The 102,500-nt window shown below is 35.2% G+C and overlaps 9 protein-coding genes and 1 pseudogene across 13 annotated transcripts; 4 read left to right on the top strand and 6 right to left on the bottom strand.

The window, feature by feature from the left end:
* The first annotated feature begins 2,009 nt into the window (after positions 1–2,009).
* On the top strand, positions 2,010–3,579 carry LOC132179463 (polygalacturonase-like). The gene is made up of 4 exons (XM_059592193.2): positions 2,010–2,444; positions 2,636–2,925; positions 3,033–3,261; positions 3,361–3,579. The coding sequence occupies exons 1-4, from the start codon at positions 2,010–2,012 to the stop codon at positions 3,577–3,579; spliced, it is 1,173 nt and encodes a 390-aa protein (XP_059448176.2).
* Positions 3,580–18,380: 14,801 nt separating this feature from the next.
* LOC132169072 (uncharacterized) lies at positions 18,381–20,393 on the bottom strand. The gene is made up of 7 exons (XM_088515650.1): positions 20,292–20,393; positions 19,956–20,186; positions 19,770–19,862; positions 19,570–19,671; positions 18,926–19,475; positions 18,715–18,823; positions 18,381–18,435 (listed from the first exon to the last, which is right to left on the bottom strand). Exons 1-7 carry the CDS (start codon positions 20,391–20,393, stop codon positions 18,432–18,434), a joined length of 1,191 nt encoding a protein of 396 aa, XP_088371776.1. The 3' UTR covers positions 18,381–18,431.
* Positions 20,394–20,650: 257 nt separating this feature from the next.
* Positions 20,651–24,915, bottom strand: LOC148586466 (uncharacterized). The gene is made up of 6 exons (XM_088515649.1): positions 24,478–24,915; positions 22,586–24,375; positions 22,229–22,486; positions 22,029–22,137; positions 21,627–21,942; positions 20,651–21,168 (listed from the first exon to the last, which is right to left on the bottom strand). Exons 1-6 carry the CDS (start codon positions 24,913–24,915, stop codon positions 20,651–20,653), a joined length of 3,429 nt encoding a protein of 1,142 aa, XP_088371775.1.
* A 7,672-nt stretch (positions 24,916–32,587) lies between these two features.
* LOC132177417 (ankyrin repeat-containing protein At5g02620) lies at positions 32,588–38,393 on the top strand. The gene is made up of 3 exons (XM_059589723.2): positions 32,588–33,696; positions 35,676–36,085; positions 37,026–38,393. Exons 1-3 carry the CDS (start codon positions 33,183–33,185, stop codon positions 37,884–37,886), a joined length of 1,785 nt encoding a protein of 594 aa, XP_059445706.2. The 5' UTR covers positions 32,588–33,182; the 3' UTR covers positions 37,887–38,393.
* Positions 38,394–41,457: 3,064 nt separating this feature from the next.
* Positions 41,458–48,719, bottom strand: LOC132179821 (type I inositol polyphosphate 5-phosphatase 13). 2 transcript variants are annotated; one of them, XM_059592603.2, is made up of 11 exons: positions 47,612–48,719; positions 46,512–46,764; positions 45,397–46,213; positions 45,117–45,241; positions 44,856–44,940; positions 43,322–43,484; positions 43,179–43,219; positions 42,816–43,083; positions 42,556–42,679; positions 42,119–42,479; positions 41,458–41,972 (listed from the first exon to the last, which is right to left on the bottom strand). In XM_059592603.2, the coding sequence occupies exons 1-11, from the start codon at positions 48,459–48,461 to the stop codon at positions 41,610–41,612; spliced, it is 3,450 nt and encodes a 1,149-aa protein (XP_059448586.1). In that variant the 5' UTR covers positions 48,462–48,719; the 3' UTR covers positions 41,458–41,609. The 2 variants fall into 2 exon arrangements, with proteins under 2 accessions (XP_059448586.1, XP_059448585.1); XM_059592602.2 differs by having other exon boundaries at positions 43,179–43,484.
* Positions 48,720–49,937: 1,218 nt separating this feature from the next.
* Positions 49,938–55,524, bottom strand: LOC132178592 (putative thiol methyltransferase 2). The gene is made up of 8 exons (XM_088515726.1): positions 55,255–55,524; positions 53,367–53,497; positions 52,603–52,689; positions 51,390–51,490; positions 51,212–51,311; positions 51,010–51,056; positions 50,812–50,890; positions 49,938–50,165 (listed from the first exon to the last, which is right to left on the bottom strand). Exons 1-8 carry the CDS (start codon positions 55,451–55,453, stop codon positions 50,112–50,114), a joined length of 798 nt encoding a protein of 265 aa, XP_088371852.1. The 5' UTR covers positions 55,454–55,524; the 3' UTR covers positions 49,938–50,111.
* Positions 55,525–68,485: 12,961 nt separating this feature from the next.
* On the top strand, positions 68,486–73,901 carry LOC132178228 (subtilisin-like protease SBT3; annotated as a pseudogene).
* A 2,298-nt stretch (positions 73,902–76,199) lies between these two features.
* LOC132178573 (thioredoxin-like protein YLS8) lies at positions 76,200–78,826 on the bottom strand. The gene is made up of 2 exons (XM_059591016.2): positions 78,377–78,826; positions 76,200–76,717 (listed from the first exon to the last, which is right to left on the bottom strand). The coding sequence occupies exons 1-2, from the start codon at positions 78,494–78,496 to the stop codon at positions 76,409–76,411; spliced, it is 429 nt and encodes a 142-aa protein (XP_059446999.1). The 5' UTR covers positions 78,497–78,826; the 3' UTR covers positions 76,200–76,408.
* A 1,303-nt stretch (positions 78,827–80,129) lies between these two features.
* On the top strand, positions 80,130–96,033 carry LOC132177517 (uncharacterized). Of its 4 annotated transcripts, none has more exons than XM_059589878.2 (14): positions 80,130–80,372; positions 80,467–80,761; positions 82,664–82,754; positions 82,909–82,975; positions 85,548–85,601; positions 87,148–87,317; positions 87,456–87,554; positions 88,566–88,637; positions 90,303–90,441; positions 91,202–91,397; positions 94,035–94,117; positions 94,236–94,275; positions 94,648–94,818; positions 95,832–96,033. In XM_059589878.2, exons 1-13 carry the CDS (start codon positions 80,238–80,240, stop codon positions 94,815–94,817), a joined length of 1,611 nt encoding a protein of 536 aa, XP_059445861.2. In that variant the 5' UTR covers positions 80,130–80,237; the 3' UTR covers position 94,818; positions 95,832–96,033. The 4 variants fall into 4 exon arrangements, with proteins under 4 accessions (XP_059445861.2, XP_059445863.2, XP_059445862.2 ...); XM_059589880.2 differs by lacking the exon at positions 95,832–96,033 and adding an exon at positions 95,799–95,825 and having other exon boundaries at positions 85,548–85,591; positions 87,147–87,317; XM_059589879.2 differs by lacking the exon at positions 95,832–96,033 and adding an exon at positions 95,799–95,825 and having other exon boundaries at positions 88,569–88,637.
* A 1,348-nt stretch (positions 96,034–97,381) lies between these two features.
* Positions 97,382–102,496, bottom strand: LOC132179518 (uncharacterized). The gene is made up of 6 exons (XM_059592254.2): positions 102,239–102,496; positions 100,697–100,891; positions 99,388–99,504; positions 99,121–99,270; positions 98,819–98,877; positions 97,382–97,787 (listed from the first exon to the last, which is right to left on the bottom strand). Exons 1-6 carry the CDS (start codon positions 102,494–102,496, stop codon positions 97,652–97,654), a joined length of 915 nt encoding a protein of 304 aa, XP_059448237.2. The 3' UTR covers positions 97,382–97,651.
* Positions 102,497–102,500: the final 4 nt, after the last annotated feature.

The raw sequence follows: 102,500 nt of genomic DNA, 5'->3' as shown, positions 1-102,500 counted from the left end.
CCCAACAATCGGCACCAAGCCCAATCTACCAGTAAGTTCTTGGCGGAGAGAGAGGGAGAGAGATCCGGCGGTCTTTTGGGGTGGCGTGCGGCCACCCCCGGCCAGATCTAGATGGCGCCGTCTAGGGTGGACCGCGCGGCCACCTCAGGCCATTGGGTGGCCGGTGATGCTATGGCTGTTTTGGAGATCAACGATGCCGCGGGTCTGGAGGTCCGGCGATGCAGCGGGTCGACGATCGGCGATGTAGCGTGGCCGGGGCTCTGGTTGTCTAGGGATTGGTGGCTTTGCGGGCGTGGAGATTGGCAACATTGCAGTCCGATTTGGAGGTTTAATAGGGTGGCTTGGGTCCTTGGCAACGGTGGATCATGAAGCAGCACCAACAACAGTTGTTGGGTTGCTGGGTGTCTTTCGTGGGTCTCACCATGACCCGCCTGAAACCATAGTGTCTCGCCTCAAAACCGGATTCTAATGCCTCAAAACCGGATTCTAATATCTCAAAATCGGATTCTAATGGCTCAAAACTCGTTTTTAGGTTCAAAACTAAAAACTAGAGGTGGAAAGTGAACCCTTTAAGGATTTATCACCCTAAAGGCTAAAAAAAGGAACTCCGGTGTCGGAGAAACGGCCAGACCTATGGGTCTAGCCGTGACACACCACCCCCATGGGCTGATGCTCCTCCAAGGCTGCCACTTCTAATTTTTATTTTTTTTTAACTATGAGAATATGAATTATTGTGGTATTTTGTTCTCATTTTAAGTTTATGTAATAGGCTAATGTGTCAACTATTGAATGGTGTGCACAAAACAGGAATTTTGTGCATCGACCACATTGAAGATATTCTCTTTGCTATGATCTTTATAAACATGTCTATTTTACTTGGTCTCTCTTCAAGATAGTGTCCGAATCATTACGCCTTTTGTATGGGTCATAACTTACCTGAAAACATATTCTTGTTCATCATCGATCTTTCTCTGTTGGTATTCATAAGCTTCGTGAAAACATTAAATTTCACGCATATATATATATATATATATATATATATATATATATATCCTAATCCAGATCCTAATGCCACTTTTACGTTATACATACTTTAAATATACAAATATTGAAATATAAATATATACCAAAAGTAAATACGTACGTAGGCCAGTACGTGGGTACGGAGATGTCTGATATGCCAGGTTAGTTACTTGGTGTTGAAGGATATAACCGCCATGCCAGCTCCCAGCTCCAACGACTTCTTTGAGCCAATAATATCCCGCCACATTAGATATGCAAATAATTAGGCAAGTGTGGGTCCTGCCACATTTGATCCAAATGCGAGTTGACCACTTGAACTTCGGCGACCTTCCCGCCCGTTACTCCTCCACGTTTCACGTGGCCAAAAGGATGCTATGAGTGCTTCACATGCAAACATTATCTCACCCCCTACGTAAGCCATCATCCATCGTCTAATTCCAACCAAATACTCACCATACAATATTATTAATTCTCACCATCTATGGCTGCAGCTGCATTCACTTAATTGTAATTACATGATATATTCTATAATTGTGACAACTTTTTTTGTTTTTTTTTTTTTTTTAATATGTTCACACAAGAAGAGAAATGAGGAATTCGAACTAGTGACCTCCGCTTCATTAGACGTGATCCTAGCCAATTGAGTTACCTCTTAGAGACATAATTGTGACAACTTAATTATCACCTGTCTTCTTGATTCATACCTTAAATAGCACAATCTGTCGCCGTACATATGTATCATACATTCATGTACTTGATCTATAACGTGCAAATAAATGTTTTTCTTTGACTTTATTAATTTTTAAACAACAATTTGACAAAAAGAAGCATCAAACTAAATCATGCAAAGAAGCAAACTAAACGATGTCGCGCGTGCTTTATAAATACGTGGTCTTTAATTGCCAATGCCATATCATCATCATCATCCCACTTCAATCTCTCTCTCTCTCTCTCTCTCTCTCTCTCTCTCTCTTGAGCTAACAAAAATGGCTAACCTCACTATTTCTTGTTTTCTCTCCCTCCTCTTCATGGCCCTGTTTATTCAGTTGTCAAATGCAGCCTATAATAACGTGGTCAGTTTTGGTGCAAAGCCGGACGGAAAAACTGACGCAACACAAGCGTTCCTCAAGGCATGGGCGTCGGCGTGTAGCACAGCCGGAGCGTCCACCATTTACATCCCCAAAGGGAGGTTCCTACTGAAAGCAACCGTTTTTAGAGGCCCATGCAAGAGCAGAATCACCGTTCAGATTGACGGCACCCTTGTGGCTCCGTTGGATTATCGCGCTCTCGGGAACTCGGGGTACTGGATTTTGTTCCTTCAGGTGAACCAAGTAGCGGTTTACGGCGGCACGCTGGATGCAAAGGGCGCCGGCTTTTGGGCTTGCAGGAAATCTGGAAAGACTTGTCCCGTCGGTGCTAGAGTACGTTATCTATATACAATAAATGTTTTTTTAGTAAACTCTTATATATACGACTATTATATAATTGTTCTTTTATATGTTCTTGTTGTTGACTAAAATACCGATTTTTACTGTTACTTCATTTGAATTGAATAACACTTATTACCCAAATAAATTCTTATAATTTGTGTGTTGTTCTTGTTCCAATGCAGTCGATAACATTTAATGGGGCGAACAACATTGTGATAAGTGGGTTAACGTCGATCAACAGTCAGCTAAGTCACCTTGTAATTAATAGCTGCAACAACGTGGAAATTAGAAATGTGAAGCTCATTGCACCTGATCAAAGCCCAAACACCGATGGAATTCATGTTCAGACATCAACCAGCGTTACAATCCAGGGAAGCACCTTGCAAACCGGAGATGACTGCATATCAATCGGCCCCGGCACCAAGAACATGTTGATAAGGAACATTAAGTGCGGCCCTGGCCATGGAATAAGGTATATATATATATATATATATAAAATAAAAAAATAATAATTTTACCATTTATTTGCGTAATTATATACAAGTGATAATTATAAAATTGTATATATATGTTGGATAGCATTGGCAGCTTGGGGAAGGAAGCGAATGAAGCTGGCGTCCAAAACGTAACGGTAACAAACGCAGTATTCAGTGGGTCGGATAATGGGGTACGGATAAAGTCATGGGCCAGGCCCAGCAACGGGTTTGTTCGGAACATTCTCTTCCAAAACATTGTTATGAACAACGTTGAGAACCCCATAATCATTGATCAGAATTATTGCCCCAACAACCAAGGTTGTCCTACCCAGGTAAATTAATTAACCATCACAATTAATTAAGCAAAACTACCAAATATTCTAATAGTTTAATTAAGCTTAATTAAATTCATTTTCATTTTATAAAAATAGGGCTCGGGTGTGAAGATCAGTGGAGTGACGTACAGAAACATAAAGGGAACATCTGCCACGTCAGAGGGTGTGACATTTGACTGTAGCCCAAGCAGTCCATGCAGAGGGATCAGATTGGAAGACGTCAAGCTTACGTACATGAATAAGGCGGCAACGGCGTCGTGTAAGAACATAGTTGGAAGCAGCAGCGGAATACTCATGCCCGACAGCTGCCTATAAGACTACATTGATTTTCATACGTGGATTTATATTTAGTTTCCACGTCTGAGATTATATATATATGTTGGTGAATTGAACAATGGGAGATTTGTCTTTTATTGTAGTGGTGGGCACGCACACCACATGGACGCACATATTAATGCTTCCATTGTTGAGTGTTGGGTCATCTTAGTATCCCACGAAAAAAAGTGTGGCAATATATATATATATATATATTTTAATTTGAGATAAGGAATAATATGTGCATTTACTGATATATTCGATAACATCATGTCATTGACTTGTAAATGTTATGATAAACATTTCATAGAATTCACTTTCATTTACTATTTTTTTTTTTTATTTTTTTTTTTTTTTACATATTCACAAAAGAGGGGAGGGAGATTCGAACTAGTGACCTCCACTTTATTAAACGTGATCTTAGCTGATTAAACTATCTCTTGGAGACTCACTTTCATTTACTGTCAGATCACAATAGCTCCTCCAATTTAAATTTAATTATTGGAAAAAATGTGAAATTGGTCAATGCGGTTTGAGATTTTGACCACTAAAAAAAAAAAAAAAAGTCTCTATCATTAAAACAGCTGACAAAATTCGTTAATATGTCACATTAGTACGAATCATATTGTGACATGTGTTATAGTATGATTGGTGCTAATATGGTATATTAACAAATTTTGTCAATTTTTTAAAGCATCTTTAGTAGACTCACCAAATTAGAGATTTTTGTTTGGTGAGTGAACAATACTCAATCACCAAGGTTACTAGTTCAGGTAGCTCAATCGGCTGTGAACCACGCCTTATGAAGCGGAGGTCACTAGTTCGAATCCCTCATCACCCTTCCCTTGTGTGAACATATCAAAAAAAAAAAAAAAAAAAAAAGGTTACTCACCAAAAGAATAAAAAATAAAATAAAATTTTTCCTCCCTTTTTTATTTCTTTTTCTCACATTACTCTCAACCATCCCAACACACCCAATTCTTATTTATATCAAGAGCATATGACTTTTTTTAAAAAAAAAATATGACTCTTAGAATAAGAAAAATATTCAATAATATGAACGTTAAGAAAATGTAATTTTTTTTAAATATGACCGTTAGAATAAGATGAATATTCAAAAATATGATCATTAAAAAATTTTTAAAAAAAAACAAAAAACATATATTTTTCTTATTCTCATGCACATGGACTAATTTAATATATATCCTTAATTATTAAATAAATGTGAAGTAAAAATGGTGTGGTTTAGAATTTTCCGGTGGGTGATAGCTAAGGCTAGAGGACAATCCTAGGACGGCTCCAGCTTGTGTCCAAGTTTGATTGGCAGAAGTTTGATTTGACCATCAAACGACACTAAATAAAACATGTTACACATGGTCTCCACCGGTCAATGTGTTGTGGACTTGTTGGCCGTTACATTAATCATGCATGCATCTTCAAAAATCTACACCAATTCGAAATTTATGTATTAAAGTGATTGATCTGATTTACATGCTGTTATTTATATATATGTAGTAGTTTAATCAATGGTTAAGATTAAATTTCTCAAAATCTCTTTTCATTTTCTCTATTTTATTAAAAGCTTCTAAAATTAAGTCAACTTTAAGATTCAATATTGACCGTTGATTAAACTATAGCATAAATCCTATTATTTTAATAACGAGAAGTGTTAGGGAACCAAACAAATAAACCCAAAAACATTTTCAAACTGACGTGGCAAGGGTTTTTAAATTAAAAAAATGCAATTTCCTCTCCCTTATTTGTCACACTCATGGTCTGCCACGTTAGTTTGAAAATTTTTCTGAGTTCATTTGTTTGACTTCATACCACTTCCCTTTAATAATAGTATGTAAGCCGAAATCCGTCACTTTAATACATAAAAGAGATAGCTTAGTAGTGGTAGAGAGAAATGGGGGCGACCTGGGGCAGTCGCCCCTGATAAAAAAATTAAAGTATTTTTCTGGCATGAATTGTTTACCGCCACAAGTAACAAAATTTTGTTACCAAAAAAACAAAAATGAAAATGAAAAAAAAAAAAAAAAAAAAAAAAAAAGGTCAAGAAATTTAATGTTTATTTATCAATATTTAGCATTTTCTTGTCATAATCCAAGTACCCAATCGAGTAAGTTGAGAATAAAGTTTATAATTAAAGTCATTAATGCCTTAATTTGTCTTGGTTATGACAATGCCCTTAATTTGTCTTGGTTATAATTTAAGCTTTTTTTTTTTTTTTTTGAAGGAAAATCATTCTTATCTCATTAATAGAGGAATCAAGAGCATTAAAACTCTTACAATCACAGAACATAACGTTCTGAAAGATCCTAGCCGAAGCTAAAAGATCAAAGTCGTAACTTAAAAGATTACACATCAAAGACGCCAAACATCCACTAACCTATAACTAATCTTCAGTTGGAATAACAGATCTGCGCTAGGCAGACACAAACTAATGCATATATAGCTTTTATTCCTTGACCTTGAGATCAAAAGGACCACATGCCGACACACATCCTCCTGAACCCGAAAGCCAGGATATCGTTCACATCCACAACCCTAGGGGTCCTGACCAAAATAACAAGCGAGTAGATCAAGAGAGAGGACGTGGTCTTATTACAAGTAGCAAGAAAACAAGAAAAATATAGGGAAAATCAAAGCAATACAACTAAAAATTTAAAAATAGGAGCACACTAGGCGGATGACAGCAGCCAGAAGAAACGCCGATCGCGTGCTTGTCGGAAACCGATGCGTAGATGGCGCTGGAAGCACATCGCGGTGGGGACGCGTGAAAAGACCCAACAGAAGACAGTAAACGGCAAAGCTAGCGCGGAGGAGATCGACGGCGCACTCAAAGAATTGGGGGGAAGTTTGAGTGAATCCCCCATGAGCGGCACCCACAAAGTGTGCCCAAACAAACACCTAGCAAGAAAAAATAAACAAGCAAACAAAGAACAACAACAGGGAAACGAAAGTGAAATCCAACAACAAACACAAAAAAGAAAAGAAACACAGATCAGGGAAGAGAGGGGGGAAGGAAAATGGGGAAGGGAGGGGGGAACAGATCAAGGAAAGAGAGGGGGAAAGAGAGGAGGGGGGGAGGGGGAGAAACCCCTCCCCCTTAGCTGTGCGGCACTTCCTTAAGCTCTGCTAGGGTTTTGTGAAGGCTAGAGTTATATTATTATAATTTAAGCTTTTTAATTGAGATATATCTCTCATTTTCATCATTTTGTTTATCTTATTTTAAAACAATATTGTTTTTTTTTTATTTTTTTTTATATACTTTGGGATTTTGTCAAGCATCAATGAGTTTCAAAAAATTATTGCCAATCTTGGATTTGTTCTTTATATTAATTCATTTTACGCTAATAGTTATCAGAATATGCTAATAATTTTATTATAATATCATTAGATTATGAGAAGTAAACAATTATTAAAATAATTCTTCGTAACAAAATGGAAGATGAATTTTTTGAAGATCATTTACTTGTCTACATTGAAAGGGAAATTGCTGAAAGTTTCGATTCAGATTTGATACTTGATGATTTTGTTTCTCTAAGACCGCATAGAATGCAATTTTAAGCACTTTGTATTTTGTATTTTCCTTTACTTTTGTACTAGTACCTACATGGTGTACAAATTCTCATTGATATAAAATCATTTCAATCTAAAAATTAACAATAAAATAAATAAAATACAAGAGATGAAATGTAGATTATGAAAATATCTCACAATGTGCTATAGAATCATACAAGAGCGTTGTCCTTAAAGGTTGATTCGTGCCTCCCAGAGTGTATAACTCGGTGCGATCGGATCCTTTGACACGCAACCTCCCAAGATTATACTATAACGTCTATCTTCATTAAGGACGCACTTCCAATAACGAATAGTAATAGAATAACCCTTTGATCTTCTTGATAAAAAATAGCAAAGAGAAAATAGAATAGAATTCTATGCAATTAGTCTTATAAAATAGGACAAAACTCTTTTATAAAGAAAACTAGCTTAGAACCCGCGCCATGCGCGGGATTATTCATTATAATTTGATTTTAAAACTTTTTGATAAGTAAATGAATATAAAAAGATTAATTTGATTTTAAAACTTAAAACACATCTCCATTGTATTTTTTATTATAGGTCAAATCTATCATGCCTATTTCAATATACAAAAAAAAAAAAAAAAAAAACAAAAACAAAACAAAACAAAAAAAAAAAAAAACAAAACAAAACAAAATGTTATTCAACAGTATATTGTTGAACATAGTGACACAATTACACAAAAGTTTACATGAATATATAAATCACATAAAAATATACTATCATAAGAACCATATATAATTTTAGTTTTAATTCATATAAATTAAAACATATTAAAAAATTCTCATATGTGTAATTTAAAATCAGCTGGAATGAGTTAAAACATAAGACCCTTAAATCATAAGACCTATAAAACATATTAAAATATTTATTCTCATAGGAGTTGTTTTATTTCTTTCATCAAAGAAAGAGATAAAAAATCATAGAAGGAATATTGGAACACAAAAAAAACATAATGAACAACAAAGTCAATTAAATTTACAAAAGAACAATAAGAAATGTGAATGAAAAATAATATATAAATTATAACAGAAAATAAGGAAAAAGTAACCATAAACCCTATAACAATATATTGAGAATGGTAGCAAAATTGAGAGTAACCCTAAACCCAATAAGTTTTTGTGTAATACCTATTATATTTCAAAACAAATAAAACTCATAAAATTATGGACATTTAAAAAATAATACAAAGCAAAATAACAAATATTTAAAAAAAAAAAAAAAAAAAAAATTTATGGATACAAAAATGAAAAAATCTTTCACTCAATATTTAATGCAATCAAATAAATCATTTCAATCTTCTCTTAATCGAAAAAATAAATTAAAACAACCTAAATTCGTCCCCATATGTGTAGTTTAAAATGAAAAGCATAAAGAAAAAAAAAAAAAAAAAAAAAAAAAAGGCAAGAAACCATGAACAAATAAATCATTTCAATCTTCCCTTAATCAAAAAAATAAATTAAAACAACCTAAATTCGTCCCCATATGTGTAGTTTAAAATGAAAAGCATAAAGAAAAAAAAAAGAAAAAGAAAAAAAAGAAGGCAAGAAACCATGAATTTTGATTATCAAAGTATTAAAATAAAATTAGCATAAAATTTTAATATTTTTGGTGTAATACCTATTTTATTTTAATACAAATAAAACTCATAATTTTGAACATTCAAAAAAGCAAATGAAAAAAAAAAAAAAAAAGCTGAACAAAAAATTTCACAAAACAAAACGGAAACATATTCTACCTAATCTCTAATTTAAAACGGTTTTTGGTACAAAAATTTTTTTCAAGAAACAACCTAAAGATCATCAATTCACAATTGTTAAAAATTTATACATAAAAGCACAAAGACACATTCATCTCGAATATCTCATACCTTAAATCATAGTTCGGACTCACATATATTTTCATAAAACTGATCAAATAAACTTTCAATCTCATTGGAAGAAGAGGAAAACAGAGAGCATGCCTTAGAGAGAATGTTGTTTCCGTAGTTAGAGAGAAGGAAGAAACAGCATCAAATTGAACCGTTTCAATTTTTTTAACTGGTTCTGGTTCATACATATTGAACCAAAAAAACAAAATTTTGAACCTGCAAATCTTTTAATAAATTAATGATACAAAATAAAATAAATAAAATTTTGAGCATGCAAATCTTTTAATAAATTTCCGGTTCATACATACTGAACAAAAAATACAAAATTTTGAACCCACAAATCTTTTAATAAATTAATGATACAAAATAAAATAAATAAAATTTTGAACCTGCAAATCTTTTAATAAGTTAATATCGCAAATCTTTTAGTGTCATAAATCTTTTAATAAATTTCCAGTGAACAAAAAAAACAAAATTTTGAACCCACAAATCTTTTAATAAATTAATGATACAAAATAAGAGAAGGAAGAAACGGCGTCAAACTGAACCGTTTCAATTTTTTTAACTGGTTCCGGTTCATACATATTGAACTAAAAAAACAAAATTTTGAACCCGCAAATCTAAATTAATGATACAAAATAAAATAAATAAAATTTTGAGCCTGCAAATCTTTTAATAAATTAATGTCGCAAATCTTTTAATAAATTTCCGGTTCATACATACTGAACAAAAAATACAAAATTTTGAACCTGCAAATCTTTTAATAAGTTAATATCGCAAATCTTTTAATGTCATAAATCTTTTAATCAATTTCCGGTGAACAAAAAAAACAAAATTTTGAAGCCGCAAATCTTTTAATAAATTAATGATACAAAATAAAATAAATAAAATTTTGAACTTGCAAATCTTTTAATAAATTAATGTCGCAAATCTTTTAATGTCGCAAATCTTTTAATGAATTAATGATACAAAGTAAAACAACAATTAAAAAATATGGACACGACTAATCTTTTAATAAATTAATGATAAAAAATAAAATTTAAGATTTTTAATAAATATGGACACGTGTCGCAATTCTGATATGGACACGTGTCACATATATTTTCATAAAACTGATCAAATAAACTTTCAAATCTCATTGGAAGAAGAGGAAAACAGAGAGTATGCCTTAGAGAGAACGTTGTTTCCGTAGTTAGAGAGAAGGAAGAAACGGCGTCAAACTGAACCGTTTCAATTTTTTTAACTGGTTCCGGTTCATACATATTGAACAAAAAAAAACAAAATTTTGAACCCGCAAATCTTTTAATAAATTAATGATACAAAATAAAATAAATAAAATTTTGAGCCTGCAAATCTTTTAATAAATTAATGTCGCAAATCTTTTAATAAATTTCCGGTTCATACATACTGAACAAAAAATACAAAATTTTGAACCCGCAAATCTTTTAATAAATTAATGATACAAAATAAAATAAATAAAATTTTGAACCTGCAAATCTTTTAATAAGTTAATATCGCAAATCTTTTAATGTCATAAATCTTTTAATAAATTTCCGGTGAACAAAAAAAACAAAATTTTGAAACCGCAAATCTTTTAATAAATTAATGATACAAAATAAAATAAATAAAATTTTGAACCTGCAAATCTTTTAATAAATTAATGTCGCAAATCTTTTAATAAATTAATGATACAAAGTAAAACAACAATTAAAAAATATGGACACGACTAATCTTTTAATAAATTAATGATAAAAAAATAAAATTTAAGATTTTTAATAAATATGGACACGTGTCGCAATTCTGATATGGACACGTGTCACATATATTTTCATAAAACTGATCAAATAAACTTTCAAATCTCATTGGAAGAAGAGGAAAACAGAGAGTATGCCTTAGAGAGAACGTTGTTTCCGTAGTTAGAGAGAAGGAAGAAACGGTGTCAAACTGAACCGTTTCAATTTTTTTAACCGGTTCCGGGTCATACATATTGAACAAAAAAAACAAAATTTTGAACCCGCAAATCTTTTAATAAATTAATGATAAAAAATAAAATTTAAGATTTTTAATAAAAATGGACACGTGTCGCAATTCTGATATGGACACCTGTCACATATATTTTCATAAAACTGATCAAATAAACTTTCAAATCTCATTGGAAGAAGAGGAAAACAGAGAGTATGCCTTAGAGAGAACGTTGTTTCCGTAGTTAGAGAGAAGGAAGAAACGGCGTCAAACTGAACCGTTTCAATTTTTTTAACTGGTTCTCTTTCATACATATTGAACAAAAAAAACAAAATTTTGAACCCGCAAATCTTTTAATAAATTAATGATACAAAATAAAATAAATAAAATTTTGAGCCTGCAAATCTTTTAATAAATTCATGTCGCAAATCTTTTAATGTCGCAAATCTTTTAATAAATTTCCGGTTCATACATACTGAACAAAAAATACAAAATTTTGAACCCGCAAATCTTTTAATAAATTAATGATACAAAATAAAATAAATAAAATTTTGAACCTGCAAATCTTTTAATAAGTTAATATCGCAAATCTTTTAATGTCATAAATCTTTTAATAAATTTCCGGTGAACAAAAAAAAAATAATTTTTGATCCCGCAAATCTTTTAATAAATTAATGATACAAAATAAAATAAATAAAATTTTGAACCTGCAAATCTTTTAATAAATTAATGTCGCAAATCTTTTAATAAATTAATGATACAAAATAAAACAACAATTAAAAAATATGGACACGACTAATCTTTTAATAAATTAATGATAAAAAATAAAATTTAAGATTTTTAATAAATATGGACACGTGTCACAATTCTGATATGGACACATATCGCAATTCTAAGCACTTTCTATGTCAAAACTCGGCTTTTATATATATATATATGAATATATGACTAGTGATCTTCGCTTCATTAGGCGTGGTCCCAGCCGATTAAGCTATCTCTTGGGGACTTGTCTTTTTCGGAATTGATTGATATAAATAGAAAGTAAAAGCAGAAAAAATAAAAATAAAAATAGAAAAAAATATAGGGGACAAAAACAAAAAAGGAAGAATATAAGCACCGAAAATAAATATATAAAATGACAATACTAAAATAATGGAAAAGAAATCTTCTAGCAAGGAAAAAAAAAATAAAAAAAAAATAAAAGAACTGTAGTATAATTTTTCATTGAGAAACAACTATTGGAAACTCTCACTCTCCCTCCCTCTCTTCTTTTTCCTGAATTGAGTGTGAAATTTACAAAGGAACATTGAGATATAAATAGAAAGCAAGAGAAGAAAAGAGAAAAATAAATAGAGAGAAAGAGAGAATTTGGGAACCTTTTGTTTTCTCCATTAAGATATCAATTAAATACATTTCAAACAAAATCGAATTTGAAAACCTTTTAGTTTCTTCATTAAGACAATTAAATATATTATAAATAAAACCTATACGTTTTAATTGTCTCACATTGAGATATAAAGAGAAAGCAAGAAAAGATAAAAAGAAAAATAGAGAGAGAGAGAGAATTTGTGAACCTTTTATTTTCTTCATTAAGAAAATTAAATATATTACAAATAAAACCTATACATTTTAATAAAACCCCTAAAATGTATCACATTAATTAGATAAAGAGAGAGAAATAGAGAATTTGAAAACCTTTTGTTTTCTTCATTTAGTCAATTCAATGCATTACAAATAAAACCCCTATGTTTTAATTGTCTCACTAAAAGGCTAACATCTAAAATGCCACATGTCGCAATTTTACGCACTCTCTAAGCCAAAACTCGGCTTTTATATGAATATATATGATGAGTTTGCCTTTCTTTCTTTCTTGTTGCAAACTCACACTTCCATAGGATTGAGGATGCTTTCTTTCTTTATATAAGTAATGACCAAATGGTCATAATACCAAAAAACGGTAAAACATTTGTTAATAATCAAATGGTCAAACTACAATAAAACTTGTTAAAGACTAACCGTCAAAACGGTAAAAAATCAATTAAAACCAATTTTTATTTAATAACTCATAACCAAGTAATAAATACAAACGGTCATAAAATTTATATCTCATAACCGAGTAATAAATACAAACGGTCATAAAAATTATATCTCATAACCAAGTTATAAATACAAACAGTTATAAACCAAAATAGTTAAAGATAATTTTTATTTCTCATAAAAACTCGTGAAGATATTATCAAATGATAAAACATTTTCAAATGACTGAAAAATGAATGTTTGTAACAAATATTACAACAATCCCCCACATGTTACAAACATTAGAATAAAAGGAGATTGAAAGCATGCATCGATGTGGTACCCGAAAGTTTTAACTGCATCTAGGATAAATAAGTAGGAACTTAATGAATCGTGGTAAAGTTAAACTCTTTTAACCAAATCCACAAATTAAACAAACTTATCATCCACATAACTTTCTTAAAAAACAAAAAATTAAATCAAATCAAATAAACAAAAAGTCAAATCAAATCAAATAAAGAAAATTGGGTTGTTTTATAGCGGGTTGGCGCCTTATACAAGCCATGCGCCTCTGGGTTTCATGAGTACTCTAGAGACTTGCCAAAGTCTCATAGGAAGCGGCACCACCTCCACACTCACATACATGGCGTCCATCAAGAATGTGTGCAGAGAACATCACATCCCAACAAGTAGGGACTATAGACCCATTAAGAGTTTTAAACTCATCTTTACTCACTCTGCATCTTTTGTTATTACACCATAAAATGAATTTCATGAGCGCTCTAGAGACCTACCCAAGTCTCATAGGAGATAGCATCTCTACACTCATATAAGTGGTATCCATCAAGAGTGTGTGCAGGGAACACCCCATCCCAACAGGTAGGGACTATGGATCCATTAAGAGCTTTAAGCTCATCCTTAACCACTTTGCATCTTGTACTGTCTTACACCATAGGAATGGACTCATCACTAATCTTCTCAACAAGATAGTTAATAAACATAAATTGACAGTACCATACCTCATTTCACTTGCGACTTCGTTTCCCATTAAACCTCATTCATGGGATCTCCAATCACAGAGGTTGGGTATCAATCACAGTGTCATGATTTGGGTATCAGTCCTATCCCCCTTGATGCTTCTCTCACTAGCCTTCTTGCTAGTGGCATGGTCAAAGAATCTGTAGAATTATTTTATGACCTCACAAAGTCCATGGACATATACCGGTCTCAATAAGCTGCCTCACAATATTGTGCACTTTCTCATAATAAATTCTTTGCTCTTTGCTCAAGCTATGACAGCCTGTCAATCACAATGAAAACACAAGTGGAACTGAATTAGCATATAAAAACAAATTAATTTATCAATAGGCTCATCGGCTATTTATCTTCAGTTCCTGCCTTCTCCAAAGCAACTAACTTTGACTCCATAGTAAACATTGCTATACAAGTCTGCTTTGAGGACATTCAAGAGATAGCTCCTCCAACTAGAGTAAACACATAATAGCCATTTGGTAGGCTTTGCTCATCTGAATCAAAAATGCAGTTAGCATCACAATATCCTTTCAATATAGCAGGATAATCACAATATGACAAACCAAAATTAATTGTTCCCTTTAAAAATTTCAAAAATTTAGATATAGTATCACAATGACTCAATACCATGATTATGAGTATATCTACTCAATTTACTAACAATATATGGCATATACAGTTTGTCAAAACATCAAGCTTCCAATGATTTGTGCATATTTTTCTTGCAAAAACATCATCACCATGATTCTTAACCAAGTGTATTTTTAAATCATATGGTGTAGACATAGGTGGATAATAAGAGTGCTCAAATCTTTTAAGCTCTTTTCAATATAATATGTATGAGATAAAATAATGTAATCATTATCTCTAATAACTTTAATGTCTAAGATGACATTAAGTCTACCTATATCTTACATATCAAAATTAGATGTAAGAAATCTTTTAACTTCATGCACAACATCAATGTTAGTTCAAAAAATAAGCAAGTCGTCAACATATATAAACAAATAGTGACAAATTCATTATTGTAAAACTTGCTATGCATTTACCATTAATCAAATATACATTAGAAAACATCACATTGTCAAGCTTATTATGCCATTGTTTAGGAGCTTGCTTTTAATCCATATAGGGACTTGACTATTTTGCACACGTCATGTTCTTGACCTAGGATTACTAGTCCCTCGGGTAGCTCCATATAAATTTCTTTATCATTTAGAAAAATAATTTTGACATCCATTTGATGTATAACAAATTTATAAATAGAAGCAATAGCAAATAACATTTCAATAGATGCAATTTTAGTAACCATGAAATAAGTATCAAACAATCAACATTGTGCATTTACTTGTAAATCGATTTGGTCTTAGAAGGTAACTCAACGAGTTCCAAAGCATGGTTAGACATAATTTATTCCAATTCATTATTTATAGCTTCTAACCAAAAAATGCATAAAAAAGAGATTGAACTGCTTCACCATAATATATTGGATCATCATCAACAATATAAGCAATAAAATCTATACCGAGATTCATTTTCGTTCTAGCTCGCTTGTTTCTTCTCAATTCTTATACATCATCAACAATTTTATTAGAAGCACCAAAAAATCATGAAATATTTTTTCCTTTCTTTTTTCAAAGGAGCACATGCTCAACGATAATAACATTGTTTAGATTCAATAATATTATTGTAATATAAAACATCACTCTTGATAATAAGGAATCTATAGCATGAACTATTATATGCAAAACCAAAAAAATCACAATCATAGGTTTTAAAACCAGGTTTCCTCGTTTTAGGTTTGGGTAATATAATATTTGTCAAATACCGCCACACTTCGAGGTATTCTAAACAATGCTTATGAATATGACAAACAAAATAAAGGCTTCCCCCCACACTTTGGTAGATAGCCTAAAAATTGATAATCATACCATGCATAATTTATTCCAGTATTCTAATTCCTCTTCATTCTCTTGATGTAGCCAAGATTTACATGTATAAATTTATCATGCTAAATATTAATGGAATAAACCAAAAAATCACAAGAAAATACAATTTTTAATAATAGCGCACAAATGCTTTAAGAAATGACTTCTATGAGCTCATCTTTCTAAGTATGATATGTTATTTTCTCTTCTTTCTTTTCTATCAATTGACAATTTTCTAAAGCTGTTTTAAAAAATAGTAATCACCACTTGTGATTTTTAAACATGATTCTTATAAATTATATATATATGGATTGCATATTTCAAGTTCTATCAAGATTTTAAAAATAAAATATTTTTAACTAAAGCCCCAATAAATATACAAAGTATCAAGCTCAACCAAATGATAATAAACTATTATTGACTCATTTTAATAAATACGCCAATGATATCATTCTTATGATATGATAAAGTTATCATGTATCAAATGAACATCAATAATCACATATATTTTATTCTGAACCATCATATCAGAGAAATATGAAAGCTGAATGATATATATGAGGAATTACCAAATAACTTAAAGTGTTTATGCTAATCTAGCATGTCATAGCTAACATAAATGCTAGATACTATTTCTTCTTTGAAATAGATGAATCAATAGAAGCCACCACTTATCATATACAAAATTCATGTAATTATAAAAATTTTGCACCAGCTTTAATTCAATCAATGAGCACCTTCATAACTTGAATTTTTTTCATTTTAATAAATGAAATGTATATTATGTCTTAAAAAATAAGACCTATGAATCAGAGTTTAAAACTCACAGCGGAGCCAACAGCTTTACTCCAAGATCTTTTAAAATAGATTGTCGTCACTACATACCAACTAGGTGTCATGAGAACCAATCGACTCAATACGCACACCACATCTCTTCCTCTTACTATGTGCTTACCTGCAAAAATCTTTAGCAAAGTTGTATTCTCTGCACACATTTAGCAATGCCTATGTATTTTTTTTCATCACAATATGAATAACTACTCACTTCTGTTATTATTAATCATCATGGATGTTTTCCAACAAGCTTAGCACAATATAAAATGCTAAGTTCTAAAATATCATAAAAGACTCAACTTTTATTGCAAGATTCATGACCCAACAATAAAACATTATTTGACAATCAATAAATTGAATTCAAATAATTGAAAACTCTTACAATCAAAATATTTCATTTTCAATAACTACACATGAAATTAATTTTTTTTTTTCTAACAAATGAATACGAAATCTTTCCACTCAATATTTGATTTCATCTTTTTCATATGCGAATTGCATACCGCAAACTCTTATAGTATTTGACTTCTCATAAGTTTAAATACTATTGTTATGATACTAATCAAAATATTTGTGCAACCATCATACTCAACCTTTAAGATTGTTGGAAATAATTTTGGATGGTGCACAAATTCTCATTGATATAAAATCATTACAATCTAAAAATTAACAATAAAATAAATAAAATACAAGAGATGAAATGTAGAGTATGGAAAGATCTCACAATGTGCTATAGAATCACGCAAGAACGTTGTCCTTAAAGGTTGATTTGTACCTCCACTACAAAAATTTATTTTTTTAGTTACGGACAAGTAGTAACGTGTATATGGGGTTACCACGTTACTAAAGTATTGTAACGTGTTGTTTGTAACGTGTCTGGGGCGTAGTGAAATTGGACGTAACAAAATGAAATTTTGTAACGTGTCAGAAACAACACGTTACTATTTGGTAACGTTTAGTAAAATTACACGTTACTACTGGTTATAACGTGGTTAATGCCACGTTACTACGAGTAGTAACGTGGGAAATCTGCCACGTTACAACCAGTAGTAACGTGGCACATGCAGCCACGTTACCACTAGTAGTAACGTGGCACATGTGCCACGTTACTACTGGTTGTAACGTGGCAGATTTCCCACGTTACAACTGGTGGTAACGTGGCTGCATGTGCCACGTTACTACTGGTAGTAACGTGGCACATGCAGCCACGTTACCACTAGTAGTAACGTGGCATATGTGTCACGTTACAATCTTTTGTGACGTGGCATGTATGCCACGTCACTAAAATTTACAGGGAAGAAATTTTTTTTTTTTTTGTAATTTTTCTCCAGCATACATTTTTACTCTCCTGCATCCAACCAACCAAAAATCCAACCAACCAGCATACATTTCTACTCTCCTGCATCCAACCAACGACCCAACATCCAACATATATAACCCACATCCAACATCAATAATCAACCCATGCATAATCATAACTAACATCGTGTAACTAAGTAATAATAACTGTATACAAACAACTAACGTACAAATTTGTAATAAAAAGTAAAATACAATACAACTAACGTGATCAATACAACATCATAATACACAAATCATCGTGATCAATCATCTGCGCCGCATTAACTGCAAAAAGATAAAACGAATAATCAATTAGCTAATTAGTGAACATTTGTAACTTTAAACTCCTAATAAATAATTATCACATGCATATACAACCTCGACATACATATTAACTATGTATGCACAAACACATATTAATTATACAAAGCACAAACACATATTAACTGTACGAACAATACATGTTTATTCAATGAGACAACTTCAACAAATATGGTAACTATACAAAGCTTCATGCTCCATGCACATATATATCTATATATATATATATATATATATACTTACGGGGTGCCTGAACGACGGGTATAATGTATTGACAAACGAGACTTCTGACCAACCGGCGTCTGAAGTGTGGTGTCATTATGATCGTCCTCAGCTTCTACTCTTACGTCATCTATACATATTACGTTGCAATTGTGTTAAATGCGAACAAAGTTTATTTGACTCATAAGATAACTGTGTTAATCAAATAAAAACAATAAAAATATATTGTTACCTGATCTGCTATCAACTGAGGATCTCACAATCACTCGGGCTGGGGACTCCGCATCTTGCGGATTCCGGGTAGTCGTCACCTCCAAATCGGAGCCCATACGTCTCGACCCCTCAAGGCTGCGAATCCGGGCCTCATACGCTGCCATCTGAGCAGCCATCTGAGTAGCCATCTGAGCAGCCACCTGCTCAGCAACCCGTGCAGACACCGCCGCAGTCACCGAAGCAGTAATTTCCTCACTCTGCTGCGTCAGCCGCTCATCCATTTCGTGACGATGCTTCTCCCTCTCTGATTGCATGGCTCTTTCAAATTCTTCGCGCGATATCATCGGGCCGCCCCGGTTCTGCGACCGTGTTTGGGACGGTGTATAGTATGAGTAGCTAGTGCCAGGTGCGGGCAAGATATTCTTACTGACTCCACGGACACGACCCGCATACTCTGGCTTATTGTTGTGCGCCTGAGCATAAGCATCATCCGGTGTCCACCTAATTGTGCCTTGGGGCCCTTCTACCTGCTCCGCAGGGTCATTTGGCAATAACTCTTCCATCCGAGCCTATACATGAGCATTCACATTTACATACAATAAAATAAGACTCAATAAGTTAATACATAACAATAGATTCACGACAATAAGTTAATACACTTACGATTCTCTCTGCGGCCACCGGATTTGGACGGCTACCATCTGACTTTGTATGGGACTTGATATACGTGACCGCTCGTGTAGGAGTCTTGCCTGAACTAATAAACTGCAATAAATTGAAAGCATCAATTAAATATTTATGATATATACTACGCAATATATCACAAATATGTATAGTCATGGTAAGTAAGAGTAGTATAGTACCTCCTCATGTGCGACTCTTGCTAAGCTCTTCGAGCCTGTGTAATGCGGTATTTCATTCTGTTTGCGTATGTCTTTCATGTGCTGGCAATAAGCCTACGAATCCAATATGTAGACATAATTAATCGCTAAGCCATCAAAGAATAATTACAATTAACAAAAGTCAAATAGTTCGAAGTCATAACCTACTTGATAATCGGGAGTACACCATTTTCCCAACAATATTTCCACATCTCTTGGGTTGTACTTTGAAATGGTGTGAGCCATCCTTGCCGACACTGTCCCAGGAGTGTCGTCGCTCTGAATCATGAGCTTCTGCCTCAACTTGTGCCTCAAAAGCTTTTGCTTCTCCCCCATGTCTCTAAAAGCATCTTTTTTAATTGCCGCCATATCCGACCCAGGCATGATATAGAAGTAATTCTGCATCAATTAACGAGGCTCTAATTAAAGCGTTTGTTGTTTCACAAATTATTTAATTTTAGACTGGTACAAATCATAAAGTACAAACATCTAAACTACACTTACCATCAATGACTCAAATAAATCTTCCTTGCTTTGTTCTGGTACATGCTTCCAGGGGTCGGATAGCTTGATAAAAGTCCCGGTCTTGCACGTCTTCCCTATCATCCGTCTAAATTTTTTGCCGCTTTGTCCTACGGGCTGCCACGCGCCATTATACTCCATGACCACCCTTTTTCCATCAGGAATGTCCCACAACTTGTGTGAGTCTTTTACGATCAACACCTCAAAGTTACCCGCCCTATCTGCAATGATGAAGTATATATTAGCACACAAATGGTTAGACATACATTATTTGAATTTATGTACTAATTAACTATATGTACCATCATGCATAAATATGTACACATTTATGATTCGGAATATCATACATACATACCTATCGTGCGAACCTCGTCAATAGTCAATGCTGGCCAAGCAAGGTCATCATCATGCTCATCGTGCTGCTCACCTATCCCATCATCCATGTCTTCACCAGGCTGTGTCTCACTATTATCCATAGGTGCGCCGCTGTTTGGCTGCTGATCGAAAAAGCCATGCGGCAATGGGGGTGGCGGGGATGGCATACGCATGGAGGCGCCAGGCTCGTAAGGACTAGGCTCATATCGATACCCAAACTGTGTAAGGCCTGTCGGGCCTCTTGCCTCCGCGAGTATTTGGGATATCTCAGCTAGCTGAGATGTGGAGACTAGGGTACAGGCATGATCGTCTCTGGCATGTAACTGCTCGTCTACATTATCCGGAAGTATAGGTCGATACCCTGATTGCTGCTGCATAAGCATAACAACTTCCTGTGCCTCACTATCTGTCAGGACATGGTGTGATCTCGATGTAGAAGCGGCTCCCCGCCGTCCTCTTGACTTCCCCCGAGTACTCATAGGACCTTGTGAAATACAGCACGCACCCAATTAGTTATGTGTATAGTGTGAAAAATATTCATTGCATATATGACGCAAAAATTAATAAATGAACAAATTAATAAGTAACAACAAATCAATAAATGTAAAATATTTATTTCATATGAAATGCCATACGCCTCGATTGGTGCAAAGCCGGGTCGGACATATTGGATGTCATCGTGCGGATCGTACAACTGATTATTGTTTAAAGTGAGTGGCTCACTCTCGATCTCGTGATAGTTGGCATGAGGATCATCAGGCGTTTGACCCTGACCAACGTCGTATATGTTTCTAGGTTTCGTCCTCACCGCGCAAGCCCAATCTGGATTCCTTTCATCTCCGACGTAAAAAACTTGTTCCACTTGGGAAACTAGTACATACGGCTCATCACTAATCAGGTCCCCCTTATGGACAAGGTTTTTGAAGTTGACAAGCGTTATGCCATACTCGTCCACCCTGTATCCCCTGTCCCTTGTGGTGTCCGCCCAGTCACACTTGAACACAACATATTTTGTCCTGTCGTAATACTCCACTTCAAGTATTTGAGTTACTTTCCCGTAGTATGTTTCGCCATCAACAGTCGGCACGCACACGCCACTATTCTGAGACCTTTTTCCCACATCATGTGCGACAGTTCGAAAGAACTTGCCGTTTACCACATATCTATTATATTGGACTGCTGAGACCATCGGACCTCTACAATGCATTACTAGTTTGGCACCCATATCCTTCCGAAGTCGATCGTCCGAACTATCGACCTACGAGTCATATACAATAATGATGAAGTTTTGTTAGTGCATTGATGAAACATTATGAAATTTATAAGGGGTGACATTAGTCTTACGTAGTCACGGTACCAATCGCAGAATTGCTCAAAATGTAGGGTTTCCAAATGATCATCCGTAATCGTTCGCCCCCTATTTGCACTTTGTCTTATCGAATCCTTATGTAGCCTACATTTTGAAATAAAATCAATTAAATTTAATTCACAACTAACGTTGTTGCATGATATGAGCATGCATATATTCATTACACAATACTAACGTCCGCAATTGGAGGAAGTCATCTGAGTTAAATAGGATGTAACGGTGAATCTGTGTCAACGTGAGACGGTTGAGAACGACTCGGGTTCCAGCTCCTTTAGGCCCATCCGGGTTTCGTTGCGGCCTATTGTGGAATGTCGGTGCGTTCTCTAAATACATCGAACAAAATGCCACCAACTCAGTTGCTATGTAGCCCTCCGCAATGCAACCCTCAGGAGCCGCTTTATTTCGCACACTTGATTTGACCACCCCGAAGCTCCTACATATCAAAACTAACTAATTATTACATCTAATCATTGTTTTAAAATAAATAAATGGCAACAAAATTTTAGTTTTAATTTTTTTCAGTAAATGTTACCTCTCTGCCGGATACATCCACCTATACTGTACCGGTCCACCGAGACGGCATTCACGGGCAAGGTGCACCACAACATGAACCATACTTGTGAAAAAACTGGGGGGGAATATCTGTTCCATCTTGCACATAGTCGTATACATCCCATCCTCAAGTCGGGTCAGATCCTCTTGGGTCAACGCAGTTGAACATATGCCCCTGAAGAATGCAAAAATTTCAACTAGCGGTCTAACTACGTTACCGGGCAGTGATCCACGCAATGCAATTGGGAGAAGCTGTTGCATCAATACATGATTGTCATGACTCTTTAAACCCGAGATCGTCCGGTCCTTAAGTTTTACACATCGGGAAATGTTCGAGGCATATCCGTCTGGCACCCTTATATTTCGAAGCACTTTTAGGAAACTAGCTTTATCCTCTTTAGACATTGTGTGGCAAGCATGAGGCATATAGATTCTTCCATCATCATTTGTGAAAGGATGCAGTGCTTGTCTCAAATCCATTTCTTGCAAGTCTTTTCGTGCTTGAAGGTTGTCCTTCGTTTTTCCCTTAATGTCTAGAATTGTGCCAAGTATATTGTCCATCACATTTTTCTCTATGTGCATGACATCAAGGTTATGCCGCAATAAATTATCCTTCCAGTACGGCAAACGAAAGAAAATACTTTTTTTCTTCCACAAGATATTATCAGTTCTCTTTCTCTTTGCATGTGAAGTATCAATATTAACTGACTTACCGGCGCTCTCATCCCCAAATGCTATCCCTTCTAACTGTTTTAGGATTTCATCTCCATCTGGAACATCAGGGGCACATTCAAGTTCTCGGTTACCGTCAAATGTATTTTTTTTTCGCCTCCACGGATGATCCATGGGCAGGTATCGCCGATGCCCCATAAAGCAAAACTTATGTCCGTGTTTTAACCGTCTAGACCTTGTTGCATGCATACAGCAAGGGCATGCCTTTCCACCCCTTGTAGGCCACCCAGACAAGTCCGCGTATGCCGGAAAGTCATTAATTGTCCACATCAACTGCGCTCGGAGCATGAAATTCTTTTTCAATGAGACATCAAATGTTCGTACCCCCACACTCCATAGTTGCTGCAATTCCTCAATTAACGGTTGCATGTACACATCTATATCCATTCCAGGTGAACTTGGACCTGGAATAATCAAGGATAATATGAAAGACGTTTGTTTCATGCACATCCAAGGAGGCAGGTTGTACGGTACAAGCATTACAGGCCAAGTACTGTGAGATGTGGTCATGTTCCCAAAAGGATTAAATCCATCTGAGGTTAGGCCAAGTCTTACATTCCTACTGTCTGATGAGAAGTCCGGATACAAATTGTCGAATGACTTCCATGCTTCGCCATCGGCAGGATGCCTCAAAACGCCGTCCTTAGTGCGGCCTTCTGCATGCCACCTCATATAGGGTGCAGTATGCTCTGACATAAAAAGCCTCTGTAGTCGTGGTATGATGGGAAACCACCGCAAAACCTTGACTAGACGTCTCTTACTCGACGTTATGGGGTGGCCATCCTCGTCGAAATTAATTTCGTCCTTCCACTTAGATTCTCCACATTTAACACATGAATCTAAATCGTTATTGCCCTTCCAGAACAACATACAATTATTGCGACAAGCTGGAATCTTCTCATACCCGAGTCCCATGTCCCTAAGAAACCGTTTCGCCTCATATGTATTAACTGGCAAGGCTCCATCATCTACAGGAACCAACTGATTGATTAGATCGAGGAAACACGAGAATATCGTATTACTAACTCCACCCATGCACTTCAAATTGTACAGATGTACAGTAGCACTCAGCTTGCTATGTTTGGTCTTATCATGAAGCGGTTTGTCTGCCTTTTTAAGCAATTCCTCGTACTTTCGTACGTCACCTCCATCGGCTTCGTCATCCACAATGTCTTCTTCCTCTCCATGCACCTCAACCCGAGGCTCCCTATCGTCAACTCTAACTTCGTGCATGCCGAATGCATCACGCAACATGGCATGCATATTGCCACCCTGTTCAGAACTTGCACCCGCAGCTATTGCCGGATGTGATGAATTCGAGCCATCTACGGGAGCTCGAACAGGCCTCTCGCCATGATAAATCCAGAATGTGTATTGGGGCCACATTCCTTTCCCTCCTGTCAAGTGGTCGTATACCAAACATGGGGGGTGTCTCCTATTACAGCGACACGTCTTACAGGGGCACAAAATAAGTTTGTCGGGAGTGTCACAGTTCCTAACTGCGAATTCTACAAACGCTCTACATCCTTCTCTGTATTCCGTCGTACCCCTTGATTTCTTCATCCAACTCTTGTCCATATCGTTACTACGTACATTAGAAACATAAATATATAAGAATTAAGCTAAACGTAAGCATAAATGCATAACTATGGCCCATTGGAACCCTAACAGTGAATAAGTAAATTGTTGTTAACTACTTTATTGTTATTCTTTTATTTCATTCTGATTTGTTGTTTTTTCTACTAAAAGTTTACATGACTTGAAGTAATGCGGTATTTCAAACCCTAAACCACATTATAATACAAAATTATATACCATTGTCATGGGTACCGTACTGGAAAAGAATTTCTACGTTCGTTGTTTATTTAATAACATGTACTCTAATATAAAGTTGCAAAACCTAAACCAACTTATATTAAACAACTCAATAAAAGATTGTAATTTGTTACGAGGCCCTAAATAAAACAAATTTAAGTTATGTTTTTGTCTCACTTTATTGAAAAAAATAAAGTTACGTAATTTTAATTTCATATGGGGACCCTAAATAAAATTCATGTAACTAGTTGCCGAGGTAGTTTTTTTTTTTTAAAAAAAAAAAAATTATTTGATAGAATTATGTATTTTTTATTATGTATTTTTGTAATCATTTATATAAATGATTTATATAATCTATTTTCTATATTTTATGTCACATATAAGTGATCATTTATATAATATATAGGTTTGTAAAACATACACAATGTAAAAACATTTAATTAGCTAATTTCAAACTATCTAACTAAAGACCTACGTGTCTATAAATATTTTGCATGCATGCCCATATTAAACAATATTACATTTCTACGTACGTACAAACATAGGACACTAAAACTAATCTATTTCAACCAAATTAATAAGTTGACTAGCTAACAAAAAAAAGCATTAACATACACATATACAATATTTCTATACACCCATACATTACAATAATGAATTTTTCCATTCCCTTAATTAATTACTGCAGAGAAAAATATTCTAAACTACACATCAATATATATATACTACTTAAAATATATATATATACCTGATGATGGGCGAAAAACAAGTGAGAGATGAGTTGGCGGCCGGAGCGGAGTTCGCCGGCGGAGAGAGCTAGAAGACGGTGGCGTGAGGTGATGAGTGGCTGCCGGCTACAAATCCGAGGAAGCTAGAAGCAAGGTCGAAAATGTGAGAGAAATATTCAGGAGAAGGTGGCTGGAAAATGTGAGAAGAAGAAAGAGGAGGAAGCTGCGCAGAGAAGGAGAAGGAGAGAAGAAGAAAAAAACCAGAGAAAAGAAGAACAAAACCAGAGAAGGAGAAGAAGAAAGAGGGGCGCGCAGGGAAAAAAGAAAAAAAAATTGAAACAGCTGCAGGCCAGATCGAAGCGCATGGTCCCGATGAAACAATGGTAACGTGTCACATAGACACGTTACCAAATGGTAACGTGCCACATAAGCACGTTACCAAATTGTAACGTGCCTATGTGGCACGTTACTAAAATTATATATATATATATTAATAATAGATATATATATATATATACATATATAATTAATTGATTTAAATATATGATATTAAGTTGATATAATTAAGCTTAATATATATATATTATAACTCTTAATATATATTTTATATATATATATATATATATATATATAATTAATTGATTTAAATATATGATATTAAGTTGATATAATTAAGCTTAATATATATATATTATAACTCTTAATATATATTATATATATATATATATATATATATATATATATATATATATATATAATTAATTGATATAAATATATGATATTAAGTTGATAATTAAGCTTAATATATATATATTATAACTCTTAATATATATTATATATATATATATAATTAATTGATATAAATATATGATATTAAGTTGATAATTAAGCTTAATATATATATATATATTATAACTCTTAATATATATATATATATATATATATATATATATATATATATATATATATATATAATTATTTGATATAAACCTGTAATTTATATTAATATATATACTTGCAAATTACTAATCAAGCTTAATATATAATCATAGTTCTTGATATATTTAAACATCATATTACATAATACTTGCAATTATGAAATTAAACTAAATTTATTTTAAGTTAATTAATTGATAATTATCAACTTGATTACACATAATCAAATTGATATATATATATATTTTCACCATGCTTAATTAAGGGATTGATATACATTTGCCAATTCCTTAATTTGGTTAATTAATTGATAGGGTTAATCTTATCAATTACTGCATATCCTATGAAATAAAGCATAGTGTTAATATTATAGAACTGATAGCGTCTACCATGCTTGACACATAAGAAGTAGTAATGATGCATTTAGTGTTGTAAAACACAACCACTAATGCATATTCTGTTGTAGAGGCATATCTTAGCTATATATTTTTTAAGTTTTGATCTTTCTCTGGGGACTCACAATATTAATATTTAGCATGAGATCTTTCTAGGGCAATTATCACAAAGTTGTAAGCCCCAATATTTTTTTAATCAAAATTATTATTAATATTTTTTTTTGTAATTTTTTGGACAAATTATTATTAATATTTATCTTGGTAAATAAATAATTTTTTTATCAAGATAACGTGGTAAAATTATTTTTTGGACAAATTGTAATTATTTTTTGGACAAATAATTACAATTACAAATATAGAAATTATTTTTGGACAAATTGTAACGTGGCATTTTACCACGTTACCATATTGTAACGTGGCAAAATGCCACGTTACCATATTGTAACGTGGTAAAATACCACGTTACAATATGGTAACGTGGTAAAATGCCACGTTAGCATATGGTAACGTGGCATTTTACCACGTTACAATATGGTAACGTGGCATTTTGCCACGTTACTATTATGGTAACGTGCTATTTTTGCACGTCACTATATTGTAACGTGTAAAAAATACCACGTTACTAGAAATTATGGTAACGTGTTATCTTTTAACACGTTACAATATAGTGACGTGGCACCATTCGTATGAACAGTTGCCACGTCACTACACCCTAATATTTTTGTAGTGCTCCCGGAGTGTATAACTCAGTGCGATCGGATCCTTTGACATGTAACCTCACAGGATTAGACTATAGCGTCTATCTTCATTAAAGACGCACTTCCAGTAACGAAGAGTAATAGAACAACCCTTTGATCTTCTTGTTAAAGAACGGTAAAGAGAAAATAGAAATTGAATAGAATAGAATTCTATGTAATTAGTCTTCTAAAATAGGACTAAACTCTTTTATAAAGAAAATGAGTTTGCCTTTCTTTCTTTCTTGTTGCAAACTCACACTTCCATAGAATTGGAGATGTTTTCTTTCTTTATATAAGTAATGACCAAATGGTCATAATACCACAAAACGGTAAAACATTTGTTAATAATCAAATGGTCAAACTACAATAAAACTTGTTAAAGACTAACGGTCAAAACAGTAAAAAATCAATTAAAACCAATTTTTATTTAATAACTCATAACTAAGTAATAAATACAAACGGTCATAAAATTTATATCTCATAACCGAGTAATAAATACAAATGGTCATAAAAATTATATCTCATAACCAAGTAATAAATACAAACGGTTATAAACCAAAACGGTTAAAGATGATTTTTATTTCTCATAAAAACTCATGAAGATATTATCAAATGATAAAACATTTTCAAATGACTGAAAAATGAATATTTGTAACAAATATTACAACACATGGTAACTAATATATCAATTTGGCATATAAATATACTTTTTGTGATACATATATTATGGTAAAATTTCTTTTTTTGATTGTATTTATCATATTATAATAAAAATATAATATATAATGAAAAAAAATTATTTTATTATTTTATTGACGTCCATGGTAGAATGAACTCCCGCAGCCGCTTGTAGCTTAGTAGCGTTAATTGATGACATTATCCTATATGACGCTATTCCATTTGACTGAAATTCATGAATCAACCGGCCAGTCAACAAAGGTTGCAGTTTCCAAGCTATCAATGGTCCCTAACTGATGGATTTGATTACACTTTTGGAGCAAATTTTAGGCATATATCAACTTACATATTAACAATACAAATTATATCCATAAATTTCCAACGGTCTACTACTATTTATTAATATATCTCTTTATATTTCTTCTTTAATATATTATAAATTTCTAGAGCAAGAATGCGAGAGAATTAGAGAAAGGTTAAAAAGTCGGTCAGCAATAGCTACTCGAATGACGGCTGCAAACGTTGTGGCGATGCATGTAGAATGACGTGTACAAATGTGTGCACGTGGACCAATTAGTAGCGATTTTGGTTATTCTAGAAGTATTTAGAAACGGAATAGACAGTTAGGCATGCCATGTTTAAGACTTTGTTTAAGCATAACCTACCTACTCCATATATTGACATTTTCAACATCTTAATGTGCGGTTAAAAATGAGTGATATTTAAAAATCTATTTCATAAATAATTTAACTACAAGTTCTTTATATCTTAATATAGCAGTTCATAATACTCTCCGCAGAAAAAATTACTCAAATAAGCCTTATTTATATTAGTCGTCTTAAAAATTATTGAGTTCTAGTAGAATTGAATCAGGCATATATATAACAATTCACGTAACACTTATCATATCATAGAAGTTACTTCAATTTTTTATTTTTTATTTTTATTTTTTTTTCACATATATTGTATCATATGGCACTCAATTATGCCCGAATTGTGTTTTTAGACAGCTTCTGAGAAATACAAGAGGAGCTGAAAATTCTCATATTTAAAAAACTTTAAAAGCTACAACCTACCAAACTTAATAACGACTACTCCATAGTTTTCTAAATTTTGGGCATAGTTTTCAAATATTTCCCCCAACCACACAAAGCAAAAAAAAAAAAAATTAAAATACTACAAATTTACAATTCAAACAATTGTGATGTCACTTGCAGCACATCAAACATGGATGGTTGAAGGGCAAATTCAGAATATATATATATATATATATATATATATATATATATATATCACCAATAATTTTATTATTATTTTCAATTCAATGATAATTTTAAAAAACATTAGGGACTAGGGTTGAGATCTCCTGCAATTTTGAAGAATTACATGGCCTACAATTTGTTTGTTTTTAACTGTTTGTTTGTAATAATCGGCTGAAAACGAGCAACATAAGAAAGAGCTAACAAAAATAAAATGTCCCTCAATCATAGTTATTTTGGGAGCGGCCCAACAGCCCCAAAATCACATTTTGTAAGTAATTTACCGCTCCCAATTAAAAAAGTTGAAAATGTTCGGCCACCTTCAACTTTTTTAGAAGGCGATCGAACCACTCTCAAAGTGTTTTGAGATGGTGGAGTTAACTTTTCTAATTTCTTTTTTCTCTCTCTTTCTTTTATCTATTTTGGATTTTTGGCTTCATTATTTTAGAAGATTCGTCATCTATTTAGACTATTTATATCATATTGGACAACATTCATGATCTAATTCAGCAGATTTCCATGTAAGCCACATGGAGACCATTTTCTTGGTTTCTCCCAATTTCGTTATGTATTGGTTTTTACCTGATTCTTTCTATCTTTTTTTTTTTTAAAAAAAAAAAAAAAATTATTCTAATTCTACTCACATGGAAAGATGTTTCAAAAATTATTTCTAGACGGATTCGCCATTTTAATTAGTTGGCCCAAAAGTGATTATAGATCACCAACTTAAGAACTTGATTTGATTGCACCACATGGATTTACATGTTCCAATTTGACTGTAAAAATGGGGAATATTATCCTCACCGGCCAGGCCCTTTGGAATCACTTCGTGACATTTATTCACTCCACTTTAAGTAAAGGGGATTCGTCTTTATTTTACTGTTCAAATTTTATTAAATTTTATTTTATTACATTTAACCATATAAAAAATGTGTGTAGGTTTGCATATTATACAAACTTTAATCTTACAATTCATTAGGGTGTTGCATTTTTGTTGTTTTACTTTTAATTAAGAGTACTAATTAAAGATGAATCTTACATTTTTATCAAATATTTTTCTTACAATATTGATGTGACAATATTCCCAACCAACCCTTATATCAATCATGATTTAAAAAAAAAAAAAAAAAAAATTAGAAAAACGCTATGTATACTTCTAAGTACTTACTCTCTAATATGATAAGAAAAATCCTCATTGAATGTTAACTTAATGATTAAGTTATCAAATTTATCTCTTCTAATAAGATAATTGATGATTTAACATGATATCAGAACCAAAGGTCATGAGTTCGAACATTGACTCCGTCAAATGACCCCCAATTTAAATTAAATATTTCACGTGCTAGGTCTCACCTATTAAAAGAGAGTTTGAGCCTACACGTGAGGGAAAGTGTTAACTTAATGATTAAGTGATTAAATTTATCTCTTCTTAGAAATTTAAGTTTTTTAGATAAGTGGTAATTTAACATTGACCATTGACATATCAAATACATATTAACCCGTTTAAAATTCAGTGATGATTTTCGCTATCATATCAATAAGTAAACACTTGCAAATAAGTACTTACAAGTTCATGCACCATTTCTCAAAATCTAAAGAATGATTAAGGTATCATATCAGCATTATAAAATATGATAAATGCTTCTTTGCATTATAACATCCATTTTCCCGTATTTTTTCATTGATTTAGTATATTTTTTCGCTGATTAGTACGCTCCATTTATTATTGGTGTCTTTTGTTTTTCTTTTTCCTTTTGATTAAGGATAAATAAAACATGTTTACTTAACATAGATGTACATAAAATGAACATCATATTATATATATATATATATATATATATATATCGAATAAAAACATGATATATAACATATTTTTCGACAAATAAAGATGCGTAAGAAGAATGGGTCAATGAGTACAGCACAAACAAACAATCTAGTTAGGCCACAACGGTCGGTGACGATAGATATATTGTGATTCCATCGTGTCTGCTTTTCCTTCGGCTCTGGTTGCCTTTCGCTTTGACTTGGAGCCACTTGGCTCCTTTCAAACGACCATAATTGCTATTTCTGAAGAAAACGACAATGGCGGCCAATAATATCACCACCATACGCATATATGCAGGTGATTGTTGTGGAGAGGATAAAAAAGTAATAATCAAATTTTCAATTTTTCTTTGTATCGGAATCGGGTGGATAATATTTGTTTAGACCCGATAAACAATTATTTAACCTTCTCTGAACTTGCAACCCTTTCCATATATAGACAGTTAGCCTTTATTACAAATACAAATTTCATTTCCAATTTGGTTCTTAAAAGTCGTAAGGGAATTACTAATCTGTTTCTTAATGGTTTTTTTTAAAAATTAATTATATCACAAGCTATAATTAAATTTGAGAAACAACCAATGTAGGAAAAAATAAAATACATTAAGATTTGATTAAGTTATACAAGTTCCAATTAGTCTCGATATTCAAGCTTTCAACTTGTTCTAATAATTAATGAGTACTAGTTTTGCAGCAGTTTGTCCTTCACTTCAACGTTTCTTTTGAAGTTATCATATACGTTGAAATTCGAGTTCTCAATGTGGTACATAAAATATCAAATAATTAAAAAAGGTAAAAATGAATAAATAAATAAACGTTCTTTATCCTCACTTCCCATGAGTAAAAACTTCAGATAAAGTAGCTTTATTAAAAGATATGTTGCTGTCTGTGTGTGCGTGCGGTCCTGCTGTCTTCAGCAATTACTAGAGAAACCAAAGGTGGCCTTGCTCTCGCTCTAATAATGATGTTTTCTCAGTTTCTCTTCCTGGGTTGGTCTCAGAAAAACATCAGGTTTTGAGCTTCTGATCTGCTGAGTCCTTTTTGTAACTTGTAGAAATCAGTTTTTGGGTTTTCAGATTCAGTGGAAGTGTCAACTGGGTTTTTTTCTGCACATCAAAAATCTAGCGGGAGAGCTTAATATCAAGGTATATAACATTGATTGTCAGCTTGTGAGAAAGAAAGGTTTTGATTCCTAAATTGGGTGACTTTCAGTTTGGAAAGGAATAACTTTCTCTGTAGGAAGATTGGAGTTCAAGTGCAAAAAAGTGTTTTGATTTATCTGCCGAAGGTTTTTTTGCTTCAAAGAAATCTGGGGATCAGAATCTCAACCTAGTGGAGGTGATACGTGTGGAGACATACTGAGAATTTGCTGCAACAGTTTTTGTCTGATCATGGACAAATAGAATCCCAAATACAAGGAAGGGGATTTCTTTGAGATTTTCTGCTACTTTCGGTGGGATTTTGCGGGTGATCATGGAGAAACAGAAGAGCTTTAGGGGTGCTACAATGGAGAGACAACAGACTTTTCGCGGGGTCGATGAAAAGCAGGGTCATGCTCGTGGGGCAATGGAAAAACAACAGAGTTTTAAAGGGGTTATGGAGAAGCAAAAAAGTTTTCGAGGGTTGATGGAGAAGCAGAAGAGCTTTCGCATAGTCATGGAAAAACAGCTGAGTTTCATAAGTGGTGATAGGAGGAAGAGCAAGGATTCGCCGGGAAAAAGAGGAGACTTGCCCCTTCATTTGGCGGCTCGGGCAGGGAATTTAAGTAGAGTGAGGGAGGTTCTTCAGAGTTGTGATGGTGATGAGGCCAAGAATTTGTTGGCAAGGCAGAACCAGGAGGGGGAGACTCCCCTTTATGCTGCGGCGGATAATGGGCATGCTTTGGTTGTTGGGGAGATGTTGAAACATTTGGACCTGCAAACCGCATCTATTGCTGCCAGGAACGGGTATGATCCGTTCCATATTGCTGCAAAGCAGGGTCATCTGGGTAAGAATGTAAACCGATTGCTTGTCTTGCAGATAATCCCCATTATTGCTATTCTTGATACCCAATCTTAGTAGTAGTTTGTTGATTACAACTCCATTGATTTAGATGAAAATCTGGCCATTTCATAGTAGCTTAACCATTTTAGGCAACTAGGTGTTGATCATGTTCAACTGGCATGGTTGTCACGTTGTACATGTATGTGATAATGAAAATGGCTTCCTTCAGGTTCTTCACGGAAATTTCTAGGAAATATGTCATCTCTTGTTATTTAATTCACCCCATATTATTGAAATTCATCACAGCCTTATCCAAAGGTGTGGAGATTATCTTTCTGCCAAAATAGACAGTCGTTGCTCATCTTTCCCCCTTCATTCTTTAGCTCTCTTTATTTGCTTGATTGTCATGTAGATGCCCTTAAAAAGTTATTTGTCCCATTTATCTTTGGGAGGAGTTGAATTGCTGTTGCATAATCTAAAGTGGGTGGTTAAAAAAAAAAAAAAAACAATTAGGGTCATGCAAAAAATTATCATGACTTAGGGAAGTACTAGCCACATCTATGCTATTACTCCAAAATGACCAATTGAAGCTACAATTGTAGCTCTATAAAATCAATTATACTAAGGAACCAATATGGACTTAGTACCTATTCTACAACTTCGCAATTCACTTGCCTAATGTAGGACTAACTTTATAGGGCGTCATCTCTCCCACTCAAATCCCCTAACATTCTTGTCAGAGCCCACGCTACGCTGTAGTGCTCTAGTTTCAATGGTGTTACTAGGTTGCTCCTTGGTACCGTTTGTCATAACCCCAAAAAGTGTTATCCATAGCTATGCTATTACTTCAAAAGAACTAGTTGATACAATTGGAACTACTTGAAAGTCCAATCTTGCTTTGTTGCATGGCTGCTAAGTCCCAAATTGGTTTCTTACTAAGTTAAACTAAACTTTGTAAGTGATTTCAAGGACCTCTGGTTGTAACTTCGACTAGTCCTCTTGGCTTAACCTCGCAGATGTAACTAGTGCTTTAGTGTTTTTAGGGGCCTCTAATTGTAACTTCGACTAGTCATTTTAGAGTAACCGAGCATATGTGGCTAGTGCTTTCTTGAGTTGAGAATCGAAATAATGGATGTCATTTCTTGAGGAAAAAAAGTGTCTCTTTAATTATGACCTAGTATGCGTATTTGAAATGTGATAAGAACCCATATACTTTCCTTGGTCATTGTTGTGTACGCTTAAAGGAAATAGGATACTGAAAATATATTCTTCAAAATGGAGTACAGAGTTTGTACCTCTAATTGAGCTAGAGAATCGATGATATTACATGCCTCTTAATTGAGGTTGCAGTATGGACATGTTCTAAACTCTACATTCTTCATTACTGTACTTTCTCATTTTGAAGTGTGTTGATCTGATATAATGTAGGTTAGAGATATAGCTTGGTGAAGGGCTTGGTGAAAGGCTTCTCTGTATGTCTGTGGCAGTAATCCATATTTGTGTTATGTTTTGTTAAGAAGCCTATATGTGCGTTAATTTTCAGTTAATTTGTTTTAAAATTGAACATACTATTTCTGATTCTGAGTTCAACCAATATGGCATCAGCAATCTCTGCGTGTTTGTTTTTTCTCGTCCCCCCATTGAGAGTTTCATAGAATTCCTGAAATTGTACTTACAGGGAGTGGGTAAGCATGTGCAAGTTTGTGTGCATGCATGTGCATTACTCTCTTTCCTTATTGGTTACTTCAGGCTGTCAATATAAGGAACTTATATAAGACCCCATAATATACTACGGTCATCTTGATACTGGTTGTATTGCTTCAATCTACTTATCATTATTGTCATTTAAATTTGTAAATTATTGTGTAAAAATAATAAGTTTGTATAGGGATTTACCAATTAAAATGTTATTCATTGTCTTGAAGATTTTCTTCTCTCTCATTATACTGACCAATGGGAAAAAAAAAAATCTAAATCTTTCAGAGGTGTTGAAGGAACTTTTGCAAGTATTCCCCAACTTGGCCATGACCACAGATCTCTCCAATTCAACGGCTTTACACACAGCTGCTACTCAGGGCCACATTGACATAGTCAACCTTCTTTTGGAAACAGACTCCAACCTTGTTAAGATAGCCAAGAACAATGGCAAGACTGTCCTTCATTCTGCTGCGAGGATGGGGCATTTGGAGGTTGTAAAGGCCCTACTAAATAAAGACGTAAGCACTGGCTTTAGGATTGATAAAAAAGGCCAAACTGCATTGCACATGGCTGTGAAAGGGCAAAATGAGGAGATTGTGCTGGAACTGATAAAACCTGACCCATCGGTTTTGAGTTTGGAGGATAATAAGGGAAACACAGCGTTGCATATTGCCATAAAAAAAGGCCGTGTTCAGGTGCTTCCTGATTTCTTTATTTTTCAACTGTTATTCTTTTTCAATTTATATAAATCAATGCAGTGAATTCACTCTACAAAATATGTCAATCCTCTGTTTTCTCATCCAAAACAACAAGTATATGCACTGGTTGATGTTTCCACTAAAACTAAATTTTGTGATACCTGTTAAGGCAAGAATTAATATGTTCCAATTATAAGCAGAATTAAATGTTAGAATTCAAAAGTCTAGAACTGCAATTTTGGTTCGTTGGCATTGGAATACCAAATCTACGTCCTTATTTAGGAGGGGACTTGCAAGCACATGGATAGGTGTGAGTGAATATACAACTTGCTAAGCATGTAGCTAATATACTCGAAAGTTACTTAACTGATTGCTCAATGTCGCAATCTCAGCATTTCAGGGATTGGGGATCTTCCTTCAAAAACGATACACATACAGGGAGTGTCTTTTTATCTTCTTTTCTCCAGTTATTATAAAGGATGATTTAATCATTTACTTCTGTTATTGTTTCAAGGTCTCAGATGATATCCTGACAGAAATAACATATAATCTGTTCTTTACTTGTTCACTTCTCTCTTTTTAAGCTTGCATGTAACTTATGCCTCGAAATATTGTATTTTCTTATGATGACAGATGCCATACTGCTTATGTTTTGACCAGTCTTTTTCTATGTAATTATACAATCTCCCCCCTCCCCTCTTCGCTACTGCTGATTGATTGAGGAGGGAAGAATCTTGGTACAATGATATAGGATGAAACTACCTTGCGACTGGGATTTTAACCAAAGCGAAGCTATGTCTAACCGGATAATGAATTCTGTTTATGATTGAGATAAAATGTTGAAATATCCTAACTTCTTCATTTCAGTTTTATTTCTATTTCCTGTTTCTACTTGGTTTCTTACAGTCTTTTGAAATTTGGCTTCATGTCATTGCAGAATGTACGTTGTCTGATGTTAGTTGAGGGTATTAATATCAATGCCATGAACAAGGATGGAGAGACCCCTCTTGACATTGCAGAAAAATATGGATCTCCAGAACTAGTCTCCATTTTAAGGGAAGCAGGGGCCACCAATTCTAAAGACGGAAAACCTCCAAGTGCAGCAAAGCAACTTAAGCAGACTGTCAGTGACATAAAACACGATGTCCAATCACAACTGCAACAGACCCGTCAAACTGGTTTCAGGGTCCAGAAAATTGCAAAGAAGCTAAAAAAGCTTCACATTAGTGGTCTCAACAATGCCATAAACTCTGCAACTGTTGTTGCAGTTCTCATTGCTACTGTTGCTTTTGCAGCCATCTTTACTGTACCTGGCCAGTATGTTGAGACTAAAATTGCGAATACTTCGCTTGGACAGGCCAATATAGCAAATAATCCGGCTTTCATAATCTTCATCGTGTTTGATAGCCTGGCATTATTCATTTCCCTGGCTGTTGTTGTAGTCCAAACATCCGTAGTCGTTATAGAACAAGAGGCGAAGAGGCAGCTTGTGTTTGTGATTAACAAGCTTATGTGGCTGGCTTGTCTCTTCATTTCAGCTGCCTTCATTTCTCTGGCGTACGTGGTGGTGGGCTCACACTCCCAATGGCTTGCCATGTGTGCTACAGTAATAGGTGCTACAATCATGCTTACTACCATTGGCTCCATGTGCTATTGTGTCATTTTACATAGAATGGAGGAGAAGAAATTGAGGAACATAAGGAAAGCTGAGAGGAGCCGATCTCGTTCTTTCTCTGTTTCTATGGCATCAGAACCTGAGATTTTGAACAGTGAATATAAGAGGATGTATGCACTCTGATATCATTGGAATTTGGGAGAAGTAAAGCATAAGTTGGAAGGATTGGATAGCCTAATATACCTCAATCTATAGCTTAATATAACTATCTGCCCCGCCTGCCCAAGTAATCAACACATGGTTGTACGAGCTCAAGCTGAGGTTTTCTGTGAGTACAAGAAGAAATGAAAAGAGTACTCGACATCAGCAATCAGGTGAAGAGGGTATGAGGTTGTTCAAATTGTCATCTAGTGCTTGCTTTGCACCTACACAAAAGCTTCATTTAAAAGGGTACCCCAATTTCCTTCTACTGGTGGTCCTCTATGGTATTTACATTACCGTGATTTAGATAAGTAATCAAATTGTATCCTAGAGATCAGTATAGAATTTGTTAAGAGCTCAAGAGCAGGCTGGGGGTGCCAACAATTAATGTCTATTTAACTACAAGTTTTGGAGGTCATAGATACTCCATTTATGTGCAAATGCTGTAGTGGCTTATGATGTTAATAATCAGCTTACAATTTCTTTTTCTCTTCTAAATTTATGTTTAATTTGATTGGAACTCCAGTAAGTGTGCCATGTGACCATGGCATTGGGGCCTTAAAAATGAGTGGCTTTGGGTGTGTATGAAAGCAACTTTGAGGAAGAACAGCATCGATGTGACCATGGCAGTGAGACAGAGAGTGAATTTAAGTTATAAAAGTAAAATGCTTCTTATTGTATCATTTTTAGGGCCTTGGCTGTTATATATTGTTTGCAGCGAAGGCCATTTGAGATGCTTACTGCTAATATACCCATTAACATGACCAAATGTGATAGTCTTGAAAGCTAGTTTAGAGTGTGCTGGCGTTTTTTTTTTTTTTTTTTTGGAGTGTTTGACTATTTGGGCATTATACCCATTAGATCATTTGATAAGTGCTGACCATAAATAATGAAACAAGGAAAGGTTCCAAATGTTATGAATTTAAGACGTTGAATTATCCTTGCAGGCTATGGAATTAGTACGGCTTGGACTAAGGCCCCGTTTATTTCGACGTAAAATGGTTTTCAGAAAATGATTTCTGTATTTTACAGTGTTTACTTCGACGTAAAATAGTGGTCAACGGAAAATATTTTCCTTTTGACCGAAAATTCTTCTTTAATTTTCGAAAAATGGTTTATGGTTTTGAAAACCGTAAATTATTTTTCGACTATAAGCATCTCATTCTTAAATCGATAGACTTTGCCAAGACCCGCCCAAATCCTCGCCGGGACTTGATCGGGACCTCCTCGAGACTCGTCCGGGACCCATCCGGGACCTGTTCAGGACTTGCCCGGAACCTCACCAGGACCCACCCGGGACCTACTCGGGACCCGCCCGGGACTTCGCCGGGACTCGCCCGGGACCTAACCGGGATCCACCAGGGACCCGACCGGGACTTGACCGGCACCCACCCAGGACCCGCCCGAAACCCTCCCAGGACTCTCCCAGAACTTGACTGGGACCCGGCGAGGTCCCGAGCAAGTCCCGGGCAGGTCTTGGTGAGGTCCCAAGCAAATCCTGAGCAGGTCCCAGTCAAGTCCCTGTGGGTCCTGAGCGGGTTCCGATCAAGTCCTGGGCAAGTCCCAGGCGGGTCCCGGTCAAGTCCCAGCGGGGTCTCGGTCAAGTCCCCAGTAGGTCCCGGCGAGGTCCCAAGCAAGTCCTGGGCGGGTCTCGATCAAGTTCGGGTGGGTCCCGAGCGGGTTTCGATCAAGTCCCGGGAGGGTCCCGAGCAAGTCCCGGTCAAGTCCCAGCGGGGTCCCGGCGAGGTCCCGAGCAAGTCCCGGGAGGGTCCCGGTCAAGTCTTGGGCGGGTCCCGGGCAAGTCCGAGGCGGGTGCCGGTCAAGTCCCGGGTAGGTCCCGGTGAAGTTTCGGCAGGGTCTAGGGCAGGTCCCTGCGGGGTCTCGTACAAGTCCCGTGTAGGTCCCGACGGGGACCTTATTGGAAAAAATATATAAAAAAAAAAGATATTAAAAAAAATTATTTTCCGTGTGTAAGGTAAACGCCGTAAAATGCTTTTGACAGAAAATATTTTCAGGGAAAATATTTTACGGCGTTTACCTTGTACACGGAAAATAATTTTTTTTTATATATATTTTTTCCAATAAGGTCCCCGCCGGGACCTGCACGGGACCTACCCGGGACCCGCCCGGGACCCGCAGGGAACCTGCCCAGGACCCCGGCGGGACCCGCGCCGGGACTTGCCCGGGACCCGTCCGGGCGGGTCCTGGTCAGGTCCTGTGCGGGTTCCGGGCAGGTCCCCGGTGGGTCCCGATCAAGTCTCGGTTAGGTCCCGGGCAAGTCTTGGGTGGGTCCCGGGCAGGTCTATTGTGGGTCTCAGGCAGGTCTAGTGCGGGTCCCGAGCAAGTCCTGGTCAAGTCTTGGGAGAGTCTCGGGTGGGTTTCGGTTAGGTCCTGGGCGGGTCCCTGTTAGGTCCCGGACAAGTCCCGGGCAGGTCCCGCATGGGTCCCGGGCGGGTCCTGGGAGGGTCTCGGTCAGGTCCCGGGCAGGTCTTGGGCAGGTCCCAGTCAAGTCTCGGGCGAGTCCCCGTCAAGTCCCGGGAGGGTCCCGGTCAGGTCCCATGCTGGTCTCGGACAGGTCCTGGGCGGGTCCCAGTCAAGACCAGGGCAGGTCCCGGTCAAGTCTCGGTGAGGTTTTGGGCGGGTCTTGGCAAGGTCCATCAATTTAAGAATGAGATGCTCATAATCGGAAAATGATTTACGGTTTTCAAAATCCTAAACCATTTTCCGAAAATTAAAGAAGAATTTTCGGTCAAAAAGAAAATATTTTCTGTTGACCACTATTTTACGTCGAAGTAAACACCGTAAAATACGGAAATCATTTTCTGGAAACCATTTTAGTTCGAAGTAAACGGAGCCTAAGTGGCAGGTTTACTTTTCTTAGATATATTTCCCAATTTCAACTTGAGGTTGTCCTTTTCTTTTTATTTTCACTGATTTGTCTACGGGGTTATGTTGCTTGCTAATGTTACTCTAGTTCTGCTACTTGTTCAAGGTTTTGACTTTTGGCTTCGTAAAATATTTTTCGTCGGAAAATATTTTTAGCAAAAAATATTTTCTAGCATTTGGCATGTACGAAAAATCATATATATATATATATATATAATGTCCCGACAGTGGCCTAATCGAGTCCTGATGAGTCTTGACTGGGTCCTAGCGAGTCTTGATCAGGTCTTGGTGGTGTCTTGGCAAAGTATATCGATGGTCTGGCCAGGTTCCAATAAGTCCTAACTATGTTCTGGTGGAGTTTCGATAGGGTCCTTGCGGTGGTCAATTCATGGATCTCTATGCGCCGGTTGTTAACTTTTTACTCATAGAGATTAGAGAACAACTTATTATTTGGAGAGAGAGATCGAGAGAGTTAGATTCTAAATTTTATTCAACATATCAGTACTAAAGAAGAAACGAAGCACATTTAAAGAAAAAAACAAAAAAAAAACTAAGCAGTTCAACTTCGTTGCTTGTTACGGTTATGAAAGAATCATTTTTCCAAAATTACAATGTGCTTTGACTAAAAAGCTTGAAGTTTTAAATAATTGGAAGTGGTAAGAAGTGATACACTGATAATATAACATATTATTATAAACAAATTGAACCTGTTCTAAGATGATTGTAATGGGAACCAGGCTTCACAAAGTATTTACATCAAGATTTCCAGTCAAAGCACTTCCCCCTGGTAATGCATCATCTACATCTGCCACATTACTATTAGTCTCTGTTTCTACCTTCATGGATTTTCAAATTTTGGAGATCATCCACTGTGCATTGTTGCCGGAATTCAGACCGTTGAACTTGACCTTCTTGGTTCTTCCTAGCACTGTTGGGTTTTGAGTCAATGCGCATTTTCTTGCCGGTGTAGCAGTGATGGACAACGATTCGGTGACTGAATGTTTGGGTTGAGCAACTGCCACCCACATTTACGGCCAATATCACCTCCTTGTCCCGGGTGTCTTCAGACCACCAGTTTTGTGGGATGCCATCAACAAACTCTTCTAGGGTATGAAAGTCTTTGTGATTCACTGAGACCTCCACACATTCTTCAGGGTTAATTATGCCAGTTGCAGGTACAACCTAATTCAAACACAATACAAGAACAAACATTGATTCAGAGCCAAGACAAAATTACACCTTTGTGACAATTAGGATAAGCTATAAGAAGCCCATGTTTCTCAAGGCAGTGGAGTTTCTATCCAATCAAAAGGCAGAGAACATGATACCTCAAGCCATCGGGGAAAGCCATAGCCGCCTCTTGGGCGATGCTCAGGTGTTTCTCCATCCTCCTTGACAGTTAACTGACCTTCACAAATGATTTTATATACAACCGTGTCCTTCGCGCATTTGTTGGTGATTCGCAGGATGGATGAGTCCTGGTGTTGAAGGACTATTTTGTTGGTGCTCACAATGGTTTCTGGAACATGACTTAATTTTTCAAGAATAGACCTAATTTTTTCATTGGATCTGAAAATTTTCCCCAACTCCTGTCTCCTTACAGATTTATCCCCATGAGCAATTCTCACATTGAATTTACACCGGACAGGTTTGTGATCACTATCAGTCACATCCATGCATGCATCATACCTGTCAACAAGGAAGACCAACTTTACAACAAACATATCATGAAGATAACAGCAAACAATCCTACCACAGAACATACTGTAAAATTGATGAGACCATAGGGCACTGTAAACTGCAGTCGGACACCGGAGCTGACCGATTGTCACGGTATATTATGCGGTCACACCAGGCAGGAATGCGCTTCTTTTCACCAGAATCATATCCTGGAAAAATTCAGTGACAGTTTCAAAATTAATGCTCCCATGAAAACCCATGACGGCAGGAACAGCCCATCCAATGACAATGTCAATCTATACACACAGAACCAATCTAATTCATATGATTGTTTCTACTTTGTACCTGCTAAACCTGCTTGGTGCTTTTCAAACTTGTATGTTGGAGGGAATCTTATGATTGCCTCTCGCATTCCTTGGAAAACTTTTCCAGCTTGCATCTCTGCTCTGAGCTGATCCTTTTCTCTAAGCCAATCAAAGCATCTTTGCGAAACAAAGTCCCTTGCCTCATCATAAGATATACCGAAAAGCCGGTAATTAAAGTCACCAAGAAATACAACCATATCTGCTTGAGATAACTCAGGCCTAGGTTCTTCAGAGATGCCACCCCCAGCCTATGAAAGCAGCAAGCCCTTGCAACTGTTAGCCAATGAAGGTGAAAATAAAATTGATAAAAAGGCAAGAAATCATGTCCATCATAAGGACATACATTTGCACCCCGAAGCATATGAGCAGAGGTTGAGACGCCAGCTGCAAAAGAGAGGACCAACGGCAAGCCAGAAGAATAAAGCAGCCAAAATAAATATGTGGAGAAGACAAGAGAGCAAAACAAAAACAGGTATGGCACCATACCAGCAGCATTGAGTAGATTAGATGACCGGCTGAAGACCATATTTCGAAATATATGATCAAAATCAGCATTGCGGCGATTGACAGCTTCCAGATGTGCAGCCAAGTGACAGTTTACAAAGCACATTATCCGATCATATACTCTGATTCTCAAGCCTACACCTCCCTGTTTGGACAGATGTAGCCATGCCAATATTATAAATTGAAAAAAAAAAAAAAAATGCACAAAGAAAATCGTGCTATTAAGTGAGAAAAATGTTTTTTCGACATCTATATCAAGTACCACTAAAACACACAGGTCACAACTATTAGGAAAAGATTATTGCATTCCTTTGGTTAGGGTCTTAGGGAAAAATATTTCACAGCTATGTCCTTGGCTTTGGGTGTCGCAGAAGGAAGATTCTGCAGAAATGATGTGGGAATATCAGTTATGGAAGGAGAGAGAGAGAAAAGAAAAAAAAGAAAAAAAGGCTAGTTGCTGCAGAATATTTGCCCCAGAGGGCAAATATTAGACGATATAAGAGCTTCTGCACCCTTGTGGGCTTGATGAAGAAGTGAAAGCTTCTCTGACGGGGATCTGAAATTGAAAACCAGTGGGCGCTTCTTCAAGAAAAAGAGGGTGAAAAAACCGTCAATTGGCATTTCAATGAAGTTGGGATCATGAGGGATCAGGTTGTTTTGCTTCTCACCAAGATTTCTATCTTCTTCTTTTTTTGATAGGTAAAAACAACTCACAAATTCATGCCAGACTGATCTCATGCTTCTCAACCAAAATTTAGGAGAGACTTCTATTTGAGAAAGATCTTTGGTCCATGGAAAGGCATTATTAAGGACACAAAAGGATGGTTTATCACAAACTTTACTAACGAATGCAACTCTTGCAAATCAGCTAATTAGATGCTTGGTATGGAGATTCCCACCCTATCAAACACAAACCCAAAACTTGGAAACTTTTATCTTCTTCAGATCCTTAAATAAGTTATCTACAAGTGCATCAAAACTGATAACTTGCATAGCAAACTCTACACCTGCCAGAGGTACCTCACTTTTCATGAGGATGCTTTTGCTGGTTTTTTCTTTCCATCCATGTGGCTTCTTTTGATTGGACATCTCATGTCCTTTTACTCTTTCTACCTATAATATTGCTTCTTTGTTACAGCTATATGCGTTTAGTTGTTTTTGAACTACAAAGAAAACCCCCCTTCCTAGATATGCCCCAAAATAGATGTCCATTATGCCCAACTCTTTGATTATTTAAGAAAAAAAAACAAAAAAAGCAATGACAAAGGATTACTTGGCATTTAATAGGAAAAAGAATGTATTAAAAGAACTCAAAGCTATACTTGGCATATACATTGGAAGTCAAAAACCTCTTAAACATAGATAAATGTTATGCCTTTATATAGCTCTTTATGAGAGAACAAAATGAACTAAAAATTTCAAACTGAATACTTTCTTGTCTATTTTGCACGCATTAAGTTACTGATTGCTTACTTCATACATGGCAAATAAGCGCTACAAAGGAAGATATACAAACCTTATTACCAATTGCACGACCGAGGCCACAAGGAACTGCAGCAACGTCAATGTCCCCAACATATGGTCTAAGATTCTTTTTCACCCTAATTGAAGAATATTAAGTCATTACATAAGAAAGGAGCATTATAAATTAAAGGATAGAAACCCTAAGGACATCCAGAGGGCAATTTAGGGTGCCTCGTCGAAGAAAAATGAAGTATAAATCCACGACTGTAATAACAGGCTAAATCTCCAATACATATGAGTTATAGTTACTTACCAAAGGGATATAAGCAAGCCTGCAAGCTGCCTAGAACCCATACGCTCAAAAGTAGACCCTTCATCTAAGGCCTTTCCTATTGTGTCCAACCACCAGTTCCCGACAGAACTCCCTTCAAGTCCTACCTACAATTGAAATAGAATTAAGTAGTAAATAAATAACCTGATATAAAAGAGAGAGAGAGAGAGAGAGAGAGAGAGAGAGAGAAACTGCCAAAGGACTGAAGTCACCACAATCAAGTGGTCAGCAACATTACTGAAGGAAGTCAACAGGATCTTACAGTCTCTTTTGCAGCAGACATTGCAAGAAAACCAGCGCCCATCTCTACTTCTTGCAACCCAACAACAACAATGCCAACATCTGATACAGCAGAACCCAACCATGACATAAGAGATTCATGAGAGGCTCTTCCTTGACCAACATTCCATGTGCCAACTACGATTCTGACATTGTCCCGTTTCGTATATGTCAGTTCTTTTCCTGCCAATTCGGACCGTATTATGTTGTCAAGAGGCCCTGGAGAGGTGATGTTCCATCCACGTATACCACCATGAGTAGCTAAGCTAAAAACATTACCAGCCCCAACTGCCAATTTTATCACAGGACTGTTATGAGCAACCCATCCTGCAATCAAACTTCCCTCGAGATCCAACACTTGGACAACACCACTCACATAGCCTACATAAATTCGTGTCCCAGAAGTGCAAAAGCACTGGACAGAACATGGATGGTGAAAAACTTCATGCAGTCGATTTCCATTCCCATCCCACTGCACAAGTAAGCCACTTGTACATCCACTCCAAATCATTCCATCAACCGTTAGCACCAGTGCTTCTGTTTTCTTGGCATCTTCTACAAATGCCCCTGTCCCCTTAGTTGCAACTCGACGAACAGCATCTGCAGCTCCCATTATGGCATTACGTGACCGTTGCAAAAAGCTAGTACCCTGGGATTTCTCCTTTTTCGTTGTGGAAACAAATTTTACCTTCATCTCATCTTCTACTGCTTGATCTTGCTGTGGCGATGACATCTCAACTCTATTCTCCATCTGACCATCTACATTGAATACTTTCAGAAGCTCCCTTGTACGAGCATCCCTGCGGGAACACCAACTCTGGATGTAATTAAAATGTAATTTGTGAAATTATAAGAATTTATTCGCCATCAATATACCACTTTGAAATGCTATATTTTCCGCTGAAAATTCACATCTTTGACTTGGTAAAGTTGGCAAACCCACCCCCCCTCCCCATGCAAGCACCCCATAGAAAGTTCAATTTCTTACAGGGTTAAAAGAAGCACACAGCAAGCCAGTACATGGATTTCTACACTTGCGCATTATTTAAATATCAAACCTCCAACAAATTAATATGCTACTATGAAAGAAAACCATACCAAACTGAGAAGGACAGGGGCCCAGCAGACCACACTTTAGCTCTAATATTATCAGATAACAAAGACTTTACATCTTGAGAAGATATACTACAGACACCATTAACAGTGACTTGGCTCCTTAGGTCAATATATGACCTCTCCACCAGTAACGCTGCCATGTGCTTTTCCTCTGGTTTTAGAGAAAGAGATTTTTCAATGGATTCCCATGGCCAGATCTTAATAACACCACCTTCAGCACCTGACCATAGATCACCTGGATCAAAGCAACATGAATACTTAAAATTTTGCAAAGTGTAAAGCTGTAACATGTGACATATGTTAAAATGTTAATTAAATAATTAAATTCACATCTTCCTATCAAAAGTTTGAGCTTTAGGATGACCAGTGATTTAACATGGTATCATAACAGAGTTTGTGAGTTCGAACTTTAACTCCCACAATTTATCTCAATTTCAATTAAAATATTCCAAATGTGGTCTCATACGTGAAGGGAGTATTAAAATGTTAACTAAATAATTAAATTTACTTTTTTCCTATCAAGTTTAAGCTTTTGTAATAAATAGTGATTTTACGACATAAAAAAGCAGTTTGACAACAACCAACGCGTATTTTAGCATCTTTAATACAGAAACTTCAAGCAAAGACCAGTTCTTATGTGCACATGTAAAATACGTGGCAAACTACCAGGATACAATATATCAAGTGAATAAGAACTAACTGGAAAGAAGTAATTAGCAAATTAAGAAACATTAGTATTTCGTTTTTTTAAAATGGCTCAGAGTTAGCCAATTCTCTTAGAAAACTAATGAAATGCTTCATTTTGCTACATTTTCTAGATTTGGTAAATGCTGACATGGAAAAATTTAAATCATTTAATTAAAAATGGTTAGGATTTGAAGAACTCCACCGTGGAGTTACACCAGAGGATCCTGCTACAGCCTACACCAAACCAATGCTTCAGATTTCTTCCTCCCATCGCTTAACCCAAAAAACAGAGAGCACTTAGCCCATATCAATATCATAATCTCCATCAATTCATATCACCCTGGAGAAGAATGCATAGAGTATGCAGTAAACATATGCTAAGAAGGCTAGCTCACCCTGAGATGTCAAAACCATAGAAAGAACAGGGCCACGATGCGCCAGCCAGGAAAGACCTTCTTTGAAAGGCGTATCATCCAAAGGCTGATCCATCTTCCAGGATCTAATCTTCCCATCCTTATGCCCACTCCAAATCAACCTATTCGCACTATCGACCATCAAACACATGGTGGGCGACGTGTTCACCGACTCATGAAACGGCGCCGCGTCCTCGTCACCCCTCCTCACCCGCCCACCGAACCCACCGAGCCCGCACCCGGGTTCGTACGCGTTCTCGAAGTCCCACACCCTCACGCCACTCTCTTGGCCGGCCCACAACTGGGTCTCCGTGCACGCAATGTTTCTCAAGAACTTTCCCACCTGTGTCTCCCTCAGCGGGTGAGGCCTCAGCTCGAGGCAAGGCGGGCGGCCTGGATGGACCGGCGCGCGAGTCGGAACCTTGAAGATTCCGGAGGCGCCGCCGCTGCCGATGAACTCCGGCAGTGGATGGGAATGGCGGAAGTCCTCGGGAGCAGTACCCTCGATGGAGAGCCTCTCACCGCCACCGGCAAAAGAAGCAGTGGTGGTTGTAGGGGTTGAGGGGGTGGTGGGCGTGGTGGTGGTGGAGGAGTAAGGGAAGAAGTCCTCGTCGGAAGAGTCGTAGAAATTGTCTTCGGAGTTAAGGCCAACAACTTGGACGTCGTCGAGGCTGTGCTTGCGCACTTGCTTGTGGCGTTTGTGCGACGACGTTCCTCGGAGTTGTTGGCTGTAAGACTGATTCTTTCGTGGCGGAGGGGCGGCGCTCAGGCCAGCCAAGGCCTCCTCCATGTCATCGTCTTCGATAATTCTCTTGCTGTCTTCGTCGTCCATAGTGCACCAGCTTCAAAAGAAGACCGAGTTCAGCAAAACCCAGAAAGAAAGAAAGAAAATGGGAGAGAGAGAGAGAGAAAAGGAGGGAGAGAGAGAAAGGGAGGAATGAGAGAGATAGAGAGAGAGAGTCAAAAAGGGAGATCCGAGAGAGAGGGAAGGAAGCGGAGGACATTGCATAGACGAGCGAGGAGTAAGGCGAGGCATGCTGGGAGGTGTACGGACAGGAAGGTTTCTTCCGTTGCGCTGATTCGAGATCACTCTCTGACTCGCCTCTTTTCCCGCTCTGGTTTGCACGTCTTTCTTATTATATAATAAAGGGAAAATTCTTCTTCAAACAAAAATAAATAAATAAAGGAAAAATTCATTTCAAAAAATAAAATAAAGGGAAAATTGCATAAAAATATACATTTATGAGAGATATGTAAATAACAGATATTTTACTTTTATTTTATGCATGTATATATATATATATATATAATTACACTTATCACATTAGCTATCACATTAGTCACTTGCGAGTTGTGACACATGACCCCAGCTTCAACTACCAATCGTCGGTAAAAAAAGCCCTCTTTTTCATTAGTCAAGCATGTTAAATTAGACCCAAAAAAAAAAAAAAAAAAAATGAACACGTGACACGTTGGTTCTAATTTTTAAGGTAAGATGATGAAAATACCTTAAGTATAAATGCTCTCAAAGTCAAAAATAAATAAAGCTAAAAAATATGAAGAAAAGAAAACAAATCGATGGGTAGCCAGACAACATTGGGGCCTCCAACACGATTTTTTTTTTTTTTTTTAATCAAATGCGGGAAAAAGTTACAAGGGAGGATCATTCCCACATGCTTGGAGGTGACTTATCCACACCATGTGATTTGAGGGCAACCGATCCACTATCAAAGAGCCACCCCAAATACCAAGGTAGTTCAATTGCCTTTTTTTTTTTTTTGGTAATTTTTAAGTTTTTCTCTTGTTAGTTTTTTCTTTTCTTTTTTTTTTTTGGTTAGTTTTTAATTATTTTCACTTGAGGGCATTTTTGTTATTTGGTGATAGTTGGTGGGATTAAGTGTAATTATCCCAAAAATATACATTGTTTACTTATTGTCAAAGTAGACATCTCAACTTAAAACACAAACTAATAATAATAATATAACCCTTCATACTATATAATTTCTCTTTTCTACCCTTCATACTATATAATTTATCTTTTCTTGACAAAATACCTATTGATAAAATCATCAGATCCACCATCTTTAGTTGATTTTGGAGACTCCACTGTTGATGGTTCGGAGGTGGGTGAGAGTTCAGTAATAAGTAGTGGGCTTTGAGTTAAAATTCATGAAAAAGTTTATGTGATTGATTTAAATGAAAGATATGGTGTTTTCATTTCCATTGTATTTGGTATTTTTATCTTATATGTCAAATTTTTATTAAAGGCTATAAAGAAGTTTTACACCATGTTCTGATAGAATGAACTCTCAATCAATAAACTAAAAATATATTCAAGTTTGTTAACTCTGTAGATGTACATTGAATAACATATATAATGATTTGGCAGAGCAACATTTGATCCAATTCATAAAAAAATAAAAACTATACGATTGATTTCATTGTCCCAATTGCTGCCCTTCAAACAATATGCCCATCTTTATCATAGAGAGGATTGGCCTACGGATCTGTTCCACCTTCCAAGCTTCTCTCTTCCCTGTAAAAGTTTAAAATGCCAAATGTTAAGCTCTTTCATTATAAGGTATTATGATAATCTGTGGGGGAGCTTGCCAAGCAGAAAGTTACTAAATAATTTTTATTTACTACAGTGCAATTTAAAAATACCTCCATAAATTTCAAAACTTCTCAATTTCATCCCCTCCCCTCCCCCCCGAACTTTCAATTTGATGCAATCTATCCCTTTCCGTCAATTTTTTGACATTAAAAGTAATGAAATGACTTTTATACCCTTGAAACTTTTATAAAATTTCAAATTTACCTTTAATTTCAAATTTAAAATTAAAAATAAAAAAATAAAACAAAGATCAAAGCGTAATTTGGTCTTTTTAGTGGTTTATGCTAGGGTTTAACTGCAAAAATTGACGGAGGGGGTCAATTGCATTAAATTGAAAGTTTAGGGGGTGAGATTGAAAGTTTTTAAAATTTGGGGAGGTCTTTTCAAAACGTATGGTAGTTCAGGGGCCCTATGTGAAGTTCTTTTTCGAATTCAAAAAGAGAAAAGATGAAGTGAAGTGAATTATAAGGCTGGAAGAGCATGCTATACAGCCAATTAAAGAAAAATTTGTTACATCAATGGCATGATTGCTTTTGCAAGCCCAACATAGCAGAATTTTTTCACATACCTTGCGAGGTCCAATAGCCATTTCATTATCCACAATGGATACTGCCTTAAACCCCATGGGATGCAATACCTCTTCATAACTGCAAAGATTTAAATTATTAATATTGGAAACTATTTTGTAGAGATTGATTAATGTCTCCACAAAAGTTCCATCAGTAATATCAAAATACTATATTTGAATGAGAAGGTAAATAATTACTCTGAAACTGAAACTTTGTAAGGAGGTCCACCAACATGATCACTGATCTGCCACCAAATAAACTTTAGTCTTCAATTGGGGCATTAGAAAAGATTGACACAAATCTGTTTTGAAATTCTCAATATCTGAACTTCAATGTGTAAAAATTTTAAGGCCATGACTATATAACAGTTGAACTTAATGAACAAATTAAGATAATTACTGGAAACATTAGCGTTATGAGCTCTCCACCAGGTTTTAAAACATCATGAATTCGCTGTGCCCATGCTAACCTCATGTCTGGTTCAATGGCACAAAAGAACCTGTAAATTCTCCATAAGAAAGTTCTCGTCGCAAGATTATTCTCATGGACCAATAAACCAATTTTCATGCCAACTTACGTATAATCTAGAACAAGATCAAACAATTCAGTTGGAGTCCAAGCGAAAAAGTCTGCCTTCAAGAAGGTAAAATAACTTGCATTCACTGATGAGGAAGACAACTGCATTAACATTGAAACAAGAAGAAATGAGACATTGAGAAAGAGTTGAAAAACCTGCATACACCACCATATTTATCTGAAAACCAACTAAGATTCCATGATTTCACAACTTAAAGTCACCAAAATCCCAGCTTCTTATGATCCTCCTCCCACACTGGGCCTTCCACTTTACAGTGCTACTCAATGAATTAGGAACCATTTGTATCAGGTCAACTCTCTTTTGGCTAACCCAATGCATGAGGATTGCAAATGATTGCATGCATCCATAGGTATTAGTCTTTATAGTGCTACTCAAGTTTTCCATAACACAAACTCCCTAAACATAAATTTTAATCTGAAAATGAATAATGGTGTGCTTTCAGAAATCAGAACAACCAGGCTAGAGTTCCTAATTCTAATCCAACCGAGATCACCAGTGAGATACATATATTCACTATCCTAACAAAATTGAGAAAAGCTGAGGTAACCATAAAGGCTGCAGCGATGAATAAAAGATATTGCCTTGGCATGTTAGAAGTGGTTCTACATCAATTAAGAATTATACCTACATTTACATCAAGAAAAATTCCTATGTGAAATAAGATACACTTATGAGCTATGAAAGTAATCTCCTGCTATAGCCTTTTTTTTTTCTTTTTTATTTTTTTTATTTTATGGGTTGGACATATTAAGCCTATAAAAGAACCTCCTATCACTAGCATATTTCTACTATTCATATTCATCTCAGGAAACCCATGTTGGCATCCTCATAAATAAAAACAAAGAACATCAAGAGTTTCCTGTCGCTGCTAGTATACTGTTACTACTTCTACTTGCACTCCTGCCGCTGCCACTACTAATACTACTATTACTAGGAATTGTTATTCTTATTGTTACTGCTATGATTACTAATAAAAATATTACTATTTGGGTTATTCTGCATGGGTAAGTTAGAGAGTAATGACCAAATTAACATGGGTAATTTAGTTTTAATGACTCAATTAACATGTGTGAGTGTGTCTCCAAAGGTAACGGAAAACAAAATAATATATGTTAACCTTTCAATGCCTCCTGTCATTCTAAGAGATCTCAAGCCTTATTGAAGTTGGAATTTTCTGACTGAGTGCTCTTACCTCCAGTGCTTTCTTAATGGCAATGTCTGATATGTCCAATCCAACAACATAGCGCTCAGGGCATGCAATTGCTACTATGTCATAACCCTGTCATGTGCAGGAAGTGTGTTTGTTGGCTAGCAATACCAAAAAACGTATGAAAAGCTAAGATAACACATAAATAATAGAACATGCAGACAGGGGAAAGGGAGCAATTGCTGCAATTTACAAAAATTTCGATATATGTTGGAACTTGTGTCCTTTGCGGTAATGCTCAATCAAGTAATAGTTATAACTCCATGAGTCAAAAGAGGGTGGGGGGAAGAATATACCCACTGATTGATCTGATAGAGTGGAATAGTTACATCAGAAATACATTCACTTTTGCTTCAACTTCATACTCAATTGCAAATGAGATGCAAGCAGAAAAGTTTATTTCATCATGCTCAATCATTTTTGTTGATCTTATTTTTTATTTTTCCTTTGGGGCGTGCTAGGTATAATGTTAAACTTCATCTACCATGTTTTAAGATGTGAATAATTGTACTTGTAATTGATGAGCATTGACTAATTCTTAAAACAAGCAATTATATTTGCTTGTAGAAATATTTCTTTCTTCAGCATTCTTGCATTTTATCTAATCACAACCCCACCACACCCCCCCCCCCCCCCCAAAAAAAAAGTGGAAAATATTGATATGCAGAGGTCCACTAGCATTGAAATATATGGAATTGAATTGATACATCGAAGATTAACATCTTGTTAGAAAGAACCATAGAACTAACACTGCCACATCCTGGGATTAAAGCCCTGCCCTTGGGAAGAGCTCCTGTTTGATGAAGATGTAAAATAACAGGTGTTGGTTGTCCTAGATCCCATGGGGTCACACCTTTCTCCCAACTTGCATCCCAACCACCTGATGAGTTAAAAACTCGAGTACAGAATTTCAGATAGCAAATGGATACTAAAAGACCCGAAACCAACTGATCCAATTCATTCAATGCATCCAAAAACACAAACATTACAAAAATGACATTTGATTTTGCATGAACTGAAATAAATCTAGGATACCATTCTTAAATAATCACACATGCAAATGTGCCTGCAAGACTGACACAAGCACACAGACGTGGAGGTCCCAGAAGACTTATTGAACAAAGTTCATATCACACGCAAGTCCAATAAAAAACCCAGGAGAGAATCAAACTTTGAAGTCAAATTTCCTAGAGGAAGTCCACTATCATTGAAACTCGCTTCAATGGCCCACCCAACATGCATTTCAGGTGCTTCTGTGGTAGATCACTGATCCTCTAGTTGAGAAACTGTTTGCCTTGCCCCAAAGAAGGTAAGTTTGGGCTAAGCATATAATTGGAAAAGAGTACAATTTTCAAAACAAAAGTAGGCAAGCATGTCCAACTAGCTTGGCAGGGTAAGCTTGGGCTATCTGTCCATATAACTTTCATATATTCTGGAATCAGTGATATATAACCAATAAAGAAATATAGCTCCGACAAAGACTCTTAATCAAGAAACTGCTACCCCATTAAAATTAATGCTGACAATAAAGGTATCCAGTGGGTTGGATATTTACCCTTTTTCTAAACTAGTATACTGTAGTTACATAAGTTCTTCAAATTGAGTCGATGAGGTATCTCAAGATGACTATAATGCATGAAAAATGGAAACAAAATACATAACTTACATTTCTCCCAAAGTACTCTCTCAAAAGGACAGAAAAATCAAGCAAAAAGCAAGCCGTGAAACAACCATTCAACCTGGCAATGAGCTCAACTCATATGGCACTTCCTCCTCCCTTACGAACAGGATGGAGGGTGAGGTCGTGGGTTTTTTTTTTTTTTTTTTACATGTCCGCACAAGAGGGGGGGAGGGGGATTCGAACTAGTGACCTCCACTTCATTAAGTGTGGTCCCAGCCGATTGAGCTACCTCTTGATAACAGGTCGTGGGTTTAGAACTGATTAAAAAGAAAAATTTAAAAATAGAAAGCCATTAAACCTCAAATCCAAAAGCAAACTATTACAGTTCAAACACCTCCATTATCAATCTATCTGTATACATAATGCATATTCGTATTACACATATAAATATACAAGTGCAGTCAAGGACATGAAACAATAAGTCAATGACAGTAATCTCCATTTATCAGCGAAACTACTTACCAATCAATCACAAATATACCAACTTCTTCTTGGCTGTATATGAAGCCATGCAAAACCTGACCTTCTCTTATAATTCCATATATATATATATATACACACATTTTAATGCAAACAATTAGTCGTTTCAGGATTGCTTCCACCACTATGTATTCCAGGATTATCAACAATATTTCCTCATTCCTAGATCGTTTTGACAATAAATTGCCAATCAAAAATTGATCAATATTTACTACACCAAAAGACCAATAAGTAACCATAACATAAGAATATAAATCATAGTACAATAAACTTACTCAGCCGAGTAATTTTCATTTCTCATGAACCATAAAAATGTAAACACATAACATAAGACACAAATGAATCAAAGAAAGTGAATACAAAAAAGAATTCACATCTTTAGAACAAAAATGACGAACCCATTTGACAAAACAATATTAAAAGACCAAAAATCAAAGAAAAAGAATAAAAGACATTAAATTTTTGAAGGTACGTACCAGTAGAGTCGCTGCGCACAAGTTGTTGAAGCTTATCAATGCGGGGATGGTTCGATCTTATGGTCGTCTCCACACCAGTACTCACGTGGGTTTCATCTCTCCTCTCCATCCTCACCGGGATTCGGGACGAAACGGCCCGGAGAGTCGACTGCAGGTTTCGTCTCGGGAAGAGGGTGTGACCCAATAAGAGGTGTCGCATAACCCCTGCACTTAATCCGTTAAACGTGATCGGGAACGGATACTCTCCGGTCCAAATTAATCGTAAGATGTCTTTAGCTATTTTTGGCAAGGGAAGAGCACCGGACTGTAGCTAGAACGGCATTGTTCCAGCTACAATGCGGGCTGACACGTGGCTGACTTTTCCAGCCACCCAGCGTTCTCTTGCTTTTTTCTTTTTTTTTAATATTTTGCTTTTAAAAAAATAAATAAATAAAATAATTTGAATGAAAAAGTCAGCCACGTGTCAGCCCGCACTGTAGCTGGAACAATGCCGTTCTAGCTACAGTGCGGAGCTCTTCCCTTGCCAAACATAGCTTTTAGAAATTCTGGGGCCGGACTGTCCGATTAATATAAACTAGCTTAGAACTCGCAGATAGCACGAGATTATTCGTTATAATTTGATTTTAAAACTTAAAACACATCTCTATTGTACTTTTTATTATAGGTCAAAAAATTGTGTAAAAAAATCTATCATGTCTATTTCAATAAAATAAATAAATACAAAAAGTTATTCAACAGTATATTGTTGAACATAGTGACACAATTACACATAAGTTTGCATAAAAATATAAATCACGTCAAAATATATTATCATAAGAACTATATATAATTTTAGTTTAATCCATATAAATTAAAACATATTAAAAAATTCTCATTTGTGTAATTTAAAACCAGTTGGAATGAGTTAAAACATAAGACCCTTAAATCATAAGACCCAGAAAACGTATTAAAATATTTATTCTCATAAGAGTAGTTTTATTTATTTCATCAAAGAAATAGATAAAAAAATCGTAGAATGAATATTAGAACACAAAAAAAAAAACATAATGAACAACAAAGTCAATTAAATTTACAAAAGAACAATAAGAAATTTGAATGAAAAATAATATATAAATTAGAATAGAAAATAAGGAAAGAGTAACCCTAACGGTCTGTTTGGGAGTGCGTTTTTAAAAAAATAATCTGCGTTTTTAAACCAAATCGCAATTTTGGAGTGTTTGGGATTGCGATTTTAAAAACGCAAAATTTAAAATCGTGGAAAAATCTGTAATTTCTATAAGCTGACTAGGGGGTGCTTATTTGAAAAAAGTGCGAATTTAAACAAAAATCACAATTTCTCTTAAAACAATATTTGGCGCAATATTTACCTATTTGGCAATGAAATCGCAATTATTTGCTAATGTTATCCAAACACTTAATTAATAAAAAAGTACTTTTTAACATGTTTTACCAAACGCCTATGCGAATTTAAAAAGTAGCGATTTTAAAAACGTAATTTTTAAAAACGCAATTTTTAAAATCGCACTTATTAAAATCGCACTCCCAAACGGGCACTAAACCCTATAATAATATATTGAGAATGGTAGCAAAACTGAGAATAACCCTAAACCCAATAGGTTTTTGTGTAATACATATTATATTTCAATACAAATAAAACTCATAAAATTCTGGACATTTAAAAAATAATACAAAGCAAAATAACAAATCTTTTTTTTTTATGGAAACAAAAAAAAACAAAATCTTTCACTCAATATTCAATGCAATCAAATAAATCATTTCAATCTTCTCTTAATCTAAAAAATAAATTAAAACAACCTAAATTCGTCCCTATATGTGTAGTTTAAAATGAAAAGTATAAAGAAAAGAAAAAAAAAAAAAAAAAAAAGGCAAGAAAACATGAATTTTGATTATCAAAGTATTAATATAAAATTAGCATAAAATTTTAATACTTTTGGTGTGATACCTATTATATTTTAATACAAATAAAACTCATAATTTTGAACTTAAAAAAAAAAAAAAAAAAAAAAAAAGCTGAACAAAAAATTTCACAAAACAAAACGAAAATATATTCATCTCTATCTAATCTCTAATTTAAAATGGTGTTTGGTACAAAAAAAAAAAAAAGGCAAGAAAACATGAATTTTGATTATCAAAGTATTAATATAAAATTAGCATAAAATTTCAATATTTTTGGTGTGATACCTATTATATTTTAATACAAATAAAACTCATAATTTTGAACTTAAAAAAAAAAAAAAAAAAAGCTGAACAAAAAATTTCACAAAACAAAACGGAAATATATTCATCTCTATCTAATCTCTAATTTAAAATGGTGTTTGGTACAAAAAAAATTCTCAAGAAACAAATTAAAGATCATCAATTCACAATTGCTAAAAATTTATACATAAAATCACAAAGATACATTCATCTCGAATATCTCATGCCTTAAATCATAAGGTCAAAAAGAATTAATTAAGAAAAAATCGTACACTTAATTCATTAAAAAAAAATAGAAAAAGGAAAAACCCTTTCAATATTTGCATGGTTCAATTATTAAAAATTATGAGTAAAAAAATTTAAAATTTAAAGAAAATATTGTTGGTGTGAAAAAAAGATGTTATAATTTCAATTATATTATTTGTTTTCTTATTTGATTCGGACATTAATAATACTTAATTCGTTGAATAATTTATGTATGGAAAACTCTTGAAATATAATCTTCATTAAAAAAAAAATAGAAAAAGGAAAAACCCCTTTCAATATTTGCACGGTTCAATTATTAAAAATTATGAGTAAAAAAATTTAAAATTTTCTAAAAAAAGGACACGTGACTTAATAAAAAGAAAGGTCAAAAGGAATTAATTAAGAAAAAATCGTACACTTAATTCATTAAAAAAAATAGAAAAAGGAAAAAGCCTTTCAATATTTGCATGGTTCAATTATTAAAATTATGAGTAAAAAAGTTTAAAATAAAAATAAAAATAAAAATAAAAAAGACACGTAAGTTAATAAAAAGAAAGGTCAAAATGAATTAATTAAGAAAAAATTATACACTTAATTTATTAAAAAAAAATAGAAAAAAGAAAAAGCCTTTCAATATTTGCATGGTTAAATTATAAAATCATGAGTAAAAAAAATTAAAATTTAAAGAAAATATTGTTGGTGTGAAAAAAAAAAAGGTTATAATTTCATTTATATTATTTGTTTCCTTATTTGATTCGGACATTAATAATACTTAATTTATTGAATAATTTATGTATAGAAAACTTTTGTAATATAATCAACACAATTAATTACACTAATTAATGACCAGAGGTAAAAATAAAAAAATGGTTTAGATATTAAAAACATAGACACGTGTCGCAATTCTAAGCACTCTCTACGTCAAAACTCGGCTTATATATATATATATATATATATATATATGATAATAATATTTAAATATTTTAAAAATAATTAAAAAGCAAAATAATAAAAAATTAAAAGGTGACTAGCCACCCTATTTTTACCATGGAAAATGCTAGAATGCAATCACTTTCCCACAATTTGACTAGGGATAAAAAGGCGGTTACGGTTAGTGGTTAGTGGCTAAAACCGCTAACCGCTTAGGCGATTGGTAAATTTTACTAACTGTCTCTGCTAACCAATAGGCGGTTAACCACCGGGTTAGCGGTTAATCGCATCCGAATAACCGTTTTTTTACTTACGCTTTTTTTGGGCTTTTTTTTTTGCCGGTTTGGGCTCACTTTAAACGTTTTTTTGCTCACTTTAAACAATTTCTTTTTTCCTTTTCATGGCCATTTTAGCATTAAAAATTGTTATATACCAAAATCCTTGTTGGTCACCTTCTACGAATCTACACAACATATAATGCAAATAAAATTACAACAATTCTTGCAAATCATCACTTTACTTGTAGTCTTGTACACAACATATATATATATATATATATATATATATATATATATATATATATATAATAAAACTATATATATTTTTAAAAATGCAGTTAGCGGATTTTAATAATCGTTTTCAAAAGCGGTTAGTGCAGTTAGCGGTTAACGGTTATAGTGATTGGCAGTTTTAAATTTTCACCCCTAAATTTTACCATCAAATGCTTAGGTGGCAAGCTCACTTGCAATATTTTATTATTTGAAAAAAAACAAATAAAAATAAAGAAAAATTATTAAAACAATTAAAAAAATAAAATGAGTGGCTGGCCACCCCATAGGAGGTGGCCGGCTACCCCAGTATAGCATAGGGGTGGCTGAAGGCCCTTGGGGGTGGTTCGATCACCCCCCAAGGGCCAAAAGAAAATTAAAGATTTTTTTTTTAAAAAAAAATGGGTTTTGGCCCTTAGGGGTGGCCGATCCACCCGGATCAGTCATCCCCAATGGCCAAATCCTTTTTTTTGAAGAAAAAAAAAAAAAAAATCCCTTTGAATTTTTGTTGGCCCTTGGGGGGTGGTTCCGAAGCCACCCCCAATGGCCAAACCCCCATTAAAAAAAAAAAAAAATCTTTAAACTTTTTTTGGCCCTTGGGGGTGGTTCGACCACCCCCAAGGGCCGTGGGGTGTCCAAAGCCACCCTTATGCTATACTGGGTTGGCCAACCACCCCTTTTATTTTATGAATTGTTTTATTAATTTTTATTTGTTTTTTTTTTAAATAATAAAATATTACAAGTGAGCTTGCCACCTAAGCATTTGATGGTCAAATTGTGGGGAAGTGATTACAATCAAGCATTTCCCTTTTACCATAGGGGGTGGCCGGCTACCTTAGTTAGGCTTGGAGGTGGCTGAAGCTACCACCCCTATGGCCCTTGCGGGTAGCCAAACCACCTGGCTCTTGGGGGTGGCAGAGGGCCAAATCAAAATGAAAAAAAAGAAAAAAAGAAAATTGATTTGGCCCTTGGGGGTGGCCGATCTACCCCTAAGGGCCATGGGGCCACCCCCAAGGGCCGGTTGGGGGTGGCTCCTTGGGAGTGGATCGGCCATGCCCAAGGTCCAATTAAATTAAAAAAATAATAAAATAATAAAAAAAATAAAAACTTGATTTGACTCTTAGGGTAGTCGCCTAGTCGGTGGTTCGACCACCCCAAGGGCAATGGGGTGGGTTCGGCCACCTCCAAGGGCTAGTTTGGGGTGGCCGAAGCCACCTCATGGCCCTTAGGGGTGAATCGGTCACCTCTAAGGGCCAAATCTTTTTTTTTTTTTTTTTTTTTTAATTTGGCCATTGGGAGTGGCCGAAGCCACACCTAGGCCCAACTGAGGTGGCTAGCCACCCCTATGGCAAAAATAGGGTGGCCAACTACCACCCTTTAATTTTTAATTATTTAAAAATATATTAAAATATTATCATATATATATATAAAAGCCGAGTTTTGACGTAGGGAATGCTTAGAATTGCGACACGTGTCGTCCTAACTCTATTTCCCACGTCTCTCTCTCTCTCTCTCCCTCTATCTCAACTTAAATGTCTTAAACTTTTTTCAGAAAAATGTCTTCAACTAATTCAATGGTTTAAGACATTTAATTAATTGTGCTAACTCTCACTCTCCCATAATTTGTGTTTCAACCGTTTTTGTCTCTCTCTCTCTCTCTCCCTCTATCTCCTTTTAAATGTCTTAAACTAATTCTATGGTTTAAGATAATTAATTGTGCTAACTCTCACTCTCCCATAATTTGTGTTTCAATCGTTTTTTATTTTTATTTTTAAATTAATTATGCTAACTCTCTCCCATAATTTGTGTTTCAACCGGTTTTTTTTTTTCTCTCTCTCTATCTCCATTTAATTGTCTTAAATCTCTTTCCCATAATTTGTGTTTCAATCGTTTTTTTTTTTTTTTTTAAATTAATTCTGCTAACTCTCTCCCATAATTTGTGTTTCAACCGTTTTTTTGTCTCTCTCTCTCTCTCCCTCTATCTCCACTTAATTGTCTTAAATCTCTCTCTTTCTCCCTCTATCTCAATTTAAATGTCGTAAACTAATTCTATGGTTTAAGACAATTAATTGTGCTAACTTTCATTCTCCCATAATTTGTGTTTCAATCATTTTTTTTTAAAAAAAAAATTAATTGTGCTAACTCTCTCCCATAATTTGTGTTTCAACCGTTTTTTTTTTTTTTCTCTCTCTCCCTCTATCTCCACTTAATTATCTTAAATCTCTCTCATAATTTGTGTTTCAATAGTTTTTTTTTTAAAATTAATTGTGCTAACTCTCTCCCATAATTTGTGTTTCAATCGTTTTTTGTCTCTCTCTCTCTCTCTCTCTTTCTCTATCCCCACTTAATTGTCTTAAATCTCTCTCCCATAATTTTATATCTGAATTCCTTTTTTTTTTTTTTTTACTTAATTGTGATAATTCTCACTCTCCCATAATCTCTCTCTCTCTCATAATTTATGTTTCAACCGTTTTTTTTTAATATAATTTTATATTTGAACATTTTCTTCTCTCTCTAAACTAATTATATGGTTTAAGTGTCTTAACTATTTCTCTCTCCCATAATTTTGTCTCTCTCTCTCTCTCCCATAATTTTCTCCACTTAAATATCTTAAATCTCTCTCTCTCTCTCTCTCTCTCTCTCCCATAATTTATGTTTGAACCAATTTTTTGATTTTTTATTTGTAATGCATTGAGTTGTCTTAATCAAGAATACAAAAGGTTTTCAAATTCTCTATTTCTCTCTCTTTATTTAATTTTCTTTTTATCTTCTCTTGCTTTATGTTTATATCTTAATGTGAGATATATTATTATATATATATATTCATCATCATCATAATGCATTGAATTGTCTTAATGAAGAAAACAAAAAGTTTTCAAATTATCTATTTCTCTCTCTTTATTTAATTTTCTTTTTATCTTCTCTTCCTTTATGTTTATATCTCAATATGAGACAATTAAAATATATGAGTTTTATTTGTAATATATTTAATTGTCTTAATGAAGAAAACAAAAGGTTCCCAAATTCTTTCTTTCTCTCTCTGTTTATTTTTCTTTTTCTCTTCTCTTGCTTTCTATTTATATCTCAATGTTCCTCTGTCAATTTCACACTCAAATCAGGAAAAAGACAAGACTACAAGAGAGAGGTAGAGAGAGTTTCTAATCGTTGTTTCTCAATGATTTCTTTTCTTTATTTTATTTTTTTGCAAGAATAGTTCTTTTAAATTTTCCAATCGTTGTTTCTCAATGATAAATTATACTATTCTCAATGAAGAGTAGAATAGTTATTTTCAATTATATTAGTATTTTCATTTTATTCGTTTTTTTTATCTTTATTTTCGGTGCTTATGTTCTTCCATTTTTGTTTTTGTCCCTTATATTTTTTTCTAATTTTTTTTTTCTTCTCTTACTTTCTATTTGTATCTCAATGTTCCTTTGTAAATTTTACAATCAATTTAGAAAAAGACAAGAGAGAGAGAGAGAGAGAGAGAAAGAGATTTGCATTGCTGCTTCTCAATAAAAAATTATACTATAGTTATTTTTTTTATATATTTTTTTTTTTCTAGAACAGTTCTTTTCAATTTTTCTATCGTTGTTTCTTAATGAAAAATTATACTACAGTTTTTTTTTTTTTTTAATCTAGAATAGTTATTTTCAATTAGTATTTTTTTTTCCTTTTTTTTTTTTTTTATCTTTATTTCTGGTGCTTATGTTCTTCCTTTTTTTTTTTGTCCCTTATTTTTTTCTTCTAATTTATATATTATTTTTGATTCAAATGATTACTTTTCTTTGGTAAATTTTACATTGAACTCAAGAAATAATAATGAGAGAGAGTTTTTTATCGTTATTTTTTGTTGATAATTTTTTAGTTTGTACATGTTGTTGTTCATTGAGTGATTTAATTTTTTTTATCTGTTTACATGCTTAATTAATGGATGACATTGGTTTTTAAGGTTTCATTGGAATCGAGAAACGTATACAGTAGAAAAAGACAATTCTTTCAATTATATTAAAATTTTATTTTTAGTTTTTTATTTTATCTTTATTTAATGTATTTATGTTCTTCCATTGTTATCCCTTAAATTTTCTACTAATTTATATATTATTTATTCAAATTGAATATTTTTCTTTTGTAAATTTCACATTGAATTAGGAAATGATAGTGAAAGAGTTTCCTATCATTATTTTTGGTACAGTGTAGGATGCTTTTTTAGATTATGTCAATGTTCATTGTGTAGATTTTTTCGTTTTTGTTTTCCTGTATGTCTTAAAATTAGTTTCATTTACTTTATATATGTGAAGGATGGCTGTTAAAAAAAAAAAAAAATTGGTTATGTTCTTCCATTTTTTTCCCTTAAATTTTATACTAATTTATATATTATTTTTTCAAATTGATTAGTTTTCTTTTGTAAATTTCACGTTGAATTAAGGGAAATGATAGTGAAAAAATTTCCTATCATTATTTTTGGTACGATGTATAATTAGATTATGTCAATATTCCTGCCAATGTTTTTTATCTCTTTCATTTTTAAAAAGAAAAATTAAACTATCAACATTCTTTTGTTTACAAAATTAGTAAACATAACTGTAATCAAATATCAATATGCTCATATATTTTAGAACACTTCTTTATTTTTGTTAGTGTAATAGAAAAATTTCTCAAAAAAATTGTTTATGAGGAGAAAGTTCAACTCCTGAAAGACAAAAGTTTACCATAATGGATTGTGTAGTGGAGGAGAAGTGGTGTCATTGTTGGAATATAATGATTAATCAATCATTTTGTATAATTGATTAATCTATGTTTTTATTTTGAATTTTTTTTTCCTTTATATTTCATTTTAAACTACATATATGGGAACAAATATTTAATATGTTTCAGTTTATAAGAACTAAAATTTATGAATTTTTAAATTTATTAGATATGTATTGAGTAAAACTATGGTTTAAAAGGATCTTATGAATATTTGTCATTTTTAGTAGCTAATTAGTTAATTAAGAGAAGAAAATAAAAATTGTTGTTGATAATCTTTTAAAGAATTTTTGAGTAAATTACAAAATAAAAAAAAAAAAAACCCGGCGCGTAGCACGGGCTCTAAGCTAGTTTATATTAATGAGACAGATGTCTTATTTATGGCCTCGGCCATTAATTGATTCCTCTCCAGTCCATAATGGATTGAAGAGCATCTGGTTCCTTTGGATCAATAAAAAGAAAGTTTATGTTCCTTTTAGTTTTTGTTATATTCTATTTTATATTAATTTATTTCTCTCTTTTCTGTATAAATTCTTAAACAAAGTCATGGTTTCAATTGTTACAACTAATTTCCGTTTCCCTCCAATGTTTCCAAAACCAACACCATATTTTTCATAAGAAAATAAATTATGGTGTGTGTGACTACATCAAATTACGCAGTTGTGGTGAATGCATTGAATGGGACTCCAATGGGCCGGATTTACCCAACCCAGCATTAGATAAGGGGATCCCATATCATTGTACTTGTTCCTCATTTGTGCCTAATGTTATAAGTATAGTAATTGAGGTATTTTAGGATTAAAATACTTAGGGGTAATAAGTTATCTTTATAGAATTAGATTTATAATTTAAATATTAGAGATCATATGTTATCATTAAAAATAATATATTATAATTAGAAATAGTTTGTTTCTATTAGTCTTTTATTTTTATTTATTTATTTTTTTTGACATGTCCACACAAGGGAAGGTAATAGAGATTTGAACTAGTGACATTTGCTTTACGAGGCGTGATTCACAGCCGATTGAGCTACCCCTTAGGGACTTAGTCTTTTATATCTATTATGTTTTGTAAGTCTTTATTTAAAGAGGCCAAGTTTATTAATGCAAGGAAGCAAAGATTAATATTATTCCGCATTGAGTTGATTTGGGAGGCATTAAGGTTCCTCGAACTACCCTTATTTATCCCGTTACGGTGCTTGAGCAATTAAGCCTGTAACATTGTAACACTGAAGCCCTTAGCTCTCTCCTTCGTCAAGTTGCACGAAAAAGGGTGTTCACAAGGGTTCCAACCTCCCAAAAAGGCCCTCTGCCTCGGGTCAGAAGTTGAATAGGGGAAAGACCAGGAAATATTGGAGGTGGCAGGGTGTCTTTTTACTTCCTAAAGGGAAGGGTTCCGAAATAAATTTTTTAATGTAAAAATTCTGGTGAGCTCTTCACATCATATGAAAGGGTCAGTGGTGAAGCCACATGAGGGCCTGTAACTGATAAAGCGGCGGTTATGAAGTTTTTACCAAGAGTACATTAATATACATAGTTGAACACAACTCTAGTCCAAAAGCCTAAGCTAATGGGCTAAGGTCAACTTAAGTGTATTTTCTACTATTTTCTTTTATATTTTCTCAATGTGGGACTAACATTCGTAGGTGTACTCACAACAGGTAGTGTGTGTGTTTCTACTTTATGATTGTTTATTTGTTGTTTATCAATGGTTGTTTCTTATGTAATTGTAATTGTAATTGTAATTTAAAAATTTAGGTTCTTAAATCACAATGTCAAAATTAAAAACCATATATCCAAAAGAAAAGAAGTTGACATTTAAAAAAGTAATAAACTGTTGGATTTTAATGACGAAACTTCAAATCTTAAATGGTTGCTAAATAATACCATTCTAAAACTCTAGTTGTAAAAATCTAACCATTGCAGTTAAAAAATATTCTCTTTTTTTTTTTTTTAAATTTTAAATTTTAAATTTTGTTTATTATATTTTTAATTTGGCCCCAATAATAATAAATTTCTAGCTCCACCATTGGAAAGGGTGGCAATCAACTCTATATCTGTTAGGAATATTTTACCTCAAAAATACTATATTGAGGTTCTCTCTTAAAAAAAAAAAAAATTATAAGACTTAGTCTCCCTTGCCAACCCCACACACCAGCATCATTCATGTGACCTTTCCCCTTGTTTTGCAGGTGCCCATTGCTCAATTGGATCATTCACAAATACGTATCAACGCTTGTCAACTACAAATTTATCATAGTATATTTCCTTAAAATGCCATTCCATAACTATCTATGAATGATAAATGTATAAAATGAATTTTCTTTTCAAGTGATAGAAGAACCCTTAATTAACTCATATAGATCCACTCCTATCGTTGCTTGAATCCTTAGCCTTCAACCTTTTCAAGGTCACTGATAACTCATAGGGCTAATTACCCTTTTTCCTCTATGAACTACCACGCTCACCATCCGACTACATCAAACTATCATTTACTTACTAAAAACACCCTTCAGTCAGTCAAACGCATTAAAAAACTTGAAATGACCCAAATACCCTAACCTTAAAAACAAAAATTACATATAATGCCCTTAAAATTAAACAAACTATATATATATATATATATATATATATATATATATGCAAAATCAGTCCATGTGATTGGCCTAAATTAAAAATTCATCCGTGTGATATAAAAAATAATAATAATAATAATTCAAAGATTATCGAGATAGGCCAAAATAACAATTTAGTCCCTATTATCAAATTCCTTCAAAATATTTAACGGATTCTATTAGTATATCATGTCATCACCAATCGAGTGATAATACGTGTCATTCTTAATTAAAAATAAATAAATATATCAAAAATATAAATATATAAACTTTAAAAAAAAATTATAAATTAATTATTATTATTATTATTATTATTATTATTATTATTTTAAGTTGAGGGGTGGCAAACAACCAACTAACCACCCCATTGGGAGAGGGGGTGGCCAGAGAGCCACCCCTGAGGTGGGGGTGGCCTTCGAGCCACCCTTGATCTGGTTGGGGGTTGGTCGCGCCACCCCCAGCCACCCCATAGCTCCAAGTGGCTGGGGGTGGTGTGCGGCCACCCCCATGGCCTAGGCCCCCTATTTTTTAAAAAAAAATTAATTTTTAGGTTTTATATATTTATATTTTTGTTTTAATTTTTTATCCGGAGGTATTTTTGTCTTTTAATGAGATTTAACGTTTACAAGAGAATATTTCATCCAATTTAACGAGGTTGACTGACGAAATGAGGTTTTTGGCAAGTATAGTTTGATGTGGTCGGATAGTGAACATGATAGTTCATGTGGGCATATTGACAGAGCGTGATAGTTCTTGGAGAAAAAAGGTAATTACCCTTAACTCATATTATTTAATTTAGGAACATACCTTTTAGGACTAAATTTTTGTAATATCTTACGGGTTGCAACATATATGATGGTTTTGTTGATAATTTTACTAATTAATTTAAACTCTACTGAGTCAATAACAGCTAAGTATGATTTAGAACGTAAAAATGTGATTGATGATATAACCTCGGAATATATTTGGGATATAAGTGATGCTAACATGGGGGTTTTGTGATATAACCTCGAAATAGTGATCGATCATAAGCCCAATGGTAAATTTAATAACCACATCATTCTCTTAGAAGAACTCAGAAGAGACACAAAAAGGACTTCTAGCATTACTCTTCATCTAATAAGGCAAAAAACTTTGAGTATTTTGTAAATTAAAACTTGTCATATATTGCCTCACTCAAATGTGCTTAATTAGGAGCTTAAAAACATATAAAATTCATGTATTTTTTTATTCTTCTTTTTTGTGGGTATCTTATATATATATATATATGATTACAATATATATTAATTTAACTTTTTGGTCATATAAGAGGTGAATTGCTTAGTTTTCGACTATTATGGCCAAAGGCTCTACTTTGATATCAGAGGTTAATCGGCTTTAATCTGAATTCTCTCTCTCTTCTATCCCTAGGATCAAATAAAATATTAACCTTTTAATTAATTATATCGAAAGTGATAAAAACTTTCAGATAGCGAGTTTGTACCAGGAAAAATGCTCAATTTAACTTTGAACAGATCGAGGTTGCCCTCTCAGATTGATTGACTAGTTGGATGATGTTTAGCCATACCACTCTCGTACTCAGTTTGTTCCGGTGGAAAATATTTTATGTATTTTTTGGTGTTTGGTACAACCAAAAGTAATAGTCAACCCGAGAACAAAAAAAAAAATCTTTAGTTTGTCAAAATTGTTTCCGTTTTTAAATGTCATAAACAATTTTTTGATTTTGAATTTCTCCTTCTCAAACCGTTGTCGTCGACTGTTTTCTACCATTGCTCATTTTTACAAGCCAAACGTCAACAAATATTTTTCTTGAAAAATGATTTCGTCCTTAAACTACATTTTATTAGATTTTGAAAATATCAGCAAGCCCGTACATGTTCACTAATATACATAAATACAACATAATCTCATTCAATGAGAAATAAAAATGGGATTGATTAATGTGGTTCCCCTTCCAATATTCTCATTGTATCTTGTATTGCTTTTGTCAACTTTCCATGTTAAATCAGCAATATTATTACAGAGATCCACATACATTGTTCACATGGACAAGTCATCTATGCCCAAAGTGTTTACAAGCCCTGAAAAGTGGTATTCCTCCATCATTGATTCCCTTAAATCAGGGAATCACACACCATCACTTATATACACTTATGATAATGCTCTCCATGGTTTTAGTGCTTCTCTATCCACCAATGAAGTAGAGGCTTTAAGGAATGATGTAGGACGATATTTATCTTTATTTTCGGTAAAAACGAAAATAAGGAAAATATCAAAAATAATATTGGAGCAGCGCCGCTTGATCAGAATTTTAGCTATTCTCAAACAATGGAAGTACAAAAGGAAAGATTGCCACGATTCCCGCTGATTGTCAATTTTATATTAGGATTTTATTTTATTTTATTAGGACTTTATTTCCTTTCCTTATTAGGATTAGGTTTACTTTCTCTACTAGGATTAGATTTACTTTCTCTACTAGAAGTAGGTTTACTTTCTCTACAAGTATTTCTCTTCTATAAATAGGCTTGCCTATTATGTAAAACTCAATCAATTGAAAGATAATCAAATCAGAGAATTCTCTCTCAAATACTCTGCGGAGTTTTATTTTTTTTTTAGCCTGCGGGCTTGTTTTATCTTTTGGGTAGAAGACGAAGACGCTTCTCCTTGCAGAATCAAAGACGCTGCTCTTTGATTAGTTACCTTAGTCTTCCGCTACGTCAGTTGGTATCAGAGCAGGCTTTATCCTGATCATGGCCAATCAGCGCAACGGTGACAAACTTCTCCAACAACGCCGCTTGTAGGGGAGGGGCTCTTTCGAAAGCCAAATTCATGGGGTATCCGAGCCGGCATTATCCGGATTCGATGGCCAACTTATACTACAACAACAACTTCTATAACGACGCCATTCGTGAGAGGGATGTTGTTTCGAGATCCGACTACCAGCGATACATCAAGCGATCAAAGGCTCCTTGGAGAACCGAATTCCAAGAGCTCAAGCAGACAGCGCAGATGATGCAACAGGAGGTGCGCCAATTGTGGGAGTCGTTTGAACGCAGGCAGATGCGTGCCCATTGGAATCATAGAGACACTCGGGAGTACCGGATGAATAACGATCTCCCTTCATTCGATGGTTATCTTCACATTGAAGATTACCTTGACTGGATAATGGAGGTAGAAAGATTCTTTGAGTACATGTGTATTCCGGAAGAAAAGAAGGTGAAGTTGGTGGCTTATAAGCTCAAAGGTGGAGCATCCGCTTGGTGGGAATGGTTGAAGCTCTCTCGATCCAGGGAAGGAAAAAGACCCGTGACATCTTGGCCTAAGATGAAGCGGTTACTCAATGCCCGGTTCCTACCACCAGATGACTATGGGATCCGAAGGGAACCCGTTCGGTATCCGTATGTTGACCGATTCCGTGAGGATGACATAAGCCACTTTCGTCATGTCCATAATCATCTTCATAACTCTCCAAATAGGCCCTTCGCCTATGAAGAGAATTTTAATTATGGTGAAGAAGTTGTGGAAGATGTTAAGTTGGTTGAAGAAGTGGAGTTGCCATCAGAGAAAACATATGTTCAGCCACCATCATTGATTCCAACGACTACATCAATGGAGGAACAGCTACCGCCTCCTCCACCACAAGTGCAACTTCCTCTACCACAGTTACAACCTCCTCCACCACAAGTGCAACCTTCTCCACCACAGATGCAACCTTCTTCACCACAAGTGCAACTTCCTCTACCACAGATGCAACCTACACCACAGGTGCAACTCATCACGATCATCACAAAAATTGACGATTCTTTTGAAGAAAACAATGAAGTTGAAGATGATACCCAAGAAGAAATCGTTGGAGGAATTTTGGTGAAAGTAGACGAAAAGGAAAAATCATGTCTTGATTCTATCTATATAGATTTCTCCAAGTACTTTTCTTCAGAGGAGCCACATGTGCCACGTCCCAAAGAAAACTCGAGGACGAGTTTTTTTCAAGTGGGGGTGTCTGATGTAGGACGATATTTATCTTTATTTTCGGTAAAAACGAAAATAAGGAAAATATCAAAAATAATATTGGAGCAGCGCCGCTTGATCAGAATTTTAGCTATTCTCAAACAATGGAAGTACAAAAGGAAAGATTGCCACGATTCCCGCTGATTGTCAATTTTATATTAGGATTTTATTTTATTTTATTAGGACTTTATTTCCTTTCCTTATTAGGATTAGGTTTACTTTCTCTACTAGGATTAGATTTACTTTCTCTACTAGAAGTAGGTTTACTTTCTCTACAAGTATTTCTCTTCTATAAATAGGCTTGCCTATTATGTAAAACTCAATCAATTGAAAGATAATCAAATCAGAGAATTCTCTCTCAAATACTCTGCGGAGTTTTATTTTTTTTTTAGCCTGCGGGCTTGTTTTATCTTTTGGGTAGAAGACGAAGACGCTTCTCCTTGCAGAATCAAAGACGCTGCTCTTTGATTAGTTACCTTAGTCTTCCGCTACGTCAAGGAAGTTTCCATGATTTGTGTCAGCTTATAATGTCAAGAAAAGTGTAACCATTGACACCACACACACCCCTGACTATCTCTCCTTAAACCCTTTTGCAGATCTATGGCCTACATCAAGTTATGGAAAAGACATCATCATTGGTGTCTTAGATAGTGGTCTTTGGCCAGAAAGCCTAAGCTTTGAAGATTATGGTATGAGTACTAGTGCTGCTGCGGGTGTACTTGATGGGCCATATTCCAAGTGGAAAGGATCATGTGAAGGAGGGCAAGAGTTTAATGTCTCCATGTGTAATACTAAGCTCATTGGGATTAGGTTCTTCAACAATGGTGTCAAAGCTTCAACCTCTAAGCAAGTCATGGACTCTGCTAGGGACACATTAGGGCATGGGACGTACGTGTCATCTATTGCAGCTGGAAATTACGTATCCGGAGTATCTTATTTTGGGTATGCTGACGGGACAGCAAAATGTGTTGCACCGCATGCAAGATTGGCCATGTACAAGGTCATTTGGGAGGAAGGAATAGATCCATCAGATGTTCTTGCAGGTTTTTTTAAAAAATTTGTATTTATTATTATTATTTTTTTAAAAAAAAGACCAAACTACGAATTTACCAAACGCTCAATAGTGTTTCTAAAAGTCATGTTTTTAAAATCAGTATTTTGAAATCGCAATCTCAAACGGACCGTAAAAACAACTGACTCAACAAAATTCTACTAACATTCTGCAGCAAACAAAATTCTGCAAATACTAACACTATACCACTATCTCTCAATGAACAAACACAATTCTCTCCTTCTAAAGTTTACACAAGTCAGTCAAACCACATGATTAACCAACCAACCACCATAAATCTATATTTTTAGCCTTCAATTTAAATTTCCCTTTGGCCATAATCTTGATATGATTTTCTATCTAATCCTTGAATCTTGCAGGTTTAAACCAAGCCATTAGAGATGGTGTTGATGTAATTTCAATCTCTTTGGGCTTTAATTATGAGTCGTTGGACCATGACCCTATTGCAATAGCTTCATTTGCTGCCCTGGAGAAAGGTATTGTGGTTGCAACTTCAGCAGGTAATGCAGGCCCAGGATTTGGAACATTGCACAATGGGATCCCATGGGTCATAACTGTCTCATCCGGCACAGTTGATCGTTGGTTTGCTGGAACTTTAACCCTGGGAAATGGGCTATCCATTACTGGATGGTCCTTATTTGCAGGCATAACCTTTCCAAAAAACTTGACACTTGTGTACAACAAAACCCTAGCTGCATGCAACTCATCTCAGCTGTTATCTGAAGCCCCTTTTGGCATCATTTTATGTGACATGGGAGATATCCATAATCAAACTAATGCTATCATCGATTCAAAAGTGCCAGGAGCTATATTCATCTACCCAATTCCTAGCTTAGTTCATATGAAAGAAAATTCATGTCCATGTGTTGTGATCAGACCAGCAGACGCATTAATGGTGATCAACTATGTAGAATCTAATACTTCTCCCTTTGTTTGCTTGAAGTTCAAAGAGACCTTCTTTGGTACAAAACCTGCACCAGTTGTGGCTGTTACTGCTTCAAGAGGTCCTTCAAGGAGTTGTCCAAGCATTTTGAAACCAGATATAATGGCACCTGGTTCATTAGTTTTAGGTGCTTGGGTTCCCAAAAAGGAAGTAGCTCGCATGAGGTCAACATATAGGTTATATAGTGACTAGAACATAGAAACTGGGACATCTGCAGCTTGCCCTCATGTTGCTGGTGTTGCTGCACTTCTTAAAGGTGATGTTAAATGCACTTATTCTAAAAGGTTAAGCTTTGAGGTTAAAGATATTTAGTAGACTATTATACAACAGTCATACAATTTGAACAGGGACTTGTAAAAAAGAAAAAAAATATCAAGGGCTACTTATTTTCATTCTCACTTCATTCGAGTTGTATAGCAGTCTACTAAATAGCATTTCTCTTATAAAAAATTGTTAAGTTAATCATTTAATTTATATTCTGACACTTCTCCCTCATATATGAGCTCAAACTCACCATTAATTAGTGATGTCAAATACGTGAAATATTTAATTGCAATGGGAGGTGAATGATGGAGACAATGTTTGAACTCATGACCTTTAGTACTGATGCTATGTTAAATCTTTTTTTTTTTTTTTTCTTCTAAAAACTTTAGGCTTATAGGAAATGTTTAATTCAATGATTTAATTTATATTCTAACATGTGCACACCCAAATTGGAGTGCTGCTGCTATAAGGTCTGCCATTATGACAACTGCAAACACAACAGACAATACTCGAAAGCCAATCCGAGACCTTGGTAAAGGATCACAATTGGCTTCACCTCTAGCCATGGGAGCAGGCCATATTGATCCAAATCAAGCACTTGATCCGGGTTTGATTTATGACATAACTCCACAAGATTATGTGAATCTGTTATGCTTTATGAAGTTCGATCAGAGTCAAATCTTAAGCATTACTGGGTCAAGAATCTATGATTGCTGGAACCCATCTCCTAACCTTAATTACCCATCATTTATTGCCTTTTACAGCGATTCTATCACAGTGACAACCAAAAAATTTCTTAGGATTGCAACTAATGTTGGGAAAGATTATGCAACTTACAAGGCTGTAGTGATTGCACCAGAGCATACTGTAGTTACTGTCTCACCGGAAACATTGGTGTTCAGAAAGCAAAATGAGAATCAATCATATACGATGACTATACAGTATAAAGGGAATGAGAACGGGACAGTTTTGTTTGGTACCCTTGATTGGGTTGAAGAAAATGGAAAGTACAGGGTGAAGAGTCCTATTGTGATTTCACCTTTGCTTAGTTCTTGAGTATGTAGCTTCTTGTATGAGAATAAACATTTGCATTATTTATGTTAACAGTTATTTTATCTCATAACTATTCCATATAACAATCCTAGTTAATTTTTGGACTCCTTTTTTTTTTTTTTTTTTTTTTTTAACAAAGATCAATCTAAGTGTTGGTTGGGACTGCCACATCGACACTGAAAATGGTCACCAATACTTAGTATGTATATACTAAGAGAAATGTTATATACAATAATTTCATCTTACTGGACTGAGGGGTTGCACTACATGTGAAGAAAGTCTCATGGCAACACATTCAGAGCTAGAAAAGAGGGGCCTATTCAGATGGTAATAATAAAAACAACAGGTGATAAAATACTAAAAGTCAGCCACTTGCTGACATAGGAGGAAATAGATGAAGGCACTCATAAATGGTGAAATTGACATTGCCGTCCGCTCAATGAAAGATGTTCCAACTTGCTTCAGTAGCAGAGCTTCAAGCTGGGAGCACTGTTGGTACTGCTTCACTCAGAAGAAAGTCACAAATACTCCATAAATATCCATCTCTTAATGTAAGTTAGTATGTTGTTTACTTATCAAAAAACAAGGAAAAAAAGAAAACTTAAGTTAGTATGTTGTATCACATGCTGTAAACATGTCTTGATTGCACTATAGACTCGACAAACTGAATCCTACCGCTCTAAGACTTCCACATTTCAATCTTTTCTTGAGATGCGGACAGTGGTCCGACAAATCTGGACCATTGATTAGGTCATAATCTTACAGCTCGATCAAAGCAGTCAAGCATACAAATGCACGAGCCAAAAATGACCAACACACTATCAGAGTGAATCTTTCAAAATTGAAATTGTAATGAGCTCATTATTAGTTCTTGTTGCCCTCAATATTGAATATAAAGTCTTTTGCAGCGTGTCTAACACTAGTAAAACAATTTCAGGGCCACGACCAATATGGATTTTTCCATTTTACTCAACATGGAGGATGGAGGAGTGAGAATTGGCGACTAAACATTCTGCTTGGAACATTTATTCGGTTAGGTCGTTTAGGATACTAGTTTTCTGATAACAGAAGAAGAGTTTCCATGACAATTGGGAGCATATTCCTGGATCACTGCTTCCATTACAACACTTAGAGCAAGCAATCACTTATGCCAGAATTTCTACTCTTCCTGACCTAGCACATCAGAGAGACTTCAAAGACTAACACATTGAACATACACCACAAACCTATTCGGGTATTCGGAATCCGACCCACAAAGAAACAGAGCTTTTTTTTCTCATAACCATCTAATTATAAAACTCCATTTGAATTAGCCAAAAGCCGACGGTAATTTCCATCACCCGACCGAACACAAACCACTAATTGAAGCTCAGTTCTCCGAGTATTGTTCTGGCTTACACGACATCATAACTTTGTTGAAAAATAGTACCAGGTGCAATACTAATGCCTCAAAGAAGAAAATTTATATATCCATCAGTCTAACTGGAAAGTGGAAAGTAAATACTGAATAAGGAGTTACTGTTCTTCAACTGTGCATAAGAAGGCTATCTTGGAAAATTCAACTGTTTATCACATTATTGGCACAAAAATTTTGGTTCAGTAACGAGTGAAAAGTATATGGGGAATCATGACTAATCTCAGGACCAAACCATCATTGTTTTGAGATCATTATCAAACACAGACATCGAGTTAGAAAAGCACAAAACATACCACTGCGATCACCTAACCATTTATGTGTCTCAGTGTCTGTGGTGTTGGAAAAATAATAATTAAAGCTAAAATGAAGAAGATATATGAGTTCTGCCTATTGTCCCTTGCTGGTCGATGTCGCATATATAAATTAACAGGCGCAAAAGAATAAATCTTTAAAATCAAATTTCAAAAGAGCCGTGAGAAGTAAAAACCTCACTTCAAACACAAGGCAGAGACTTCCACACATCCTGCACAGCAATGGCTATGAGTTTATTGCTTGTCCCACCATGAAATTATTACACCTTTACTAGCCTTTTGGTTCCTATCTAGCCCACCGGTCGAGATTCAGATTGCTACTTGACTGAAAACATGTGAATGCCCATCACGTCCTAAATTTCAGTCTAGAACTAATAGTCAGCATGGTATTACACTTAGCCATGCTGCACAAAAACTCGTATGCGTAACATAATTGATTTTGGATTTCAAATGCTATGGCTGGTACTATATTTAAATTTAAATAGAGCATTGCCAGAGTGAAAAGCACTCCTTGAATCGAGGATATCTCCATATATATAAAAGTAATTGGCCCCAAAGAGAGAGAGAAGAAGAGATTTGAAGTAGTGACCTCCATTTTATAAAACAGATATCTCCAAACATTGATTTTTAAGAGAATTCAAGTTTTAAGCAATATGTTTTCAAGATCTAATCTTACAAGTTTTCAAATCAACAACTACTTCCAGAGAATGTGCAATATCATGCAACAGGTTTTCAAGATCTAATCTTACAAACCTCAAGTAAATTACAACTTGCACATAGACTTAGTAGCGGTACTTGGTGGAGTAGTCCTTTGGAGCAATCACTAGACCACGTCCCTTCCTTGCCCCACGGTACACTGTCTCCACAATGTCAACGAACTCTTGCTTGTCTTTGAGAGCCCAGTTAATCTTGTTGTTATTTCCAGTGCCAAGATCAATCATAATGTGCTTGTTCCGGAAGAAGAACATGACTGTGGATGGGTCATAAAGCTCATACATTGTGTTAAAATCCGGCACTTCCGTGATGTCCACAAGATAAATAACAGCAAAGTTCTTAATTGTCTCAGCAACAGATGCCAGCACCTCATCCATCTAAATTCAAAACAAATTAATTAGACCATCAACAGAAAACGATTGAGAACAGAGCCAACTCTCACGACAAAGTGAAAAATAATTCAACAGAAATAGAAGCAGTCGCTCATCTAGAAATCACAGCAGGGACAATTACAAAGCACAGGCTAACAACTTCTCAGAAACTTTTCCATTTAGGGCTTGAAAGTGAAAAGATCATCAGAAAGTTTTTTTTTTTTTTTTTGTGTGTGTGTGTATTAAATGAAGATGCCTTAAAGAATACTAAAGTGTTGCTTGCTGAGCTACAGAGAAGTCTCACCAGATGTAACTTCCAAAAAAGAAAAAATAAGGGAAAGCATAATCATGAACCCCACTTAGTACACCTATTTCATTAATCCTGTGATGCCCTTGAACTAATGGAGTTTTCAATTTTATCTTACAAACCCAAACTTGGGCTCCAATTTCTATTAGCAGTCAAAATCTCTCTCCAGTGAAGCTCTCGAACTAATGGAGTTTTCAATTTTATCTTTCAACATAATTGCAAACCCAAACGCAACACCACAGATTTTAAACTTTCAAGCTTTTAAACCCTAAAACCTCAATGTTTGGTCGCTTAAAAGCCTACGAGCCTCACCGTGCTCCATCTATTTACACCAAAATATATCTTTGTTTTTATTATTAGTTTCAATAAATTATAATTTCCATTTTCCTTTGGCATTTACTTACACAGGGCTCTCTCTTGCTGATAGGCATGAAGCTCAAAGTATCTAAAAAATCTAGACTCTCTAAAGAAAATACGTACACTTGATAGATACTCAACTCAACTTGAATAACTAAACCTTCATTCCTAATCAATTTTTTTTTTTTTTTGGGGGGGGGAGGGTAGGTGTGGGGGGGTTGCCTTTATGAATCCTGTTTCAAACTGAAGGTTCATTCATGTAACGTGACTAAGTCCAAAATTGGCTATTACAAGTTTTACAACCCTCATCCTTTCTACTGGCTTAGGACAGACTCCACGCAATGTCTCTTCAAAGCGTCCAAATGCATATTTAGCATGAGATTGGGTCCACTAGTCAGCAAATTGACTTAAAAAACAGATCATTCATACAGGGGATGTTGATGGGTATGATGGCAGATGCAAAAATATCTGTTCAACCCACCCAAAGCAAAACAAAACTTGCACAAGCAGAAAAAAGAAAAAGAATCTTCACCAAGGAAACATTAAAACCTAACTATGCAAGACTAAGCAATTCACTAGCCTTGGATGAGCAAATAGAACGATAAAAAAAACTATAAGTAAAAATTGAAAAAGCGTGAACCCTAGCTTGGTTGAACAAATAAGTATAGCAATATAGATGAGAAATGAAGCAAACACAAATTATTAGCACATGAGCCAAATTTCCAATGAACAATATTGGTAAGATCAAGATTTTCGCAAGGGGGAATTAGCTGTACGCCCTTTAATTGCTACGAAAAAATGAGGTTTTTAAGACTTGAAACCAATTCCAAAAATAAATAAACAAATCTGGTTCAATCATGAAAACACCTAAAAGTTTTAAATCTACAGACAAAAGAGAGTTTACGAATTAGGGTTTGTTACTAATCACTGAAACTTAAATTAATTATTGACATCAAATAGATCGCAAAAATATTTTTTCTTTTTTGTTTCTAATTACGAACCTGCATGCAGGTCTCGTCCCAGTCGTGGCCGAAGCGGATGACGACGAGTCGTTCTTCCTCGGCCAGGATGGCCTGATCAACGGCCCATCCCGAGTGAAGGTGTGGCAACAGGTACGACATCCTCGCTGGGCCGAGTTCGAGGCTTCGCTACTGAGAAAAATGGAGATCGTAGAGCGGAGGCCACTGGATTCCGCGTCGCCCTCGCGGACAATCGGTTGGGAGCCGCAAAAGCCCTAAATTCAAGAGCGTCTCCGGCCCTCCTCACGATCAAATCGAATTGTGGGATTTTTTCAACACCAACAAAAAAAAAACCTAGATAAATCCTAAGCCCAAAGACTTTGAAGCCGTCCTTGCCGGAGCTCGGAAAAATTTGGCTAAAAAATAATTTTGCCGAGCTCACTAAGAATGCTCTAAATATATGTTGGTTCGGTCAAATCCTCGAGTTCAATGATAATTCATTAAAAAATAAATAGCTGTTACTAAAAATAGAAGGGTCCGAAATAAAATAGTTATTCTTATTTTTTAGTTTGGTGAGAATACACTTTTTTTTTTCTTTTTTTTATTTTGTTTTAAGTTTAAAATTAAAAAAAATAAAAATAAATTATAGGGGTAAAATGTATTCCATTTCTTAAGGATTAGCTAAGTCATTCATTTTTTAGTGGCTTGGTAAATCCTATGTGTATGAGATTAGTAGTTTCATGGGAATAAATTATTCCTTATGTTACCAAACAAAGAAATACTTATACCTATGATTAACTAGTCTATTTCGCAAGCCAAACGAACCTTATTGTTTGTCATTGATTATTACTTTTTTTTTTTTTGGTTATAGACTTCTTTATAACTTTTGACATATGTCTTCATGTGTTCGGAGGTGTCAAATAATATTTAAATAATATAGATAAAAATATAACTAATTAAATGCATGAAGTCTTTAAAAATTTATTAGTTAAATTAGATAAAGTGAGTTTTGAAGAGCCATTTTGCTAAAAAATTTGGCTACTCCATTGTGAGTGCTATAACAAATATCAAAAGTTATATAAAAGAGTCATAAATGTAGCATTATTCTTATCTATCATTTTTATAATTTATTTTTTTGAATGTATTACGCCTTGCGCACATAAATAAATTTCTTCACAAGTATTTTCCATAAATGGTTCATTGATAAGTGTTAATGTCACTAAAAAAATGGACAGAACTTTTATTCAAACTGGTTTGGCAAATTTTTTTTTCAATTTAGTACAATAAGTGACAAATATCGTCTCTCACATTTTTTTTTAATATTTTAACAATCATTTATTGTTATTACATTAATTTAGGAACTCATACATTAATTTTTTATAAATCCAAAAAAAAATGTTGAAATTTATTAGAGTATGTTGAAGAAAATTTCTTCCAAACCAGTTTAGAGAAAATTTATGTCCGATTGAGTTTAGTAAGTTAAAAAACACAGTCCTTATGGGTTGGGGAGTGTTACAGAATTTCCTCTAGTTGTAAGAATTACAAGAAAACCTCAAGCACCACTTGTAACGCTGATGAAATTAATTAATGATTGATCTATTAAATTTGTTAATGGTGGAATCCATTAATGTTAATAGTGAACACCACAAATCTAATGGTTGATATATTAAATTTGTAGGAGAATACGAGCAAATTATTAACTCCAATCATTTCTCATATTAATACTCTTTTATATATATATATATATATATATATATAGATTCTTTTTCTGTTCTTTTGTCGGTTTTCAGTTTGCTCATCAGCTTTCTCCATATTAGTTCGACCCACAGAGGTCAAAACTTGGCTCCGCGCCACTACTTCGCTCTACAACTTTTCCCGTCAATCGAAATCAAATCCAATCGCAATGGGAGAGGTAAAAAACGGCACCGTATCGGGCGTCTTACCGAGCATCGAGGCTTTCGTTGTCCACTATCCGGGCTACCCTTCCTCCACCACTCGCGCCGTCGAGACGCTTGGAGGCATCGAAGGAATCGTCAAGGCACATACACGCCAACCCAAACAGTGCTTTTGTCTTTTTAAATTTAATTAGTTCAAATAATTGTTTTGGTTTTGAAAATCGTTGTTGCTTGCAGGCTCATAGTTCGCATTCGAACAAGTTGGAACTTCGATTCCGGCCCGACGACCCATACTCGCACCCGGCTTTCGGGGAGCTACGTCCTTGCAACGATTTGCTACTAAAGATATCGAAGAAAATGTCCAATGGTGATGATGGCCACATTTGCGCAGATATTGTCGCACGCGTCCCGGAGGGTTATCACTTTGAAGGAATGGCAGACTACCAGCACGTTGTGGCTGTTCATGCCGATGCTGCTAAGCAAAAGAAAAAAAGAAAGAGACAATGGGGCGAAATTGAGGACCCACTTTTCGGTCAGGCTCACTATATCTCTCATATATATACATAATACATATATGCATGTTTCATTTTCTTATACATGTTTATAGCTATGGTGTTAGGGTGGTTTGATATAAAATATGTTGGGGCACCACTTTTTTTTTGGGCAAGATAAATTTTTAATTAACAGGGTTGAATGCAAAAATGGTTATGTGCTTTTTATGTATATCAAAAAGCCCCTTGTTTTTATTTATTTTAATCACGGCAAGGCTGAGGGCTTGAGCGACCTCCTCCCATGTTAGGGTGGGGTTGCGTCTCTGCCTTTGAAGGATCTTGGTCTTCTACTGGGGGCATCATATAAGGCCAACCATATACGGGATGAATGATTGAGAAAATAGAACGTCGGTTGGCTAGTTGGAAAATGTCGTATTTATCTAAAGGTAGTAGGATTACCCTTACCCTATCCAACTTACCTACGTACTTCATGTCCTTATGTCCTCTCCTTGCGAGCATTGCAAACTGTATTGAGAAGCTCCAATGTGATTTCTTATGGGGGGCTAGGTGAAGAGTTCAAATATCACAAGGTGAGATGGTTCAAGGTTCGTACATTGATCTCTGTGGGAGGGTTGGGGATTAAGAATTTGCCGAGGTTCGATCATACTCTCTTAGGTAAATGGCTTTGGTGCTATGGGCTTGAGAGAGGCTTGGTGGAAGATGGCGGTGGACTCTAAATATGGAAGTGCATGGGGAGCATAGTGTTCTAGTGAACCTCTTGAGGTGTATGGGGTGGGTTTATGGAAGAATATTAGGAGGGGTTGTGGGAGGTTTTGTAGTCATACCAGATTTGAGGTGGGAGATGGACTTCAAGGTTAGATTCTTACATGATTTTTGGTCTGCGGATACAGCCCTTAAGAAAGTATTTATAGTTTTATTTGGTATTGATTGCATAAAGGATGCTTCTTTTGCGACTCGTGGAATTTTCTAGGGGTGCCATTTAGTGGAACGTAAGCTTTTCTAGAGCGGCTCATGATTGGGAGGTGGAAGCCTTTGCCTCGTTTTTCAGGGTGTTGTATTTAGCAAGAATGAGACGGAAAATGGAGGACAAGCTGTGGTGGGTCCCTTCCAAAAGGGGTTGTTTGGTGTTGAATCCTTTTACAATGTCATGGGTTGTCATGATGGTTTTTGTTTTCCTTGGAATATGTTTGGCAAACTAAGGTTCTGTTTGGGGTGGCCTTTTTTGGTTGGTCGGCAGCCCTAGAAAAGATCATTACCATGGACAATCACCAAAAGTGATACGCCGTTGTGGTTGATTGGTGTTGTTTGTGCAAAAGGAATAGGGAGTCTGTAGACCATCTTCTGCATCATTGTGAGGTTGCTTGTGCCATTAGGATTTTTTTATTTTTTATTTTTTTTCATTCGATTTGGGTTCTTGGGGTCATGCCTAGATGAATAGTCGATTTGTATGCTTGTTGGTAGACTGCCGGCAACACTTGAAGTGTTGTTGTGTGGAGATGATGCCTTCGTGTCTTTGATAGAAGTTTTGAGGACCATAAGGAGGACTTTGGAGGAAATTAAATTTTTGTTTTTCAACACATTGTATCTTTAGACAGTTGCTTTTGTTTCTTCTTTGGTGGTTGATTATCATGATTATTTTGGTTCTTTTTTCCCTTGCTAGGTGGCTTCTCTTGTATACTTCATGTATACCTTGCGGTGCCTTACGTTTTTAATGATATTTTGATTACTTATAAAAAAAATTATATTAACCACTTGACTATTATTAATGTGGGTTTAACTAGTCAGACTCATGCATATGCTTTATGTGTTGACTCATAGTCTAATTTGCTCCATGTACTTGACCCGTAATTTTTTTCAATCTTTTTTTATTTTTTATATTTTTATTTTTTATTTTTATTTTCTATTATTACTTTTTTTAATAGAGAAGGGAGGACTGATGGACGTGGATCAGGAGGATGTGATGATTTTGTTGCCCCCGCTTTTTTCACCCAAGGATGTTCCGGAGAATTTAGTGTAAGATGGCTTTATAATTTTTGTAGAATAAAATCCTCCAACTTTCGACATATGTGATTGCTTTGGAGCTATCTGATGCTATGTTATTTGATAATTATATGTTGATTTCTGTTCATTTTTAGAACTGGTTTTTATTGTCCTTATTATGTTTCAGGTTAAGACCGCCGCCCGCATTGAATTCAAAAACAAAACAAGATGAAGTTGCACAACAGGACTTGAAGGTGAAATCTTTTTGTCAACGAAAGTGGCAAACATTGAAACTTAAATTTTTATGTTTTTGAATAACTAGCTAGTCTAAGCTGTGGTACTTGTAATTAGGTGATTCCTATATGACCTAAGATGCATATGAGAAAGTTTTTGACTAAGGGTGTAAAATGCCAACCAGGCACAATGGTTTTTCTTTAGCTGTAGCAGTTTGATAGGCTGATGAGTTTGTATGAATTCTAGCTTTTGGAGTGATTCTTTACTCCAGAGTTTTGACCTTGGAATCAAACTTTTTGAAGCTTGTAATTTCTGTTTACAATGTAGAATTGTTATCTTTGCCTATTTTCCACTAAAGCTTGAGGTGTCGCACTAGTATTGGTATCTGTGCTGTTCATCCAGGATTTTGATGGCTCTATTAGTTGGTACTAAGATAACTTGTGAATTTTATGCTTTACCAGCTTACCTATTACAAAATACTACAACAGTTGTTATGCATTTTTATCATCACAATCTTCTAAGTTTTCTTCTACAATTTAGTTCAACATTATCAAAGTTAAAACTAGAATTTTCTTATCTGAGTAAAGTTAATGTTTCCCATTATACCCATCTATGAAATCTTACTTAACTTCCATTAGTTATCTCTTCTACTTTCTAAGAACAAATTCAACTTGCTATTAAATTTAGACCCTTTGGTGTTGTCTCTTTTAGTCCTGACAGACATGTTTGAGTGAAGATGTAGTTCCTCCTTGTTCGGCAAAAAGGCTTAACCCTTGATATGTAATGATCTATTAAAATAGAAATTTGTTAGGCCTAATTGTGATGAAAACTTCCCTTTTCTGAGAAAATAGTCATAAAGTTTAGAGGTAGATCATGCGGAACAGTTTTTTTTTAAATGTGTGGAGCCTCATTTAAATTAGGTTATCATCATCATCATCATCATCTTTTAGCTTCATATCTTTGGCTTTCCTTTTGACCAGATTTTGAAAAGGATACGAATTTTGGAAAATGATTTTGTTTGTGTTACTTTAATGTCTTGGAAGGAGAGTAGTTGTAGAATTTTTGTGGTTAGGAATAATTGACCAAGTTTTCATCACAGCTAATTGGTTGCATGGTACAAAAGTCGATTAATCCATAGAAGTGATTAGCACTGATTCTCAAAACACAATGTAGCACCTTAGTCCCATAGTGGGAAGATGAGTAGCCCACATAGAATGGGTAGTTTGTAAAGAGACTTGTGGGTGTTAAGTTCCACATTGGTTCCGTACTAGGAGAGTCTGTGCTTTTTAAGTGATTCTAGAGATACTCCAAATTGACTATTTCTTTTAGAGTGATAGCACAAATATGGCTCTGGGCTTTATAAGTTATTCTAGGGAAGCTCTAAATTAACTAGTCATTTTAAAGTAATAGCACATATGTGGCTAGTGTTTTTCTTGGGTCGTACGGTATCAAAGGAACCTAGTAATGCCATGTAGTAATGGAGCATTGCATGGCGTGACCCTAATGAAGACATAAAGGATTTAAGGGGAGGAAATTGTAACACTTTAGTCCCATAGTGGGAAGGTGAGTAGCCCACATAGAGTGAGTAGTTTATTAAGAGAGTCATATGCGCTAAATCATACATTGGCTCATGATTAAGTTAGACTGAGCTTTATAAGTGATTTTAGGAAAACTTCAAATTGACTTGTCATTTTGAGGTAATAGCGTAGATGTGACTTACACTTTCTGTGGGTCATTAGTCACAAAGTGAGCAACATAAAAATCGACAACTTGTGGAAAAAGCATGTAAGAGGTTGAAGAGTGGATTGTACTCACGCATATGTTGTAATGCTCTGGCATGATTATTTTTGCTGAGTTGTCTGATTGGTGACTTAGGCCCAGTGGAATAATACATGGCAAACGATGGTTGTTTTGACACATAATCAGTATTTTTATAAGAAATTTTAAGCGATATTGCACTGGTTTTGGGAAACTTTTTACTTTTTCCTTTTTTATCCCTGACCTGACAGGCATGTGGCTCATTGGCAGTATGTTTTGGTTCCTAATGATTTTTTTTTTCTCTGGGGACCAGAATCTTTTGCCATTGCTCTAAACTGTTGAGCGATGAAAGTATTTCTAAGCAACCTCTAATAGCTCAGACAAAGTTTTTTCTCTAGGAGTTTAGGCCCGAGTTGTGACACTCATTGCCCTATAGATTTTGTGCCTTTGGGTGGTCTCTGTGTCCCATAACTAATTTCCTTTATCTTGTGGATCAAGCTTAGGTGTAATGCTTACCAAGCTTGATGCAGGTCCATTTGTGTCTCTGTTTTCTGGCTTTATTGTTGTCAAAATTGCTTCTTTTCTTCCTTCCTTTTTATTTTTTAATTTTTAATTTTTAAATTTTTAAATTTTGATGAAAGGTTTTTTATTTTTTTTAATTATTATTATTATTTAATGGATGTAATTTTATTGTGCTTCCGGGGATCATTATTTTGACTTGCATCGTCTATCATTCCAAATATCCTATGAAGCGATTTAGTTTATCTAATTTTCACCTCTCATTTCAGCTTTATGACCTTAACACATCTTTTTTTTTTTTGTTTAATTGTTCAGGTGGATGTGGAGCCAGTTCTTGCAATTGATTTTAACATTAAAGATATCCTACTTGTAACTTCTATGCTACAAATCTTCTGTGTAGATAGTTACTTATAGTTCATTGCTATGGTTTTCTACTTGTAACATTAGTTAGGATTTAGGTTCATTAACTAAATGCATGTTTTCATATGGCGAATCTAGATTGACATATATAGATACGTTTTTTATAGTTCTAAGTTATTATAAAAGTTAATCGTGAACTGATCCATGATATGAGAATACAGAAGCATCACTGTGTTGAAAGGGTCAAAACCCATGCCATAAACCCTTCTTATGTTTCCATTTAAGTCAGGAAAAAAGGTGAATTCCAACATTTGAGGCATCTACAATACACGTCCAGGAGTATACAAGAAATACTGGATACGCATTGGGAATTTCTGAGAAGAACCCAATACTTATAAGTTACAGATATGGCTTCTACACAACAGTATCAATGTTAGGTAGTTGCAATATCAATTGTTTAAATGTTTTTATCTACTGGACTGGTGACATGGGAATACATATTTTGATGAGTAAATAATAAATCTTTTTGTAAGTAACAAAGCCCACATGGGAATAAAATACTAGGAAGTTTTGATGCTGACTTTTATGAACCATTTTTTAATCAAATTCATCTGAAAGTAGAACTTTAATCCAACAAAGCTATGTTTCTTGGAAGCTCACTGTGTGCTTAATCTCACTGGAAACCTCAATTTTGATTTTATTGTTTCAGTAAATTTTTCTCTTTTGATGTCTTTCAGATTATTGATGTATCAGAAAATATTTTGTAAAGCATGAATGAAAATTAAACTGCTAGATATTTAACCAATCTTTAGTTCTTTTTTTGTTTAGTTGTTTTTTTTTTTTTTTAATTTTTTTTTAATTTTTTAATTTGTCATCCTTGATACAATATGTAATTAACTAATTATTACAGAGGAACTTTGGACACATGATTACTCCTTATAGCACCATACCATTTTGGATGCAATAAGAAACTTGTGAACTCTTTTTGTCTTAAGCATGTTTACTTTCATTACTAACAAAAAAATGGACTTTTCTCACATAGAATTTTGTTAATTAGGTTAGAGTTCATGCACATTACTGTTGTGCATGTCTTGGGCCTTTCCAAAGAAAGTAATGTTCTGCAATGCAATCATGTTTTCGTGTGGGTACGGTGAAAATTATGAGGAAATGCACCCCCATTTTTCTCATTTTGCTGGTTCTGTGTGGATGCATTATGAGATGGTTTAATGTTGGAGGCAATCCTTCCCAAATGTTTGTGGGGCAACTGGTGACTGATATACATTTCTTTCAATGATGTTAGAACTTCATGGGTTGCTGGCTTTGGATGTAAAGGCACGTAGTTCTTCTGATGAAAATCCTAGCAGTCAATTTTAGTAAATATCATCTACCATTTATCAAACATCCATACAGCTGTCAGTCCTATTGTTGTATATTAGGAGAAGTGCGGGTAAAAAGAGATAATTGGTAATGTTATGAGACTAATGGCATGCTAATAAAACATGAGAAATCTCATCATGAGCTTTTTTCATCTATGTTGCACTTAACATTCATACAGATTCCTAAGAGAGTAAATTGGGAGGAATATGTACCCCAAGGCTCAGATCAATGGGAGTGGCAGATGGTTGTATCAAAGCTGTTTGATGAGCGACCTATATGGCCCAAGGAATCACTGACTGAACGTTTGCTTGATAAGGGCTTAACTTTTACTGTTGAGATGCTTAGAAGGTATTCTGCCTGAAAACTTGCCCCATTTGTAGTCAAATTCTTTGGTGGGGTGGTTGAAGTTGGCTTGATTTCAGTGTTCGTTGCCCTTGGATAAATTTCATATTTCACAGTGGCTTTGCACTTGTCTGCTCTTCTCAGGCTTCTGTCAAGGATTGCATACTACTTTTCAAGTGGGCCATTTCTCAGATTCTGGATCAGAAAAGGATATGATCCTCGCAAGGATCCTGATTCTTGCATGTAAGAGATCTTGAATAATGTCCCAACTTCTGTTTCCAGTTATCATTTAATCCATTCATCACATCTCATGATATTTCTAAGTTTCTATTTTGGTTGTGAAAAGATAGACTTGAATATCACCTAGGAATGAAGAGTTAAATTAGTGACTGGATATATAATGTTCTTCTTAGTATGGGTGAGCATTAGAAAATACTTTATTGCATGATTGGATCTGACATAATTCCATTTTAAGAGTGAGAAACGTAATTAGAGCTGGAAGTTTAACCATTCAACATGGCTATCTTGTTATCTAATATTACAAATTTCAATGAGATCCTGTCATCCCTTCCTTTATTTTGTTGGTTTGATTCTGGGTGTCCATTATCTAGATATCTTATCATGAAATACAGCTTTGGTTTATTTCGTGGGTAAATCTTTGCCACCTTAGCCTCTCAAGGTTTCCCTTTGGTTTTGAGTTTTTTATCGTATGGTGTTGCTGTTCCACTCCTTCTGGGAGATCTATCATATAATTTTTATCTTTGCAGTCTTCCTTCTTGGAATAAACTTAATTATTGAAATAAAACAGACTAATAATGAAATAATAAAATGCTGACAGAAGAAAAGTAAACTGAATCTAGATGGAGACAACTGTGCTTAGACCTTGCATTTTTGTTGCTTTGAAATAAGATAAGGGGCAGAAAGGACAGCACCCGATCAAGTTAATGGAGGCAATTGAGTAAAGTACAATCTATGTCATGAATTATTAGTAGCATGCACACACACACACACACACACACACGTGTGTATGCAATACCAATATTTGTTTTCGTTGTGGTTATTTTAAGTTTTTATCTGTTTTAAGCATTCTTAGATAGGTAGAAGTTGGGTCGGAAACAGTTAATTTAACAACTAACAAATATTGTTATATATAACATATATATACCTAATACATTTATTATTATTCGCTTATTGGAATTAGAATGTTTTGGAACCTTTACTATATTGATGCTTATCTCCAAGTATTTTCTTTAGCAGATATCAGAGAATTGATTTCCGAGTACCACAACCGTTACGGAGTTATTGTGATGCTAATGCAGCCAAAGGGTAAGTTCTTTTAAATTGTATGCCTTTTGTTTAGACACGTTTCCCATGGTACTAATTCATTGTTTGATGTAGTCCAAGTGGAATGTTGGGTTCATAGTTACTAGATTCTCTGTCTCCCAAACTGCACTCTGGAATGAACAAGCCCAATTGTGGTGCCATTTCGCATTCTAGTTCTCAAAATTTAGCCATTCCAATTTCAAAGAATAAACAATTGACTTGATCATAGATTAAAGACATATAGTAGGTAGGCAAATTAAACAATGGTCTCTTGATCAAGGTAATCCTACCCCCTTTAGACAAGTACGACTGCTTCCAACCAGCCAATAGACGTTCAATCTTCTCAGTAATGTCATCTCAAATAGATTTGGCTTTAAACCATTCACCCAAAGGAAGACCTAGGTACTTCATAGGCAAAGAGGAGAACCTGCATCCCAAAATCCTAGCCAAACCTTCTACGCAATTGACATTACCAACAGGAACCAATTCTAACTTGGCCAGATTAATCTTCGAACCCAAGAGAGCTTCAAAACATAGGAACAAACAACATAAAAGACGAAGGTGATCTAGGTTGGCGCCACAGAAATTTGAAGTGTCATCTGCAAACAAGAGACGAGAGATATCAATCCCACCATCATTTTCAACTCTCATAGAAAAGCCAAAAACCAAGCCCCAACTCACAACAGTAGAGATCATCTTACTCAACACCTGCAAACAATGACAAACAACAGCGAGGACAAAGGGTCTTTCGCTCAAGCCACGAGAACTGCTTAAAAAAAAAGGGAGTGCCATTCACCAAAACAGAAAAACACATTGAGAAGATACAATGAGCTATCCAAGTACATGATTTCCCCCAAAACTGCTCTTCCTTAGCATGTACAACTGAAAATCCCAATTAATGTGATCATAAGCTTTTTTTATATCCAATTTGAAAAGCACACTCGGTTCTCCCGATCTGATTATATTATCAAGGCATTCATTAGCACACTTTTAGACTTAGAACTAAGAGAAATGCTACTCAGCATTCTCAAATATTAATTTCCTAGTATTCTCTTTGTTCTTTGGCTTTTTGTTTTTGTTTCATTTTTGTGAATGTGCCACATAGATAAGAATGTTAGGAGATGGGTTTTTTTTTTTGATGATTTAGGGTGGTTCAAGTTAAGTGTAGAAGTAGAGTAGGAGTCTATGGGTTTTTTTGATGATTTATTGTGTGGAATTACTAAAACATTTGGAATGGTGAAAATAAGACGAGTGCAAAAAGGTCTTAGGTAAGCCCTCCTTCAATAATCCAAAGTATTCAGTTTATCATAAACATGAGAGAGCGGAATGCATGATGTTTTGAAGATCATGAGAAGATGCCAGACGAGCTCAAAAACATGTTCGTCAAGACCCTTCTCAATTGGGCAGGAGCGTTTAATGTTTCTCTGTTTTCTACTATGCCTCAATTTGTGTATTTTTATTATTCTTTTCGCCTTTAGTAGGGCCTTTCTTTGTATGCATCCTGTATATTACGGTTACGCCCCTTTGCGCTTTTGAATTACTTATTTATCAAAAAAAAATTAATTGCACTGGAGTACACTAGAGCATACTTATAGACTCTGATTCCTTCATCATCATTATCATTACCATTCCCGTTGTTGTTATTGTTATCCTTTTTACTTAGTGCAGGTTGAAGCATAGATGGGAGGACATTTGTGAATTTCGAGTTTTCCCTTACAAGTTCCAGACGTCATTACAGTTTTTTGAACTTGCTGATGATTACATTCAGCAAGAGATAAAGAAACCTGTAACACAGGCGACTTGCACGGTGAGTTTCTCATATTGGGCTTTATTAAAATGTTTGTCTTCTTCTATGTGTTTGTTCATGTATTAGGATATACCCATACCATATGTATGAACACGCATATACACAACTCACAACAATGCTTAGTTTCTTCTTCTCTTTTACTGAATTTTTTAAACTTTATTTTGTGTATGGCTTTATCATGTTCGATCCATATCATCTGTTAACATGCACCATATTCTATCTGTAGTTATGGAAGGAATTTTCAGTTTTGGCAACTTGATATTTTTATGCATGGGATTTATATGTATTTTAAGTATGAGACAGATAGGTTGAGTATATATTAAATGCGATGCTAGGTTTGCAAGTTGCAAATTGACCTAATGCCTAGCAAGAATGAAGAGTTGTTTCAGTTGCTTCCAGGGTCATTCAAGCAACTTGTTTGACTTTTTACTTGAAATTCCATGAGAATAATTTGGTATTTCTAGCAATGCTGTTTCCTATTCCAAATTCCTTATGTGGTATTTTTGCCATGAATAAATTTTGGTTAGAAATGCTGACCTTTCTTTGCACAAGAGGTCTGAAAAGTTTCAGAGAACATCTACCAACTTGTATTATAAAATTTCTTCTCACTCTCTTGCTGTTAAGTTGGTGATAGTGAGCCCTAATATCTTTATGTTTCCAATGTATGTCTACTATCTGCATATAGTGCGAGTATTTGAAATTTGCAAGCTATCTACTTGATTTTAATTGGATCACATTTAGCTTATTATGTAGTCTGCAGTTTGGAGCTGGATGGTTCTCAGACCACATGCTTAATTGCTTAAGGCAACGTCTTATGGTGAGGTTCCTATCGATCTTCCCCAAACCTGGTGCAGAAAATTTACTTAGAGCTGCTTCTGAGAGGTTTGAAAAGTTAAAGAAGGGACGCATCAAAGGTGCCTTAAAGCCTGGTGAAGAGAGCCCGCTAGCCAATGCAGGTATCAATTGACAACCAAACTCAAGGATTCTTCAAATTTTGAATGTGTCAATTATAGCAATTATAAATTCTTCCTTATTGGCTAGTTGGTGGTCGGGTGGTAAATCCCGAAGCGCGGTGGTGTGGAAGATGGCTCCCCTGTGTCTTATGTGGTGCTTATGGAAGGAAAGGAATGCTAGATGCTTTAAGGATTCGTCAAGAAATCTTGAGGACATTGTTTATTTCTTTTTGTATACACTCTTTATGTGGACTGCAGGATGGCTTGCTCCCCTAGAGATCAATTTTCCTGATTTTCTTTTTATGTTCTCTTCTTCTTTCTCCTCTACTTAGTCGCTCTCTTGTATACTTCCTGTGTACTTGAGTTGCGCTCATCTGCGCTCTTTAATGCATCATTACTTATCAAAAAATAAATAAATTCTTCCTTATTAGGATACAGGCAAAAGCCCATCAAACAAGTGCAAGACTATGATCTCAAAGAGAATGGACCATAGTATGGTAAACCTGCACAAATATAACCATACCCTATTTATCTAATCTGTCTAACACCCTCTTAACTCATGCTGCATCATAAATGCAACTGTGGAAAATAGAAAGGTGCTAAAGAAGATGGCAAAGCAAGACATGCAACCCCCCCAACCTGCCCTAAAACCAAAAGTGCAAAACCACCAAAGCCAAACCATGTCAAGAAGACGATCTATAAGTCATTGACTTCATTCTACACTTTCATATCCTTAGGTTAGAACGCAACTCCAATCTCTGAGGAAGGTTAGGTGAAGAGTTTAGATATCACTTTGTGAGTTGGCTCAAAGTATGCAAGCTGATCTTTGAGAGAGGCTTGGGGATTAAGAACTTGATGAGGTTCAATCATGCTCTTTTAGGTAAATGGCTTTGGTGCTATGGGCTTGAGAGAGAGGCTTGGTGGAGAATGGTGGTGGACTCTAAATATGGAAGGTCTTGGGGAGGGTGGTGTTCTATTGAGCTTGTTGGGACGTACGGGGTGGGCCCATGGAAGAATGTTAGGAGGGGCTTGGAGAAGGTCTGTAGTCACACTAGATTTGAGGTAGGAGATGACTCTTAAGGTTAGATTCTGACATGATCTTGGTGTTGGGAATATGACCTTTCCGGATGCTTTTCCAGTTTTATTTGGCATTGTTTGCTAAGGATGCTCCTGTTGCGGCTCTTGTAGATTTTTTTGGAGGTGCGATTCAGTGGAACGTAATCTTTGCTAGAATGGCGACGGAGACGTGGATGCCTTTGCCCTTTTTTTTTTTCTTTTTTCTTTTTTCTTTTCTTTTACCATGGACAATCTTTGGAAACGGCACGTTATTGTGGTTGATAGGTATTGTCTGTGCAAAAAGAATGGGGAGTTCGTGAACCATCTTCTCCTTCACTGTGAGGTTGCGTCTGCCATTTGGAATGTTTTCTTCAATTGATTTGGGTTGTGTTGGATTATGCCTAGACGCATATCAATTTGTATGCTTGTTAGTGGACCACTAAATACTCAGAGTGCTGCTGTGTGGAAGATGGTGCCTTTGTTCCTTTGTGGTTTTCATGGGGGAAAAGGAACAACAGGTGTTTTGAGGGTTGCGAGAAGACTTTGGAGGAGACTAAGTCTTTTTTTCAACACTTTGTATCTTTGGACAGCTGCTTATGTTTCTCATTTGATGATTAGTTATTTTGATTTTCTTAATTTTTTTTCCCCTACTAGTTAGGTGGCTTCTCATGTATTCTTCCTGTGTACATGAGGGCGCCTTATGCTTTTTATGATATCTCGATTACTTATCAAAAAAAGGTTAGAACTCAATTACAGATTTTCTATTAACTCCGTCAGATAGATGGATATATAGCACAATCATGATAGTGAGAAGGTTTGATCACCTGATAAATTGAGAAACTATTTTAAATTGCTGATATTCTCTTGCATCGCTCCACTCCCTGTATTATCACAATTTCCTGAAGAGGTGCTTCAAATCAGTGAGCTCCAATAACAAATCAATAATCATGTTGATCTGACATCTGAAGGGAAGATATCTAGCGGTAGATCTTATTTTATTTAGTTCCATCCTATTCTTTGTAAAATGTGGAGAAATCTTGTTAACATCATGAGAATTGTTTAAATTTCTACTTTTAGTATGAAAAATGTTTCTATTAATTATCTTTAAAATATTTTTTGTTTAAGGAAAATCACTGCTCACTTCTGTAATTGAAGGAAATGATGGCCGGCTATCCCATACTTCTATCTGCATATAATCTTTGTATTAAAAGCTTGGTTGTATGCCGATGCTTTCTTTGTTATTCAACATAGACTATATATGCTTCTTTTATAGTATGCATTACTTCAACCCTTTCCACTGCCATTCTCTTCTCTATTATTCCTCACCTCAAATCTACTTATGCTTTTATCTGAATTATACTGAAATGTTGATGAACTATTCATTAAGGTGCCATACAATTTTCCAAAGAACTCATTTTAAATTAGGCTGTAATATTTTGTAAACTCCTATTTGGCTACCGTGGCCGCTGTGGTATGTAACTCTTCAATTTTGGATGTGTGTGAGAGAGACCTTACGAGAATCTTTATTTGCATGCTGATTCAATTTCGTAATTTTGACAGTACTAATTAAATTTAATGATGTAGAAACTACAAGGGATGAAGATGATGAGGAAGATGAAGTTGACAATGCTGAAGAGGAATTGGATGCATATGAGGCACTTGATCTGGTATTGACTTCTCTATGTTCTGATTTTACATTTTGGTGGATGTTTTTATGTTATACTTTTCCTTTTGTTTTTTTTTTTCCCCTTTTTAAATGTATAAATCATTCTCCCTTGTTTCTAGGCTGAAGAGGACGGTGAAATATCTCTGCAGACACAATCATGTATCCTTATATCATGCCAATTCTGTTTTTTTTTTTTTGTTTTAATTCTCTATTTTTGATCTATGAATTAATCATTCAGCCCTCAGTAAAGTTTCACATGCCTTTTTTTATTTATTTATTTATTTTTATTTTTATCAAAAATAAAAAGAAAATCCAACTAAAAAGTATTTATTTGAAAGAATAATGGCTATGAAAGACATTTCTAGTGAAACGATGGAGATGCAAGTAGAAGTCCCATATTCATAAAAATTCCATGAATATAAAGTTGCTCAGTCTTGTCTAGAAATAGTTTTTGGACAAACTGATGCCAGCTGTAGCGAAAACGCTTTTAAAGATCTGCTGACACTGTTGGATTTCCTATATAGCGCATAGATCTAAACATGGAGAACATCTCGAGAACGCATTTGCAGGAGCTCTTTGATAGTTTTCCATCCACTGAAGCAGGTGCTGATGATACACGTGTTGCAAATACAAGCGATGAAGAATATCAAATATATGAGCCAGATAGCGATGGCAACTACTCTGATGATGATGACCGCTAAGGTTCATAGTTTTAACAGCTATATAGAAGTTTGTTCCTGTAGCATTTTGCTTTCATGTCTGTTTTTTTCGACTACTGTTGGATATATTTCTTACGGCAATTATTGCAATATTCATACATGACCATTAGATAAATCAGAATGGGGGATTTGATGGCTAATTGTGTGGGATACATGCATTGTTTAGTATGCCAGTTTCCCGCAATAGTTTCTTAAGCCAATATTTTAGCATATTATTCAAGTTTGAACAATTAGTTAAACAGTTCCCAATAACAACAGAGTTCGTAATATTTTCAATACTTTTTGTAGGTCTATATACTTGTCTTTTTCCTTGCATGTAGTTCTCCTAATCAATTTTTTAATCTTTACCTGTTTTGTTGAATATATATCTTTCTGGGGGTAATTTTAGGTTGGCCTGGGACTATTAAAGTAGGTTTTGCTCGCACTAAAAAGAAGAAAGTAAAAGAAAATAAGACGCCTTGCATTGTTCACCTATTGCCAGAAGCCCTAGATCCACCTGAAATTTGGGTTTTTATTCCCTTCTTTTTTTTCCTGAACCTTTTGTCGTCTCAGGAAGCTTTTCCAGGGAATATGAACATACAGAAGAACCATAGTACCACTCTAAAAACCAGTTTTCCTTTTTCTTTTTTTGTGAGGTCGGTACCAGACAGTATACATAGACAACAATGGTGTATATTTATTAGAACAAATGGGTATCTTGATTCATTTGAATTTGGACAAGTAAAGAAATTTCTGTTCATTACTTGAAAAGAATAAAGAACTTCAGTTCCAAAAATTCACATCCTCTACCAAGAGATTCACTGATGAAGCAGAGCCCTTTTGAAAGAAGCCATCAAGAGTAAACCTCAGTTGCTCCTTCCCTTGGAGATGATCAAAAGTGGGTGGTAGTATAGTCGTCAATGTATAAATTTCGTATATGACGTAGATTGATAGAGATTGATAATCATGTTTACTATTCTGTAGGCACTGATTCCTGGCTGCAATCATTTGCCACAGGGAAAAAGAAAAGAGGAAAAAATGTCACTTGCAATCAATCTGATGAGTAAGGCGAGGAGGCAGCTTGATGATCTTCATGCTTTGAAACAGGATAATTTACTGCTTCAGCTTTTCAATCCTTATCTGCTGATTGAGAAATTTGGGGATATAAATTATATATTACGTAGGTGCAGATTGATTTAACCACAAATATACATGGACCTTTTACTTATCAAAAAAAAAAAAAAAAAAAAAAAATACATGGACCTTTTGGGAGGCAACAGTTTGACTAAATTTTTTGTAGAGCAAATGAACTTGATGTTTTTATTTGTTATATTTGTTGGTATTATCTTATCTTTCTGGTTTATGCATATTTGCCTTGGTAGGGCAAAACACACCAAGGTGGCTCTATGAATGGTGTAGTCAACTATTATTTGTACTAGAGTATTGCTATAAATAGGAGTTTTGTCTCATGTTTATCCCTCCAAAAGTGATACGACTTAAAATTGCTATTAGATTTGTGATTGATCACTATTGAATTTTAATCCAATAACAATTTTAATCACATCACCTTTGGGGGATAAAAGGAAGACAAAAGTTCTTATAGCGTTTACTCATTTGTACCATCCATTGCTTTTCTTTTTTTCTTTTCTTATATTTTTTATTTAAAATTTTGTGTGGTGGTTAGGGTTTCTTATTTTTTTAATTTTTGGGATTTTGAAATTATGGAAGACGCTACTAGACGGTGTAAGGGAAAAAGGATCAATCATCAAAGTAAAACAATTCTGAAAAAACACAAAGACCAGCTTAATACTCAAAATATTCAAGGAATTTTGAAATTTAGATTATTGTTTAGAGATGAAATATAAATGCCAGCTTGTAGTTAGTTGCCCTTCTAATAATGACATCACTTTGTAATCCCAATCTATAGGATCCATTGTACAAAAAGAGCATGGATCTTTTTCACTTTCTTTGAATTTAAAAGCATGTAAGAGTCAATTGAATAATAAACATCATTAATTAGGATAAATTTAGGGTAAAGTCTATTTAACCCCCTCAAATTACTATTCCAATGACAATCTACTCTCTAAACTATCAATTGTAACAATTTATCTCCCAAAATACTAAAACAATGACAATGTACCTCTAATTTTAACAAAATGACGAAATTACCTTTACTAAAATAAAAACAAAAATATTAAAATTTAATTATTATTATTTTTTTCAAAATTTTAAGGGTATTTTTGTCTTATTGAAAATTTTATAGGGGTAATTTCGTTATTTTGCTAGTATTGAGGGGTATATTGTCATTGTTTTGGTAATTTGGAGGATAAATTGTTGTAATTGATTGTTTAAGGGGTAGATTGTCATTGAGGTGATAGTTTGAAGTGATTAAGTAGACTTTACCCATAAATTTAATTGTTATGTTCTCTTTGATATAGAACATGAAATTAGTGTATGGGTTTGTAATTGAACTTCCATATCAACAATTTTCCTTTTAAGGGGTTTTCCAAGCTCATTACATTCTCGTTCAAACTATGTGCATTAGCAATTTGAACTTCACAAGAATCTGAACAAATTAAATGTATTGCATGTATTCAACATGCATGAGCATTCATTTGGATTTGGTACATTAATAATAATTTGTTTCCTATTTATAAGAAAACCAATAACAAATAACCTCTTTCCTTAAAAAGAAAACAGGGAAAATTGGCCCCCCTTTCTGAGTGTTATAATCTACAAAGAAAAACAATGATGTGTCTCATTCCATCTCCTAGTTTACAAACAAAAAGACGAAACTTCTCTTCGCAAACAATGTATAGACAAATGAACCATTTGCTCTAGTCCAAGTAGAAGAGAGTCACAATCTTCCGCATATTTTTCGCCTCTTGACAAGTTTCCATAAGCAACCTACTATCATGGAATGCGAAGCAAATGACTTGTTGTACATGTGATATGATATCCATATTGCAGAGCCTGCAGTTTCACCATGAAATTGAAAGCTATAAATTCCTGTCACCAACCATAGACGAAATTCGTAAAAGATTTGGCTGCCTGCCTTACTCAAACCTTGCACAATAGTTGCACCCATTAATGTAAAATTCAGCTCAGGTTATGTTAAGAACTTATCGGCTTATAAGAGAGGTTATTTGCTAGCCTAGACAATGCAAGTTGAACTCGAGCCTGCATTTTAATGCATTTCCTCTGACATTGAAACTCAGGGAGGGCGAGTCTAAGAACATTACTGTAACCATCTTCCATCCATAAGACTGAAAGATGGAATAAAACCGGGGTTAAAAACAATGAAAACAGATCACCACATTGCAAGGAGTAATGCATTAGCATCCTCCTTGGAATGATGAATGTAGGAAGCCTTTTAAGCTTTTCATTATCAATTCTCAAAAGTGATTTTTGCTTTAGCACATTTGGCAGGTAAACGACTTTATGTCTGCTTGTCAAGCTCATAATAATTGCTCATGCTCAGTCACCTAGAAAAGTAAAACTCAAACATTTTGCTTAGTCGAGATTGGTCCAAAAACTTGAGCTCACCAACATGGTGAACAGAGCAATGGTCAAGAGTAAAGTAAGCTGTCACATTGGCAGTTCAACCTATTGGCTGAGATGCCTTAAACCAGTGAGTTTAGGTTTGATAAAACAGCATTTTTGGACCAACTGCAACAATTTCCTTGGAGAGAAATTCTTCAGAAAGAGTACAAATTTAGCCCCTACAATTCTAGAGGGAAGCCGACTTCCCCTTGTAGGCCTCAGCCTGTCCAGTAGGCAACGAGCAATTTCAGCCTTTTGGTCAACAGGTGTTCAATGTCAGCCACCTACTAAATATTGATATTTAACAACATGAAACTGTGGCAATCTCAGTTCACAGGAAGAATTAAAATTGCAACAACCAAGTCAAGAGGTCATCAATAAGTTGAGATTCAGTCCTAGCTTGATTATTATACGAGTAGTTGGAAAAAGAAAGCAGAAGAAAAAAAAGAGCTAATGCAAACCTGCTGGCTTCTAGCAGAGGTAGATGATCATTGTGAGGCTTTTCTATAACATTCTTCACCTGCAAATCCCACAAAAATTATCACAAACTGTAACACTTTTTTCTCTCTCTACAAAACACTTGAGTGTCAAATTCTACAGTTATTGTTGGAAACACTTCAAATCAGAAAGTCAAAAATATATTATCATGTCTATCAGTCTATTTTCATGGCGTACACTTAAAACCATTTTATAGTAAACTATAATACATGCTTGAGGCTAGATGAAGGATGAACATAATACACATACATAACCAAACTCTTACTTTTGACAATAACTCCTGGCTCTCAGGAGATTGCTTTTTCAAACTTTGAGGCAAAATCACTGTAAGCAGCTCTGGTTTCTCAGCTCTTAAAGCACCTCTGATAACAGCTGCATTAGTTCCAGATGCTCCTGATGTAAAAATGTGATTTTTCTGCAAGGAAGTTATGCAGCAAATCAAGAACATACAATATATAAACATCTGATGTGCTCAACGTGTACCCAAAATTCTACATACAAGATACACTGAATTCAAATTATAGCATCTTACAGTTATAACCATAGCATAGCTAAGAATCTCAATAAGTTCTTGATGCATGAAACCCATATTCCGTGTCCCAAAAAAGCCAATAGCTCTTGGTCCTTGCTGTTGAATAGCCAATAATTCCTGCACAAAAGGATGGGGGGGAAAGAATACACAAAGAACTTAATGTTGAAAAAAAATATATTTAATTATATTTTTATAAATAAAAAATAACACCTTCCCATTTCGACCCTTCTGGAAGAACATCTCTCCTTGCCTGAAGGGGTGGAGAAGAAAAAGGTGATATGTGCAAAGATGAGAAGGAGAGCAAAATGGAGAAGAAGGTATTGGGCTTGAAGCCGAGAGAGTCAAGGATGTAGGACACCAAGAGGTCCAGGTTAGGGTTGCCAGCACCATGAGGGTCCCACCAATGTCAAGGAGGATGGCAACACAAGGCACGAGCGCCATGGCAATTCGAGTGTAGTAGGCAAAGGAGGAGGGCGAGAAGCAAGAATTATTGAGGGATCTAGAGGGGGAGCTGAAGATGGTGCTAGAGCTTGGATTGAGGTTTGATTCAGGGGAACCATAGCTGAAGGAGAAAGGAGTGCTGAAGGAGCTAATCGGGTTGGATGATCGATAAACCGACTACCTAACAACCTGAAACAGGTCGGTTTGGTTTGATAGCTAGCCCCCTGGCCAGTTGCTCAATACCAAAACCAACTACCAATGGCAGGGGCTAAGCACTGGCTTCAGGGGGTCAGTGCTCAGCCTACCCTGATTTCCTTCTCACACCATGGGCAAATCTATAGATTTAGATGGAGACAGCCCCCTAAGAACCCAAAATTCCCTTCCTTTCTTTGAAAAAGTGCTAAATTGTTTTAGGATTCTCAACCTCACCACTATGGCTCTTTGATTGGTATAGAAAAAGTCAAAGTCAAAGTGAAGAATGCAACAGCACCAATGGTGCATGAGGTTCAGAGGCAGCCAGCAGGTAAGGAACAAAGGGCAAATTTGAATACATACTTAGGACCATGCAGCCTTGGACCTTCCCTTGGACCTACTCTGAACCCAAGTTGGTTCACACTCAGACCCCTATATCCACCTCATTCATCATCTAACCCACCTTTTTTTTTTGTGGGGGGAGCAGGATCAATTGCTCAATCAGTCCCATTGTCATCCTTAGTTGCAACTAAAAATGCAACTCACATATGCATTTAAGCCTCTATTATGCATCATTGTTGAATAACACACCCCCCACCCCCCACACCAAAGAAAAGAAAAGAAGCAAAATGAAAATAAAGAACAAGAACCATTTTGGAACACAATAATTACATACCTGTAGATAATCTACGTCTTGAACAGGTTTAAACTCTGATATCAGAACTGTCCCTGATCCTTCTACAATAGATTGGGCTTGCGTTGGAATTTGAGTGCCAACCTCATCATCTGAACCAAACATGCGAACAACATTCTCCTCTTCATATTTCCAATTATCCATGTCTTGCTCTCTTCTCACATGTCCACAAAGCCACTATACCAGTACATAAAAACAGAGTCCCTGGTGGTAAATCATTAGTGAAAACCAACTGCCCACAATAGTGGTGATCATACAAGTTCAAGCTAACATGAGCTTTATTTATGTTGATAGTGGAGTGATAGTCTCACACTGCAATTTCCATCTATCAAACCTGATCATTTCAAGACCAAGAAGTTTACAGGGAGCTTGATTATTCCCTGTAAGTGATTATGCATTGTAAAAGACATAATAACATCTGATATATAGTCAACTAAACAAAGCCTTATATTCCAACTGTTTGGATTGAGCACATATGAAATTGAAGAAGAACTTATAGGAGCTCACATTCCACCAGATACACTAGAGGATTATTGAAGAGCCATAAATGTAGATACATTAACGCCTGTGACTTGTCTGGTTGTCCTTGATTGAATAAGTTATGAACTTCTAACAATAACCGTTTACATCACAATGATTTCTAGTCTCACATAAACCCCCAACACACAAAAAATCGTCTCTCTAATAACTCGGTCCATCATACATTGGATAAACAAACCTGTGATTCTTGTTTGTGATCTCTTACCAACATATATACATATTAATTCTCTTCATTAGGCACATAGCCACAGTATCCAATTCTGACACCATCACTACACTACTCAACAACAAATCTAGACTTATGGCTCTACCCACAAAATCATCAGATAAACAAAAATTCTTACGACTTGCGAGTCTATAAAATATAATAGTACTATTCAATAGACATAAAGGGGAAACTAAAAAAAAAAAGAAAAAAGAAAAGAAAAGAAAAGAAAAGTGCAGGATGACTTAATTTATCTAACAATTTGAGTTAACCAATAGAGATTCAATTCCTTACATATTGAAGTAAAATGCAAAACAGACCTCAACAAGGGATATCCTACCTTCAAATTGGAAAAAATTAAACAAATCACAATCAACAGCCATTCAACAATATAAATCCAACCCATGTTTCATTACTGCAACACCATACACATTAAAAACAAAATCCCATTACGGCATCCTTCAGTTCAATTCTGAGGAGCCCCTCAGTCACTTGGACAAGCAAGACCCAATTTTCAAATCTCCGTTATAAATCAAGAGATAGAAAGCTAAATGAAGATGGTGAAGAGGGAGAGAGGACATAATAGAATGCAAAGAATGAACAGAAACCCAGCATAGCCAACGTATTTCGAACAAAAGGTAAGAATGCGAAACCCCCAAAGCTCAGAAATTTACTAACTTTTGCATCCAAAACATCTCAATTAGCAAAACCCAACTCTTTAATTCATTCATTCAAACACGCACACACACGCACAGAGAGAGAGAGAGAGAGAGAGATACCGTTGGTCTGGAGAGAGAGCCCCTGTGTTTTCGGATACATCTGTGGTGAGGAAGAGGAAATGATGAAGATGAAGGGGAAGAGGGAGAGTAGAGGCTGAAATTGGGGCTTGCAGAATGGAGGGCTTTCAGGGATTTGCAAGGAAAGTCTGGCGAAGAAGAAGAAGAAGAAGACGAGGAAGAGGAAGAGCAAGAGAAAGAGAAAGAAGTGGTGGTAGTTGTCAGAGGCAACAACAGCCTCAAAGGTAAGGTTGTACTCATTCTT

The sequence above is a fragment of the Corylus avellana genome, chromosome 4, assembly GCF_965113065.1.
Source record: "Corylus avellana chromosome 4, dhCorAvel1.hap1.2, whole genome shotgun sequence".
Taxonomy (NCBI): domain Eukaryota; kingdom Viridiplantae; phylum Streptophyta; class Magnoliopsida; order Fagales; family Betulaceae; genus Corylus; species Corylus avellana.
This window is presented reverse-complemented; position numbering and strand designations above follow the sequence as displayed.

Excerpts from the sequence above, each read along its gene's own strand:
- LOC132179463 (XM_059592193.2), top strand. The coding sequence starts at position 2,010 with ATGGCTAACCTCACTATTTCTTGTTTTCTCTCCCTCCTCTTCATGGCC. Across the intron at positions 2,445-2,635 it reads CTTGTCCCGTCGGTGCTAGA|TCGATAACATTTAATGGGGC; the intron begins GTACGTTATCTA and ends GTTCCAATGCAG. Across the intron at positions 3,262-3,360 it reads ACCAAGGTTGTCCTACCCAG|GGCTCGGGTGTGAAGATCAG; the intron begins GTAAATTAATTA and ends TTATAAAAATAG.
- LOC132169072 (XM_088515650.1), bottom strand. The coding sequence starts at position 20,393 with ATGATAGGGAAGACGTGCAAGACCGGGACTTTTATCAAGCTATCCGAC. Across the intron at positions 19,672-19,769 it reads CAAGAGTCGCACATGAGGAG|TTTATTAGTTCAGGCAAGAC; the intron begins GTACTATACTAC and ends AATTTATTGCAG. Across the intron at positions 19,476-19,569 it reads CGGTGGCCGCAGAGAGAATC|GCTCGGATGGAAGAGTTATT; the intron begins GTAAGTGTATTA and ends GCTCATGTATAG.
- LOC148586466 (XM_088515649.1), bottom strand. The coding sequence starts at position 24,915 with ATGGACAAGAGTTGGATGAAGAAATCAAGGGGTACGACGGAATACAGA. Across the intron at positions 24,376-24,477 it reads ACGAAGCCGATGGAGGTGAC|TGCATGGGTGGAGTTAGTAA; the intron begins GTACGAAAGTAC and ends TACAATTTGAAG. Across the intron at positions 22,487-22,585 it reads TGGATGTATCCGGCAGAGAG|GAGCTTCGGGGTGGTCAAAT; the intron begins GTAACATTTACT and ends TTTGATATGTAG.
- LOC132177417 (XM_059589723.2), top strand. The coding sequence starts at position 33,183 with ATGGAGAAACAGAAGAGCTTTAGGGGTGCTACAATGGAGAGACAACAG. Across the intron at positions 33,697-35,675 it reads TGCAAAGCAGGGTCATCTGG|AGGTGTTGAAGGAACTTTTG; the intron begins GTAAGAATGTAA and ends TAAATCTTTCAG. Across the intron at positions 36,086-37,025 it reads TAAAAAAAGGCCGTGTTCAG|AATGTACGTTGTCTGATGTT; the intron begins GTGCTTCCTGAT and ends ATGTCATTGCAG.
- LOC132179821 (XM_059592602.2), bottom strand. The coding sequence starts at position 48,461 with ATGGACGACGAAGACAGCAAGAGAATTATCGAAGACGATGACATGGAG. Across the intron at positions 46,765-47,611 it reads TATGGTTTTGACATCTCAGG|GTGATCTATGGTCAGGTGCT; the intron begins GTGAGCTAGCCT and ends GCTTTGATCCAG. Across the intron at positions 42,480-42,555 it reads ATGGTCTCATCAATTTTACA|GTATGATGCATGCATGGATG; the intron begins GTATGTTCTGTG and ends CCTTGTTGACAG.
- LOC132178592 (XM_088515726.1), bottom strand. The coding sequence starts at position 55,453 with ATGCGACACCTCTTATTGGGTCACACCCTCTTCCCGAGACGAAACCTG. Across the intron at positions 53,498-55,254 it reads TGTGCGCAGCGACTCTACTG|GTGGTTGGGATGCAAGTTGG; the intron begins GTACGTACCTTC and ends TTAACTCATCAG. Across the intron at positions 52,690-53,366 it reads TAATCCCAGGATGTGGCAGT|GGTTATGACATAGTAGCAAT; the intron begins GTTAGTTCTATG and ends TGCACATGACAG.
- LOC132178573 (XM_059591016.2), bottom strand. The coding sequence starts at position 78,496 with ATGTCGTACCTGTTGCCACACCTTCACTCGGGATGGGCCGTTGATCAG. Across the intron at positions 76,718-78,376 it reads GGGACGAGACCTGCATGCAG|ATGGATGAGGTGCTGGCATC; the intron begins GTTCGTAATTAG and ends TTTTGAATTTAG.
- LOC132177517 (XM_059589878.2), top strand. The coding sequence starts at position 80,238 with ATGGGAGAGGTAAAAAACGGCACCGTATCGGGCGTCTTACCGAGCATC. Across the intron at positions 82,976-85,547 it reads TTGCACAACAGGACTTGAAG|GTGGATGTGGAGCCAGTTCT; the intron begins GTGAAATCTTTT and ends TTAATTGTTCAG. Across the intron at positions 88,638-90,302 it reads GATGCTAATGCAGCCAAAGG|GTTGAAGCATAGATGGGAGG; the intron begins GTAAGTTCTTTT and ends TACTTAGTGCAG.
- LOC132179518 (XM_059592254.2), bottom strand. The coding sequence starts at position 102,496 with ATGAGTACAACCTTACCTTTGAGGCTGTTGTTGCCTCTGACAACTACC. Across the intron at positions 99,505-100,696 it reads AAGACGTAGATTATCTACAG|GAATTATTGGCTATTCAACA; the intron begins GTATGTAATTAT and ends CCTTTTGTGCAG. Across the intron at positions 98,878-99,120 it reads GCCAGGAGTTATTGTCAAAA|GTGAAGAATGTTATAGAAAA; the intron begins GTAAGAGTTTGG and ends TGGGATTTGCAG.